Source organism: Bacillus rossius, chromosome 1 (assembly GCF_032445375.1).
Source record: "Bacillus rossius redtenbacheri isolate Brsri chromosome 1, Brsri_v3, whole genome shotgun sequence".
NCBI lineage: Eukaryota > Metazoa > Arthropoda > Insecta > Phasmatodea > Bacillidae > Bacillus > Bacillus rossius.
In genome coordinates this window covers 274,313,065-274,457,243 of record NC_086330.1, presented here as the reverse complement: position 1 = coordinate 274,457,243, position 144,179 = coordinate 274,313,065, and the positions used below count along the sequence as shown (strand labels likewise).

General features: G+C 37.8%; 1 protein-coding gene across 2 annotated transcripts; it reads right to left on the bottom strand.

Annotated features, from left to right (window-relative positions):
- Positions 1 to 54,971: 54,971 nt before the first annotated feature.
- Positions 54,972 to 129,161, bottom strand: LOC134527608 (uncharacterized). Of its 2 annotated transcripts, none has more exons than XM_063360447.1 (3): positions 128,872 to 129,161; positions 96,024 to 96,343; positions 54,972 to 55,531 (listed from the first exon to the last, which is right to left on the bottom strand). In XM_063360447.1, the coding sequence occupies exons 1-3, from the start codon at positions 129,020 to 129,022 to the stop codon at positions 55,403 to 55,405; spliced, it is 600 nt and encodes a 199-aa protein (XP_063216517.1). In that variant the 5' UTR covers positions 129,023 to 129,161; the 3' UTR covers positions 54,972 to 55,402. The 2 variants fall into 2 exon arrangements, with proteins under 2 accessions (XP_063216517.1, XP_063216518.1); XM_063360448.1 differs by having other exon boundaries at positions 55,416 to 55,531; positions 96,024 to 96,339.
- Positions 129,162 to 144,179: the final 15,018 nt, after the last annotated feature.

Below are 144,179 nucleotides of genomic sequence, written 5' to 3'. Positions count from 1 at the left end.
AACTGCAAATTCAGGCGCTCGCAAACAGTACGGTACAGTAGGTTCGGGACTTTCCAGGTGCGGGTGGTATCTCCCGCGATCGCTAAACGCTGAGTTGTATAGAAAATACGCCTGTGTGATAGTGCTTGGCAGCAAATGTTGTTTATCAGGAACATAAGGGTCCACATTTTAACACAAGCACAGACCAAAAACACTTGTTTACCATACTTTTTAAGGCACGTAAGTACACTTCCGAGCTATCCCGAACTGCGCTGAACCCTTCCGATCACCACTTATGTGCGTATGGGAGTATGTTTATTTTCCATGTAATTATTTTATATTTACTTTTAACGCGGTTAAACTTGTACATTTTTGAGTGGTCGAACGTAATAAGCATTATATATATGTGTGTGTATATATGTACACAAAGTTGCATTTTTAAGAGTTTTGTATATTATGGATAAGGAGAAACAAATGGGATAAATAACTGAAATTTTTTTGAATTTTAAAGACAATCATGGTGGTAACTGCGTGCTATGGTTTAAATTTCTTTCGGGAAAATTTGTTTAATTTCATTAACTTTTAAAAAAAAAATATCTGAGATTTTTAAAAGGCTAATTAGATATAATATTTTTTTTCTGAAATAAATTAAACATATCACATAGCAGCTAATAAAATTTACTTTGAAACTTAAAAGTACCCGTTTAATATTCTCTTTCATTCTTCTTATCCACACTGCACACAAACGTTAAAAATGCAACTTTGCCAGCTAGCTATGCAAAACTTATCCGATATATGTAATTTTTTTCATATTGTGGAAGTTCAGCCACTCAAAACATCGGCAAGTTTAGCAGTGTGGAACGCAAATACAAAGAACATCTCATCATCACATTCATTCATCAACGTCATCAACGACAGCAATGCTATGATTTATTTTTACAATTTATTGGTGCAATTATTCGGATATGCAGCATAGCTGGAACTGTTTCCGCAAACCCCCGAGCACTTGTCCCCACGAATCTCATTCGTCAATTTTTCTCCCCACGTTGTACTTTCACAAAGTGTCCGTACAGACAATTAATTCTTATTTAAATGTATTTACGTTATTATTGATATACTTTCCTATTGTTTTTATTAACCTCCTCTCGTGTCGATGTATTTTTACGAGCACGCTATTGTTGTATTACCTCAACTTGAAAAACACTATAGGTAACCGAAAACAAGAACTTATATTTTGAACCTTATTATTATGAACTTATTTTCCTATGTATTGTTGAAAGTCCTACTGATTTTTCATGTATGTTTCATCCTGTTCACATTTTTTATTTGAAATCTTATTGTTTTTCGAGCTATTACTTACCTGTGATTCAACACTATTGTTGTGACCGAAGGCCATGAGATGCTGCTCTGGATCTCCCAGACAGGGTCTTTACGGGATTCGGCAGCACCGGATCAGGAAGTAGATTAAAATATTAGAAGAGGACGTTTTTCTGGCGTTACCACGTTTAGGCTGAGGCCTAACGCCTTGGTGATTAAAATCTGTAAAATATGGTTTTCTTGTGTTGTTGCTTAGCCTATATGGTGTAGTGTATAATTGTGCATCTCGACCCAGACATCGACTGTGAGTAAAGTTGTTCTGGTACTAAGCAAATTATTTTAGGTGAAAATTGACTTGAGTTTCACTACTAAAGGTACGCCATAAGCAAATAGCGTCGCCATTGTACTAAGCAAGGGGCTTATAGTAAAAGTGATTTTACGCCCGCATTAATTGTTGAACTGTATAGCCACATAAACTTTGTAACTTCAAACATTATTTGTAATGAAAATAAAATATTTTTGGCTATTTTTAAAGAAAGAGAAGTACGTTTTCCGAACACTCAGTGGTCCTTCAGATCGATTTAAAATTGCTTCTACTGAGTAATGCCGTGTGCCTTAAGTAACTATTATTTTCTGTTTTCGTTAAAACTATCTCTTTGAAGTTAAACTGGATTAAAGTATCTACAGACATTTGTAATTTATCTGTGCCTCCGTATCTCCCAATGAGTTTAGCTACAATTAGACTCCAGAATAGATTGATCACACGTAAATTTTAAATATTAAAAATAACCATAATTTTTCTTTGTTCGGAAATAAAGCCTGTAAAATATGATAAATTTTCTACTAATCCTCAACTACGTGATACACCAACGAGAATTGTAAACTTATTGTAAGATTTTCATGTTTATTAATCTTAATCCTGTTTAAACAAGATTTTCAAGGTTTTCAGTAATCAGTGTTTGGTTTTATGTGTCAGTGTTTTGTCGTTAGTGAAAGTGTTTGCTGTGTTTTGCCTCCTGTTTATAGTCATTTTATATACCATTTCCACCTTCACAACTATATTTTCATTCAGACTGCTCTTAATTTTAAATAATAAATCTTCCACCATTAAATATTTTTGTTTCACTCATCATAATTCTATTTTTATTTCTTTTTCTAACTGCATTCCTACAAGTATACCATAGTCTAGGGTTCCATAGCATACTGACCACATACCCTACAGTTTATCTGCAGCAGGAGTTATTTGTTGTTGGCTCATTTATTTTAATGTATCTAGTGTTCAAGGGTTTTTGTATAAATTAGTTTTAAATTTGTCAACGAGTCATCAACACCACAGATTAAACATTTTCTTCACCCCTGCGGCATTACCAACCATACTTAAGTATTACGTCTGTAAGCTGAGTAAAGGTGAAGTGGAGTATAAGGTTAAGTTCCGAGCCCAGAAAAAAACTAAAAATATGTATAGGAGGGGGGACTGCCCAACGTGGTCGGCACATGGCGGATTCGAGCCCCAACCTCAACGCCAACTATGTATTAAAATCAGTTGACAGTAACAGTCATATAAAATTCGTCTACTTCTACAGCAATCAGGACATAACTTCTGTGTCTATCTGGCAGTCGTACCCATTAGGCCCGCAACTGACATGATGAAAGATAAGCATTCCCTGTCTACGGAGTTGTCTGAGTAAGCCGCACACTTTGTTCTAGATCCCAACATGATAGCTAGTTCCAAACATTACAATGAAAACAGCTTGAAAGCAACGAAAGCTCCGCTCTGAAACCGTTGGAGCCAGATGACGTAGAGGTATAACAATGGAATCTTATCGAATAGGACACGGGTTCTAAACCTGGTATGTCCATCTTTAGATTCCCGAAATAACTTCACATAGATGCTAACCATAAAATAATTCTGTTTAAATGTGTTGCTGCAAAAACTTGTTTGGCATATATATTTCAAGCAAAAACAACCTTGTATTGACATTAAATAGTGCTCAAAATTTCCTGGTGACAAAATAAAATGCTCTAGCTTTTCATTGAAATAATTAAGCTACAATTTTCCATTTTTTATATTTCTAATGTTTTTTTTTTTTTGTTTCGAACCAACATCCGAAGTTTGCTAATCGAATTCATATTCACTATGTATTAGAGACGCCTTCTTTTCTGAGTTACCATCGTTACTTGGAAACGCTCTTTGTCCTATGAAGACATATTGGACAACAATCTAAGTTGATAACGATTGCCTTTTCTTTAAGTTAATTTTTGATTATAATTCATCTTATCATTATAAAACTACTTGTTTTTAATGTGTTTCTATTTTAAAGTTCATTTATTTTAACCGTTTTTTAATTGTGGAATAGAATATTGATTTCAGAAACATAAATTTGGGATGGAACCACGATTGCTTCAAGCTTGAACAAAAAAAAAATGTAAATCAACAACAATGATTAGTTTATGTATTCTAAAAAGCCCAAAACATTCATTTAGCGTAAATCAAGGTGGTATATACGAGCTTACAAAAGAAAAAGCGTAGGAAAACAACTACAGTTGGTGAAATATTTAATGGCGGAAGAATACTGCATATAGACCGTGCCATAAAACTTGTGTTAAGTTCGACATTTCTAATAAGTTCTTAAAGTAAACCCCATTCTCTGTCACTTGCAATACGGGCACTAGCCTGCACAGCTAGTAGAAGTAGATGTCTTCGGCTGGATCACGAGCAACTGGGTGACCGAGGGGTCCCAGGGATGTGATAGGTGTGGGTTCGTGTCGGTACTGCCTGTAACCCCGGTGGGGGCTAGTACCGTCGGTGACCTGGTGTATACGGCGGCCTGGCGGCTTTTCAGTGGCGCCGAAGTTGAGATGGGTCTCCTCAACCTCTCGACGTAGCTGTGCAGTTGTCAGAACCATGGTGCGATTGAAAATTGCGTATCTATTTTCGGTTCTCGAAACCCATGCCCAATTTTTGGTTCTCCGAATTTTGACATGTAAAAGATACATCCTACCTCCAACTCGGGTATGACCAAACGGAATAAGATACCAAGGGAGTTAGATGGGCGCAGGCCTGTAGTCCTGCAGAATCCGTCACTTGCAGTCACGTTTGCATATAATCGCTGTTGACAGAAACTGTCATCTTGCAGGTAGTAGCTACGTAATGTGATTCGGTTTGATTTGATGCGGTTTGGAGTCGCTCAGTTACATACGCGCAGAGGCTAACTGCGATGGCGATGGGAGCCGGGGTTCATAAACGAAGTCACGCGGTGATTTGGATTTTGACCCCAATTACTGTACGGAAGGAGCCATTGGCTTTGATCCTGGGAAGGGGGCCCGCTTGAGCTTACAAAATCGCGATCGTGAAACGGGGCTGAAAAACGGAAACATCCAAACTTTTTTTTTTACTTTCTTTTAAGTTTACTGCATATTTACCACTCTTTTAATAGTTTCATTTGCAACTAATTATGTAATCAAATCTTGTTAGTTAATTTTAATGTACTTTTTTGTCGTATTGATTTAAAACTTTGCAAGTATACGTAATTCGAAAGACAATACAATAATTTCATGACAATAACCCAATCGATTCATTTTCGATTTCAAGTGTTTCCGAGCCATTAACCAAACTTCCTCCCTCCCTCAGGGGTATTTATTGAAAGTCAGGACATTAAAGTACGTTAATTTTGACGTGATTCCGGGGCCTTCGGACACCATCGGTCCTCCCTGGGGGGAGGGGGATCAATTTCCTCCCAAATTTTTGGGACTTTGAAAATCAAGGAGTTTATAAAAATTTATATCAGTATCAACTTAAAAGTTAAAACTTAATTTATATTTTAAAAAACTAAAAATATGTCTTCTAATGTTGTATGAACTAAAAAGTAAAAAAATAATAATATTTAAATTTATTTAATGTGTTCAACATCAAAAAATTAACTACAACTCTTAGTTACGAAACATTTACAAAGCTAAAAAAAAAAAAAAAAAAAAAAATCAAATAATAAACAAATCAATTAATTTTAATGAATTAAAGCGTGGTGTGCTCGATGTCAGTTATCTTCAGCGTTATATCGCTAATGTCTAATCGTTAGAACAGGGTTATTATTTCATTTATTAAAATTAATTGGTTTGTTTATTACTTCATTCTTATTTTTAACTTAAAGTTTTAAAAATGTTCGATATATAGAGTTGTAGTTAATTCAGTCGCTGTTGAACAATCTACTTAAATTTGAAGATTATTTTTTACTTTTTAGTTCATACAACAATTAAAGCACTTTTTTTTAATTTTTTAATAAATATTTTTTTTATACTAATAGGAAAAAAACATTTTCAGAATAAAACTCTAGCACCGTATCCAGAGATGACTTGTTTCGGTTAACCCCACATGCAAAATCCTTCCCCCCCCCCCCCCCCTTCCCAACAATCTCGAGAATCCTACATATTTGCGCCCTTGGGAGGGGCCTTTACACTATCACCTAATAACTAAGTCCCTAACCTTATATTATAATTTTTATAACTGGAACTTGACTTACGTTTTGGTTGATTTATAAAAATAAAATAATGTTTTTCATGGTAAACGGGTTGTATTAAACTTTTTTCTTAAGATTTTCCTTTTTGGATATTTTTTTGTTATTTATCTGTACTATGTGTATTTTTATTTTAATAACAATAAGGATTATTAAATAAAATAACCTTTAAAATGCTAATGAATGTCTATTATGAAAAAGTCTTCGGACTCCCCAGTTAGTCGGGAGGCATTCCATAAAACCCAAATTCACATATTCATCCCACCTTTTTTTATTATTATTTGTTGTTCATCAACGAAAAAATGTAGGAGGTGCTGGGGGAATGTCTCACAAGTTTCTTCTCCCCCCTCCCTCAACCGACCTTCTGAGCGAATGTGCGCAACGCTTTTTTTTTTTTTTTTTTTCGAATCTTCCGTTGCCAAGTTGAATCACCGCAACGCGGAGGTGATTATTGCCTCGTCACGTGATGTTTACCGATTGGGAAACATCTCCCTCGCCGCTACCAATGCTTCTCCCACCGATGAGATACGGACACGTCACGGCCGAATTGGTGGGAGGGGAAGTTGGTGAAAGAGGGGGGGGTTGGAAAGAAGGGGAGGAGGGGATCGAGCCTCATCTTTCCCTCCGCACAGGAGCTTCAAGGTGACCTTGACAGGCGCCCAGCTGTCTGCCGCGGCTCGCGTGGCTACAGTCTGTCCGGGATAGCCTTGCCAATACTCGTGTTGGACATTCCCGTGAGTCTTATCCAGTGCTCGTCGGTGCGCGCTCGCGCTCGTCGTAATATGCAAGTAGTACAGTCGCGCCATGAACATTACGTTTTCTACGTAACTGCTTTAAACTTCATCATTTATGGTCAAGAATATCTCGTCCAAGGACACTGCGAATAGTTTCCCGAGCATGCCATGCTTTGCGTTGTTGACATCCGATATATAGTTACGCTCATCACTGACTCACTGACTCTGTAACGCCAAAGAGATATGTATACCTTGGAGAAGCATAAATAATAGCCCACTCCATAGAGATGTGTATAAAATAGAAGATGGAAGAGTAACAATAGAGTAACATTTTAAATACATATACTTAAGAGTTATAGTTAGTTATTAAATTAAAGTGTTTGTTGTATTCATAATTCTAAATGGCCACCTTAAACGCCATACGAGTAACTATGCTTATAACTACTATAAAAGTTTATATTTTAGAATGTTTAGCTCTAAACGAGAAACGGTGAAATTTTTCCGATTTTTGGAAACCCAAGTTTGCCACACTGGGAATCTTTTGATTATATTTTGAATTTTTTACTTATACCCGTTCGAAAATTTTGTTTCTATTTGTTTTAAATAATCTTATATCTTTGAAGTTTATAATTTTATTAAAATACCTTTGGTGTTTTCGTCTTTTATGTATATAATATATGCTTGTATGCTTGAAATTTTGTTTGGCAAATTTGTTCTTATATAGTTACACCTTTTGAATTTTTATATTATGTTCTTCTGTGGTCACTTAATTACTTGCTGCTAAAATTATCTGTTAATAGAACAGATGCACTTAATATATGTATAAGAATAATTGTTCACTAGTTTTTATCATTTTATATACATATAAATTAAAAAGAAATTAAATTTTAAATACAAATTTTGTGTTTATTAAATTGAAGTGTTTGTTATATATTCATAAATTTTCAATTGGCGCCTTAGGGTCCTTACAACCTCTTACCACATACCAGCGTGTAAGAATTAGTACTTTTGGCACCATGTATACATACGGTATAAGTGGATCAATGTGTTGCTTATGCGGTAGCGAAGACGTTTTAAATGCATTTACAAGGAAACTATCAACGATCATGTGTTTTCTTTGAAAGAAGTCGAATGTTTTGTTGCGTGCATAAATGCTCCGCTTGTGCAGATCAATAACGTTTCTTTTTTTAACTTTTATCATAAAAATATGTTAAACTTCACTGTCTAACACTTTCTCAAAAGAAACGTTATTAATAATGGTACTTCCGATGACCTGAAGAGTCTCTGTTTATTTTTTTTTGAATAATAAATAAATTAAATAAAACTGATAAAATAAAATTTATTCTCAGATTTTTGCGACGTGATCATGGCATTGCTTCGGTTTGAAGCCTAGCGTGGTGTTTATTGCTCAGTTGTCACCCTGAAGTTGCTGACTGCAAGGTATAACGAATCGTCGGTAAACTTCAATATCATTGCACATATTTAACCCGTTAGCCGAAACATCTACAGTTTTTATTTGTTTAATTTGTAATTTGATATTCTTCAACCAAAATCTAATCACATATTTCGGATAGCTCTTCTTTACGTAAAAATTATTTCCCTGCATCGGCCGGGAATCGAACCCGGGCCGCCCGCGTGGCAGGCGAACATTCTACCACTTTTTTTTTTTTTTAGTTTATTGTGATATCATGTGCATGTACATAACATTACAGCTCACATCAGATTACAGTCAGCACAAATGGGTTACACGATACTGATACCTCGCCCCTGCGGATTAACGCAGTCCCACACCATCTGTACAAATTTCAAAACATGAAAAGGTAATGTCCAAACCTCCTTCTTAACGTATTGTTTTTTACCATAGACCATCTGTCACGTCGTAGCTGGGATATGAAGTCCCGCAAGAAATATGGCACTTGAGTTTTGAGCACAAAATCGATCAAATTCGCCATCAGCCACACAGCCGCCCGCCTCTTCACGGTAGGGAAGGCCGTGATGTCGAGGTAGCACATGCGGTCCGCGCACACGTCTCGTGGAGGTAGGCAGAGCAGTCTGGAAAGTTTGGTTTTACACCACTCCCACAAGGGGCGCGAAAAGGAGCAAGCACATATGCGATAGAGGGCGGTGTCATGGTAGCCACAGAGTTCGCAGTGGTCATCCTGGGATAACGCAATGCGTTTCTTGCGATAAAGGGTGGGTGTCAGGTCGTTGACAAATGTGAAAGCTTCGGCACGGAGATGAGTAGGTAATTCAGGATCAGAAACGTTTTTCCATATGTTCAGCCAACGCAAAGAAAGGATCTTATTCTGAATATGCGGCACAGAGGGTGTTGCTCGTCGCTGGAAACCATAAAGTTGTCTTGTGGAGACATGCGTACCTTCGGGAAGTTCGGAAATCGTCGTGCGAAGGTGATCGGCGGCGGACTTGTAGTGTCGGGGTAGGCGCTCCCTGGCGCCCCATGCGGCTGTGTACAGAGCCGAGGAGCGACCACCCTGTAAGACACGTTGTATGACGCATTTCTGGAACAAGGCTCGTGCTTTTTGCTCATGCTCAATGAGTCCGAGACCACCTTTACTGACAGGCATCGTCAGCTGATCGCGGCTGACCTTGAAGAGGAATCCTTTCCAGATAAACCATCCAATGTATTGCCTGATTTGAGCTGCAATCGCAGCTGGCATGGGGAACACCCGTGCCATGTACCAGAGTTGTGAAAGGGAGTACATGTTAACGATATATACACGTTGGATGATGTTGAGGTTTCTAAGGTGTGACTCAAGCAGGCTACCACGAACTTTCCGCACCACTCCATCCCAGTTCTCTTGAATGGTATGACCGATGTCACCCGTGAAAAGTATTCCAAGTGTCCTGATCGCATCCGTAGACACGAATGAATGCTGTGGCACAATCACACCTGGCGCTGCTTTCAGATTCAACACTTTGGTTTTCGCGAAGTTGCATTTTGCATGCGTTGCCGTGTGGAAGGCCTCAAGAATAGCATGAACGGCCGTGAGTTCATGGTCACTACGCACAATGACCGTAACATCATCTGCATACCCAATGCACGTTAAAGGATTCCCTTGAATACTCAGTCCTGAGAGAGTAGAGTTTAATTTCCTTATAAGGGGCTCAATATAAAGGACGAAAAGTACCATCGAGAGCGGGCACCCTTGTCGGACAGAGGAGCGAATCGGAAATTTGTCACCAAAACAACCATTGATGGACATCTTCGAGGTTAGGTTCTCACGGAACGTGCGTAGGACAGCTCGAACTGTGGGAGGGAAGCAAAGGTGCTCGAGCACCCTGTCGAGGAAGCTCCATTGCACCCGGTCAAAAGCCTTCTCAAGGTCAATGTTCAGGAGGGCGACAGCACCCGGCGTTGTGCGCGCCAGGAGCTGCACATCGCGGAGCGCAGAAGTGCCATGTTTGATGGACGTCCCCTGCACAATACAATGTTGGTCCGGCCCGATGACATCAGACAGCGCTGATTTAATGCGATTGGCATACACCCGTGCGATGATCTTGTAGTCAGCACACAGAAGCGTGATAGGCCTATAGTGGGCTACTTCACGTGGCTGTGGTACCTTGGGGATGAGCACAATCATTCCCTCTGTTTGCGTGCTGCACAGACGCCCTCGTCGAATGACCGTGCGCGCCATTTCGCAAAATTCCTCTCGAATCGTTGGCCAATAGTGCTTGTAGAATTCGTAGGGGATACCGTCCACACCAGGGGATTTGGTTTTTGGGGCCCTCCGAACAATGTGTGTGATCTCTTCGTCAGTTTGGTCGGCCTCCAGATGGTGCTGTTCTATGTCGTCAAGGCTGCTGTCATACACATCGAGGAATGACGTCCCTTCATCATAGTCAATGTCGTGGTCCGCATAGAGTTCCTTGTAACTACTTGTAAATGCTGCGAGGATGGTTGTGGAATCCCTTACGATCGTGCCATTCGCGTCCACAACCGAGCTGATGTGCCTTCGTGTACGCCTCTTCCGATCTCGCATGAGGGAGTGAATGCTAAGCCTTTCTTGCTGTAGCGCACTCTTGGTGTTGTTGAATACAATGCGACTTTCCATGTTCGCTCGGTGTATGGCGATGATCCGTTCCTTAAGGCGACGGGCTTGATCCCTCAGATTGGTAAATGCGGTTGGATGCGTACTTAATTCCCGCAGGGCCCTCTCATGCAAATAGAGAAGGGAGTCCTGCTCCCGTCTACAACGCCCGCCATGGTGCTTAAATAATTTTGCCAGACCTGGTTTGACGCAGCCATCCCACCAATCCGCTGTGTCCGCGTACATCTGTTTACATCGCAACCAATGAGACCAGCGCCGATGAAAATCATTGTCCACTTCAGTTTGACCCAACAAGCGTGTTTGCAGTCTCCAGTAGTTACGCCCAGGTGTGGGTGAAACCTCCGGAGCAGCCACAGTACAAACGACCATGTAATGATCTGTGACAGCCACTGGCACCACATCATATGATCGCGCGTTGTGTCGATGCGTGCGGGACATATAAAACCTGTCTAGGCGCGAACTAGATGAATAGGCATGAAAGGTGTAATGTGGTGTGGGTACTTGAAGAATGTCGACCATGTCTTCCACATCAATGGCAGTTACGAGCTCATGCAGTGCCGTGTTAATGGGGTAGTGTCCACCAACGTGATCACTGGGTTTAATTATACAATTGAAATCTCCACCTAGAATAAGACCCATGCCATCATTCCTTATAAATGGAAGGATTTCCTGGCGAAAAAATTCCTGGTGTTCTGTTCGACGCTGAGAGCCAGAGGGGGCATAGACATTCACACATTGTCCGATGATGCTCCTGCCAGTAGCGCTGGAGGGATTGAGCGCTATGAGTGTGCCAGAGATTATTCTCCCAGATGCGTGCGCTCTGATGTGCGTGAGTTCAAGATGGTTCTTTGTGACAACAATGGTTCCTCTCCCTTGAGGGCCGATGTTGGGGTACACATTATATTGGTCAAAATATGGTAGCCGCTCTAGCGCACACTCTTGTAAAAATAGTACGTCGATAGCGTGCGCACGTACAATGCTGTGTAAAGCATGAAATTTGAAAGGAGCTTCAATTGCACAAATGTTGACAGTGGCAATTGTTAAAACTCTAGTCATCCGCTACGTCTTTGCTACCAGCTACGTCATCCCCTCCCCCACTCTGTTCCGTTATGCTGATCGCACCCCCCTTGATTTGCTCGATCGCATGCTGGGCAATGCGGAGTGAGTATTCACGTTGTGAGCGCGGGCTGTCCGGTAGGGCGGTGTCGCGACTGGCTGGACTGCGACTCGCATGACGAGCCTTTTTGTCCCTGCGCCCGCTCGGGTGCCGTTCACGCACACCGGACTTTTTGCCTGAGCGGGGGTTGGTGGAGTGTGCCTCCTGTGAGCATTCGGACATTCCGTCATCCTCAATGTCCGTGGGCGTATCGAGTCGTAAATCCGGGGCGGGCATGTCCTGTTGAGTCCGAGCAAGAGGTGATGCGGTAATGGTGGACAGCAGAGTTTTGAGTGGGACCGCCTCATAAGGCCTCTCCTCCCTGTCTTCTGACGTCAGAGTTTGTGCCGGCGGATGTAAGCTCGCCCCAGAGGTGGTGGGCCGGTCCCGGTTCTCTCGAGCGACTGCTCTGCGCGCCACCCTGCAGTGTCTGCGCCCACGTGCGCGCGCGCCCGACCGCTCGCGCGGAAGAGTGGGGCAAGCCGCGCGGTGGTGGCCCGCCTGCGAGCAGTGACTGCAGGTCTGGAGTTGTCCGTCATACACTACGAACCCGTGATGCCCATCGACTACCAGCTGTGAGGAAATATGTTGATTGAGTTCCATTTTCACTATTCGTACCCCTGTCTTGGCTTTGAACTTGCGATACACCCCCCACATTTCGTCCACGCACGTGTGTATCTTTCCGTACGGAGTGAGCGAGTAAACAATCCGTTCATTTGGTACTTCCACGGGAATTTTCACGACCCTGACGGTTTTCAGGTTGTCTAGCGCCAGTTCTATGTCTACTTGTAGTGACTCACCACTCGCTGCGTGTATCTGAGACGTTCCGCCGGTCTCTCGGATGATCCTCTCGCAGTGTAGTAGTGATGTTAACTTCACAAAGACGCACCGTTGGCGTCCGTCGACCTGTACAGCAATCACTTCGTCATCCTGCAGCCCAAGGGTCTCGTCGAGCCATCGGAGTAAGTCCAACGCGAGCGGTTTGGTTTGACACTTCACGCGAAGGGTATTCACTCGTGGGGTCGGTTGGCAAGTCGCCATGATGGTCCTGCGAAAGTCAGTAAGAAGCCTTTAGAATACGTTACGTGTAAGCCGCACGACACTTAACTCGCTCTCGCACTAAACCAGGAGAGTAATAGCGCACGAGACACGTCGCGTCGCACACGTCCGCGCACCACGCGAGCACGGGGCGGACTGCCCACTGAACCACCGATGCTAACTATAATAATATTAAACTGAAATTATGAAAAATCTCTTTTATTCTAATTCTATTCTTCATATACCATAGACTGATTTTAATGGCAACTATTTTCCTAATGGCACAGTATAGCTTAAAACTATTTGTATTATTCTAACCAGGGGTGGCCAGATCGGCAATATCATATGGTAACTTGTTGAAGCCTGTTTTTCCCTTTCATCTAATTTTTGCACTGTAGTAGTTAGACGCCCAAAACATTGGCTAAAATATAGTGTATCAATTTTGGAAAACAGTTTTTGAATTACATTTATTTAAAGAGACTGTTTTTATCGACGGAGATTCTATTTCGTACTAATAATTATCTGATTTTATTTAGCACCATTTCCGCAATGTTTAGAGTATAATAATATGGCGATGGTGAAGTTAAATAGTAACTTCAATGGTGTCAAAGTATGCCGTCTCCTCACAATTACGATACTCTTTGTTCTAACTTTGTTCTCCGTAGGCCATTGCCTGTTTTTATTGGTAACTCTTTTCTTAACGACACAGCGTGGTGATTTATAAAATACCGTTAGTCATGTTAGTGCTGATTTTTTTCAATATGAGGACAAATTCCTAAAATGGGATTTTTAAGGTTATTTAAAACATCCTTGGCAGTTCTGTATATTGACTTGCGGTATTTCAAGTAGTTTTCTGGTAGTTTACCATTCGAACGGTTTGTTGGGTTAGGTTAGCTAAATTTAAAATACATCAAATGCTGTATTCTGTTGATTTTAGGTTAATGACGTTAAAAACACCAACGCATTATTGTGGGACAATCAAGGGACATAATTTTGAAAATAACGTCAAATATTCGTTTAAATAATATTCATAATAACAAAATATTATTAAATTTTTTCGACGTGATTATGATATCCTTTCGGTTAGAAGCCTTAGCATGACGTTTAGTGCTCAGTTGTCACCCTGATGATAGTGACTTAAATGTGTAACGAAACTTTTGTGAACTTATAGCTACATAATTGCGTGGATTTAACCCGAAAGCCAAAACATCTGCAGTGAAGACACATTTATAGCTTCTATTGTAGAACCATGAAATAAAACACTCAAACTTTTGCTTAAATCATCTTGGTCAGATAATGTTGGAGGTTTATGACAATACTAGACAGTAATTTTTGTTTGACATGAACTTTGATAAAATATGCTGAATGCATACAGGATTGGTTCTAAGATACGTTGCATGTTTGATGGAATCAGCCATTCAAAATAAATCCAACGAACATTGGAAAATCTTGCGTTTCAAACACAACGGGTCTTCATAATGGCGATAACCACATGGCAGATTTAAAACGGTTGAAAAGGTAAATAACTAAAATAATGTCGCATGAAGTGTAATGTCTCAGTAAAATCAAAGGAATGTTAACTTAATCTAAATTTACATTTATCTTGTTGTATGATAGGAAATGCGTACGTCATGTTTCATCCAGGACTATAACAAATCCATATAATTTTAAAACTATATTAAAATGGCAAAGTTTTTGTTATCTCGGTTCAACAAAAACTTTATAAGTGTGATAGCATATATAAAATGTTTGAGATGTATGTCCAACTTTTTTTAATGGTGAAACTGAATGCCATATTTGTTCAATCGTCGGATTGATTAGCAAATCTCGTAACTTCCTAAATACAAGTTTTACAGGAGAGAGAAATACAATTCAAAAAACTTAAAACTCCATCCTTACTACTAGTGTCATAAAAAACTATCCCTTAACGCTTTAGTTTTTCTTTTCACAAAGAATATTATCAATACTAGGAAAAGATAAAAATACTCTAATGACTGGTTACTGTAATATAATACTAACATCAGGCTTATACTTTTTTTTTTTACAGGTACGCTTAAATGAAAACAGTGTTTCATAGAATTATTTCTCGTTAGAACACTTAGAGTGGACACGTATAAAATGATCGCGAGGAACTTATTGGAATTAAAATGTAATAATTGACAATATTGCAGTTACGAGTTTTGTCAATGGAAATATTGGAGTTAGGAGGTGTGTTAATTATATCGAACAATAGCCTTCAGTAGTATACAAACAAGGAGTCTGTTACAGGGTATTAGGGAGAGGTACGAGGTGCATACCAATGATTAACCGCCATCTTGGATTGTGACATCACGGCCACCATATTGTAGGGCCGTGACCTAGAATTGTGACCTAATTATGACACCGAGTAGGTTTATCAACACCCCTACTATATTTTTTACCTATAAACACAAATATTTGATTTCAAAAAACTTAAATATTTATTTTCAAATTTAAAAAAAAATGTATTTTGTACGCTATGGACTTTGGAGATCTAGGTTCGATTCCACCAAGGAAAAATTAAAATACTTTTAAATAATGCCTTCATAGGGACTAGCAGCATGCATATCACCACCACTACTCTCAAGGCATATATTACTTACACATTATGACGTCATGACAGCCATATTGTATCCACCTTGTTTTCATCTGCTAGAGTTCTCTGCTGCTATATTGATTTAATTTTTAACCGCTAGAGCACACTAATGTTAGTCACAAGACAGTCGACTATTGTAGCGTCCGCCATCTTGTCGGTTATCTTGGCCTCCATATTGAAAATTTTTAACAATGAATAAATTCAAAAAATTATTAAAAATTTACCTGTTAATGAACTGATTGATTCGATATTTTTCCATACTTTGGTTGTATCCTTGGTCGATGCAATAAAATAAATTTTTTTCTCAAAAATAATAGTGAAAATTAATCAACCTCACTATTACCAAGGACCATATGCAAAACTACTGCCCCGGCTGAATAAATATGTTACTATACCTAAGCCTACCATAATGGTCGTATTCGGTGCACCTTACGACTACTACAGTGCCAACTACATGCATATAGGCCAAGCTTTTCCAAACCATAGTCCTTCTTTGTAGATACTTAACATGCCTTTCAAACAAGACATGACCAATGCCAGGCATGTAGACCAGACATCTACTAAAAATGAGACCTTCATACATGTCATACATCAAACAAGCCATGACCTATTTCAAGCAGAAAAACAAGAGTCTCCGAACCACCAGACCTAAGGTATGGATGTAACGTATTACATATAAGCATATTGAACAAATAACTAAGCATGTAGAATCAAGCATCGTGAAAATATGTTTTAAAATTACTAAAATACCAATAGTCTCTGACCTATTAAATCTTCAGTCCGGACTAAAGACTTGCCTACGCACAATTAACGGGAATAAAATGCACATTTGGACAGAAGTTCGATTTGGTAGGTTACAGTAGGATATAATCGGCAGGATATTATACTATCTGTAAGATATAGTGGAATACGATTGGTAGGATATGGTAGGATACGATCAAAAAAGATACAATTGGTAGGATACGACAGAATATAATATGACACAATTGGTTGTATTAGATTGGCCGGATACGATAGGATCCATATCAATTGAATATTAGAATCAAATTAAGCATATTCTTTCACCCGTGGGTTGCGTCACATTTTATTTTGAAACGTGCAAAATGCCACTTAAATATTTCCTTTAAATGTCGGTAGTAAACTTATACCCAATGACGTGATTTCTCTGCCATGAATATTTTTCTTAACAATAAGTGGCATTTGCGTAAAAAAGAATAATTAAAAATTCATTTAAATTTCTTTGGAAGTATGATTTATTTACTAGCTTCTGTAAACACGATAAAGTATTCTGTTTTTTTTTAATTTTTCTTGCAACAATTTTGAAAGAAAAGCGAGAATCCGTCATGTATCTAAGTAGGATGTAAGGAATTCCTGAAGCAACACGACAGTAAAATATCGAAGATAATCCACTTTGTCTTCCTTCCTTTAACACGAGTCTGCAGCTTTCCACAAATTCATCCGATTCGATGACAAGCCATTTTCCCCTGATTTCCTTATTCTTATTTGTTCCCATCTTCTCTGCCTTTCTCGGGCCATCGCCTGCAAATTGTTTTTCGCGTTGTCCCGTGCGAATCTGCGCAGAGCAGCGGATGAAAAGAAAGGGGATCGGTTTGGTTGCGGCGAGCTGAGAGAAATTGGATTCCTCTATTTTACTCCTACTCTTCGTCTTTATTCCATCCTCCCACCCTCCCAAGCCCTCTCACCTACCGTCACTTCCTCCATCACATTTCAGAAGCATCTCCAGTCTCCTCTTCCCCCGTTCCCCCTGTGTCGTCCTCATGTTTTGAAGAAACCTCTTACGCAGCAACGCTTGCGCTGCACGCAATTTAATCATGAACCTGTCGAATGTCCTTTTCCCTATCTTCTCCTTGAATATAAATCCGGATGCGTGAAGCAAAAAAAAATTGTGTGCGTGGAGTCTACACGTGACAGAAGTGAAACTTCTTGCTTATTAGGTATGGGAAACATAATTCTCTGTGGCTGATGTCGCAGATAAAAAGAAATATATGCAAATAGGCGAGCACAAAATAATGCTATTGCGCAAGCACGCAAGTGTGAAAGCATGTAAGTATGTGAGTGCAAGTGTAAAGTATGCATATGCACGGGTGCAAGTATGAAAGTGTTTAAGTATGCTAGCGTGTAAGCATACTTGTGTGCAAGTATGCAAATGTACAAGTATACTGCGTAATTTCTACCTCTCCCCTGCCGTCTCCTCAGCTGCCGGTTCCCTCACCACGTACCTAACTATTCCCCTCATGCGATCGTAATTTTCGTAACGCACGAAAATTGTATCCCCCTCAGCAAAAAATTTCAGTAAAAAAAACAGTGTTCTCAATTATTTTATAAAAAACATTGAAAATAAAATTCGTAAAATTATGTACTTAAATGCTTTGTTATTTTGCTTTTTCATTAAAAAAAATTTTAATGAATAATATACGAGTAAAAGGATGCCACACTTGGGTGGCAAGAAATATGTAAGTGAACATGCCTATTGGTTGTAAGCTAAGATAATTTTCATGAGAACGAATTACTGACTCTATTAGATACTAACGAGGCCTCAAAGTAGTTAATATTTATCACTAAAAGTCACTTTTAGTCACTAAATATTGATATGTCACTTTGTCACTTTTGTTAAAAAATAATACATGTACCACATTAACGTAAAATTAATTGTATTTTAATATTTTTTTTGGTTAATTATCTTCAATAAATCGTCCATTTGAAATTAAATGGCAAGCGAAGACCTTGACAACGTGTCTGTTATCCAAACAAATGACAACATTTTTTTATCCAACAGTTTTTTTTAATGGTTGTACTATCGTAGAAACATGAATTTATTCTCTCGTGTAGTTATCAACCCGAATTTACATTCAACGAACGTTTTATTATGTTTAATTTAACGAGACTCGTGTAGATACTTGACCCGCACTTGATTCGTTTTAATAATTGCTTAATTTTGTGATATGCAATGCACTTAGATGTTGCTAAAGTGAAAAATATTAGCATCCGAAGAAAAAAAGACCTTCTGGTTAAATAAAGAAGAGAAACTTGAAAAAAGAAAACATCAATTGAATCTGTTGAAAATAAACTTAAGTGTTCTTCTACTGCAGACAAATTTTTTGAAGAGACAAATGTAAGATTAAAAAAGGCTGCTGGTCAGAAGAACATGGAATAAATAGGAGTGTATTTTGATTTCACATTACATAGGGTTTAGCTTTGGCTACTTTTTGAAATCAAAACTTGTTTAAAATTGGTATGATTATCATGACAGCTATAGGTGACCACGTGAAATAATAAGTTATTTCCTCGTAGTGATAAAAGATAAAAGCCTCTTAGTAAATGTGTGGTTGCACAAGATACAGTAGATATGGGAGACATTATTTATGCCGTTTCATGCCAAAAATGGGGATAAATCATTCAAAATTAAAAAAAAAATATTGCAAAACTAAGGGGAAAAAATGGAATAACATTGAATAATGTCATAAACCCCCTTAAAATATTTAATGTCAGCAGTGCCACTTTGAGTTTTTTTATGGACAATGCTTGTAAATCCCAGCACAGGTACATGTATAAAGAATAATGTTGTGACCTTCCGGAACGTGAACTGACGTTCTGACGAGCTCGCGAAGGTTGTGACGAATGTCTTGACATGCGTGCCGAAGTAGTTCTAAGTATACTCTGTGCCACGTAGCTTGTATGAATTCATCATGTTCTCTAAAGCAGTATTAGTGGCCTCATTACCCAACAATCACTTCCAAGCACCATATCAGGTATGCTAAATAACACTGACAATAAATTGGATTTGTTTACAAACACTGTGGACGTATAAAAAGTGGTGGAAGGATAGATAGACAATTCTAACTATTTTTGAGAACAGTCTCAGCTGTGACATATCATGATACAGAACTATATTTAAGAGCATTGCATTTCGTTCCGAAAACTTAAAAAAAAATTATCTAAAGCAGAATCAGTTTGCAGTTAATCTGTTAACCAAAGAGTTTTTATTAACATTTGTGACTGTAGATATTTATTAGAGCAGAAAAATCATAAATAAGGATGATAATGTTAAAATGATTGGGATTTTGTGTAGTAAATGAACTTATTGTGTTGCCAATTAAAAGTATACCGGATAGTGAAATTAAAATTTTCGTAATTTTTCCTTGAAATAAAACCATTTTACACCACACGGAAGACTAGCGAAAATAAATAAGTTTTAAAACACCACAAAGTGCACTTCAGAAATTATAGTTTTTAATCTGGTGTCGCAAGCAACCAATCATTTATAATGAGAAAAATTGTGGTAAGTAATTTAAGACAGTTAAATATTTAATTTTAAGACAGATCCTCGCTTTTTAACACGAACTTCCGACAGGAATATGAATGTCTTTTATCTCGGGTTGGATGTGACTTCTAATGAGGATTTGACACAGTTTAAAACTATGAGTTGAATTAAACATATCTTAGTAGCACAGACTTTTCTCGTGGTCGTTACATATGACTCACCTGGTTAACATTTGCAGTGATGACGCAACGAGCGTTGGTGGGGAGCGTCGAATTGAAGACAGTGAGAGCTGTGACCCCGGAAGTAATTGTCCGATTTGCGTGAATATAACTTAAGTTGCTAGCGAGCATTGAGTGGTGCTAGTTGAGTGAAATAACTATAAAATTACCAACTTTTGTTTTGGAGCCATTAATCGCAAAATGCCTAAGTGAAAACGGGTTACATTGAAGAAAAGAATGAAAACTTGCGAAATCACCCGAGCAGCCAGTGGTTGTGAACGATGGACCGAGTTTGTTGCGGTTTGGTGTCGCAATTTTTTGTGTCGCATTTTTTTTCTGGTCTGGCGGCCAGATCGTCAAGTAAGACGTTCATCGAATTCACGTCAAAATATACAGCAACACCAGTTTTATTTATTTATTTATTTTATTTGTTTCATACACATGATTCCCTTTCAGCCCGATGGAAAAACATGAAACAAACCCCAAGTGGCTGTCAGCCTTACCAGAATTTTTCCAACCAAAACGAAAGTACGTATTTCGAATAGCTCTTCATTGTGTAAAAACATTTTCCCTGCATCGGCCGGGAATCGAACCCGGGCCGCCCGCGTGGCAGGCGAGCATTCTACCACTTTTTTTTTTTTTAGTTTATTAGTTTATTAGTTTATTGTGATATCATGTGCATGTACATAACATTACAGCTCACATCAGATTACAGTCAGCACAAATGGGTTACACGATACTGATACCTCGCCCCTGCGGATTAACACAGTCCCACACCATCTGTACAAATTTCAAAACATGAAAAGGTAATGTCCAAACCTCCTTCTTAACGTATTGTTTTTTACCATAGACCATCTGTCACGTCGTAGCTGGGATATGAAGTCCCGCAAGAAGTATGGCACTTGAGTTTTGAGCACAAAAGCTATCAAATTCGCCATCAGCCACACAGCCGCCCGCCTCTTCACGGTAGGGAAGGCCGTGATGTCGAGGTAGCACATGCGGTCCGCGCACACGTCCCGTGGAGGTAGGCAGAGCAGTCTGGAAAGTTTGGTTTTACACCACTCCCACAAGGGGCGCGAGAATGAGCAAGCACATATGCGATGGAGGGCGGTGTCACGGTAGCCACAGAGTTCGCAGTGGTCATCCTGGGATAACGCAATGCGTTTCTTGCGATAAAGGGTGGGTGTCAGGTCGTTGACAAATGTGAAAGCTTCGGCACGGAGATGAGTAGGTAATTCAGGATCAGAAACGTTTTTCCATATGTTCAGCCAACGCAAAGAAAGGATCTTATTCTGAATATTCGGCACAGAGGGTGTTGCTCGTCGCTGGAAACCATACAGTTGTCTTGTGGAGACATGCGTACCTTCGGGAAGTTCGGAAATCGTCGTGCGAAGGTGATCGGCGGCGGACTTGTAGTGTCGGGGTAGGCGCTCCCTGGCGCCCCATGCGGCTGTGTACAAAGCCGAGGAGCGACCACCCTGTAAGACACGTTGTATGACGCATTTCTGGAACAAGGCTCGTGCTTTTTGCTCATGCTCAATGAGTCCGAGACCACCTTTACTGACAGGCATCGTCAGCTGATCGCGGCTGACCTTGAAGAGGAATCCTTTCCAGATAAACCATCCAATGTATTGCCTGATTTGAGCTGCAATCGCAGCTGGCATGGGGAACACCTGTGCCATGTACCAGAGTTGTGAAAGGGAGTACATGTTAACGATATATACACGTTGGATGATGTTGAGGTTTCTAAGGTGTGACTCAAGCAGGCTACCACGAACATTCCGCACCACTCCGTCCCAGTTCTCTTGAATGGTATGACCGATGTCACCCGTAAAAAGTATTCCAAGTGTCCTGATCGCATCCGTAGACACGAATGAATGCTGTGGCACAATCACATCTGGCGCTGCTTTCAGATTCAACACTTTGGTTTTCGCGAAGTTGCATTTTGCATGCGTTGCCTTGTGGAAGGCCTCAAGAATAGCATGAGCGGCCGTGAGTTCATGGTCACTACGCACAATGACCGTAACATCATCTGCATACCCAATGCACGTTAAAGGATTCCCTTGAATACTCAGTCCTGAGAGAGTAGAGTTAAATTTCCTTATAAGGGGCTCAATATAAAGGACGAAAAGTACCATCGAGAGCGGGCACCCTTGTCGGACAGAGGAGCGAATCGGAAATTTGTCACCAAAACAACCATTGATGGACATCTTCGAGGTTAGGTTCTCACGGAACGTGCGTAGGACAGCTCGAACTGTCGGAGGGAAGCAAAGGTGCTCGAGCACCCTGTCGAGGAAGCTCCATTGCACCCGGTCAAAGGCCTTCTCAAGATCAATGTTCAGGAGGGCGACAGCGCCCGGCGTTGTGCGCGCCAGGAGCTGCACATCGCGGAGCGCAGAAGTGCCATGTGTGATGGACGTCCCCTGCACAATACAATGTTGGTCCGGCCCGATGACATCAGACAGCGCTGATTTAATACGATTGGCATACACCCGTGCGATGATTTTGTAGTCAGCACACAGAAGCGTGATAGGCCTATAGTGGGCTACTTCACGTGGCTGTGGTACCTTGGGTATGAGCACAATGATTCCCTCTGTTTGCGTGCTGCACAGACGCCCTCGTCGAATGACCGTGCGCGCCATTTCGCAAAATTCCTCTCGAATCGTTGGCCAATAGTGCTGGTAGAATTCGTAGGGGATACCGTCCACACCAGGGGATTTGGTTTTTGGGGCCCTCCGAACGATGTGTGTGATCTCTTCGTCAGTTGGGTCGGCCTCCAGATGGTGCTGTGCTATGTCGTCAAGGCTGCTGTCATACACATCGAGGAATGACGTCCCTTCATCATAGTCAATGTCGTGGTCCGCATAGAGTTCCTCGTAACTACTTGTAAATGCTGCGAGGATGGTTGTGGAATCCCTTACGACCGTGCCATTCGCGTCCACAACCGAGCTGATGTGCCTTCGTGTACGCCTTTTCCGATCTCGCATGAGGGAGTGAATGCTAAGCCTTTCTTGCTGTAGCGCACTCTTGGTGTTATTGAATACAATGCGACTTTCCATGTTCGCTCGGTGTATGGCGATGATCCGTTCCTTAAGGCGACGGGCTTGATCCCTCGGATTGGTAACTGCGGTTGGATGCGTACTTAATTCCCGCAGGGCCCTCTCGTGCAAATAGAGAAGGGAGTCCTGCTCCCGTCTACAACGCCCGCCATGGTGCTTAAATAATTTGGCCAGACCTGGTTTGACGCAGCCATCCCACCAATCCGCTGTGTCCGCGTACCTCTGTTTACATCGCAACCAATGAGACCAGCGCCGATGAAAATCATTGTCCACTTCAGTTTGACCCAACAAGCGTGTTTGTAGTCTCCAGTAGTTACGCCCAGGTGTGGGTGAAACCTCCGGAGCAGCCACAGTACAAACGACCATGTAATGATCTGTGACAGCCACTGGCACCACATCATATGATCGCGCGTTGTGTCGATGCGTGCGGGACATATAAAACCTGTCTAGGCGCGAACTAGATGAATAGGCATGAAAGGTGTAATGTGGTGTGGGTACTTGAAGAATGTCGACCATGTCCTCCACATCAATGGCAGTAACGAGCTCATGCAGTGCCGTGTTAATGGGGTAGTGTCCACCAACGTGATCACTGGGTGTAATTATACAATTGAAATCTCCACCTAGAATAAGACCCGTGCCATCATTCCTTATAAATGGAAGGATTTCCTGGCGAAAAAATTCCTGGCATTCTGTTCGACGCTAAGAGCCAGAGGGGGCATAGACATTCACACATTGTCCGATAATGCTCCTGCCAGTAGCGCTGGAGGGATTGAGCGCTATGAGTGTGCCAGAGATTATTCTCCCAGATGCGTGCGCTCTGATGTGCGTGAGTTCAAGATGGTTCTTTGTGACAACAATGGTTCCTCTCCCTTGAGGGCCGATGTTGGGGTACACATTATATTGGTCAAAATATGGTAGCCGCTCTAGCGCACACTCTTGTAAAAATAGTACGTCGATAGCGTGCGCACGTACAATGCTGTGTAAAGCATGAAATTTGAAAGGAGCTTCAATTGCACAAATGTTGACAGTGGCAATTGTTAAAACTCTAGTCATCCGCTACGTCTTTGCTACTAGCTACGTCATTCCCTCCCCCACTCTGTTCCGTTATGCTGATCGCGCCCCCCTTGATTTGCTCGATCGCATGCTGGGCAATGCGGAGTGAATATTTACGTTGTGAACGCGGGCTGTCCGGTAGGGCGGTGTCGCGACTTGGACTGCGACTCGCATGACGGGCCTTTTTGTCCTTGCGCCCGCTCGGGGGCCGTTCACGCCCACCGGACTTTTTGCCTGAGCGGGGGTTGGTGGAGTGCGCCTCCTGTGAGCATTCGGACATTCCGTCATCCTCCATGTCAATGGGCGTATCGAGTCGTATATCCGGGGCGGGCATGTCCTGTTGAGTCGGAGCAAGAGGTGATGCGGTAATGGTGGACAGCAGAGTTTTGAGTGGGACCGCCTCATAAGGCCTCTCCTCCCTGTCTTCTGACGTCAGAGTTTGTGCCGGCGGATGTAAGCTCGCCCCAGAGGTGGTGGGCCGGTCCCGCACTTCGTGCGGTTCTGTCGAGCGACTGCTCTGCGCGCCACTCTGCAGTGTCTGCGCCCACGTGCGCGGCGCGCCCGACCGCTCGCGCGGAAGAGTGGGGCAGGCCGCGCGGTGGTGTCCCGCCTGCGAGCAGTGACTGCAGGTCTGGAGTTGTCCGTCATACACTACGAACCCGTGATGCCCATCGACTACCAGCTGTGAGGGAATATTTTGATTGAGTTCCATTTTCACTATTCGTACCCCTGTCTTGGCTTTGAACTTGCGATACACCCCCCACATTTCGTCCACGCACGTGTGTATCTTTCCGTACGGAGTGAGCGAGTAAACAATCCGTTCATTTGGTACTTCCACGGGAATGTTTACGACCCTGACGGTTTTCAGGTTGTCTAGCGCCAGTTCTATGTCTACTTGTAGTGACTCACCGCTCGCTGAGTGTATCTGAGACGTTCCGCCGGTCTCTCGGATGATCCTCTCGCAGTGTAGTAGTGATGTCAACTTCACAAAGACGCACCGTTGGCGTCCGTCGACCTGTACAGCAATCACTTCGTCATCCTGCAGCCCAAGGGTCTCGTCGAGCCATCGGAGTAAGTCCAACGCGAGCGGTTTGGTTTGACACTTCACGCGAAGGGTATTCACTCGTGGGGTCGGTTGGCAAGTCGCCATGATGGTCCTGCGAAAGTCAGTAAGAAGCCTTTAGAATACGTTACGTGTAAGCCGCACGACACTTAACTCGCTCTCGCACTAAACCAGGAGAGTAACAGCGCACGAGACACGTCGCGTCGCACACGTCCGCTCACCACGCGAGCACGGGGCGGACTGTGACCACTGAACCACCGATGCTGATGATAAGCAGTATTTAAAATTATGAAAAATCTCTTTCATTATAATTCTATTCTTCATATGTCATCAACTGATTTTCATGGCTTCTATTTTCTTGGTGGCACAGCGCGGTGATTTATAAAATAGTGTTATTGTGTGTTAGTGAAGCCTTTTCGTAACAGCAGAAAATATTAAAAAAAAATGGACTTTTGATTTTAATTGTATAATCCTTGGCAGTTCTGTAAATTGGCTTTGCGGTATCTCAATTATTTATCTGGTACTTTACAGTTTGAACAGTTGGTTAGGTTAGGTTGGCTAAATTTAAAATAAATGTTGTAAGTGGCTGGTTTTATGTAAGTGACGTTAAAAGAACTAAACGCTGTTTTGTGGGACAGTCAATGTCAACAAAATTTTCAATATTCGTGGAAATGCCGCATGCCACCTAAAAACTTTTGTTCTTCTTTAGCCACCAATATGGAGGTTTTTTTTTTTTTTTTGCGAAGATATTGAACTGAATTTGTGTTTAAAATTAACATTTTGGGGAACACTCGTCTTCAAGTTTACTGTCAGATTATCGTGCACCCTTACAGTACATGGAAAATTTATTACAGGTGAAACCTAACAGCTTATTTCCATGTATTGCCACATAAGATTGGGAAAATGTGTGATTAATGTTATTTGTACTAGCTAATATCCCGCGACTTCGCTTGCACAATTTTTTTATATTGCTTAAATATACCATTAAAAAAGTTATGTGATTAATTCAAAAAAAACATTTCTGAATAAATAAAGGAAATGAATTGTCGGATACATAAAATATTTACTTAACTACCTAACTGTTTAAGAATTATATTTTAGAGTAGTTATGCGTAGGCCCTTTTTTAGTATAGATTAACTATCTGATTTCTAAACTTCTGTTTTAAAGTGTTTGAATGTATGTTTTACCTTGATCAAATCACATTTTCACAATTTTAAAAAATTCTTAAACTCGCTCCTAAATAATTTTAACAAAGTTTATGCCATAGTTTACATAAAAACTTAAATTTACTATGATTAGAGATATTCTTAGAATTATTAAATATTTTCACCTTATTTCAAATACCTACCTCCCATTATTTAAGGATATTTAATACAATCACATCTTTATTTGAAATATAAAATACATATAGGGCCTATCAATTTTATTTTACAACATATTAGTTGACTCATAGTTTAATTAGTATTTATTCAACAAAATCCCCAAATTTTTTACTCCTCACCTCTTTTCCCAATGAAAATATTAAGAACTTAGTAAATTGGCAATATATACTAAACAAATAAAATCCAAACTCAGCCCTTTTCTTTCTTTTAAAAGCAGATGTTAACTCTATTACCATTATAATAATTTCATATTTATATTGAGTTAAAATTATTTTTGACAATAATTTAAAAAAATAAATTCCTTAACTTTATTATTTTTCAAATAATATTAACCCTCGTTACAACTTAAGAGGTATTATTTCGGAAAATCTTGAATAAGAGAAAGTAGGTTAAGGTATGTTTATTTAAAATTTCCTATTCTTAAAATAAGTTTGATTTGATAAAATTTCAAAATGTCACACTTTAAAAAGTAGAACTTCAGCATTTTGTAAGAAAGAGTTGGTAGATGTTGCATGTCTGTAAATAATACCACATAAAATACAACCCACTTGATTAGATTCAGAGATATAACTCTTTTAATTAAAAAAATCAACTAACTTTTCACCATTTTATGTCGATTATAGAAAAATGGTAAAGTTTAAAACTAATATTAAATTATAATTGTTACCTTATTCTTGCTTAGTATTCTACCTGTAATATAATTTGCTTGGATATATGTTTTACTACTATAAAAAATAACGTGACCCCGTTTCAATGCCTTTAGGGTCGAACATCGAAAAATAGTGAAAGAACTTTACAAATTTATTTACGTTATTTATGCTAAGCTTTATTCGTTATCGAGCTACGAAATTTTTATGATAAAACATAACTTACTCCCTTATCCCACCCTTAAGAGACGAAATCCGGGAAAAAAGAAAAAAAATACAATTCGTAACTCTATGTGTTTGTTGTTCATTCTAAATTTATAACTCTTATATCTAGTTACTTAAAAAAATATTCAATATCTTTCTTTACTTCGAACCTTACCCCTTTACACCCCTATTTTCCCCTATTTTTCTGCATCAAGCATTTAAAGTTTTCGCTGATTTGTTTCTTAATTATTTAAATTAAAGATGCATTTCAACATTTTGTGTCACCAATGTTGCTAAAAGTGTGTATTGATACAGCAAGCATAAACCAATAAATTAATAAATTAAACTCCAGCAGTTACAATTCCAAAACTCCAAGCCAACATTGTTTACGTTAAACTTCCAGTTTTGACCATTTATATTATCAACACACTCAGCAACGTTAAAAGAAAATCGTTCTTGTTAAATTTCACTCTTTTTTATACCTATTATTGTTAAAGTACGTCGCTGATATTATTATTCGTTTCGTGGCACCCACTGATACAATCGGGGGACATAACGTAGCTTGGGTGCGAGGAATGTAATCCGAAAGGTTGCGGGATGTACCGTCACGACGACATCATTCGTGATCGCGCAGCTTCTCACCACAACCTCTGCTGCTCACCGTGTACAGTGTTCTCAGTCAGCCCGGCTGGACACGCGGTGGTTACGTCGCGTTGCGGCACAAGCAGCGGGCAGCCGCGGAGAAGCTAACGGGACTCGATGACGCTCCCTGGTTGCTGGTAGGTGTGTCACGGCCGGGCCAGTGCCCCAGTTGATGCAACCAGTCTGCGGGCGAGAAGACTTTCCACGCATCTCCCGCCTTTGCTCCACACACTCACTTTCATCACGCAGAGAACTCGCGTGTTTGCATTCTCGACACTCATTTCACTTGCACGCGACACTCAGTTCCTACACACACAACGCTCCATTCGCGCACTTCTGACACTCAATATACTCATATACTACATGCATAAAAATTAATTTTACTCTTTTACTACATACACTCATTAACTTACTAGCGACGCTCAATTTACTCATTTGCTACCTGCATAAAACTCAATTTTACTCATTTAATTTATGCATTAATCTCACCTCACACTTTAAACACTCAATTACTGATTTTGTTACACTCACGACTCTCAAATCACTTACTTCAAGAAACATGAATTTTACAATAATATAAATCTGCAATTGAATCAGTGAAATGTTAGTGACTATGAATTCTGCAGCTAATAAAAATATATCGGTGTTATTTATTTGGTCATTGGTTTAAATGCAACACGGATATGTACAAAGCATTTACACGGCTAGACCTCCAAGAATATTTGGACTTCAAAACACTTGAATTTAAGTTTTGCCCAGGGGTTGGAACCTTAGGCCTATACATGATTCAAACATAATAATAAATTCAAACACTGTGCCAACTGCACAGACAACTTATTCCCCAGCTTACTTAATTAAGTTCCCATTATTCCAAAACTCTTGAAAATTTTTATTTATTTTTATCTAACACGGGCTACACATGGCCAAACACCTATAAACGTTTCAACCAAAGCGCCTAAGTAAAATTGGTGTCATTTAATAACACCTTCTTAAAATCTAATTCTTTTTAACTTTAACTTTAAATTTAAACTTTATATTTACATAACCATAAATAATATGTATAGGCCTACTGTTTATAATTATGGTCAAATACTTGTACCACGTTTCCCTCTAAGTATATTTGTTTAATTATTTTTCCAGTGAACGGTTATCTTTGATCAGCTCAAAATGAGAATACTTCTATGTAATTAGAAATTAAATCACAACTACTGACTAATCGACATGAAAATATCCAGAAAATAGTATTTTTAATAGGAAACATTTCTGAATCATGACAGTCATTTTGACTATGCTATATTTTTTTCAAATTTTAAATTAAATTCTCTTTTTAATGGGTGTACTATAAATGAAGCAATATTTCTCATTTACATTTTTTAAAATTATATTTTGAATGCTCAGCTATAGTATCTGAGGTTGCCTTAAATATTCGATATTACAATCATTGAATATGTGACACTTTCAAAAATATAAGTCAACAGTATGCCAATTTGGAAAATAGATGTTTAAGACAAAATTCTTACTGTAATAGTCTATAAACTTTCACTGGAAAAATAATTAAACAAAATTATTTTTAAAACTATTAAAATGTTTGATTGAAAATTGAGTTGTATAATATAAATATATAATGGTTTCGAGAATATCAAAAGAAATGGAAAACGTGTTGTTACTATTTATTCACTTTGTAACTACATATGTGTATGTGTGTTATGTTTTTAAGTGTTTGGTCACAGTATGTATCTTTATATTGGTATGTTGTATAATTGGATGTGTCACATGAAATCATATATTTCATAAGTTTTACTTGTTTGTGTCATTCTTTGAATGACCCTCAGTTGTTCAATAGCACAAAAAACTATGATTAAATAAATAAATTCAAAACTTTAGAATAAATATCCAAATTTGAAGCGGTGAGCACTTAAATAAAACTGATTGAACAAATTTTAAAGTAAACAGAAAAGCACTAACTTACCATTGTGCTTGTTACAACGGTAATATGACACTCGTGTTACAGAGTACAGTGTGGTGCGTATAAACGTGCACTGAAAATTAAGGCTATATTTGCTCCAAAAATATATTAGCCTACTTTTGTAAACATAGACTTAAAATTTAATTGGTGTGATTAAATGTAGTGTTTTCATATATAACTTTATTTAAACTTTAATACGTCAATCATAAACTATATAATAACATAAGTTTGTTTTGCAGATGTTTTATTCAATGGTATTAATTGGCAGTAAGTAATACGTAGCCATTGACCCTCACGCCACACAATATATTTTTACCAGTTTTCTTTACTGTAAAACAGTGTGTATTTAGGAAAACAACTAATATTAAAATATATTTTTTTAAGAAAATATAAGCACAGTAAGATATTATATCACCTTTAAATTTACAGTCAATTGAACCAATTATTCTCAAGCAGGAATGATTTTTGATCCTACTAAATGCCAACTGAAATGAATAATTTTGCTAGGCGTACTAAATCAGTTTAATTACTTCAAAAAGGAAATTTTATTTTTGTAGAGTAAAATAAATTTGTATTAAAAAAGGGAATTTTTCTAGCATTTTAGGTAGATTTAAAAGAAATACTACCTATTGTAGTAGCTACCATGGTACGACCAACGGAAATTTTTTATATATTTTTGTTTCAAGGTTCATATACCCCAAAACCATCGTGTGTGTGTGTATATATATATATATATATATAAATTTTGTGGACACGATAATTGTCGCAATTTTTCTCAAATAACTTTCAAATTGATATATAAAATCTTGGTCGAGTTTATTAATGGGCAAAATCAAAGAAAAAAAGTAGAAATGGGAAAAGCTTTTTAAAAATCCGAGAAATCTTTCAAATCTTTCGAACTTCCATAATATGGAAAATATCACATCCGTTTGAAAGTTTTATAGTTTGTAAGAGTAATAGAAGTAGGAGTAATGTTTTGTGTGAATAAAATTATGATTCGACCAACCATAACTTCAAAGGATAAAAAAAACTAGGGTTAGAGAACAAAAAAAATCATAACTCCCTACATTGGCATAACATCGAATACGTGCAAATGTTGTATTAATCTTATAATTTTTAACTAAATCTTTTTCTGAAACAATTTTTGATTAGATGAACCATTGTTTCAAAAGTGTGGGGAGGGGGGATAAGAGGTAAAAATTAAAAAAAAAATTATAACTCACTTAGTATAATTTCTATCAAATCCGTTCAAATTATTTGTTAGTCTTAAAATATTATCTAAAAATGTTGTCTGAAACAAGATTTGATAACATAAACCATTATTGCAAGGAATTGAAAAATCCTGGGGTTGGAATGAGAAAATAAATAAAACTTCTCTACCATGTAGATTACCTAATCCATTCTTATTTTTGTTTAACTGTATAAATATTGACTAAACCTATTGTTAAAATTTTTTTTGATAACCTAACCATTACTGCTAGAGGTGGAAATAACAAAGTTTGAAAGTAAGAAAATAAAATAAAATGAAATTACAGATATACTATCATATCCGTTATAATTTATTGTATTAATCCTAAACTTCATCAGAAACTTAGGAAGAAACAATTTTTGATGAAAGTAATTTTTACCGTAAAAACATGGGTTGAAATTTAAAAAAAAAAATAAAAACTTTCTTAATGTAAAATTCGTTTGAAATTATTTTTAACAGTCTTAATATTATCTTGAACCTTGGAGCAAAGCAAATTTTTATACGACCACGCGATATATGCAAGGGATGAAAAATAGTGTTTCAAAGTCATAATAATTAAATAAATACCTTAATTGCCATAAAAAATTAAATTTGTTCTAAGCTGTTCAATACTTCTTTGTAAACTATTCAATGCTGGGTACATACATTTAAAAATATGTTTAATACATTCGTTGCATGGAAAATTAGCAATAACATTTTGTAATATTGGAGAACATAAATGTCGTATACATTAATTTCTTAAAATGATACAGATGTTTATAAAATATATCAATATATTTTCAGAATAAATAGGTAATTCTAAATCTACCTATGTCTGAAAGCTGTGCCGAAAGGGATTTTTTTATATCCTCCGCCATTATATTTAACATCGCAAAACCAATAATTTCTTTATTATTATTTTCTGCAATTTATCTCTAATAATAACAAACTTGACATTTATTTATGGAACATAGTTTCATTTAAGTATACCACTTACCTCCAATAACCTTAAAAGTGAATTTGGCAATCCAATTATCTTCTTACTTATATAAAATTTACTCTATTTTGGTTAAATAAATATTTTTTGTTATTTGTTTTTTTTATTTTATGGTGGAAGTATTCTATAAGTAATTAAAATTGTCTTGTAAGAAGTCTTTGAAAGTCGTTCGCTTAGTTATGTCATTTTAATTCTCAAGGAAAATCAAATCTAAGAAATTGTGAGGTATGCATTTTGTTAACGCCTGTAGCATGGAAGTTACAAGTTTTACATTTTTTGTCTCTCTTATAAAATTTTCTGTGGGGCTTTGAAAGTTTCATTAGATGTTTAAAGGGAATACTTTCTTGCAGATTTACTTAAACGTTTTGAAACCAATCCTTGAAAAATAAATCGCTTCCGTAAACTGGTAAGAAATAACGTGTTCATATCACCTAATTATGTTGGCAGCATAATATCAAGGAAATGTTTGTAATAATTCGTTGCTAACATTGATTTGTTTTCATTAATGTACACTATAATAATTATGAACTTGATCAGTTCTGTCTTTCATCCTCGTTCAGCGCATCTTTCAAGCCACTGGGCTAGTTTCCATGCTAACTAGGTTATCAGTTCTGGCTTTCATCCTAGCTCATTGCATCCTTTAAGCTACTGGGCTAGTGTCTTATGCTAACTAGGTTATCAGTTTTGGCTTTCATCCTCACTCAGCGCATCATTTGAGCCACTTGGCTAGTTTCAATGCTAACTAGGTTACCAGTGGAAGGATACTGAAGGTAAGACTCACAAGCTATGCTGTATATTTAATATAATTTTATTAATTTTAATTTTTTAAGGAATGTTCCTGTAAATTGATCACGATCGATATATTTTATTTTATTTTTTTTATTCCAAATTTTAAAACAGATATTTTCAAGTGTTACCTAATAATGTATTAAGATCGCGAAATTGTTTTCTAATAAAGTTTGGGTGACAAATTTTAAATGAAAAATTATATCGTGTTTAATTTACAGGTTGAAAAAATTTGTGAGAGATTAACAAATGCAAGGAAGGTATCGTATAAAAATTTCAATTTTAACTTTAAAATAATAGTATTAAAGAGGTAAATAAATAAAATTTATTTTCCTGTGTGAGGTCATCATAATACAGGTTTGTCTGAAGAGAAAATAACTGTGTGCGCGTCTACCGTTGAGGATAAACTTTGCGATGTTCGCCGAGTGACTCAGTGTTTACTTTTTTTCGCGGGTCGTGACTCAGTCGCGCGTGAATGCTATATCTCCCTCGTTCCTTCTCTTCGCAATGGTATCTGATAAATGCCTCTTAAGGAAGTTTCGTTGCTTCAACTGCTACCTGGTTTCATCTTATTTCAAGTAGGTACGTAGTTTATTTTATTTTACAATAATGCTCGACTTAAAGGAGGAAATACAGTAGCAGAGACACGCCATTTTGGTTTTAACCGTTTTTAGCCAAAAAATATTTTCAAAATTTTTCAGTGTGTAGAAACTAATAGCACTGTATTTATTATTTTTGGTGCTATTTAGTTTCCCGAAAAACTCAGGATTGTTTTGGTTTTGGGAAAACCTAGTTTTTATTCATTTAATGAATGATATATAAAAACTGAAGAGTCATATGACGATGGCTACATACGACCGGTTAATCCAAATCTGTATACTGTATGATTTAAAGTTTTCAATATATGCTATGACTGAAACAAATATATGCCTTTAAGTTAATAATAATCATTAAATAAAGACCTGTTTAGTTGACCCTCCCCTCTTTTATCCCCCATGGAGTTGTCTGATGACGACCTTACATAAACATTTAAATATGGTTATATTATAAATTAATTTAAAAAGGTGTGCAAAAACATGAACTAACCAAGCAAAATAATTTAAATTGCCACCCCTCTCAAAACTCGGCTTAACCCTCATGTGTTGGAAAATTACACTTTGAATTTAAATTTTTTTCGAGTAGCTTATAACTGATTTTTAACTTAAAAAACATAGCAGATTTTGATAAAAATTTGTTGCAAATTTGTCACCAAATATATTCTGCAATTTAACTGACATTTTAAAAATAAAAAATATATAGACCAAGTTTTATAATTTATTACCTCACTGCCACTCTATTGACAGTTCCCACGAATTGTTAATGTAGGTAGTTTTTCATATACATAGTTGTATATTTTAAATATATGTCTTTATAATAATCTTAAATTAGTACCTACATATGTATAAAAATTTAAAATGGTGAGTGAGTACATGTCTAGATTTAAGTATGCTGTTATAATAAAAAATTGAGTCAGAATGCAATATTATACAGAAGAAGTATTAAGCAGAAGTAAGCGAATTTTTTAGTAATAATAATCTAAACCTCATAATTTTCGATTTTTCTATTACTACATTATTTTATTTGGCAAACGGATTTTTGACAAACAATTGTCTTAAAAACCGTTAAAATAAAAACAATTTATTGGTAAATAATAATGATGATAATCTTGGTTTTAGAATATATTTGGCATTAAATCTGGCTTTTAACGTACCTTTCTTTCCAAATATTTTTGTGATGTTGTCACCGCTAATTACTATACATATAAAACTAATAAACATGTAATTGTTTTATTGCAAAGACAAGTGTTAGGGTGGTTGTAGAAATATTTTAGTTCAACGTTGTCCAGGCGCTTAAGGTTTCATCTTCAATACATTCTCTATTAATTTTCAAAGTAGTTTACCTCCAAATTTAAAGGGTTATGCCAGTATTGAAACCAAAGGTCGTAAATATCATTTGAGCTTTTGTTTTTGTCATGAACCTGTAGCTAAAGTTCTTCGGTCGACTTCTGACACATCTTGTATAAATTCACCATCTGCTACGATCAATAACTAATCGTAACGCATTTTGAAGTTTAACTTCGTTATGTACATTATGGAAAAATGATGAGAGTGAATATTTACAATGCGCGCGCATCATTGAAACAAAATTTTCACAAGAAAATGGCGGTCTCACGTGTATGAAAATAAATCCCTACATAGTCACTTGCATAAAAATTAGGGGACATATTATTAAAACGTTTTGGTGTGTCAGATGAAACTTTATTATTCTGAAACTACAATGGAATATATTTGGTAAACTAAAAAAGTCATACTAAAGAGTAATTTCCGAATTTTAAAAATCCTAAGGATACTGCTCATAATGCATAGGCTATTCCCCTTGTAATCGTCAGTTTGGCTTTGTAGTGCAGTGGTAGTCCACCCCAAGCTCGTGAAGTGAGCGAAAGTGTGCTACGCGACAGGTCTAGTGCGTTGTTGCTCGTACTGTCGTGCGGCCCTACACGTAGCGTACGCTTCAGAAACTTCACGGTTTTTCCAAAATCTAACCATGGAAACGTGCAAACAAACGCCGCTTATTAACACACTCCGAGTGAAGTGTCCAACCAAGCCTGTGGTTGTGGATCTGCTCTGCTGTCTGGACGATACACTCGGTCTTCAAGACGACGAGCTGATTGCTGTCCAGGTGGACGACCGTCAAAGATGCATTATTGTAAAGTTAACGTCAATGCTGCACTGTGAAAGAATCATCAGCTACCGGTGAGAATTCCCCAATCCACACAGATAACGGTGAGTCTATAAGCGTAGACATCTAACTAGCTCTGGACAACTTGTAAACTGTCCGTCTAATCAACATTCCGGTTGAAGTAGCTAATGAACAGATCGTATACTCCCTTACGCCACACGAGAAAATTCACATGGACGAATTGTGGGGTGTCTACAGACAGTTGTTCGGATTGTGAAAATTGAACTTGACAAACATGTCCCTTCTCAGCTGAAAATCGATGAGCACCAAGGCTTTGTGTTCTGCGACGGCCAGACAACTGCTCGCAGACGGACCACCGCCGCAGGCTGCGCCACTCTGGCTTGCACGTGGGCACATACACTGCAGGGCGGCAAAGAGCAGTCGCGCTGCAGAACCACGTCTGGGGTGTTACCGGTAAAAACACCCACTTCGGACGACAGGATGGAAAAGACACATGAAACGGTCACACTTAACTCCTTTTTTCAGCAAAAGCAACACCACCTCAGGGGCAAACACAACTGAACCCCAATATACCAACACACTGACTTAGAGGATGAAGAAATATCCGAATGCTCTCATGAGACATAAACAAACAAGCCTAACACACGAACAAAGACAGGTGGTAAAGACAGGCTCCAGAGCGAGCGCAAGGACGACAAGGTCCGTCATGCGAGTGCAGCCCAACAGGTCGTGAAAACATCACACTGAACAGCCTGCATTCACAACGTCAACAATCACTTCTAATCGCCAAACTAGTGTAGGGCAGTAAAAAGAAGCCGATAACAGCATAAGGGGCCAGTAAGGGATTAGAGAAATATCAGATAGTAGAAAGGCCATTCTAGATGACCAAAGTTCTAACAAATGCGACTGGTAACATCTGCGCAATTGAAGCTCCATATAAATTCAATGTACTATATGACATCGTACGTGCCAAGACTTAGATGTACTATTTCTACAAGAGTGGGCGATATCTCAATTACCATATTTTGAACAATAAAATGTTTACCCATACGTCGGCACCCATGGTAGATGAACTATAATTGTCACAAATAAAAATTGAGAGCTCACATACATCAGGAGAGAATAATCGCTGGTACGCTCATATCAGTAAACCCTTCAAGTGCGTCCTGTTGAAGAGTTATCTGGCCGTGCATTAATGTATATGCTCAGTCAGGTACCCAACACAGACCGAAGCGACAAGACAATTTAAAAAAAAATATTCAACCTTTTATACTAAATGGTGGCACGAGTATCATTCTGGGTGATGATTTAAATTGTGTGATTAAACCCATCAATAAGTTGGTGGCCACTATACTGTAAACACTGTAATGTAAGAGCTGGTTACAGCCATAAAGGTAGAAGACATGGTGGATATCCTTCATTTACCAACACGGTTTTACAAATTTCTTGCATACGAATCTAGCTCACGCTTGGACAGGATTTATTTGTCACGAACACAATGAAACAATCCAGGAACCTATGATGCGGTATAGGTGATTCTAACAGATCATGCTATGACAGTATGCACAGTGGCAGTCCCGGAAGTATGACCAAAACCAGGAAGGAATTATTGGAGACCTCAGAATTTCTGCGGCAAACAGAAGTGGCCGATGATTTTCGTAGGCACTGGCCACAATGGTTGAGACAACAGCAGGGGTTCATGGACGTGGCAGATTGGTGGTAAAATTGTGTCAAACCAGACATTGCCAAACTATTTAAATATCACAGCGCAAGATGTAGACGGGAACAGGACTACATTCTTTATTTGTACAAAAGGGCACTGCGAGAATTAAGTGCACAATCGGTGCTGTATACCAATGTGAGGGAGAAATCCCGTCGAATAAAATACAAAATAATGGCCATCCACCGAGCTAACATGGAAAGTCAATTCGGCTTCAATAACACAGAGAATGTGTCCAACAAGAACGGATTAGCATCCACTCCCTCATGCGGGAGCAGAAATTGAGAACCAAAAGGCACATAAGCTCGATAATGAATGAAAAAGGTACGAACAGTATTAACCGACTCAACAGCACTCCTAGAGGCATTATTTTATAAGAACATTTACGAAGCTTTATATGGAACATGAAATTCACTTTGATGCTGGAAAAACATTTCTCGACGGATACAACAGCAGCCTGCGTGACGAAGAACAGTACAGAATAGAGGTCAAACTAACAGAGGAAGGAATCGCGCACATCATACGATGGACTCCGAAAGCAAAATCTCCTGGTGTGGGTGGTATACCGTATGAATTTTACAGCATTGTTGCCCGATAATTCGTGGAGAATTCTGCCAAATGACTAGAACATTAATCCAACGCGCACATATGGGTCTCAGACAACTGGAGGGAATTATTGTTCTCCTTTCTAAGGTGAAAAAACCATGTGAGATAGCCAACTACAGGCCCGTCACACTTCTTTGTACTGACTACAAACTAATTGCGCGTGTGTATGTTAATTGTATTAAAAAAGGGCTCTCGGACGTCATCGCTCCTGATCAACACTGCACAGTGCATGTAACATCCATTACACATGGCACCACTACACTTGGGACATAGAAATAATTGCATAAAAAACGTAGAGTGCTGTAGCTCTTCTGAACATTGATGTGGAGAAAGCCTTCGGCAGCATTTATTGGGTGTTCTTGGAAAGTGTGTTAGAGCACCTAAGCTTCCCACAAACATTCCTGGCAATCTTACGTATGTTCCGTGGGAACCTATCTTAGAAATTGTCTATCAACGGCAGATTCGGTGACAAATTTCCGATCTTATCATCGGTCAGACAAGGAAGCCCACTCTCGATGGTGCTTTTTGTAATATACATTGAGCCTATTTGGAAAGGATTCCTCTTCAAAGTTGGCAGAGATCAACTAACGATACCTATTGTTAAAGGGGGTCTGGTGCTCATATAACACGAGCAGAAAGCAAGAAGTCTATCATACAGCGCGTCTCATAGGGTGGACGTTCATCAGCCTTCTACACCGAAGCATGGGAAGCAGGAAGCGCAATGGGGAGGCTCACTTGGCACTACAGAACAACCGCCGAACATCTGATGGTTGTCTTTTCAGAACACTCAGATAGAACTATTGTGTAAAATCGTCAACTCTATGATTTTCATCAAAGGACAACAAGCGCCGTACCGAAAATTTAGTTCAAGATCCTCTTACTGCGGTGGAAGCAAATATGGAAAAATATTTCCCATCCAGAAACACTCACTCATCTCCGTGCCACAGCTTTTTCTCTCGTAAACGACCAATGTGAACTCTGTGGCTACACCGACACGGTGACACATCGAGTGCATAACTGCTCCTCGCTACATTGACAATATAATGTTTCCTTCGGTAAAGGGGAGGGCGAAAGTGTGTCTGTTGACAAACTTGATTGATTTCGTGCTCACAACTCCCGAGTCATATTTACTGCGGGACTTCATCTCCCAGTTACGACATGGCAGGTCATGCACATGGTCAAAAACAATACATTAAAGATCAGATATGGACATTGACTTTTTCTGTTTTAAAATGTTGTCATGGTGGAACGTGATGTTGGGGTGACGGTGTGAGATCATGTACCAATTTGTAAATAATTATTCAATACCTTATTCTGTAAAGTGCATGTAGCCTACCACTAATAAGTCTCAAAAAAAAGTTGTTATAATGTAAAGCTAATAAGCTAATGGGCAGTGGTTAAAAATTCATTAGTGGGACTTTTTAAACATTTTTTAGATTACATACTACTGGATTATACAAATTGTACTTTAAGAATAAATAAATACATTTTGTGATTTTATCGTATGGCTATAACATTAAATACATTGGATTGCTTATTTCATACTAGGTAGCCCTATAAGCCTATCCTCTATTTTACTTAAAGTAGTATTAAATTAATTATGTACATTATGAAATGAATTTCCATAAATTTTAATAGGTAATACAAATAAAATTTTATTTTAGTACAACTATCCTTTGATATAATTATACTTATCTAATTTGTTGCAAAACTATAAAGTATTGACTTTTTTTATTGATTTTAACCAGGTGGTTAGTATTTTAATAAAATTCCTTGTTAGAAATCGGGTCCAAGTAAGGGTTTATTTTTTTTTTAATCTTTCGCTCTGCAATTCAAATGATTCGATAGTTGACGTAGCTGCTCCGGTAGTGAATTCTAGCCGCGTTTGTGGAACTATGTTTGGGTTGCGTTCACAAATTTAGTTTTTGATATTGAATACTGATCCGTATAATAAAAAAAACATTTTTTATTGTAAATATTAGGGGTATAAATTGTGTTAATTAATATTTTTAAGTGTATTTTCAAGTATATTTATATATATGAGGTTATGTTCCCATATTTTTTATTTATTTGCATCATAAATTATAAATTTTTACTTTATTATTTCATAATTAATTAAAAATAATCAATCAGAATAAACATTCAAAATATAATTTAAAATTATTTTCTATTGTTAAATTAAATTAAATATTTAATTTTAACACATGTTTATATTACTATTGAATACTGAGTATTTATTCAACTAATAGTTGTAATTTATTGTTCTCTAAAATAACAACAATAACAGTACAAAAATTTTTGTAGCAGCTAGTCTCAATTTACTTTAGGCAGTCAAGTCAATAAAGTTATTTACTTTGGCTTAACAAGCCAAAATACAATAGCAAATCGTTATGACAAACAACTGATGAAAAAGAGATAGTGTCTGTGGTTTCTGTAACTCTCACCTAACATTACTTTGTACACAAAACGATATTATGTAACTCTACAGAATATAGCTCATAAACCGCATTGGACCGGCACAGATGTATTGGCCCGTTAAGAGTCTTTTATAAAGTTCAAGGTCAATGTGGTTTAGCAAGAAAAATACAAAATAAGGTCTTAGCCTGCAGAGGCTCACGCATAAATTAAGTATCAACAGTATTCTAAAACCTGAAAAAAGTAATAATAAACTCATTGCGGGAACCAACACGTTTTTAACGTGGTTTTCTTTAAACAACAATGACCTAATCTGTTATAGTTTAATTTTAAAATATACTACATTCAATTAACTAAAAATCCATTCACAAATGTGGGTGTTTAAGCAATTTTTAATTAATAATATTTACTATCATTGTGATAAAACAATCCTTACGTAACGAATGGTTCAAAAATTAGTTATTTTCAATTTCTTGAAGAAAAAAAATTCGCTATCACATCTAAAATATTTTCCAATTTATTAGAAAAAGCCACAGTGTTAGTTAACGTAAGATGGGACTACAGAAAAACTCTCAAGTCACCTGAGTGATTTTATATTTTAATCTTTGGGTGGCCCGTGTTAGTAAAGATCGCATATTGTGTCAGTCTAAAATTCACACTTCCATGTAGAAGTCTACCCATATGTGCTTTTCTGTTGGCTGATTTATTACTGTGAAACCTCGCCTTCTTTTGACTGAGCCAACGTAATCCAATCACTATAGACTCAGAGCTGTAGCAAAAGGTTGGTTTGGCACACAGTTGTTGTAAACTGGAGCGTGTAAAAAATTGTGGGCTATAAAAAAACAGTACAGAAGAAGAAAATTTACAGCTTACCTTGCGATCAAAAAACATATTCCGCGCAATTTCCGGAAGTCTACGTGCACATTAGAAGTTACACGATTATTCCAGTGACTGATTGTGCAGCAGGGCAGCCTTGCAGCTGCTTCGCGTTGAGGATTGGACTGCAGCGCTCTTGACACGCCCTTGACGACCCTGAGAGTTATAAATTAGGAGAAGTAGTAGTAACCAGTCACGCAAATCCTGAAAAATATGTGATCTTGTAACCGCCCAATGAGTAGGAATCGGAAATATTTTCATTTTCAATTTCCTCAAGGATAAACTCCACAGTCCTCTATGCACTTGAGCAAAAATATCCCCTGCTCATTGGCTGCTGATTAGAGAGTTATCTAAACTGTGTTTCCTTTGGCTGAGGGTCTCCTATTCGCCCAGAGTCCTCCAGATAAACCGTAAGCCAATAGCGGAAGAATCGCGAAGGTATAATTGTTTTAATTTTAGCCAATCGGGAAATGAAATTATTCCGGTCTCTACCAATGAGCCTTCTAAAACAAGTCCTGACTTTTTATGTTAACAGTTTGGGTCCAACCAGGATTGAAAAGAACACGAAAACATATTGTCTCTACATATAAGTAGAAATTTCGCGATTTTATCTGACCACTCGATTCACATAAATAAGGATATTCTCGCGCAAAGTTTTTTTGACGTGATAACGTCTTATAAATCGATGAACCCCGGCTGCACGCACAAAAATTTGTCACGTTCCGCCTGAGCCGAGCATGCAAGAACCGGCCAACCACCGTGCGAGAAAATCTTCTATAATATCAAACAGATTAAGGTGGGTTTTTTTAAACTAATTTCTCGTGATTATATTTAAACAAATTATTTAAAATAAATTTGCAAAAACTGTAAATAATATTTGAAAATTAAAAGGTATGGAATTTTTTATCAATGTTTTCTTATGACGTTATTACGTAAAATTATCGTCCGTAAACCGACTTTACAGACAACCCCCTTTTTTCATAAAATTAAACTTTACCAAAATCCTTTTTTTAATAATTGGTGGTTGTCTACAAGAGAAGCCATTGCGTTAATTGGCCAGGTCATTCGTTCCGTGTTTGTTACCACTCAAAACTGCTGTGATTCATTTACTGTCAGAAACCTCAACCATCGACGAAAAACAGACGATGCTAGTGTTTTCACATATGTACAGGTTGTTTTGCAATATTTTTTTTTTTTTTTTTTTTTTGCAAAAAGAAAGCCTCGCTTATTATACAGATGTAGTTTTTCCCTCTGAGTTCAGTGAACACGTTTTTTCCGCGAGTTGTTAGTAGCGAGACATTATCTCCCACCCAGCATGCCTCGTGTTTATTGCATCGGGAATCCCCTCATAACATCTACTATCAGTCGGCTCCCTGACTACATTGTGTTACAGTCAATCTCTCAAAATGGGGATGAGTTTAAAATCGAATGGTCATTGAACCCAAGACAGACGCCAGAATTATGCACGTTCATACATCTTCAATTGTTTTTATATGTGTTACAACAATCACACTGTACCGTTTATCATAATTTTCGAGCACAAGTTTTGAATTTTAAGTTTATATTTTTCATTTTTAAAGAAGGAAACCCAAAAATAAAGTTGCCTTTTTAATTTCATATAATTTTGATTCCATTACTGTACTCTCCGACGTAATCTTGTGCAACCCAGTGCACCTGCGCTTGTTCGCAGGCCCAATTATATACTTTTGCTGACGATTTGTTATCGCAGCATCTCGGCCGCTGTTTGCATCACGTTTTCTCCCTGTAACATTGTGACTTTTCGTGCTAGCGAACGCTACCCCGAGCCCAGCGCTAGCATCTTTCATTTCTCGGAGGCAAGAATAGGTAAGCTGTTTGGCAGCACGTCGAGGAGCATATTTCAGTCCTCGGCGACGCCTCAGGACGGTCCACATGACGCTTTTCCCAGGCGACATAGCAAGTTTTTACCCCCCTTCCCTCATCAGCCCCCTGTGGCTTCTTGGGAACTTCAACCCGGAGCATCGACCTCCAGTGAACCCGCGCAGGGTACATGGTCTCTCCAAGGACTAAGCCCTTGTCCAACAGAGCCCTCAGCGAGCTCTAGCGGCGGCAAAAATCTCTAACCTAGCCCTGTCCGCTGGTTGCGAGTGCGCCCAGTGCACTCTAGCGGACGTTTCTGTGACCCTCCAGAGAGTTTCTCCTCTTGGCCGCCAGAGCGCACTACTCATCAGACAGCTTGTCATAATCGACTTTGGAAGCAGTCGCGGTGCGATTGCGAACTTAGTCCGCCCGCGACTCATGTGAGCGCGCGGCGAGCGTTTTTCCGTCTGCTTAAGCCTTCGGACATCTTCGGTTTTCTTCGGTACACACCCGCCCACCAAACTTTTGTTCCAGGGCTGAACCCTGTTTTTAATTAAGACTCATTCCGCGCGCACCGGCACTTCCGCGCGCGGGTCCTTTCTGGCTGGTCATACCGTAATCGTCGACTCTTGTCTCCGCCATGAAGAACGTAGTCACTTGTACCATGTTGTCAACAGACTACGAGGGATGAACTCCCTAATTTAGATATAATTGTTTAGCCAGCCAGTAGAGTTTCATAGTCGAAGTTTTAGAGTAATTTTCTTTTTCTGGTTTTATTTAAATTATATTATATGATGGAATTCTTGGTAAAATTGAGTCGCGGGTGTCGGGACTCCAATGCGCGACTCCACCCTGAGGGACTGCATCCTCCACCCTGCATTGGTGAGTGTTTATTTTCTCTTCGCTAGATTCCCCCACCCCCCACACCCTTTTCCGGCCTTTTGGGCCAATGTTTTTCGGGACTGTCTGCAAACAGATTTTATTCGCAAGAATGGATCTCTGTTGTAGGCAGGGTCCACGATTCCACGAATCCGAGAATCCAAGAGACATTCCAGCCCAAGATTCAAGGACAACCGCCCACGTAATAATTTCCAAGCAACAGCATACGAATAGCCGGGATCATGAGCCTATTCCCGTGGCAAGACCCCCTTCCCAAGCTTCTGAATCTACTGGGCTTTTAAAAGCATCGTGCATCGCGGACAGCATGGCAATTTCGGACACCAAATAAAATTATGTATTTCTTTTTGTTAATATAAAAGTGCATAAGACATCAAAAGTTTAAAACAAAACTAGTCTTGTTTGGTCAAATGTTTAATTTATAACGACATTTTTACTATTGTAATTTTGTATTATGCTTTGTCATAGTGATTTGCGGACCGGCCCTAGTTTACCCTAAAATACCCTAGTTTAACCTTAATTAATGTAATGGTTATCATATGTAACTGCGCTACTTAACCTATCTATATGATTTTTTTATTTCTCACCACGATGCTATGCATCTAGAGTAACGTCATAACTAAAGAAGTTTCCTTTTTTTTACAAACGAAGTTTGCCAATAGACATTTTTGCAGTATTTATTTAAAACAAATAACGATCCTCTCCCCCCCCCCCCCCAACTTGTTTTAGGGGAAAATCAAAATTAGTTTGTCTGACCTCTCGTTGCTCCCTCAGATGTTATTTTTGTTATTTACTTAGCTCTCCTTTTGCTCACACAATTCCGTTTCTTTTAGAGCCACTTGGGCATTTATTTTTTAAGTACCACGAGAGTCAGTTACAACACATAGGTATTGTTTGGTGTGAAAAAAATTGATCTCTACCCAAAAATTGTTTGGAGGGCGTGTAATTTTTTATACGTCTAAGTGATCGTAATTAAATTAAAGTTTGTTTACGTTGGGACATTTATAAACACAAGATAAATTTGCGGATGCTTTTCGCTATATGCTAAAAATTTAAATCATATATATTTAGCTACTTTTGCTATTGGCTCACTGTTCATATAGACGAATATGAGCCAATTATAAATACTCAATCAAAAAAAAATATTGAATCACCGGCAAACCAGTTAAGACGACTATGAAGTCAGCAACCAATGAACTGGCGTCATTTGCTTAAGTAAGCACTGGACTGTGGATTCCATCCTGAAGGTCATCGAAACAGTGAATTTTTCCAGTCTCTAGTCATGTACTAACATACATTTTACATATAATCGTTTTCTTCAGTTACTAAAACTTACACAAATTTTTTTTTCTTTCGGGAAAGGCATGTTTCTGCACGTTTAGGTGAGCTTAATTAAAATGAAAAGTTGGTTAACGGCGCAGTAAATTCCTCTCAGATCGTCTATTTAAAGCGCTTTGTTAGCTAGGCGAACCCTTTAAAGACATTCTCTGCAAGACAAACAAATTTTTTGCAACGAATACCAATTTAATAGAGTTATACAGTAATTTTTTTTTCATGAAAAAAAAACAGTAAATGTGTGCCTGTAGGGATTTGGGATTTATTTTATTTGTAAATTACAGTATAAACATTTTTAATTTAATTTTGCAACTGAAATGTCTCTTGCAGAAGAAATTAACTAATAACAAAGAACTTGTAGCGTTCCATACTTATGCCTTCTTCCGCTTAGCAGAGTATTTTTATGTCATTATATATTTCAGTAAGACAGCATATTAGCTGATTATATGTTCCAGCGTCATAGTGACCTAGTTTTGAAAATTGTATTTTATCATTCTTAATAGTATTGTAATTAATTTTGATACATTCAGAAAAGCTGCATTACTATGTTTTTTACTGGTTCTCATTTTGTTTGCTAGGTTATTATCAGTTTTTTTTATTAATTTCAAATAAGTTTTTATGTCGGTACGTTTATGGAACATTTTGTGTTTTTATGATATAAGGATGGACGAAAAACACATTCGCAACATGGCGGCGCCAATTTTTTTAAATATTTGTTGTGTGTGCCGGGGCTCTCTGGTTCGATACGGCACCACAGAAAATGAATTGGAGTTTACTTGACCTGACTTAAGTTCGGTAATAAATTCTATTTGCTTGTTCTCCATAGGCGCAGCGCCATTGTGACCAGACAGTTCTCGACAAGACTGGATGGAGCGGCAGGACTCGACAATAATGGAGAGGAGCGACAGGACTCGTAAGGAATGTATTGGAGTGACAGGTTTCGACACGAATGGAGTGGAGTGACAGGACTCGACACGAATGGAGTGGAGTGACAGGACTCTACACGAATGGAGTAGAGCGACAGGACTCGACAAGAATGGAGAGGAGTGACAGGACTCGTAAGGAATGTATTGGAGTGACAGGTTTCGATACGAATGTAGTGGAGTGATAGGACTCGACAAGAATGGATTGGAGTGACGACTTGACTCGAATGGAATGGAGTGACAGGACTCGACACAAATGGATTGGAGTGACAGTACTCGACACAAATGGAGTGGAGTGACAGGACTCGATACGAATGGAGTAGAGCGATATGACTCGACAAGAATGGAGAGGAGCGACAGGACTCAACACGAGAGTTCAGCGACATGACTCGATACGAATGGAGTGGAGTGACAGGACTCGACACGAATGGAGTGGAGTGACAGGACTCAGGTCGGCTCTGTTCTCGGGCGGACACGAACCAGACTCAGGTTGCCCTATACCATTCCCTTTTGTGCGTTTTCTAGTTATTGGACGGATACATGCGTGGCAAGATGGAAGGAACATAAGAAGAACTTCTGATTGAAGCTGGTGATGTTAATAAAGTACTTTATAAAACTGATGATAAACTTTTTTTGACATAATACTAATATTACAAATATGGACAAAAGAGCTGTAGTACGTAATAAAATGAGGTGGGAATTATTATTTTTATTAATACAGTGCAGTTATTCCGTTAGTGTAGATTTTCATTTTTGCTTCTTAATGATATTAATACATTTAGGCCTAAAATAATCGCAGATTTATTTGATATCGCGTTAGAAATTACTGCAAGAAACCTTTTTTTTTCTATGTTACTTTCACGATTGGATCGAAAATTATTTGTAATGCCCTGAATGACTGCGGGACAGTTATAAATAATTTTCAGAAGAGCGATAGAATAATGTGTAATCCTAGATTTCTCTTTACAATAAAATACATCCAATAAAAATTACGGGTGTCTTGAGTCTACAAACAACATCAATGTAAAGCCTGACTTTTAATGAATCTGAAAAATTTTCAGGGCTGTAATAATATATACATGTGTTATATAAGATGATATTATAAAGCTGAAGAGTTTGTTTGTTTGTTTGTTTTAACGCGCTAATCTCAGAAACCACTGGTCCGATTTGAAAAATTCTTTCACTTTTGGATAGTACCTACATTTATCGAAGAAGGCTATAGGCTATATTATGTTATCAATAACATTAGGGATCCTTACAAAAAGTCCAATTTAGAATTAAATGCGTTGGAGGGGGTTAGATACAACATGCAGTACACGTACGAAGTGTGTGTTGACAATGCCGCAGCCGCTAGAAGTTTATTTCCTATTGCCTATTAACATTGTTGCCACGCACTAGATGCCTTATCATTCTTAATTTTCCCATACAAGTAAAAAAAACACCCGTGTGATATTAACAACCGAGCAATCAGTACCCTCAAAAGAGTTCAATTAGTATTTAAATACTTTTTATCACTTTGAATCGCAAACCTAAACTATTGTTTTTTTCCTCTCCCTGTATTTAATTTGGTTTTTTATTGCCCTTTCTTTTCAAGTATATATATTTTACAGACTTGAAACTTCACAGTAATGTTCCTTATGTTACGCAGGATGACATTTTCCGAAAATTAGATCCCATGGGTGGTTAAAACCAGGCAACAGTGGGTACTTTGTCTGCATGAGAACAGGATTTTGCGTTGTTCATGCCTTCTGCGTCTCCATGGCAACGGGCATCGCGCGGCATTGGCGTACCCACAAGGAGGGGCATGTATAATGAGCTGCGCAAGAGTGATCTGCCTGTAGACTGCCGTAGCGAAGTACGGGTACATCAGTTGTACGTTGCGTGCACGAGTCGGGAAACCATCGGTGCTATTCATTTTCTCTCCGGTAGATTATACAGCATTGTAATAAATTTTCACTGAATTTTTTTTATTTACCATTACTGTAAATGGGAGATGTGGCTTAGTTTTTTGCCATTAGTATAGCCGAGCGAAGCCGGGTCGGGCAGCTAGTTTAAGGTGATATGGCCAAAAAAATATGGATGAAGTTACAGGATCCGAAGTAGTGTAAAGCGTTTGAAAGCTAATTTTAAAAGTGGTAACGAAACTGCTTCTTTCAAGCTGCGAAAATATTCACAACAAATAGCATATCTACAGACATAAATAAAATAAAGGGCCAAACACACAAACGATGATACATGCCGCCTCTTAGAGTGAGATAACACAGAAGACATTAAATGAAGTTGAAAACTGTATGTAGCCGTCTTCTGATTATGTCTAGTATGCCGAAGCTTCACAGAATGAGCAAAAAGTAAAAATAATAAAATAAAAAGCTTAGGTTTCTAAATCAGCCCTAGATTTTCTTCGAGAACAAGCAAGAATTAGAGGCAAGGGCTGAAGAAAGAGACACATAGCGACGTGAATAAATGCACTTCCTGATGGTCAAAATGTTTTTCTACTCTATGTATGTGGCAACAAGAACAAACACACCAAACCTTTCGAGGGTTTTTAACCGTAAGTTGTTTGCTTCTGTCTCCAAAGCTGAAGATCAGATGGAGGGCCTGTATTCGTCGACAGCACCACAAGATGTAGCATCCTTATGTACACGGAACTGTACAGAATTTGTAAAAACAACTCCTACCAGTGAAAGTATGAGTTCAATACCAACAAGTGATATTTTTAGAAGTTACATGGAAACTGTACTTAGTAATGTTTAGTTTGTATGTCTTCCCTATTTTAAATTATATTATATTCACTTATAATTAATTACTAAGGTTTTCATTGTTTTGTCATTTCAGTAGATACCTATTTCAATTATTTTTGCTGTTATTTTAATTTTTATTTTTACAGAGCCGTTTATTGTATTATATTTTGTTCTCTTAGTTTTTTTATAGTTTTCGTTCTTTCGTAACCAAATCCTTTTATTATTCCATAATAACACACAAGCTGCAAATTCTTCATTTCTGATTCGGATCCTGAACTCAAATCTAGAAGCACACGTCTGTCACACGTCGTCACAGTTCGCACCCCTATCTCATAGTTAAGTGCGATATCCTGTCTCCTATTCACATTACAAGTGTTATCGCTACCCAAACCTTTCCGCTCCCCGCGCAACGTCACGCCTCGGGCTGTTGTCACCTTTGGCCGCCTGAGAATTCCAGGCTAACAGAGACCGCCGCGAGGAATGGCGTGAATAAGCGTCGCTGTTCTGGGTGTTTCGGGTGTCGGGTCGGCCCGGAATGACGCGACACTTCACAGCCGCTCTCGTCCCTTCGAGAAGGATGCCAAGGGTATATAAGCGACGACGCCAGCCTCCGCTGGAGTTCCAAGAGTTCGGAGAGTTCCACGAGTGAAGGGAAGTGCGACATCGCCGAAGAGGGTGAAGAACCCCTCGAGAGAGCGACGAGGAGCGGCGGGACCGCGAGAGTGCGAATGAGTGGCACGAGGCTATGTGTGTGAGAATAGGTGCGGTGTAAGGGGTGAATCACTGTTGAGCCTAGCTCCAGTGTGGAGTGCGAACTGTGGAACTTGACAGACATTGAGTAACTTGCGAATACACATTTTTAAGTGCATGTGATTCATGATCAGTTTTTTTTAAGTACAATTATTTATTATTAATGTAAATAATTAATAAAACTGTAATAAAACTGAATTTGGTCATACCTTACGAACCCAGTTCCCCCACATTATACTCATAACAATAGATTACAGTACTATCTTTCTCACATTAGAGGTTAGTTTCATTTCTCCTAAAACGACCTATTGATATCCATACAAATATTTTTAACGTTGCACATTTTTTTACAATTATTTTCCAGAGTACTGATGGCATTAATGCGAATATTGCTATATTTGCCATTGTGTATGTTTCTGTACTAGGGAAAGGTTTGTTATTCTGTAACCAAATAAAATTCACTCAACACATATTTTTTACTTACTCTATTATATTTCTTTTGTTTACAGTACAAACAATTTGTTTCATATTATAAAAGTGTAAAACTGTACAAATTGAAAGACTGGCGGTAGCAATGAAGTGGATGCGATGAAGTGAACTTCATACAACTCCAACAAAAACATAAACTAAAACACAAAATAATATGTAAAAACTGGTTTATATTGCAGTGGGAGTAATTAATTATGTACAGACTTTACCACAAACCAGAAAACATGTTGTCAGCAGACTACTCTTAGGCAGAAGAAGATTGAATCCTTATGCAGCAGATTACAACAGTCAAAATTATATTAATCCAGGCGATATTTGAAGTAGTCATTTCAGTGGCACCTCATTTCCGCAAATATAGAATTTCAGAAAACTTAAAAAAAACTTCGCTATTAAATTATTGAAAATTGTATTTATACTTATTTTATTTATACATGAAAGATCTGAAATTTATGTAAGGAAATACATTATAATTTACGTAATTTGTAAAATTATTGTAGAAATGTTAGTAAAAGAAAACCATATTTGGTTTGAATAATATCTACATAATGTTTGTCTTTGAATGTTTTATTTCAATAATGTTTCTTTATAAATTTTTTTTTTTCATAATTGGACATTCATTCAAATTTTCCAATTAGAATAAATTAGGACACTTTTTTCTCTGTGTGATTAAAATGTTACTTTTATTCTTTCGGAAGAGAATTTTGTATTTTGAATTCAGTAAGCGCAATTTTAAAATTTGAGGTAAAATTCGAATCTGTGACAAAAATTTATTTTAATGGTACTTAAAAAGTGCAACTGTGTAGTAGAGGTGGACGACCGACTAACCATTTTTAGTATTCAAACGTTACTCCCTTCATCAAACTATTTTCTTGGAATTAAATCTTCATAGCTACAATTTATAGAAATTTCTTCTCAAAACATACTAACGATATTGTAATCACGGTAAATATTTTCACTAAAATATTTTCAATAATTATAATAAGATCAGACTTATAAAAAACTAGCTAGATAAACTGCAATAGAAAGTATAATAAAGCACTTGTTGTGTTGGCAAATTTCCAAGTTGTTTAAATTATGTAGTTTCAGTCAAAAAATTTTGTTCATTTCATTGAAATTGAAAAAAAATAGTAAGTTTATTGTTTTTTAAATGTTATGCGGTATTCCGAACACATTTCATAGATATAAAAAACATATACGAAAAAATACTCATACTTCAATTATTTAAAATATTGGTCACCACAAAAAAAAGATGAAATTTGTTACTTAAGGATGTAAACATTAAACAATTAAAGCATTTCTTTGTGGTAATCTGCTGCATTGTATGTATATTCATAACAAATATTTACTGTTCAACATTTCCGTAACAAAAAACTACAAAATCGGATTGAAATATTACATAACAACTATTTTACACAGTTCTGTAAAATAAAATGAAAATTAAATGCTTCTAAATGTTCGTTCAGTCAAAGAAAACTTGTTTTTATTTCTTCAAAAGTTTCAACATTTGAATAAAAAAAATATCACTTGATTTGGCCTTTTGTTTATCAACAAAATTGACACACAATATTTAAATAACACCAAAAAAGTAATATACTACATAACAAAATCTTAAATCTTTGGGAAAATGGGGCCAACAACATTTTGAAGCTCCACAGAAAATGTCACAGCTGAGGACATCCCAACAAAAGATTCATGTAAAATAAAGTCTACAGCAAAAAGAAATTACAAACTCTCAGTTTTACATTGACTAGCACGAATCAAAAGTAAAACTGTCAAAACAAACTTGTAAATGGAACATAGTAACAGTGACTCAAATCCGATCCAAGGATAAACACTACATGATCACAATTATGTTACTTTTTTATTATTTTGTTGCTCACATCTTTGAGTGAACCAGATCACAATTTTGCTTTGATGCGCGAAGATTTTCAAAACTGCCGACACCGATCTGAATTAGCAGGAACGCCTCAAGTGCCAACTTGCTGTGCGCCGGTGCCAGGCTAGCCCGGAAATCTTCATTTTCACACATAGATTACTTTTACAATTACAGATATATAATATGGTTTCTTAAAATATATATGATCTTAATATATACTCTCGTATGTACACAAATATAAAAGAAAGCTTATCATATATACATGTGCGCTTTCAGGATCCTTGAAATTTTTTTGTTTGCAAAGAAAAAAAACATTAATAATACTTTTATTACTTTTTTTATCTTCAAGCCTGAACACGTTATAAACAGCTTTAAGGCCTTTGCTTGGAATGAAGTGGTTTTAGTTAACTTGAATTGAGTAAATTACTGTTGCTAGCGACTGAGGTTTGACAAAACAAATTCCATTTCTAATAAGTATGACACATCTTCATTTTGAATGAGAAACACTGAGAAGTAAGAATAAGATATTAGGACACACGCCAGAAATATAGAAATTTTTTCCCTCAATTCACTAACAAAAATTTCATTGGACCACAGGTTATATCTTAAAGGAACAGATAAACATTTTTATTTTAGCAGAACTTCCGTAACCAGAACAGCAATTAAAAAAGGCAAAGTTATCACTAAATATTATTTTATGCTATGTATATTTCCGTTGTCACTATAATGTTCTAAAAAAAATATTTTACAACCGGATTTATTTTTCTATTTTCTGTTCTAAACGTCTCAGATAATAACTGGCCAATAATTTCTTGTGCGTGCCATGATACGGCAAATAAGTTTTTTTTATAAAACCACATGCAAAAAAAAATCCACTCCATGTATTTATAAATTCAAGGAAAAAAAGACAGCAAAGCAAAAAAAAATCAGAAAAGAAACAAAAATTACTCCAACCCATTCACAATGTCTTAGGTCAAATCAATGTAATCTAATCTACTTGTAGAGATCATCGGAAAACTTTTTCAAGGAATAGGCGAAATGCCAAACCTGTCGATAAATATACATGTATCCAACATTAAAGACTCTCACACAAAAAGAAATTCTTAGAAACTTCACGAAAATAACTGGATTGTTAGTTGCGTGAAATTTTGTTCTTTCCGTTGGGAATGCAATGCTGTAAATTGAAGGGGAAAATGCCGTTACTTTAGTATACTGTGAATCAAAAATTATGTGCTTTAAAATAAACAAAAAAAAAATATTTGCGCATTTCAGTCCCCTAATTTTGCGCAAAATTAGTACGCTAATTATGATCAAACAATTATTTTTTTAACTAACGTAATAATTTACAAATTTTTAAGTTCTTAAATTTGATTTAACGTGAAAACCTGATCAAAATTGTTTGTACTAGACACATAGTTAAGTTTTCAGCTAAAAGGTACAACATATGTATTAAAGTTTGATGTCACTTTATAATTGCACGATAAGAACATTGTTCTTTTTAAAGTAATTAAATGATATACTATGTATAATTGCTAGTTAAATTTTTACCATAATCTTTAAGAAGAAATCTTAAACATAATTTTTTTTCTATTTTAGACAAAAAAGTTTTATAAAATTACTTCTAGTAGTAATGATTAATGTGTTGTTTTATTTAATATTAAAAATAATAATTTTCTGAATAAATATGAGTATAAAACTAAAACAAAGCTAGGTACTTTATAAATAATTGTTGATTTATCAACTAAAGCAAATTAGCTTAGAACTAAAAAAATATGTACCTAAAATTATTTTCTTTCTATTTTGTATTTATCTTCAGAATATCAAACAATATATTTCTGAATTTTATTTGCCTGTACATCCCAACGGAAAAAATCAACAATACACTGTTTATATATTAGTAATAAAATAAAACTCTAATCACAACTAAGTCAAATCTGACGTCACAAAGTACAGTTTTCAAAGAAATCTCTAAAACTCAGAAATATCTAGCCCCTTGACAGGAAAACTACTATTTTTACAGGGCACCTATACTACCTCCTACAAGTTTCTACATCTATTCATAATAATGGAACTCATATAACAAAATACAATATTTATTTATCTTTTTCCACGCAAAAAAATACTTATCTATATCTATAACTATTTTGCAATGGAAAGTAATGAGATCAACTTGAAAAAAATTGGTTTATCTTCTTTGGGAACAAATGACAAAATGGAGAAAGTAACTCAAATGGCACTATTAACCATCAAAAAACCACAATTTAATTGTCAGTCAGAAGTGTTTTTACTTTGAAGCTCTTTTGCCGAATAACTTTCGTCATTTTTAAGTAATTTAGGCCCAAATGTTTAAAACAATATTTACACGAAGTGTTTTATTTTTCATTCAAAATCAAATTTAAATTCATGCAAACGACAAATGGGTCCAAATAAACAATTTACCCTTTACCACAACATATTGATATACATTAACCATACTTAAACTAACTCTTCAAATTGAAAAAAAAAATTAAACAATATATATTTTCTTTACATGACCAACACTAAAAAATTCCAACAACATATATTTCAAATTGAAAAAAAAAAATTAAACAAATTTAAATTTTCTATGTATAAAGCAAATAATATACAGAGCAAATTAATTTTTATTTTAATAAAGAACGCCTCACATGGCTTGTCAGACCACTTTATTTAAACACAAATTACCATCCGACGCCATTTTTGAAGGCAGCCTTGGTATACGCACAGATGTTCAAAAAAATTAAAAGATTAAATAGTCCATAGTACTTTCTCTCAAACGATCTTCCTCCCCTCCCCCCCCCCCCCCCCCAAATTCGCACAGGGTGTCTACAAATACCTGGAGAACCAATTTCAGGATATTTTTATAACCATTTAATAATATTTTCCTGGAACATTTTTGTATCACAGCGTTATTACAAGTAACAGGCAAAATAAGACATAATACAAAATAAATCTGCTATTCACAGGGCCGAGCCGAATTTCTAGTTGGAAAACTAAAAAAAATTTCAGAGTTAATTTCTAAGTTATTTTAGAAAACAGTCTCCCAACTATTTAAATGTTTGCAAAATACTGCTGGAAATGAAAGTTTGGTGACCTCCAGCACACAGGGAAGTAATTTTCAGTGAATTTCTAGTTGAGTCCTCCAGTTTCGTGAGTTGGTTCGTGACTCGAGTGAGCCGCGCGCGCCCTGACGAGGAGCACGGGCGAAGCGGCCGCAGCCCGGAGCGCGCTTCACCGCACCTTCCTCGCCAGCTTCCAGCCCGCCAGCAGGATCAGCGCCGCCCACACCGTCTTGGGGAACAGCAGCGCCAGCACGTTCGTGTCCTTTATGCGCGCGGGCGGGCGGCCGAGCAGGTCCTTCTGCGAACACAGGGCGCACTTTTACGGACGATTCCTTTGGAAACAAACAGTGGATATGTATGAAACGCGTCTCAGGGAGATTGGCGAATAATTTTGTATTTTTATTCATGTTTCATTCACGCATAATTTTATTTTATTTTAAATACTGGAAAAGATAATCGAATATTCAAAAAGTGGACTTTATTGAAGTGAAACTCCTGTGCTGATTAGACTACAATTTTAAAGCGTTACGAAAATTCCGATTGCATGAGAGGACTAGTTAGGTAAGTGGCGAATGAACCGGGAGAGGAGGGGTGGTAGGGGAGAGGTAGAAGTTACGTGGCATACTTGCACATTGGATTACTTGCACACTTGCAGACTTGTACACTTTCATACTTCTATTCTTGCACACTTGAATACTTACACATTTGCATACTGAGACTTGAATATTGGCACACATATATACTTGCACACATATATACTTGCACACTTGCATACTTAAACTCTTGCTTACTGATACTTGCATACTTGTACACTTGCATACTTGCACACTTTCATACTTCCTCAACAGCGTAATTAAGCGCTTGCATACTTTCATATATTCTTTTTTGATCTCCGGCTTTAACCAAAGAGAATTAGGAACGTTTTCCATAGTCTACCTAATAATGTAATAAGCAGGAAGTTTCTCTTCTGTTGCGCGTGGACTCCACGCACACTGTTTTCTTAATTGTTATATATGTGCGCAGTTAATACTTAAAAACTATTCAAAGAAGTATTTACAAACAACTTCAACTATTGGAGGTACTGGGACAACACGGCATTAATGGCCATGCAAGAACCCGAACCAAGTATTATTACGAAAACTATTTTGTAGTAATACAGATGTTTAACTGTAAATGTACAAATTTACAAATAGTACCTGTAAATTTACAAGAACCTATCTGTTCTAGTTACAAAAAAAAGTACAGTGCAGGGTCGCATTTGTGTAGGTGAGGCAGGATGATAAGCGTGGTATCTAGATAAAGGTGTAATGCAAGTCTCTTGAGTGCTTCTAAGAATTTGTACCGGACATTTTAACACGAAATAAGAAATCAGAACTACCCACTACTTTTTGTAAACAGGGCCTACTCGGATATTTTAAGTAATTTTCAAATCACGTATTTTATTTTTCTTGAAACTCTGCACACTGTAAAAGTTCTGGGGTTCTATTTTTTATTTAATGGTTTTGAGAAACTAAGAGAACAATTTATATTATAATGATTCATAAGCTATGAGCATGCAATTGAGTGATTGACCGTACGTATCTAACCATTGTTTTAAAAGTTTTTTTTTAATGATATGATTCACGAATAAATAAATTTTTTACTTTCCAAATTTTAGCAACATGAGTTTTCATTGGTTTTACTACAATATTACTTTTATTTGTCGTTAAAACAATGTAAAAAATAACGAATAAATGAAATAAAACCATGTAAAAACTTAATATTGCAGAAATCCTGCATCACACGCCAAATTATTTAATTTTGCTGACACAAACTTGATTTATGATTGTGTTGGGCTTGATTTAATGTTGCCACGACAAGTCAACACGGTTAGCCTCAGCAAGCTGATTATCAAGTTATATTGATAGTAGTATAGTTTGGGGGCGCCGAGATCTGGCTTCTGGCTGTGGATTGAAGATTGTCGGCGTCCGCCATCTTGGATTGTGACGTCACGGCGGCCATCTTGGATTGTGACGTCACGGCGGCCATCTTGGATAAGCGTAACGGGACACAGCGTAACGGGGCACATCGTAACGGGACATAACGTAACGGGACAAGTAAATCACGGTGGCCATTTTGGATCCGTCATCTTGAATCCGCCATTTTGTATGACGTCATTGTGTGTTCTCGAAAATTCCGGTGATGTGTTTTCCGCCATTTTGAATTATGACGTCACCGTTGCAATTTTCGTTACGGCCGCCATCTTTAACTTTTTTATTTATTATCCGATTTTAAAGATTTTTTTTAAATTTATAAAAAAATTCACTTAATATAAATTTAATAAATTATTTATAAAAAAATTACATAAACGACACGGAGTTCGGAGTCCTCGGTTCGAACCCGGTGAGGGCAAAAAAAATAAAAATGGCGACCGATCCAACCCTCACAGTGGACGCAGGCAGACTGACCCCCACCACTTATGTCAATGCACATATACCATCAGGTAGTATGACGTCATGTCCGCCATCTTGAAATTCGGACGCCATCTTGAAAATCTTTATTTCTTATCCGATTTTAATGAAAAAAATTCCAAAATTCATCAAAAAATTAACGTATTTGAATTCTGTTTGATTATATCGATGCACGTCCTTGGTTCTATTCCCGACGAGAGTAAACAGTCGATCCTTCCTCCATGAAAGCTACCTAGACTGATCTACCACCACCAATACCAAAGTATATACCGTCAACTGGTATGACATCATGTCCGCCATCTTGTCTTCATCTGCTGGAGACCGCCATCTTGTTTTCGTATGCTAGAGTGTGCCGATACCATGTAGTATAATTATCTGGTCACCACACCTTTGACCTTGACCTTGACCTTAAAATTTGACCTTGACCTTGAAATTTGACCTTGACCTTGAAATTTGACTTTGACCTTGACCTTGAAATTTGACCTTGACCTTGAAATTTGACCTTGAAATTTGACCTTGACCTTGAAATTTGACCTTGACCTTGAAATTTGACCTTGACCTTGAAATTTGACCTTCACCTTGAAATTTGACCTTGACCTTTAAATTTGACTTTAACCTTGAAATTTTACTTTGTCCTTGTCGACCATCATGGACCCGGCATTTAATGTTCAGTACATGCTACCAGGAGCGACCAACTGCTGGAGTACGTCATCTTGTGTGTGTACTCATATTATAGAGTACATTTACATCTGGTTAATTTTATTTTAACCTGCTACAGTGCAGTAATCATTTATTACCGAGGTGCCCACCGCCATCTTGAAATTCGGACGCCATCTTGAAATCATGTAATAATGTAGCTAGAAAAGCGGGAAAAAATCCAAAATTCATCAAAAAAATCACTCATTAACTTACAAATCGAATCGATTGATCCCTGTCCACGGTTCGATTCTTGACCAGAGACAGTTGTAACTAATTATTAAATATATGTTAGGTTCTGTTTTCCATTACCTTTCGCGGAGTTTATTAATCATTCACTCTACGAAAATCAACTCAAGTCAATATACCGGACCAACGAATTAAATCAGTGCCGATTAGCCTATTATGAAAGTCTAATTTTTCATTAATCTGAATAACATATAAGCCGTTCATGTACAAAGCCACACATATAGATCAATTGCCTTCAGTCCATGAGACCGAGTCATGTCATTATCAGACGTATAGGCTAGTCATTTCAGGACCACATGACCTTCGTAATCCATCGTGACATTTTTATACATTCTAAAGGACCAAGTAACCTTGTAAAATATTTTAGTAACACCAAGAGGTGATAAACTAGTAAATATTCAATCACTACATTTTGTACTACGCGCAATCAACAAAAAAAGGAAGCACCAACAACGAAAAGACAGCACCACCAACGAAAAGGCAACACATTTGGAAGCACCGACTACGAAAAGGCAGCACATTTGGAAGCACCGACAACGAAAAGGCAGCACATTTGGAAGCACCGACAACGAAAAGGCAGCACCGACAACGAAAAGGCAGCACCGACAACGAAAAGGCAGCACATTTGGAAGCACCGACAACGAAAAGGCAGCACCGACAACGAAAAGGCAGCACATTTGGAAGCACCGACAACGAAAAGGCAGCAGCGACAACGAAAAGGCAGCACATTTGGAAGCACCGACAACGAAAAGGCAGCACCGACAACGAAAAGGCAGCACATTTGGAAGCACCGACAACGAAAAGGCAGCACCGACAACGAAAAGGCAGCACATTTGGAAGCACCGACAAAGAAAAGGCAGCACCGTCAACGAAAAGGAAGCACATTTGGAAGCACCGACAAAGAAAAGGCAGCACCGCCAACGAAAAGGAAGCACATTTGGAAGCACCGACAACGAAAAGGCAGCACCGCCAAAGAAAAGACAGCACATTTGGAAGCACCGACAACGAAAAGGAAGCACCATCAACGAAAAGGCCGCACCGCCAACGAAAAGGAAGCACATTTGGAAGCACCGGCAAAGAAAAGGCAGCACCGCCCACGAAAAGGAAGCACATTTGGAAGCACCGATAAAGAAAAGGCAGCACCGCCAACGAAAAGGAAGCACATTTGGAAGCACCGACAACGAAAAGGCAGCACCATCGACGAAAAGGAAGCACATTAATTTGTCATTGACTGCAATATTCATTGGTTCCAATATTCATTGGCTCCAATATTCATTGGCTCCAATATTGTCACGCGGTAAAATTTTACGTGTAGAGTTTTTTTTTTAACTTGGCTTTGTGCTTGTAGTGCTTTGTGAGCCCGCGTGAGTTCCTGACACTTGTTTGCGACACTCAGGCTTTGATTTGTTTTCCTGGCGCGGTAGATTGCTAACGCTCTCTGTTTTTCTGGGGCGGTGACGTGATTCGCCGCCCGAGAGCCTGGCCAGCTGCGCGGGCGGTTGCGTCATCCTGTCCTGGAATCTCCGGGAGTGTTGGCCGCCCTGGTTGGTTACGCTGCGTTGTTGTTCGTGCGCGTGACGTGCTGGTGTTTGTGTCGCCACCAGGTGGCAGAAGTGCGAGTCTAGCATGACCGGTGGAGGGGGGGGATAGCGTCGGTTGGCGGAATGGCGTTGTGTTGTGGAATCGCGGCCGGGATTTTTGTTTTCGCGTGGATTGTTCTCGTCGTGATGACGTTGTGAAGTGGATTTAATAAAGGGGGCCACCCTGGGTGCGCGCGGTGTGGTTCTTCTCGGTGAGGTGCTGGAGGTCTGTCGGAGCCCCGGCCTGGCGGGTAGCTGCGTGCTGCCGTTCGACGGTGTTGTAAGTAATGGCGAACTCGTAATTTTCTTTCACCTCTTGTAACATCTGGGGGCGTATTTCAAACTTGGGTTAGGATGACTTAACGTTTTGATTATTTCCAGGAGTGCAGGCAGTGTGTGGTATCCAGTAATGTAAACTTTCTTTCGTTTATTTAGCTTAAGGATGGGTCGAGGTGTGCGTTAAGAATAATCATGTTATTTTAAAAGGAAGTAATACTCGTTCTAAGAAGAGGATAAATTATTGTGTATTTATTTATTTTTATTGTTTGTTACCAGAGATATTTTGACATGATTGACTTTATTTAATTATTTAATTAGTTATTTATTTACTTTTGTGTTGGTCACAGTTTACCATAAATAAAACCTGAAACGATGTGGGATAAATAATACTTTATTTTCTTTCAGTCAACACCCTACACCCCCTGTCCTAAGGAGGTTAGACCATCCCTGTACCAGCTCTACTGCTACCACCCCCCCCCCCCCTAATGTTTATTTTGAGTGACATTTGTGTTGATCTTGACGGAGACTGAGGGCGATTGCGACAAAATGGTGTGAGGCTAGGGTATGTCTAATTGTAGGGTGTGTGTTATTTTTTTTTAAATTTGTTTGGTGTAATGGTGATGTTTGGTTTTAACCATATATGTTTCAGGGGTCACGAGGTACAGCCAGGTTATTTATAAATGTTTTAAGCATGAGAAAGTATTATTAATATTTTTTTTTTAAATTTGGCCTATTCTGTAATGGTAATCATTTTCTTTTTTTTCAGCCAGTGTTTGAGATAAGTGTTTATGTTTATCAGCAAGGAACAACATATTCAGGTGTTTTAATTTGCATACCTTCCATTTTCAGGTTTTAATTAGGGGAGTGGAGACAGAAAGCCTACTTACATGTTCTCTGAATAAGTGTAGAAATGAAATTGTCTTGTTATAGAGTTAAGTATTTTAATTAAGTTAAGTAATTCTTTTTTACAAATTGCACTTTAGTATTTCATTTGATTTTTTTTTTTGGTATTGTGTGTGTGTAATTATAAGCAGTTGATTTAAGATTTTTTTTTAAGCCAGGTTAGGTAGGAGGCTGAATGTTTATCAGGAGCATGATTATTTTTTTTAGTTTAAGTATGTCCACACACTGAGTATACTGTTTATTTTTTTTATGTTTGGGCATGTCTTATCAATACACTCTTAGCCTATGAACATACGACAAGACAGGGATACCTGATATTTGTGGAAATAGTAGTTCAGATGAGGAGCCCCTGGTAAAGATACAAGAAAAATTGCATTTGTTAAACTCAGCACCTAGAGAAGACCACCACGACACAATGGAGGCAGGAAAATTTTTTGTGGAACCTAGCTGTTTTTGGGGGAGACAAATAGAAGATGTCGATGAGTTTATAAAACAGTTTAGGAGAGCAGCCAAGGTCAATGGCTGGAATGACCAAAAATGTATTGCGTATTTACCCACATTTCTCAGGGGACCAGCTAGCCGCTGGTATGACAGTTATGAGTCAACATTGGAAAATGTGAAAACGTTTGATGAATTAGCCACTGCTTTAAAGGCTGCTTTTGTTCGTGTAGGTCAGGTAGAAGACCTGGAAATAAGACTTCAATCAAGAGTACAGGGTGGGGAGGAACCATTTGAATCTTTTATTTACGACGTTCTTCACATTTGTAATCGGCTTGACCCCAAAATGCCAGAAGCCAATAAAGTGAGATATTTACTAAGAGGCTTACGACCGGATATTGTGGAGAAAGTTATGTTGTTTCCTAACAACACAGTAGACCAGTTGCTAGGAAATTTAAGAAAAATTGAGGCAGGCCTATACTATGCGAAGAGTCATGATAGATTAAAGGGAAGTGGGGCTGTAAAACCAGAACAAGTGCCTGTTCGAAATATCAGGGAGGCAGACACAATGGATTCAAAAATAGAAAATAGACTAATGGAGTTGGGGAAACAGTTAAAGCAACTGCGTGAAGAAATGGAAGTTTTAAGAGTTCAGCCCATACACTTACAAAATTTCAGACCTAGTGGAGAAAATAGAAATAATCTTAACAAACAGAAACACAACAGTACACCTAGAGACACAACCCAAGATCCCGGTTCTAGAATCTTTGCTAGACCCCAGAGGACCTTTGATGGGAGACCCATCTGTTTTAAATGCAACAAGCCTGGACACATTCAGTGGAACTGTCGCTCACAGCCAAATATGCAGAAAACAGGGAAACTAGGCAGGAAAAGTTATGCACAGACTAGGAATGCATTCTGTAAAAACACAATGTCCCTTTTTAAGTGCGATGGGGTGTTCAGTCTAAAAACTAAGATTTTTGGGACAGAGATCCCCGTTTTTATAGATAGCGGCGCTGCTGTATCTTTAGTGGATAGTAAGTTAATTCCTAAACGTTTTTGGAAACCAGCAGAACACAGAGTTGTAGCAGGGGTGTCTGCACAAACCCACCACTTGAATCACATGGTTATGCTGGTTTTTAAATTAGGCCAATTTTTTTATCATCACCCAGTGGGACTGGTAGAAACACCAATCCGTGGTCTTATTTTAGGATGTGATTTTCTTACTAAGTTTGAGGCAGTAATTTCATGTAAGGGAAACAGAAATACTTTATTTACAATAAACCATCCCACTGCAGGCATTCAGGTACAAGGAGCAGAGGTGAGGGAGGCTAAGGACAGACACATAAAACATGATAAAATTAACGTACCCCCTTGTGATAACCAAGTTCAGAAGTCAGGAACCCAAGATGATCCTCCTAAAGTAAACAAAATTGAATCAGAACCTACTTTGAGGTTAGGTTGTGTCAGGATAAAAGAGCATTCACACAACGAGGCTAGGATGCATCAACGAATTCCAGTGTGTTTTGCAGGTAATGATTTAGCAGAGGAAGTTAGTAGTAGAACCCTAAGGGGCAAAGAGAAAACATTAAAATTACCAGTTTTTGTTGTGAAAGATGCTGATTTGACTAAGAAGCAACAGTCTGACCCCAGGTTAATGCCTTCAGGACCTAAGACAAAATTACGTAGATGGACCAAAAATGTTTCTTTGCTTAATGATGTGTTTTGCTATAACAATCCCAAGCCAGAAAAAGTAGACAAACGTAGGTACGACAAACGAAGACGAGCGGTGAGTTATAAGGTGGGGCAGGAAGTGTTAGTGTTTACTCCGATCCGGAAAAAGGGGCTTTCGGAGAAGTTGTTGCATCGCTGGTTTGGTCCTTTTGTTGTTGAGAAAAAAATATCTGATAATCTGTATCGGTTAAAAAAGTGTCAACGTGGTAAAGTTAGCTATGAGGTAACTAATGTGGAAAGAATGAAACCATTCTTTGCTGCCTGAGTTTATTTATTTTTTTTTTTATAGTGATGTCAATTGTGAGCCCTGTTTGTATAGTGTCTAGATTCTTTGGAAGGCCATCAAGTATTTGTTTATTGGTGTTCGTTTGTTGTGTATTGTAACCTGTGATACATTTCATTTCGGTCCTGGGTAATTTTGTTTAATAGTGACTTGTCAATTTAAGATTTGTTTTTTTTAAGTCGCTCGTAAGAGTGTTTCAGGTACCCTCAAAGCCACTCGGGCCCTCATAATGAAGACAACTTGCTGGTGGCTACTGATGGGTATGCTGGTGCTGTCTCGAGGGGATGACGCGCCTCTTTCGCCGTTCCAACCTGAGACAGTGGGGGTCATTGCTGGTGCCCATTTCGAACCTCTACCAAAGGTGATGTTGTATACCTCATCGGTACCTTTAAATTTTAAGGTCCCCTGGCCATTACAATTATCAGAAATACAAGACGGTATAACACTTTTGAGTTCTTGCCCCTCTAATGCATCCTCTGACTGGTGTTCAGTTTTCCGGGAATTAAAACAGGTTATGTTTTATTCTGATATGCTGTTGAATAAACTAAATGATGCAGCTGGTGAGAATTTGGAGTATGACAGTGTGGTTAATAGAGAAAAGCGAGGCTTATCTTTTATTGGCGATTTTGTAAGATGGTGTTGTGATGTGGCGGTGACCAGTCAAGTAGATAGTTTATTTCTAAATCAGCAACAGATTGCTCTGCATATTGATCAGATGGAAGCACAAATCATAGATGACCATGTGGCGCTTGCCAATTTGAGTAATTCTATTAGTGTTGTTAATGAAGCCATGACGAGTGTTTTGAAAAGAGTTCAAACGAAATTCACTAACCTTACTGATTACCTGAGAACTTTTAGAGAAGCAATGACAGTTCGTTTTTCCGGGATGGTAAAAGAAATAGGTCACTCTTTTCAGTTACAATTATTATTAGCGGCTCAGTTAGCTAAGCAAGCTCACACTCTAACTCGTATTGAAGTTTTGGATCAATGCCGCTCACATAAGATTCCTTCTGTTTTGATTACGCCGGCACTTTTGCAGGAAAAATTGCAGGATTTGGAAACTATCCTTGATAAATATGGTTATAAATTAGCAATTAGTAGTACCCAAGTTCAGGCTTATTTCCATTTGCCTATTTGTAGATGTAATGCGTTTAAAGAAAGTCTGTATGTGTCAGTCAAAATCCCTATTGTACGCTATAGCTCTAATTGGAAGTTGTTTCAGTTTGTTGGTATACCTTTTCATTGGAAGAATAATACATGTCACCTAGAACATGAACCAAACTTTTTAGCGGTGGATGGTAACCACCTAGTGACGATCCAAGGACGTAACTTGTTGTTATCTTTAAAAGATTTGTGCAATGGGAGTGCATGACTTGATGTAAGTTTTTGGACATACGCCATTGCTAAGAACTTTTTCTGTTGAAGAAAAACTAATAAATAAAATAAATAAATAAAAATACTCAAAAAAAGACAAAAAACACACAAAACTAAGCAAACAATTGCTGTTGTCGACAAGGATATGAACACCACAAAATATTCCGAAACAGGAATATGGTCAGCAAACAAAGAAAAACAAAGAAAAATGTACTAAGAGAACGAAAAAATCCCCACAAATGATGACAACACAAAAATATTGAAACCCAAAATAATTCAGCACAACAGTTGAAGCGAGACAAAAAACATGACAAAACGAAAAGACAAACAAATACAATAGTTTTACCTAAACAGAAACAAGCGACGTTTCGGGAACTGCTATCTGCTCCCGTCCTCAGGCAGAGACGCACATGGTACGGAAACACAGGTGCACCTGTGTTTCCGTACCATGTGCGTCTCTGCCTGAGGACGGGAGCAGATAGCAGTTCCCGAAACGTCGCTTGTTTCTGTTTAGGTAAAACTATTGTATTTGTTTGTCTTTTCGTTTTGTCATGTTTTTTGTCTCGCTTCAACTGTTGTGCTGAATTATTTTGGGTTTCAATATTTTTGTGTTGTCATCATTTGTGGGGATTTTTTCGTTCTCTTAGTACATTTTTCTTTGTTTTTCTTTGTTTGCTGACCATATTCCTGTTTCGGAATATTTTGTGGTGTTCATATCCTTGTCGACAACAGCAATTGTTTGCTTAGTTTTGTGTGTTTTTTGTCTTTTTTTGAGTATTTTTATTTATTTATTTTATTTATTAGTTTTTCTTCAACAGAAAAAGTTCTTAGCAATGGCGTATGTCCAAAAACTTACATCAAGTCACGTAACTTGTTGGACTGCCGGCCTTTGGAGGAGAATTTGTGTTTTGTGCCTAGATTTTCAGGAGACACCATGGGAAGTGCATTGTGCCCCAAAGCTTTGTTTCAGGGGGTAACAATCGAAAGACTTGCAGAACTTTGTACTTTTCAATGCCGTTCCGGAACTCACCTCATGATCACGCAGGCTGGGCCGGAACGCTATTTTTTGACTCACCTTAGGGGCAAGGTGGAGTTACAGTGTGCCAAGAATCCTAACCAAACTTTGTTTATAGATGATGAAGAACGACCAGGTGCTGTGGACATATAAGTTCCATGTGACTGTCGATTGTATTTGAATAGTGAATTGAAAATTAATGAATTGTACCCTTGTGACTATAGAGCTAAGTCTAAGTTTCAACTACTTCATGTGATCCCAGCAGCCTGGACCAGGTTAAAGAAATTAAAGATTTTTCCACGGACTGCTTCCAGCCACACAGTTTTCCCCTCATTGGAGGATTGTTTAGATGAGGACTGGCCCTCTGCCATTCCTCATTTGAATTTCACGGTTTCTCGGTTCACTAGATTGGACCCCATTTCTTTGAATAAACCGGTTGAAGTATTGAGTTTCATGGTCAGACATGTTCAGAGTATTGCATTATTTGTGATAGGGGGTACCCTATTTTTGATTATTATTAGAAATCCATACCTTGTGGGTATTGGAACATTCCCACGTATAGCTGCACTGGATGAGACCGCTATGTTAAATGCTGAACTTACTGTTATGGTTTTTATATTGGGAATTATAATTGGTATGTTGGCTTTTCTTATCTGGAAGTGTATTCAACTTAAACAAAGTGCACAGAAAAATTTGAAGATATCGTCCCCAGTCACGCCTGTTGAGGACTCCACGAGTGGAGAGGCTATGGACTTACGAGAACGATTACGTAATGAAAATGTAATAAAGGCCAAATTGTCTAGTAACACTGGTGATGAATTTCTTGTAAACATCACACTTATCGAACCATGAGGTAAATTTTCTTTGATTGATGGACTCATCCTAATTGTTTACTGTTATCGCGGTTTGTAATTATTTCAAAATGGTATTTGTTGTTTAATGAAGAATTAGCTATGTTTTTTTAAAACAAAGTAAGTTACGACTAATTATTTGGGCACATTGGTGTATTGTTTATAAAGATTTAGATTTTGTTTGTTAACCAGAGATGACCCTAGGTGTCTGTTATTTTGATAGGTTATGCTGGATTGGGAGTTAAGCCGAGAAAGAGTTCCTTATCTCCTTTATCTCCCTTCCATACTCCTTCCAGTGTCATGTACTGTGCGTTTGAACCAGATTTCCATGGACTCGGAGAGCCAGGACCAACTTTAAACTCGACATGTGGTGCTAGTGTAGAAGATGAACTGTTATAGCATCAATCATCGTGTCCATCCTCATTACCGAGGATCTGGGACTATACAGCCTGTACCTGGTGGTGGGAAAAAGTAACTGTTATCCCATCCAGGAATTGTTGTGGGCTGTGTGTGACTCCTGTGGAAGTGCATTCGTCGGATGACCCCAGTTGATTGCGACATGTATGTGTGGACTCTCAGTTTCTAGAAGAGAAGAGACGAGACTGCTTGGTCGCAGTGGGGTTCGCCGCTATCATGGCATTGCTACGTTGAGAAGCCAGTGCTACATTTCTGTACTAATGATTTTAGTGAACGTTCTATCCCGCAGCTGGTTGCTGCCATTACGACTCTGTGAAGATTTTGGACTTCAACTAACTTTTGAAACTTTTGAACTACCTTCTGGTTCCTACCTAGCAGCGTATCCTCTTGTGCCCTCGGTCCTCTTAAAAGGGGAAGGATATTTTGTTACGAATTTCTTGTTTTGCTCGGGTTAACCTTTATTTGTAGGATGTAAGTTTTGTATCCTAATTATTGAATCTGCGGGGTAAACAGGCACCTGGGTTCATCAATGGTTAGGCGTTTTTAGATTCCCATATCTACCTTGTTTGAGATTTGCCTATGTTAGACACTGTTGTTAAATGACATTAATGAAAGGTTAAATTTATGAGTTTGTCATTTTCTATTGTTGAAGTATGTTGCTACCCCTATGTAAGTTTGTGTTTTTGAATCACCTAAGATTATTTTTTTTTGTTATTGTTTATTTTGTTGAGGAATCTGATGCTGGGTATGAAAGTTTCACAGTATTGACGGATGGCACTGCTGGCAACATACAGCAGAGATGGCTGGAGCTGAGGGGTGCTACTCCAAAAGGTGGAGCCCTGGACTTGGGGACGAGCTGCAGATCGTCCACCGGGATCATGGTTCCCGCCGCCCCTTCGAGCTGTTCTGTCACCTACTCCGCCTATCTCGGCTGTAGGCCAGTCAAGTTAGGCTTAAATGTGCTTGTACCTCAAGATTACTTTATTTAGCTCAATACAACTATGTACACTCATAATTGGAGATATGAAATTGTAATTTTATGATGTAAGCAACCGGATCAATTTTTGGATACCTCGAACCCGTCTTTAAGTTTAGCTCTGTTTGTTATGTTATTGATTCTCCTCTGGCCGGTCTTGCTATGACTTTTAGGAATTGGCTCGTGCCTATCAGGCTTCTTTTGTAATCTTAATAGTTAACATTGTGAAATTTTCTTTTAATCCTTTGTAAATTTAAAGTTGTGGTTCTTGGCTTGTGGGGCACAAGCCCTCGTCGTCCGGAGTGATGTCACGCGGTAAAATTTTACGTGTAGAGTTTTTTTTTTTAACTTGGCTTTGTGCTTGTAGTGCTTTGTGAGCCCGCGTGAGTTCCTGACACTTGTTTGCGACACTCGGGCTTTGATTTGTTTTCCTGGCGCGGTAGATTGCTAACGCTCTCTGTTTTTCTGGGGCGGTGACGTGATTCGCCGCCCGAGAGCCTGGCCAGCTGCGCGGGCGGTTGCGTCATCCTGTCCTGGAATCTCCGGGAGTGTTGGCCGCCCTGGTTGGTTACGCTGCGTTGTTGTTCGTGCGCGTGACGTGCTGGTGTTTGTGTCGCCACCAGGTGGCAGAAGTGCGAGTCTAGCATGACCGGTGGAGGGGGGGATAGCGTCGGTTGGCGGAATGGCGTTGTGTTGTGGAATCGCGGCCGGGATTTTTGTTTTCGCGTGGATTGTTCTCGTCGTGATGACGTTGTGAAGTGGATTTAATAAAGGGGGCCACCCTGGGTGCGCGCGGTGTGGTTCTTCTCGGTGAGGTGCTGGAGGTCTGTCGGAGCCCCGGCCTGGCGGGTAGCTGCGTGCTGCCGTTCGACGGTGTTGTAAGTAATGGCGAACTCGTAATTTTCTTTCACCTCTTGTAACATCTGGGGGCGTATTTCAAACTTGGGTTAGGATGACTTAACGTTTTGATTCTTTCCAGGAGTGCAGGCAGTGTGTGGTATCCAGTAATGTAAACTTTCTTTCGTTTATTTAGCTTAAGGATGGGTCGAGGTGTGCGTTAAGAATAATCATGTTATTTTAAAAGGAAGTAATACTCGTTCTAAGAAGAGGATAAATTATTGTGTATTTATTTATTTTTATTGTTTGTTACCAGAGATATTTTGACATGATTGACTTTATTTAATTATTTAATTAGTTATTTATTTACTTTTGTGTTGGTCACAGTTTACCATAAATAAAACCTGAAACGATGTGGGATAAATAATACTTTATTTTCTTTCAGTCAACACCCTACACCCCCTGTCCTAAGGAGGTTAGACCATCCCTGTACCAGCTCTACTGCTACCACCCCCCCCCCCCCCCTAATGTTTATTTTGAGTGACATTTGTGTTGATCTTGACGGAGACTGAGGGCGATTGCGACAATATTCAATGGCTCCAATATTCATTGACTCCAATATTCATTGGCTCCATCAGTCATTGACACCTACAGTCTTTTGGTTCCAAAAGTCTTTTGGCCCCAAATATATTAGGCTAGAATTCTTCGAGTCTAAGAGACTATGAGACCACATGGCTACGAGTCTAAAATGATCTAGCTGGTTACGAGTTATACATGGCTTGCGAGGCTACAGAGCTACGAAGTTTCTAGTACACAGGTTTACATGACTGCGAGGATACAGGACTACAAGTCTGCAAGAGTACTTGACTACGAAGGTACTCGTCTACATGACTCCAGTTACCGCATCTGTCTTCGACAGAATTTTCTCTTTTGCTCCAACTGCTCCATCAGCATTATGTTATAAGATTACAAGGCCTCTTGCTTACGTAGCTTCAAGTCTACGAGCCTCCAATGCATCATGACTACGAGACTACGAGCCATGAGGTTACGAGTCTATGCGATTGCGAGTCTTCTAGGTTACGTGATCGGGAGGCTATAGGACTACGAAGCTTCCAGAACGCATGGTTACGAGACTGCGAGGCTACAATTCTACGAGGTCCCAAGACATCCTGGCTACGCGACTACGAGCCATGAGGTTACGAGACTACGTGACTACGAATCTTCAAGTTTACGAGACTGCGAGGCTACAGAGCTACGAAGCCTCTAGTACACAGGTTTACGTGACTGTGAGGATACAGGACTACCTGTCTGCATGAGTACTTGACTACGAAGCTACTCGTCTACAAGGCTACAATTACAGCATCTGTTTTCGTCAGAATTTTCTCTTTTACTCCAACTGCACCACCAGCATTATGTTATAAGATTACAAGGCCGCTTGCTTATGTAGCTTCAAGTCTACGAGGATACTTGGATACGTAGCTTCAATTCTACGAGGTCCTAAGACTTCATGACTACGCGACTTCGAGCCATGAGGTTACGAGATTACGTGACTACGAATCTTCATGTTTACGAGACTGTGAGGCTACAGAGCTACGAAGCCTCTAGAAAACGAGTTTACGTGACTGCGTGGATACAGGAATACAAGTTTGCATGAGTTCTTGACTACGAAGCTACTCGTCTACAAGGCTCCAATTGACACATCTGTCTTCGATGGAATTTTCTCTTTTGCTACATCTACGCCATCAGCATTATGTTATAAGATTACAAAGCTACTTGCTTACGTAGCTTCAAGTCTACGAGGCTCCAATACATCATGACTAAGAGACTACGAGCCATGAGGTTACGAGACTATGCGATTGCAAGTCTTCAAGGTTACGTCATCGCGAGGCTATAGGACTACGAAGCTTCCAGAACGCATGGTTACGAGAATGCATGACTAATTGGCCGCATGGCTACGAAACTTTATGTCTCTAACTGACTACAATAGCACTATTCAGTGGTGAGAGTTAATTTATTTCATGCAAAGGTACTTGCTGCAAGCAGTTCCGCTTTTCAACATTAGATGGCGTCACGTTTTGCTTGCAGGTAAAATAATATTTATTTATTTTATGCGGGATGCGGGTTGTTCACTATCGATCGCATAAGAAGAATGGCATCGATAGTCTTCAAGGAGAAGGAAGTTCGTCCTTCCTGCTAGTGCTTCTCAGATTTCTCACGGTCCGCCATATTGGATTGCGACGTCACGGCTGCCATCTTGGATGGGTGTGACTTTGACCTTTGACCGAAACCGCAGGAATGATCGCAAGCACTCGGATTAATCATCAAAATATTGATAAGAATAATCAGGAGCACACGGAGAAAACCATCATAATATTGGCAAGAATAATCAGGAGCACACAGAGAAAAACGACACAGGATTTCTTTGATATCATAAAATTACAGAAAAAAAATATTTAAAAATAAAAATGAATTAATAAAAAATTTAAAATAAAAACAAAAAATACATAAACAGATTCTGCTAGCTTGTAAACTTATCATTGTTGAGCAAAGATAGAGTTCTAGTACAAGCCAGAATTTTATGTATTTTTTGTTTTTATTTTAAATTTTTTATTAATTTATTTTTATTTTTAAATATTTTTTTTCTGTAATTTTATGATATCAAAGAAATCGTGTGTCGTTTTTCTCTGTGTGCTCCTGATTATTCTTGCCAATATTATGATGGTTTTCTCCGTGTGCTCCTGATTATTCTTATCAATATTTTGATGATTAATCCGAGTGCTTGCGATCATTCCTGCGGTTTCGGTCAAAGGTCAAAGTCACACCCATCCAAGATGGCAGCCGTGACGTCGCAATCCAATATGGCGGACCGTGAGAAATCTGAGAAGCACTAGCAGGAAGGACGAACTTCCTTCTCCTTGAAGACTATCGATGCCATTCTTCTTATGCGATCGATAGTGAACAACCCGCATCCCGCATAAAATAAATAAATATTATTTTACCTGCAAGCAAAACGTGACGTCATCTAATGTTGAAAAGCGGAACTGCTTGCAGAAAGTACCTTTGCATGAAATAAATTAACTCTCACCACTGAATAGTGCTATTGTAGTCAGTTAGAGACATAAAGTTTCGTAGCCATGCGGCCAATTAGTCATGCATTCTCGTAACCATGCGTTCTGGAAGCTTCGTAGTCCTATAGCCTCGCGATGACGTAACCTTGAAGACTTGCAATCGCATAGTCTCGTAACCTCATGGCTCGTAGTCTCTTAGTCATGATGTATTGGAGCCTCGTAGACTTGAAGCTACGTAAGCAAGTAGCTTTGTAATCTTATAACATAATGCTGATGGCGTAGATGTAGCAAAAGAGAAAATTCCATCGAAGACAGATGTGTCAATTGGAGCCTTGTAGACGAGTAGCTTCGTAGTCAAGAACTCATGCAAACTTGTATTCCTGTATCCACGCAGTCACGTAAACTCGTTTTCTAGAGGCTTCGTAGCTCTGTAGCCTCACAGTCTCGTAAACATGAAGATTCGTAGTCACGTAATCTCGTAACCTCATGGCTCGAAGTCGCGTAGTCATGAAGTCTTAGGACCTCGTAGAATTGAAGCTACGTATCCAAGTATCCTCGTAGACTTGAAGCTACATAAGCAAGCGGCCTTGTAATCTTATAACATAATGCTGGTGGTGCAGTTGGAGTAAAAGAGAAAATTCTGACGAAAACAGATGCTGTAATTGTAGCCTTGTAGACGAGTAGTTTCGTAGTCAAGTACTCATGCAGACTGGTAGTCCTGTATCCTCACAGTCACGTAAACCTGTGTACTAGAGGCTACGTAGCTCTGTAGCCTCGCAGTCTCGTAAACTTGAAGATTCGTAGTCACGTAGTCTCGTAACCTCATGGCTCGTAGTCGCGTAGCCAGGATGTCTTGGGACCTCGTAGAATTGTAGCCTCGCAGTCTCGTAACCATGCGTTCTGGAAGCTTCGTAGTCCTATAGCCTCGCGATCACGTAACCTAGAAGACTCGCAATCGCATAGACTCGTAACCTCATGGCTCGTAGTCTCGTAGTCATGATGCATTGGAGGCTCGTAGACTTGAAGCTTCGTAAGCAAGAGGCCTTGTAATCTTATAACATAATGCTGATGGAGCAGTTGGAGCAAAAGAGAAAATTCTGTCGAAGACAGATGCGGTAACTGGAGTCATGTAGACGAGTACCTTCGTAGTCAAGTACTCTTGCAGACTTGTAGTCCTGTATCCTCGCAGTCATGTAAACCTGTGTACTAGAAACTTCGTAGCTCTGTAGCCTCGCAAGCCATGTAAAACTCGTAACCAGCTAGATCATTTTAGACTCGTAGCCATATGGTCTCATAGTCTCTTAGACTCGAAGAATTCTAGCCTAATATATTTGGGGCCAAAAGACTTTTGGAACCAAAAGACTGTAGGTGTCAATGACTGATGGAGCCAATGAATATTGGAGTCAATGAATATTGTAGCCATTGAATAATGGAGCCAATGAATATTGGAGCCAATGAATATTGGAACCAATGAATATTGCAGTCAATGACATATTAATGTGCTTCCTTTTCGTCGATGGTGCTGCCTTTTCGTTGTCGGTGCTTCCAAATGTGCTTCCTTTTCGTTGGCGGTGCTGCCTTTTCTTTATCGGTGCTTCCAAATGTGCTTCCTTTTCGTGGGCGGTGCTGCCTTTTCTTTGCCGGTGCTTCCAAATGTGCTTCCTTTTCGTTGGCGGTGCGGCCTTTTCGTTGATGGTGCTTCCTTTTCGTTGTCGGTGCTTCCAAATGTGCTGTCTTTTCTTTGGCGGTGCTGCCTTTTCGTTGTCGGTGCTTCCAAATGTGCTTCCTTTTCGTTGGCGGTGCTGCCTTTTCTTTGTCGGTGCTTCCAAATGTGCTTCCTTTTCGTTGACGGTGCTGCCTTTTCTTTGTCGGTGCTTCCAAATGTGCTGCCTTTTCGTTGTCGGTGCTGCCTTTTCGTTGTCGGTGCTTCCAAATGTGCTGCCTTTTCGTTGTCGGTGCTGCCTTTTCGTTGTCGGTGCTTCCAAATGTGCTGCCTTTTCGTTGTCGCTGCTGCCTTTTCGTTGTCGGTGCTTCCAAATGTGCTGCCTTTTCGTTGTCGGTGCTGCCTTTTCGTTGTCGGTGCTTCCAAATGTGCTGCCTTTTCGTTGTCGGTGCTGCCTTTTCGTTGTCGGTGCTGCCTTTTCGTTGTCGGTGCTTCCAAATGTGCTGCCTTTTCGTTGTCGGTGCTTCCAAATGTGCTGCCTTTTCGTAGTCGGTGCTTCCAAATGTGTTGCCTTTTCGTTGGTGGTGCTGTCTTTTCGTTGTTGGTGCTTCCTTTTTTGTTGATTGCGCGTAGTACAAAATGTAGTGATTGAATATTTACTAGTTTATCACCTCTTGGTGTTACTAAAATATTTTACAAGGTTACTTGGTCCTTTAGAATGTATAAAAATGTCACGATGGATTACGAAGGTCATGTTGTCCTGAAATGACTAGCCTATACGTCTGATAATGACATGACTCGGTCTCATGGACTGAAGGCAATTGATCTATATGTGTGGCTTTGTACATGAACGGCTTATATGTTATTCAGATTAATGAAAAATTAGACTTTCATAATAGGCTAATCGGCACTGATTTAATTCGTTGGTCCGGTATATTGACTTGAGTTGATTTTCGTAGAGTGAATGATTAATAAACTCCGCGAAAGGTAATGGAAAACAGAACCTAACATTTATTTAATAATTAGTTACAACTGTCTCTGGTCAAGAATCGAACCGTGGACAGGGATCAATCGATTCGATTTGTAAGTTAATGAGTGATTTTTTTGATGAATTTTGGATTTTTTCCCGCTTTTCTAGCTACATTATTACATGATTTCAAGATGGCGTCCGAATTTCAAGATGGCGGTGGGCACCTCGGTAATAAATGATTACTGCACTGTAGCAGGTTAAAATAAAATTAACCAGATGTAAATGTACTCTATAATATGAGTACACACACAAGATGACGTACTCCAGCAGTTGGTCGCTCCTGGTAGCATGTACTGAACATTAAATGCCGGGTCCATGATGGTCGACAAGGACAAAGTAAAATTTCAAGGTTAAAGTCAAATTTAAAGGTCAAGGTCAAATTTCAAGGTGAAGGTCAAATTTCAAGGTCAAGGTCAAATTTCAAGGTCAAGGTCAAATTTCAAGGTCAAATTTCAAGGTCAAGGTCAAATTTCAAGGTCAAGGTCAAATTTCAAGGTCAAGGTCAAATTTCAAGGTCAAGGTCAAATTTCAAGGTCAAGGTCAAATTTCAAGGTCAAGGTCAAATTTCAAGGTCAAGGTCAAATTTCAAGGTCAAGGTCAAGGTCAAAGGTGTGGTGACCAGATAATTATACTACATGGTATCGGCACACTCTAGCATACGAAAACAAGATGGCGGTCTCCAGCAGATGAAGACAAGATGGCGGACATGATGTCATACCAGTTGACGGTATATACTTTGGTATTGGTGGTGGTAGATCAGTCTAGGTAGCTTTCATGGAGGAAGGATCGACTGTTTACTCTCGTCGGGAATCGAACCAAGGACGTGCATCGATATAATCAAACAGAATTCAAATACGTTAATTTTTTGATGAATTTTGGAATTTTTTTCATTAAAATCGGATAATAAATAAAGATTTTCAAGATGGCGTCCGAATTTCAAGATGGCGGACATGACGTCATACTACCTGATGGTATATGTGCATTGACATAAGTGGTGGGGGTCAGTCTGCCTGCGTCCACTGTGAGGGTTGGATCGGTCGCCATTTTTATTTTTTTTTGCCCTCACCGGGTTCGAACCGAGGACTCCGAACTCCGTGTCGTTTATGTAATTTTTTTATAAATAATTTATTAAATTTATATTAAGTGAATTTTTTTATAAATTTAAAAAAAATCTTTAAAATCGGATAATAAATAAAAAAGTTAAAGATGGCGGCCGTAACGAAAATTGCAACGGTGACGTCATAATTCAAAATGGCGGAAAACACATCACCGGAATTTTCGAGAACACACAATGACGTCATACAAAATGGCGGATTCAAGATGACGGATCCAAAATGGCCGCCGTGATTTACTTGTCCCGTTACGTTATGTCCCGTTACGATGTGCCCCGTTACGCTGTGTCCCGTTACGCTTATCCAAGATGGCCGCCGTGACGTCACAATCCAAGATGGCCGCCGTGACGTCACAATACAAGATGGCGGACGCCGACAATCTTCAATCCACAGCCAGAAGCCAGATCTCGGCGCCCCCAAACTATACTACTATTGATTCAAGCATGCGTCAATTTTGATATGTAAAACCATGATTCTTTTGTGGATTCATTTTGCGCTCCAGGCTTTAGAGTGAACTTGAATTTTTTAAAAATCAAGCATTTTGAGAATGCTAATTGGTCTTATTCTAGGTTAATCTGGAGTCACATTGATACGACGGACACTACACGACAAATCCGATTAGGCGTCGTACATCGTTCCAGCACGACAGAGTTAATAGCGTAGGGTCACAATACCACGACAACATAACACGACGAACTCTAAAATGGCTGTCGGCAAATCTTCCCATTCCAATCTTCCCATCGTTAAAATGTAGTATAGTATGCACTTAAACAGTGCAGGCCCTACGCGAATGTTTGATTTCCTGTTGATAGCTGAAATGCATAACAATATAATATTTAGTCGCCTCTTGCACAAACTGAAATTAAATTTATTCTAGATACAAAGAAGCAACAATAGATATGTTGACAGAGACAAAAAAATCCTGCAATTAGCTTTGCTAAAATTTGAAAATAAACATAGTAAACAATTAAAGGCACACTACAAATGTGAACGTGTATCTAAACGTAAAACGAAATTAGTTTTTAAGTATAAAGATTTACCAAGTAGGTATAAATTTTTGAATATAAGTTTTGTTAGGTATCCGTTTTGCTTTCCGTCGTGCGGCACGACACGACGAAACTTGATATAGAATCTACTTCTTGCGGGCCGTCGGGGCACGCATTTCGTCGTGATGACGTCACGGCGACCTTGTATTTCATTGGCTGTTGTGCGTGTTGGGCCGGTCGTGGCGTTGTGACTCCAGCTTTACATATTTTGACAGGTTATACCTGATTGGGTAAACACTTCTTCTCCTTGTTTACAACTGGCTGAGGGTCATCAAGGACGTGTCAAAGAGCGCTGTAGTCCAGTCGCCAACGTAAAGCAGGTGTTAATGTGTTTCAAGTCTAATTTTCTACCAAAGGAATCCGAGAAATAATCGTGGATCTATTGACATTTTTATGTTAAGTGTAATGCAAGTCACGATGCAATGCTATGTGAGAGACACTGGGCGTTTCCCAAATTCGAAGGGCGTTACCATTTGAGATTTGTGCCTGCCATAACCACAGCCGGACGGACGATTTGCGAACTTCCAGACGGGAAACGAAAAAAAAAAAAAACTATCGAGTCGAGGCTTCTCTTTTATTCATCGCAGACATCCTTTCGCCCAACGACCATCAATAACATCGGGATGGTTCCTGTATGCGCCCATTGGCGTCACGCCACCCGACTATGGCCCTTACGTCACGGTGTCGCAAAGGCGTGGTTCCTGCTCCTCGGCGCGGGTCGTAACAGAGATTTGTAGGTTTGCCGCGACCACAGTTGACCATCACGATAACGATGTGATGCGCAAGAACAGCACATGGCTCTTTTTTTTATGTACTGGCTGCGACAGAATTCGACCCAGAAACTTTGGTTACAGTTTCAAAAAAAAATAATAAAATGAAAACATTCGATTTATTTGGTTGTCCAGAAGTTGTTTATGGAAAAATAAACTACAAAAAAATATTTAAGATAGAACACCAAATGAACAGAGTTTTACAAGCACCGAAAAATTTGTCGCTATCGTAAAATTAATTAATGAATTGCAATAAATTGGTGTAACAAGAACACGTGCATTTGCTAGTTACCAATGTAAGATTTTACACATCACTGCCGGTTAGTACTGAAAGATTCGCACACATTTTTTTTATTTCCTAAAACTTAAATTTTAACCTGTTTTCTTTTTTTTTTTGGGTAACACGGCAAAAGTGATAAAAACGTAAGCTTTCACGCCTTACTAAAGATTAATATTCAATATATCCCGGTCTGTGGCACCAGTCCAAGGTTGTTAACTCAACACGCACCCATAAAAATGTGTTACGCACCGTCGGGTCAAAAGTAATTGATTTGCGAACTGTATTTAAAGCTATGGAGTCTGTCACCCTCGTCATAAAGGTCTACGTCATTTCAGACGAGAATAGTTTTACTTCAGGGGGTGATTTGCTTAACTGTTATTCTTCTATAATTTTGTGTTTTATTCCCATGATTCGTATTGAAATTTAACACTACTACTACTACTGATAATTTATAAACGATTTTATTTAGCTAAGTATAGATAAATTTCAAGTTTTAAGATCTTTTTGGCCAATAGTATTTTAACCATATAAAGAACTAAAAGAAAAAGAAAAGTAATGTATTTAGTTCTGAATTAACCGTTTTAATGTAAAATTTACGTAACTCTGTTCAAATAATATTCATAGACATAGAATGATTTTTTTAATCTAAATTAGTGTAACAATTATTTTCAGGGATGAAAAAAATTTAATATAGAATGTTGTGATGAAATCCTAAGAGTAAAGAGTTTTAGGCCAAAAACTACATAAAAACTGTTAATTAATAAATTCATCACCTGGATTCATTCTAAAGTTTAAATACGGACTGGTATCAAAAGATTTTTTAAATCATTAAACAGACAACTTATTAAATTGATAAAACTGTTTTTAAGAAATTACCCTGTTTTATATTACGAAAAGGATATGAATGATTACAAAAAAAACTAATTTTGAAAGTAAAATAATTAAGGATAATACCCCCTTACGAGGAGAACGCTTGCTTTGCTATTAACGTAAGCACTCGGATTAACCACGTGGATTACATCCCGACCCCCTTGCCCCGTCAGCCAGCCGCTGTCGGCCGGGATCCTTGTTTGCTTTACGGCCACGATTAAGTTTTACGACCCAGATCTCCTTCTACTCTCTATCTTCCTCCCCCCTTCTCTCACCACACACGCAGTCCCTCTCCAACCACAGGCCGTGGCAGAAACCCCTTTTCTTTCGGTACTTTTACAAACGATTTCTTTGGACCAGTTGCAAGATATAATTCGTTATACAAGAAGAAAACTACTGGAAATTATTCCACGAATGAAATGAAATACTTAAAAAAAAAAAATAAAAAAAAATACTGAATACACATAATCTGGCTTACGAAAATTGTTAAATATCGACTGATGTTTAACACAATCATAATTTTTGAAACCACACAAAAGATAATCTAATATTCAACCGTTGTCCTATATTTTTATCATGCTTATTAACGTGCGCAGCAAATACTGGAAAAATATTCAGGAAACGGTTTACAAATAACTTTAACTAATTAAATAACTGAGGCAACACAAAGCATAATGCCCAAGAAATAATCCGAACCCAGTACAAATGCTAAAAACAGTTGTAGAGATACAATTGCTTTCCCTTAAATGTATGAATTTACAAATATCTATAATTTCACATGAAAATTTCAATTACATTTTTTAAATAATACTGTTTGATTGCAAGAGGTTTCACCATGTCCACAGACTTTATGTTTTAATCTATTCACAGGCTGATGGTTAATGATTTGCGTGATGAATTATCTCAAATTTTAACATTTCTCAAAATTATTACCAGCACGTAGTAACCACATAATCCATTTCTCAACTGCCACTTGCAACGCAACTATATAAAGTTATTTTGCAAACACTGTTGACAAAATAAAAATTTCAGAAGTTTCATTTTTACTAATTTGAGGACTGTCAAATTTTGGGTCAAATTTAATGAGACACACTCTGTTAATGGGCTACGTAAATTTTGTTGTGATTTTAACTTTTATCCCTTGGAAAGCTGGAAACAATTAAAAAATATAATGAAATTATTTAATTTTTTTCCTTACTGTAGAATAGAGCAGAACGCTGTTTTTATAACAGTTTTGCGAAATGTTTTGCTAGTAAATTAAACAAATTTTCCTTAGTGATAACCATTCATCTACATCTACTATTCGACTACTGAAAGTCATGTTATTAGTAAAATAGTTTCCTTGCCCTAACAACGTTAAGTTCATTAATATTTCCTAAAATACATCATTTGTTTTAAAGAGCATACCATTATATATTTAATCTTTGACTGTAAAATTACAAATAAATTCAAAAGAAATATGGGTATGTTTTCTATAAATTATCAGGGCCGCAAATCTGTAGGATTCGCATGTGTTTGTGGAAGGGGGGGGGGGGGGGGGTGGCCGAGAGTTGTGCTCGTTGGGTTAAAGACACAAGTCATCTCTGGATAGTATGCTTGTCTGTTGTATACTGCCCACATTTTTACCTTTATGCATGAAATAAACAGATAACCAGAAAACTTTTTTACATAAATTATTCCATAAAACATAGTTTTGATTTTTAAGTTTTAAAGCCCCGTTTCACAGTCACGTTTTTACACGCGCAAGTAAGGAGATGCATAATACGGGAGGAGGGTGTAATCCCATAACTCAACCCCCCCCCCCCTCCTTCCCGTGAACTAGCCTATTAATTGGACCATTATTGCAACGTTAGTAACTGTTATTACGAATAAAGAAGATATATGTTGATCTCTAGCGAGCCTTAGCGTTATCTTTTAAGTTTCGCGGCTGACATCAGTGGCATTTAACAAAATGAAAACCCTCAATAAGTGACGGAAGATTCAGGATTATAACGGACACAGAACCACTTGGACACCAACAAGATATTTAACACGGAAGCTTCTGGCGGAAATAATGAGTGCGTTTTGAAAGAAAGAAAAAAAAATTATGAACCTAAGCTGAGAACAATATAAAACGACGTCTAAAGCAGAGTACTACTTGGTGTCCTTTGTGCAGGTTGTCTGTTTACACGTCACATAACCCAGGCACGGTCCCAACATACCGTCGTGCTTTACTGTGAAGCACTGATAAAAAAAAAGAATGAAGGGACTATCTCGCTTTGTGCCCGGCACTCCATAACATCGAACGGCAGGGATGAGCATTACAATACCGAAATGGTGGAGGAGGAGGGGAGTTGAAACGGGGTGGAAAGGTACAAAGAACGAGGGTGGGAATGAACACGGGTCGAGGGGGTGTCGTTTTTATACGACTTTCGCCCGGGCAACCCTTGCAATCGAGGAGAGAGCCACGAGAAGTGGTTATGGCGGCCATGTTTTTCGGTAGGAAGCGGGAGGGGGAAGCAGAAAGAGTTATGCTCGGTATAAAGATGAACAGTAAGAGGGTCGTTGGGGTGCGAGCGACCTCCGACCGCCTTCAATTACGACACCGCGACCCACGGCGTGAAATACAGCGCGATGCCGAGATTAAAACGACCGCGAGAGGAGTTTACGGACACAAGGCGAGCGGCAGGAGGGGAGAAACGACTCTCGCGTCCTCCTGTGATTTGTGCGTCGCGACGCCTCGACAGCAGAGAACCTCCGATCCGGCGACTCGCGCTCGGTGAACGCACCTAATTTTCCCCCCACGCACCTCTGCGCGCAGTCGAACAAGTCTCCAGCAATTTAGCGAACTGGTTACTAATTACCAAGCGACCTTCAGAAATTTACTGGTTCAGAGTTCACCTACGGTATGTCTCACATAACTTGACTGAAATTTTACAATTATCAAGAGGACAGAGTAAAAAGAGTTTGTCAATGGTACAAAAAAAAAAATATTTTATAAAAATAGGCCTACAAATTTTTGTAAAAATACAAAATTATTTAAGTAAACCTGTTTCTTCTACAAAATTACAAGAAAAGTAACAGAAGTATGACAAAAATTAATTTTGTATTGATGCAGAACTTCTGTAAGCGTTCATAAAATCAAAAATTGAGTTGTAATGTGTTGTGCTTGTCGCCAGCCAAATCCAGCGATTAAGTATAACACATGTCAGAGAATGGAAGGTAATATAAATTACATCAATTGGGTTGCTCCCAGGTGGAAGGGTGCATCCTAGGAGCGTCCCTACTGTGACTCGCGCAATCACTAAACTAAGCCTGCAGAGCTTACAAACATGTTTCTCTGGCTCATTTCCTGAAACAATACGAACACCCTTGTATAAATAGTAAAACCTTTTCTTCGTATTTTCTCCAATAATATACTGTAGAATTCACAGCATTTTTAATTGTATTTTCACAAATATATATATATATATATCTTGGCAACTGGTTTCCAATTATTTTTAAAACGATACAAAATGGTTATTACTGCGTAGTTATTTGGTAAACTGTGGTTTTAAACGACTCGATAAAGTGTACATCGGATGCTTATTTGCTAGTGACATTAAAGAAACGAGAACAAATGGTACTGATATTGAGAACTTAAAATTTTAAGACAAGTTACGTGACACAGAATTTGATTTGAAAATGAACTGAAAACATTCATTTTAGAGAACTAACATAAACTCTAAAAATGTTCACGCCCACAGATCACTCTGCTTTTCCTCCAACGTGCTTGCTTACAACAAAACAAAGGACTCGGAGGTCGGAGATCCAGATAAGTAACTGCAAAGTTTCAGTTATCTAGATCTACGAAGAATCCGCCGTAAATTTTAAATGTCTTAGTATAAAATTTATTAATTTGAAAAAAAAATATTCCAACCTTTTTGTGGAATATTCAATGAATTGCATTTTGATTTTCTTTCTTGCTATAGTCTAAAATTCTGCTATCAGCCTACTTTTTACGTTGAAGACCTTTGAGTCAATGAGAGTATTGAGTCAAGTATCGAATGAAGGGTAAACAAGTCGAAATAGTTTCTCAATTGAGCAGCCAGTGACCAGGAGAGCCACACCTGAGTTATTATCCTGGAGGTCATTCATCCATTGAGCATACAATTTGTTTTCCAGTTTCTCTGAAGTAAAAGGTCTTCTCTTAAAGACAATCAGCCAAATAAACTTTTTTAATGTTTGAGAAAACCCAGTGCAATACAGGTTAGCCTGCTGTTCATTGAACTTGCGCAAATTCCGCGTCTGTTTTAACAGATATAGGGACCGCAAATTTTTACGTGTTTGGTTAACTTTTCGTTAGACTCTCCACGTCTAAGCAGGCTCAAGACATTATTGTTTGATAACTGGCTTACCATGTTGGAACAGATGTTGAAATTGCTGCACGTGATTTGGCATTTGTTTTGTAGCCGGTCTGTCACTGGCCCAAAGCCCATAGAGGCCAGTGAGACAACCAATGGTCCAATTGTGGACTCATTATAGACTAACAGGCGTGTTTGACCAGCTTTAACTGTTCCAGGTCAATTCGAGAAATTTTCCTGTCCCTAATAGTAGCGCAGCTAAAATCTGTACCATGTAACTTGTCTCAAAATTTACAGTTTTCAGCAGTGCGATCAGTGATACTTGATTGCAAACTGTTATTTTCAAATCATCTCATTATGTTTGTAAATAAACACTGGCAACCACGTGAAAGTGTTTACAACACTGTTGGCAGAAGAACAGTGGCATTAGCACGACTTTTAAAAAACTAAAATCTTAGACAAGTTAAATTACTTACGCTATACGGATTGGCATACAAGCATATCGATTTCATCAACTTGCCTGGATAAGATCCGTCAACCCTTTAAGAGAAAGACGTTCAGTCGCCTCCAAAGTCCTTTCACCAACTTTGCTTCGTGTTAGAATAATCGCTACAAATCAATAATTGTACGTCAAAACTGTCAATAACGAAAGATCTTAAATATCTTTGCAAGGTTTTTGTGAATTAAACATGCTGCACTTTCAAAAATTTATATCGTATTGCAGGATATTTTATAATCACACCCTATCTATTTCTTGGTTATTGTTTGTTGGTTCACATCACAAAACACTTGTTACTACTTGCCACAAATAAACACATGAAAAATAATTATTTCCAATACTAGATAAACTTAGGTAAATTAATTTCAAAACATTTTCCATGGATTATTTTATTCGTATTTAATGTGCTTTTTTTTCATTTGAAAAGATTTTTTAGTAAAATTAGTTTAATCTTCGTGATCAAACAAGATGCTGAAAGAAATAAGTCAAAAATTGTTAAAATAATGTTTATTTATAAAACCATAAATCCAAACATTTGCAGTTATCTCACATTTTAAAGACTTTCATGTGTGTTGTCTGTTCCTGGTTGTTTGTGCAACATTGTTTAACTTCATGATAAAGAGGCAAGAGGTATGACTGTCTCCGAATGCGAAAGAAACATTTTCAGATTCGTTCGGCGTAAGACTACTTTTGGTGCCTTCTGCCAGGTCAGTTCTCGCATCAGTTCCATCAACTGACATGACAGAAAAGGTTTCCGTGATTTTACAATACATCTCCCGTAAAATTATCTGTAATTTTTTTGACAGTGTAGACGAATCGCCGCATACCATCATGAATCGGGGCAACTTTTAGAGTTTTCCATGAATTTCTGTATTTTATTAATTTTTAACAAAACATTTGGACCTGTAACGACAAGGATTTTCACATGTCGCAGCGCGATTCTCGATTCGCCACATTTCCGCGCGAAAGATTACAGCAGCTCAACCACGATATTATAAAAAAAAAGACACACAGAAAATTCTTTAAAAAAAAAAAAACGCAAGAGAATCGGAGATAGAGACCTTCGAAGAGACATCAAAGCTTCTACAGAATACAAGAACAAAGTAGAGGATAAGAAAAAATTGTAGACACTAGCGTGCGAGACTAGGATGGAAGCAAATCTTTAGACTATTTTAAAATATCCCATTTCGCGATATTTGCGCACGGGGAAGAAATCCTATTAGGAGACACAGAGACACAGAGGAAGGGAGGCAAAGCTGCGGGAAGAAAAGGCGAAACAGGGGGAAATGTAAGAACCGAGGCCCGGAGAAAATAACAAGTTCCTGATGGGAGTGGGGAGATGAGAAAGTTACGCGAGAGATGAAGTACGAGGTGTATTTATATAAATGCTAAGGGACGAGGCAGTTCTTAAAAAAAAAAAAAAAAGAAGTAAGGGAAATCCCGGTACTTGGCGCCAAGGCAGGGACAACGAAAGGAGATCACTCCACGAGATAAGAAAGACGCGAGAGAACAAAAGACACGTAAGATGATGGGGAGAGATGAAAAGGGGACGAAGAAAGCTTGCTATGGGCGTAAGGAAGCGTCGAGACGGAGATGTGGGTTGCAGAAAGGGTATTTGAGGATGAACAGGGGGTGAAAGAGGGGTTGGAAACGCGAAACAAATAAAAGCACGTCATCATCCGGGTGATTGGTGGCGACACGGGCGTCCCGTGGGAAAGCGAGGCAAGGCGAAAAAAAGAAAGAGGGAGAGAGAAGGACTTATCTCCGGGAAAGTGAGAAATGCCAGAGCGACTTATCTGAAATTAAGAATTTGACTAATGCTGGGGATGAAACGTAGATAGAACCACTAGGGGATCTGAGGGGGAGAGCAAAAACCGCAGATGAGAAAAAACGAGTAATATCACGATCCTGAACGGAAGTGAGTTAATGCTGAGAGTATGTATAGAGCACGTGTCATTTAACTATTCTCAAAATGTACAGTTATGTAATAGTACCAGTGGTGCCCATTCCCCAAATTTCACTTGCAAAGCTTAAGGAACATTGTTCGCGAACATTGACAGAAATATATACCTTTTTTTCCTTCAAACACTGTTTCATTCAAAAATTGTTGCTAATTTTGAATACTGTGAAATTTGAGATAAATAACATGAGGCAGACTTTAATATTAATAAAGGTAATTCTTTGGTCTGTCAATAACTCTTACGGTCCTCCTATCGGGCACATATTCAGACTAGTCTATGTTTACGAAAATTATTTAAGAATACGCTAATGTTTGAACTGTACTTTTAGAAGAGTAAAAATGGGTAAAGCTTGTTTTCAGAATAATCTTGAGGCATTAAGAAGCATCCGGTACAGATTCTTGAGAGCACTCAAGGAACTTGCATTACACGTTTATCTTCATTCTCCGTCATGTAGTGATTGTATTACCACTCAAATATCATAGAATCCCTATGCACGTCTAAAAAACTTGCGTCCAGTACACGGTCTTGCTCTTAGAGGCGATACCGCGCTAGAAGCACCAGTGGCCTCGCACTTATCATCCCACCTCACTAACACAAATGCACCCCTGACCAGGCGGGCCCCTTAAACATAACGTTTAGATTTTCAAACAATTGTTTTTCATTATTCAAGATATCCATTAACAAATATTTCTAAAATGATATTATATAAGCAACTCTGTATGTTACACAGCTGTAGAAACTAAGAAAGTTAACTTATAATAAGTGACACCATGTTACTAGACAGGCAAAAATGTTAATCATAAATGTTTGCTTGACTCTTAATAATTAGAAGACAACCATATTATCATATACCTGGAGACAATATTTGCTACAGAACACAAACTGCATTGCTTACATAGTGAAAGTGTATTGCCCCAGAACACGCAACTACACAGTAATGGTGTCACATCCGAAGAAATTGCCCTGGATAAAAGGTTTTACCATTAAAATACAATACCCGAACATGGTGGGTGAAATCCTACTTGCAAAATCAAAAATCTGTTTAAAAGTTTAGGTTGGTTTCAAAACATATCGCAGATATTTATACTAAATTTTAATATATTTTGTTTCTGACATGAAAAATTTGTAATACACATAAATTATTTTTGACCCAATAAAATAGTAACGGGCAGATTATTAATCAAACTACAATTTCAATAACATTTGTAAATTGGAGGTCGAAGACAACTTTGACATGAAAACTACTTGAGAAACTACCAGAAACGCCTGTGGTAAAGGCAACAAATAAAACACTTACGTACTGCTGTGCAGTGTGTTTTTAAGGCTTAAAGCTTTTCGCATTAGTACCGCTAAACAGACATGAATTTAATTATAAAAAACTATAGGATTCGCAATTTGTATACTTATTTGGTAATAAAATTGTAATAATAATTGATTCATCACTATTTGTTAGCAAATTTAATGAATAGAAAAGAATGTTTCACTTTTAACTGCGGGAACCTTTAGACCGGGTTAATAAACTACACAAGAAACGCAAGACTCAAAATGTTCAATAACGACTTTTTCAAATACTCGTTTATGAAGTATTCAAAACGTTAAAACGCAACACAAGCATCGGCCAGATTTCAACTTCTTGAGTTTCAGCATGTTTTTTCGCCTTTTATATTTGAAGTAAAGTGTTCCGGAAAAGTTTAAAGACGTAAAAGTTATTTGCAAACAAGGCCACGAACTCGTTTTTATTAAATACGGTACGTTCTGACTTGTTAACATATCGCATATTAAGAAGAAATTAACACTTACCCGTGATTTATTAAATCAACCCTTAGGAGAAAACTTATTTTCTACCGTTCTATAATTACATTTTGTACGGTTGGTAACGTCTTACGACCTCCCTGTTTTACTGACGGCCAAGATTTGATTGTATTGGTTGTGTGTTGAGTATAATATAAACCTGGACTTAGTATCGATTTGAATATTAAACCTATGTGAGAACGTGAAATATATAATAAGACTTTTAAATATGGAGGCGAAAAAATAAATGAAAACTAATTTACACAATATTTACAGTAAAGAACAAGAATGTATGAACTTTTAAAAATATTTTAATGATAAAACATCCTTCATGTTATGATTTCAAAGAATGGTAAGTTATCGAGCAATGATTATTTTTATATTTTAAAAAATTTGATATAAACTTGAATAATTATTCAATTATAATTACAAATAATACTTATATTTTATTACTTTCAAACTTTATAGTGCCCGAATCAAACTATTCGCCAAAACCTAAGGAAAAATAAAAATTAATAATTTCCTATTTTATGCAATCTAAATATATGTTTTGTTATTATTTTGGCAGTACTAAACGTTTATTTGAAAAAATTCACCACAATATTTTTAATAATAAAAGTTCACTCATATTCTTCTTTAAGAATTCAGAGAAATACAAACAAAACGATAATCAGAAATAATTGTGAATTCATAGCGTAAGTATTTAACTTTTTTTTCTCTTTTACGACAGTGAAAGTTTTGGAATGGTACAGACATTTTTGCATTAAAAATTATTCATAGTCATAGTGTTTCATACTAAATAGTTTATAAATTGAAATCATCCAGTTGTTTAATTCCAACTTAAAAATAGTATACCAGCCTCTAGAAGCCCCTTAGTCCATTAATAGTAGTACAAGTTTTCAAAAAACTTTCTCGTCATTAACCTACATCCAACGTTGTCGGTCTAATTCTGACGTACTCGGTATAGTGAGACACACAAAGGAACTGCTATGAGACTGAACTAATAAAATGAATATGTTATTACCCAACATTGCGAATAATACCTAGCTTTAATACGAAATTGATATATTCTTCTCTTGAAGTTGTCCAAGTTCCCGCATAGCGCATAAAAGAAGAGTATCCCTGAGGAAAGGGCTGCCAACCATCAACTTAATTAATTCACCCCCCCCCCCCCCTCATTTCCCCTTCGTCGCAAGCGTCCCACCAAGGGGAAAGTAATAATTTGGCCTGCCGCCCGTGCAGCGGTGGTCAGAATCAGAAAGGAGCCTGGGGGGAGGAGGAGGAGGGGGTTAAGAGGCAATTAGTGGCAGAATGGTGGAGGAGGGGTGAGGGCTGAAGCCCTGGACCGTCCCGAGTTGTCACGTGATCACCGGACCTTGGAAGAACCCCCGGCGACAGACGGAGAGCGAGGCGAGTCACGACATGGCCAGGGGGTGGACACTAAAGGATGGGGTATGCCTGTCCTTCCAGTAGCTGTGCGGTAGATATAAACTCCTAAAATAAATACAACACATCTATAATTCAAACACTTATAACCTAATTTACATGGTTTTAGGTTTTTTGAAAAAAATTACGCTGTTACTAGGCCTACTTATAAATAAACTATATATAATTTTTTGATGTGTAACATTTTAGCTCTCGGTATTTGAAATTTGGTAGGAGTAATTTCGTGACACGAAAAATAAGACGCATGGAACGGAAATTTCTAACCACGGTGCTGCCATCTGTGGTGGATGGCGCAGAACGAAGTTCACAAAGCTAAGGGGAAACTTTTTATTATCAACTGTTTGATAGTTTTTAACAAGATGGGCAGTATTTTAATAAAATTCCTTGTCCTAAATCAGGTACAATGTTAGGGATTAGTATCTTTTCAAGTCTTTTTCGCTTTTATCGGAACCGTTGCATTATACAGTTTAAAATTTCTGTCTACTAATCAAATGATTAAATAGTCGACGTAGTAGGTGTGATTTGCGTCTATAAATGTAGTTTAAAACCTTATTTACGTATATTTATCACGCTCAGCATTATTTTAAAGAATTCTGCATTAGATTATGTGTCCGAGTTTCGTATTATACAGGTATTTGCCACATAACACATGAATTGGCTCGTTACCGAGGTTAGTCAATACACAACACTGACGAGTGCTGAAAGGATGGCTCACACACATTTTTTTTTTCACTTGTTGCACATGCTATCAAGGCAAAAAGAAGAAAACATAGTTCATGATGGTGACTGGTATGCTACCTGCAAGAGATCTCATTCACAGGTCCGAAGGTTTGTGAAATACGCCTGAATTTAAAATGTGCTGTTTGATGTGCCACCAGGACAGAAGATAAAACAACATTGATGTGCTTTCTTGTGATCTCTTAATGTGAGATATTACCTTAATAAAAGGTTATGAAGCTCCTTAAAAAGTGTATATGGCTGCTTTACTACTTGATATAAAATATCTCATTTTTACATACAGGTTTAACACTTATATTTACTATTTAAAATATTCAAGGCTTGAATTCAGTTATTTACTTACTAAATACATTAGCCTACTGGTTTTTGTCGTATTTAAAATTAAAAAAACAGTACTGGTGTATGTTTGTATTGTTTGGCATATTTGTGGCAACTAGGATTTTAAATATGCGTAGTAGCCATTACGTTGGCGTCTGTTTTAAATTTGAAGTTACCCTGGATATAAATAAGTAAGCCAAACCAACCGTAGATTGTTTCGATAACGTCCAAGGAACTCGTTAGGACGAATCTTAAAAATGCGATCATGATGTGAGTATTGTTGAACAAAGATGTCAAAAACACGTCGGCAATAAATAAGCGTTGAATTTCATTAAACAAATATTGTTTGGCTGTCTAGTTCGTAAAGAGGGTTGGGGATCGTTCTCACTTTGATTTCAATATTTAACATAGCAAAGATTGTACACACGAACTCCCTAACTTCTAACCTCCTTGGAAGATGCATTGAATGTCCCCTCTGTAACCTGCAGAAATTTTTAAATTTATACCACAAACGAGATAACTTAATCAAATGTATTTATTTCTGTGGAAATACCAAGTTATAGAAGGTCAATTTTATTGAAATTTCTAAAGCAGTTCACTGGTGTTCTTCTATTAAATATTGTTACAAGCGCAAGCAGGGCCGAGACGCGCGCCGGGTTCGGTGCTGGCTGGCGGCTCCGTATGGTCACTGACCTCATGTGCCGTCCATTGACGTAAGACATGCCAAGCGTGCCGGCCCGGATTACAAGGGTCGTCGCTAACTCCCCCCTCCCCCTCCAACATCCTGGCGCGGCCCCCTGCTCCGGCGCCGGACAGCCTGTGGGAATTCCGCGGGCCATCGCCGGAGCTGCCGATGCCCTTCTCGACGCTTCGGGTGTCGGGTCGGCACAGGATGACCCGACTGGCCCCAGCCGCGCTCGTTCCTTCTAGAAGGGCGCCAGGGTCTATATAAGCCTGGACGCCGGCCTCCGTGACAGGGGCTCGGCGAAGGGAAGTGCGACGGCGGCGACGAAGTTCGGCGACGGAGGTCCACGAGGAGCGCTGTGGCGAGAGTTGCGCGAGGGGTGCGGCCCAGCGAGGTGTGTGGTGTGTAAGGATACTGAAGTGCGAGTAATTATTAGTAGGTATTTTAAGTAAGATTATGTATTAGTGTTGTAAATATTATCAGTTAATAAAACTGTGCAAAAATTATAATAATAATAATAATAATAATAATAATATTAATAGGGCTATCCCTATATGAACCCAGTTCTTCCCACTCAACGATTATTAAAATCGTAAGAATATTTTAGAGACCCGTGGGTATAAATTTTGGTTCATACACAGTAATTTCCTTGCGAGTTAAGTTGAAAATAACATACAGTTTTTCATGAGGATCTTTACTAGGGACGGGTTGGTTGTATCCTCGAATCCTTGAATACCTTATAATCACTGGTATTTGAAATACATCTATATCGGAGAAAATAAAGTAAATTAAACACTGACAAATCTGAAGTTTATTAGCCTATTTGCGTTTCTTTTCGTTCCTTAATTATTAACGTTCCAACGATAATGTAACTTTTAATAAGAAATTACGTAAATAAAATCACGATAATTACTGATTTTATAAATGTAGTTTATGAAACCAACAGTAGTTACATGATTTACTACTTCAAAACTAATGTAAAAGTTTTTTCAGTAATTCTTGTACATTATTTTATTTTAATTTCATGACGTTGATTTAGATTGGAAGGGTAGTTTGTGATACGAACTCAAGATTTGTATTTCAAGAAAATATGATTTGACCGAAAACTAATTTTTACTGTAAACTCCTTTTTTTATTTACAGTGTTTAAGATAACGGGGCATGCAATTAAGGGTCGAAAGGTTTTTCAGGGTAGAATTAAAGCGATGGTAGTTACAGTTAAAAGGACAATTTGCTTACAGGTCTCCCTTCCCTCTGGGACACGCAAAGTGTGAGGAAAACAGTATTATCACCCCCTCCTTTTCCTTTCCCAATTCATCCATCAACAATAAAGGGAGCATTCTCGCTCCAAGTAGGGAGGCCAACCCCCTTCCCTCGCAAATGTCCCCAGAAAAACCGCTTGTCACTGTGTGGTCCTTGGGGCGCCGGTCGCAAATGTGATTACCAAAAACCGAGTGAGGGGGGAGGTGTGCCTTGGGAGGGATGTATTAATTTGCAGCAGACGCTCCCTGGTGAGTATCAGGGTATACTTACCCTCTTTCCTCCCTCTTACATCACTCCCCCCACTACCACCTACAAATTCAAACGGATCTGCACGCAACAGAACGAGTCGCATATACAGAGCTGAACTGTTCCCAAATATACAGGACGTACTACAGGCACTCATTCCGTTCAGTTTTAAATTGTGCACATACGACATAGGGTATTTACTCGGCGTGATCAATAATTTAAAGCTCACTAGCTTCTGCTGTTCATGTCGAACACTTCCATAATTTGTGTTGCTTATATCTGGTAATTACCAAGAGAATTAATATTTTTATTAATAATGTACGCTATACTGTAGAATAAAAATGTGCTTGTTATTGCACAACATTAAACAAACTATTACAATATGTTACAAATAATATCACTTTTGTTTAGTATTAAAAATAGTAAATAAAATTCATACTGAAAAAAAAACCCACAAACTCATACTTTCATTGTGTAACACAAATTTAAAATTTTTAAATATTTTCAAACCAGAATCCCATTAAATTTTTAATTAATTTATAAAATAAATTGAAAAAAAACACTATATCAGTTTCCTGAATTGTTTACGAAAAAAAATATTTCCAGCTATATTTTAAAAAATATTTTCAACCAAGGCAAATAATTTTGAAAGATAACAATATCAAATGTGATACACATAAAAACTACAATTTTTAGTTCCATTATATTACCTTATCCTTTTTTATCCTGCAGGACAATAACAATGTGCATGGTATCAAGGCAACACGCACATCAGTACAGAATGTTCGGTTGCCTACTTGCAGGAAAAACAAAAAAACGTCACACTTGAACACGTGAACTTTACAAATGGACTGGAAAAAAGGAATGTTAACAAGCAAAAATTAAAAAGAAAATCCTACATTACAGCAAAGTCATCCTAACTTATTCACTGTTAAAAATTTTCAAATTTTATTTACGGGGAACTAATCCAGAGATCTCCGTAAATTAACTAATATCCTTGTAAAATTAGCGGGATTTAGTTAATTTTCAACGATAACACAAAATAATCTTTTGGAGTGTAATCAAACCCTCAATAAATGACATAATATGAAGAAAAAAATCCGCAAGTAATGTAAAATACAGCCACCAGGTGTATTAATTGTATGAAATAAATAAAACAATTTAACAAAATTTATGTTACATTATTTTTGACATGAATTGGATGAACATCTTACTTGACGGTTGGGCGGCCACACAAGAAAAAAGGTGACACAAAACCGGGACAAACTTGGTCCTTCGTTCTCAACTACTGGCTCAACTGATACCATAACAACATCAGAATAACCAGAGAGCATATACACGTCCATTACCAAACAATTTTCTTCATTCCCCGTCGCTTCTTGTGAGTTAGACGGCTGAGGATCGCTCGAGTGCAAATTTCGTGCCCCTTTCGGGGGGTCGATTTGCCCCAATCGCTCATTTCTCTTGGCTACGTTTTGCCTTATTCGGTACCTACGACACTTCTCTGCATTTTTAATTGCATCTACTCGGGTGATTTCGCTTACGTTTTTTTTTTTTTCTCCAACACAACATAACTTTTTTTTGTTTAGGCATTATGCGAATAATGGCTCCAAAACCAAAGTTAGTAACTTTATATTTATTCCACTCAACTAGCACCACTCGGCGCTCACTCACGAGCAACTTCAAGTGTAAATCATGCAAATCAGTCTATTACTTCCGGGGTCACAGCTCTCACTGTCTTCCATTCGACGCTCCCCATCAACGCTCATTACGTCATCACTTCAAATGTTAACCGGGTAAGTCATAAGTAACGACCGCAAGCAAAGTCTGCTCTACTAAAATACATTTACTTAAACTCTGTAGCTTTTACAGTTTAGGAGTTTTAACAGTTGTCAAATCCTCAGTCGAAGATTTTAAAGACGTTCATATTTCTGTCGGAAATCCGTGTCAAAACACAATTTTCTTATTTCCACGTGCATGTAATCCGGTTTTCAACGGACCACAGAACTCATAAGTCGAAATACAGCATGCCAAGATCAAGTTATTTGAAACTGCAAAGAACCCTTTTATTATTTTTTTAGTTTATCTTCAATGACAATTTCGTAAATTTACTGTGATTTACTACAGCGCATATAATAATTGTGTCTCAACATTTCTGGGTGGTTGGCCATGAGTTCGATCTTAGGAAATTGCAGCACAAATACAATAATTCCTCGATATGTTTATAAGAACACTATATTAATATATTTTTAATGCTCTACAGAATACAGAAATTCAATAAATATGTGTAACAAAATATTCAAACCGGTTAATGATTTAAAACATAATAAATAAGATAACTCTATTGAAGTTATAGCCACTGAAATCTGCGTTTGTAAATATACACTGGATTTCTTGTAAATGTCTGATGAAACTAACAAAATTACAAATGAAAATATCCGAGTCAAAAATAATTTCAAATCACCTCTTCACGCATGGCTTCAGGTAGAGGTAATATATTCAGGTTTTATGTAATATTTTGTACTTAAAAATTACTAAAGTTTATTTTACTTTAGTGACGTCTTCGCGAAAGTATTTTTTTTTTAAATCGATACTGATATTCAGTGGCAATGCTTTCACTTTCTGTCTGTAATTTTGTCTACGTAGAGATATCATTTTCACTGTCGCTTTAAAGTTTCAATTTCTCCGTACAATATCTTGAAAGCAACACGTAGACAAACCTTATTTTATTTTTATTTACGCTATGAGATAGTAGAGTTTATGGGTCAACCTATTTGTAGTTATTATTTTCATCAATATACAGAAACCACAAGTACTAAGGGCGACACCAATACGGTATTCAAGCACTCAGTGACATCTAAGTGCAAGACAGAGAGCGGGCGTTATGCCTGCAACTGTTGAGATTTTAAGCGGTGATCGTATAACATTATTTATTTGAGAACGCAACAGAGTTACATACATACACACACCTCAAATTCTAAGTCTATAAAATACAGAAGTATTTAATATACAGCTTTTAGCGAAGTTAAAGGGCTGTTTAACTTTTTTTTAAAAACACATGGATTACATCTTTCTTTTTATCTTTCCAACAAAGTATGTTCCTCTCACCGACTATTCGGTGTATTTAAGTGTTTCTTGTGTTTCTGTTGTCTCACAAGCACAAAAAAACAAGGTATTTTGTTTAGCAACCCTGTAAATCTGTAAGCATTGCGACGAATTTTTAAGACACAATATCTTCCACGGATGATGTTATTTGTATTTAATTTCTTCAATATGGAAAATCATGCTTTCGATAGTTTCGCACGTGACCACAGCGCAAGCTTAACGTAATGCTTAAGGTCTAAGTCAAGTAATTTGTCTCAAGTAATTTTGTTCGTTCGCAACAGTAGTACCAGTGGAACGCAAATCCCAACTGTCACTTGCAATGCTGTTTGTTTAGGAACACTGACAACCACAGTTAGGTAACAGACCAACAGTGGCAGAAGGATACGAAGTATGCTGGCTTACTTTTGACAAGTACCGTCATACACGACTCAGACTATAGAAGCGATGAGCCCGTGATACGCCCACCCACAGTCGGCCTTAGCGGCGGAGCACTCACCGGCGCCGTGGGGCGGAACTCGTCTGCGATGCGGCGCAGGTCCTCGCCGACCGCCTCCCAGTACTTGCTGCGGAGCGGCGGCGGCGCCGGGGGCGGCGGGCGGCGGCGCCGGGCTCGCCGGGGGCGGCGGGGCGGCGGCGGCGGCACCACGTCGGGCAGGCGGCGGGCGTCGCTGGAGGGGTCCCCGTCGTCCTCGCCCCCGGCGGGGGCGGCTGGGGCCCCGCCGCCCCCGGGGACGGCGCCCGGGGGGCTGCCGCGGTCGTCGTCGTCTCCGCCTCCGCCGCAACCGCAGTGGGGGCAGCCGCCCCTCCCGAGCCTAGCTGCAACAAGAGGGTTAACGCCCACTCACTCACACGGATGGATTCAGCGCAGCGAGCTTAACGCCTCGCCGACATCTGGGTCTCTAGAGACGGTGAAAGGTGATGACATGTAGATAAAGCATGATGGAACGAATGGGCTGGAAAGGCAAACAGGAGTACCACAAATATACCCACGGCAAAGTCTCACTCCCTTATCGTTTCTCACTTGCAAAAAATCCAGGTTCAACCCAGCTGGGTACCGAACAAGAACCGTTGCTGTGGGAGGCAAGCAATCTGACCACTTAGGCCTGGCCAATGTGGCCGCCCACACGTGCACACACACGTTTACTAAGCTAGCGTATGTCTTAAAGGAGTGTTCCAAAGTCCTGCCTACATAATTGCAATCGTTAGCACTGTCTTTTTTATGGACTCTAGACCATTAAACCATTGTCAAAACAAATACTAAATACATAAACGTTTCTATATCACTTTTTGTTGATATTATATATGTGCCCGAATTTTCCATAAGTTACTTAGGGACTGGAATATAAAGTATAACGACAGATATTTTTTTAAAAGTTCTTTAGTGAGAAAACTCAGGCCAAATGGAACTATAAACTGAAATTTTTAATTTTTAAAAAATAAAAATCAATATAACTCCCTTTCTTATGAACAATTTGGCGTTCGTTTTAAGTTATTATACCTTCCAAGTGTTTTCATTACACTAAACAATATTTGCCAGAGTAAAAAAAAAGGCTTGAAGAAAAAAAAAAGTTACAGAAAACCTTCATAATACTATCTAAAACAATGTTTACTTGAAAACATTTTATACATATATATTGGTGTAAAACTATTTTGAACAAAAATTTGCTAGGATTTCTAAACTTTTGCTTAGCGGCGTAAAGAAAGTGCTCGAAACCGCACTGGCACAGTTCCGTTTCACGAGCAAAGCGCCGGCCGGGCGCAGACGCCCTGGTGACCTTGAAGTGGAGCCTCCGCGGGCGCGAGGTGTCGCCGCGCTCACCTGTCCACGTGCGGCGCACACGTGGACGCCACCAACGCTCAAACACACTCCTTGTGCTGCGAGGCTCCCCTTTCTTAAACATTGTTAACAGCCTCGGTTAGATGCCCCCTGTCAGGGGGTAGAAAGAGGAGCGAAGGACGTGTCGTCAGACAATGTACAAAGCCGGGGCTTTGTCCTGATTCTCTCTCACCCTCGCCCTTTTTATCGACAGCTACTTTCTTAACGTCCTCCTAACTGCCCCCCTCCACGCAATACGACGAGCACAGAGGGTCAACCCCCTGAGAGGAGCAGTGTCTTGTCTCCCAGTCGTGAGGGACATCCCCCTTCACCCCCCTCGCACTGGTTGTTCTGCCACAAGTACAAGGTGACACAGAGAAACGACAACCTTTGGCAAACAAATAAAAACAGAATACATGCAACAACACTAAACGTTACTGACAGTAATTTAACCACTACAATTTGCCTTTTAAGGAAAAAAGAAACAATCTACATCATCAATTTAATTTATCAGTTAGTGAGTTTTTTTTTTGTGGGGCTATCTCAAGAGCCTGGTCTACACGACGCGGCCAAGGGCACCGGATGAACTGAAACAAAAACTTGAAGACGAAATTCGTGGCGTCCCAGCTGAGATGTTGCAACCATCAATGGCGAACCTGAACAACAGATTAGAAGAATGTATACGTAGACAAGGACGCCATCTGCATGACGTAATTTTCATTGTTATAATTTATTGTAAATACGCAATGGCGTATGTCCAAAAAAACTGCGTTAAATCCAAATTCCCCATTGCAAGAATCATGTTAAGAACGCCAAAAATGTATTAAGTGGCGCAAACGATGATAATTAATTAGTATTACGCACCGTTTTACTCCAGTTATATCACACTGAGTAAATAACTTTTGAAAACATTTGTGGCAGAACAGCAAAAGCAAGGGAGGAATAAGTTAAAATAAAATAAAAAGTATTTTAATAGAATTAATGTCCAAGAAACAAAAAAAAATCAACATGGAATGTGAAATCAATCCCCTAATATTTAAGGGTAATCATTAACATTGTGTGAGATAAGTCAAAAACATTTTTTTTTATTATGTGTTTGACAGTTTTCTAAGCAGATTTAGGAGAGATTGTTTGCAGTTGTAAAAATATATTTCCCCCGATGTATATGTTATTAACTTCCACTTCATATTTAGGAACAGCAGTAAAAAAATTAAAATGCAGTCCTAAAACGAGAAACGAAAATTTCCGTTAGTTTAAAATTTCAACCCAGCAGATTAATCGAACACGAGACATTATGCTCAACAAGACACCCAAAACAATTTAGTTTTATAATTTTTTTTATGTTTGACAAGTTGGTAGTTTTCATCACTATTACAAACGAGCCAAATATGCTATTTTTATTGAATTGTTATTCACTTTCCCTTCTTTTATTTCAGTTTCTATTACTCTGACATGTTTGTGTGTCCAAATTCAGACGATAGATACTTATCTACACCCATGCCTTCCACAGGACTCAAACCCAGTAGAGTTCCCTTCACTTCATTAGCCGTCGTGCACCCAGCTGTACTTCGAAGTTCGGCCAACTTAGCAAAAAATCTTCATTGTGCAGTCTGTGTTCTGTTACTTGTCTAAAATACATTTTTTCCTTCAGCACCGTTCTGTCAAAAATGTTTATTATCATATAGGTATATGCGGATGTCCGTGTTCATAAACACACACACTTGGAAATGGCTAACACTGTTATTTCTCTTAGAAACGGTCAATTTTATTAATTTTATTTATATGACATTTTTACATACAAACGTAAACATACGCCACCGATGGTTTACTCTGATTGTGACGGAAAAAAAATTCGGGGCTCGTGATTCGTCGTGACCTTCGTGACCAGGCCTTCAGTTTCGTTACTTTCCCGTGACATCGTTGTGACTTTCGTGACATTGCAGACACGAAAGAAAAAAAAACGTAGATAAACACTTTTCAGTAGCGAGAGTGCTGAGGAAGGTGCTGACTGTTAGGAAACGCAACACGCTGCTTACTTGCAAGAACTGCAAAAAGCCCACCGTTGAGTCATGCTGGCTTTTTTTTTTTTTTTTCGCGAAGCTAGCAGCTGGGCTGTCGTGTGCCTGCTGCGTGCGTGGCTTTCCGTGTCAAGAGCGCGCATGCACGAGAATACGCCGCACCGACGGCTTGTCAAGACTTGTCGCTCTCGTACATCGTGAAGCCTAAGATTCACTGAAATGGAGTCAGGCGCCCGTTCAGTTCCGAACATAGAATTTCATCGCTTGCTGCTACAAATTATCTCAACACCGTGAAAAAAAAAATGTGCAACAGAAGTTATACTTCTTTTATATTTCACACTTTAAGTTATTTTAAAATTAATAGTTACAAAAATTACCAAAATTTGTTAGCAGAACTTTTGAAACTGAAAAAAATTGTTTTACATTACAATGGATATAGTTATTGCAAGTAGGTTTAGACATACGGATAAGCTGAAGTACTTGATACTGCTTGGGCTTAAAGTAGTGTGAATATTTTTTTTTAGAAAGAGTAATTCAAATATAAATATACGGTTTACTTCAGAAATTCAACCACTGATGAGTTGGAGATGGAAGAGCGTTTTAATTTCTTAATCCAATAAATTTTAAAAATCTTATCAAGAAGTACCAAGGGGTGGGAATGTAGGATTTTGTGGTATCTTAAAATCTCATGTATACGGTTATCTCCATTACTCAATTTTTATCTAAATTCGATGTAGACAATAATTTTTGTCAAGTTTGCAAAATCTTTATCAAAAATACCCAAATGTAGCAATTAAGTGTTGGAAATTTCATATGGACTGTGATTTTCCACATTTTTTCCCCCAAACAGATGTAGATATTAATTTTCATTTTACTTCATTCGACAATTAGGCAAAATTTCATCCAGAAGTACCAAAATTTGGTTTTGCTTTGCTTCTATTTTTCAAAATTTTATGTAGACAGTAACATTCCCTCCTATCTTATATATAAAAATGAATGTTTGTGTGTTCGTCTTATATACGCTAAAGCATCATTCATACGATTAAGATGAAACTTTGCAAACTTGACCTTCGAAACAAGGGGAAGGTCACTGTCTAGGTGAGATTTTGATTCCACCAAACCTTAAAGCATGATTTAATTATTCTTGGTGAAATATTGTTATTCCATCGTCATAGTACAGGCTAAACACGAAAGAATGCGGGCTATTAAATGTAGTTCACTCGGCACGAGACAGAGCGTGCGCGTTGCTTGCAATCGGCGAGCTATCGATATAAATATTGGACTATGCGAGCGCACTCTATACAGTTATCAACATAATCAAATATTAATGAGCTGCAGATAGAGAAAAATTATTTAAAAGAAATATTACGCATCAACAACTTCGTATTTCTGTAAATTAAATAAATAACCGGTAATATCCTAACATAATGGTTTTCAACTTTAAAATACATCGTTTAATACGGGAAAAGAAGTTGATGGGTAACATCTTAAAATGAAAAAAAAAATCCATAAAAATAAAAATAACGTATATCTTATTATTGGTGGGACCGAAGCATTTGACCGTATTGGACGAGAAATAGTTGTAATGGTAATTACCATGCTGCCTAGGTGAGATTTTTATAGAACCAATCTTTAAAGCAGAATTTATTTATTCTTTATAAAATTTCATCATTGTATTGATAACTCATTTCCATCCGATCTCTATGAAATTGTACACGCTTGACCTTTAAAACCATGGAGGTATTAGTCTATGGAATGGTTTTCTGTTCTGAAGTACCTGATATAATAGCTGTATAAAGGCTAATATGCTATAAACTTGTTTAATAGCTTGAAAAGAACTTTATAGGAAGAATCGTAAATATGCAATCATGTAGTGAATATTGCTAAAGAAACATAATACCATCATATCTGCAAGAAATTAGGGTTTACCTTCATTATAACCAAAAAATTGTTTGACTATGCAGAAGAAACAAAATGGGTATGGGTGTCATTACACGATCCCATGCGGCTTCCTTTACAACACAAGAATTTTACAATTCTGACAAAAAAAATCCTAAACTAATGATGGCGTCGTGGGCATAAGACAAGAATCAGTCTACATCAAGCTTAATCGATATTTCACTGGCACGTGTTTGTGGGCATGGAAGACATTGTTCATGCTATTTTGCTACTCCCACGCGCTCTACCTCTACAGAATAATAAAAAAACAAGTAGCAAATCTTTTAGTTCTCACCAGAGATAAGACACATCTAGCCTCGGTTAAGAGCAAATTCATGTGCTCTCATGTTGCAAATACACATACAATACGAAGCACAGACACCGAATTTAACATAAAATCTTTTAAAATAAAGTCTAGCGTGATAAAATATACGCAAATTGTTTTTTTTTTCAACAGCGTTTCTTGAAGCGAACCATACTTAATTCGCTGCCGGAGCAGCTACTTTGTTTATTGAATCATTTGATTAGCATCCACCACAGCTGGCAGCACCAGCATACACATTTCTGTTCCATGCGATTTCCATTCCATTCACGAAATATCTCCTACTAAATGCCGTATACCATGACCTAAGATGTTACTTATAAAAAATTCAATTGTAAATTCGAAAAAATATTTTTTTTAAGTTAGTGAAACCTTTTTTAACCTGTGGTTAAATATCATTGGTGAAGCGCGAGATAATTTACTGCATTGCATTCAAGCTATTTTACACTCCACGCAACTACATACCACTGCCGTAAACCAATTTTTACGCAATTAAAACGTAAGTACACTCCATACTGCCAGGTTTGCTGGCATCACATGTCTCGCATATTTCTAACCAGTTTCCCATATTGTTCCTATTACAATTTTTGAGCAAACCTCTTTTGACGTGACAAGGACTTTTTTGCGACGTTATAATACATTTCCAACAGAGCTTACAACACCTCTGTAGAAATGCAGCATATTCTCTGCATTCTCCCCATTAATATGCTGAAGAAATAACAGTATTTTGCTTGTACGTTAAAAAAAAACCAATACTTTGCAACTGGTTTCCAAAAAGAAACTGTAACGTTACAATATTTTTACTGTGTACATTAACTCTACGACAGAGAAAAAAAAGACCTTGTACGCCCTCTCTTGTGTCCGAACGGTAAACGCTACAGCTCTCTGGTTTCAACCCGTTCACCGGAGACAGCTGCGAGTCTGTTCTCCCGAGATGCGGTCATCTTCGTCTTGTCCTGTTTCTTTCCTCCTCTACAGGGTGCTCCTGCCCGGGCAACATTACGAACAAACTCGTCAGTCCTCTTCCATCCCCCCCCCCCCCCCCCTCAACCAGAACCCAAAACTTCATTGCCTGCCCCCTAGCTTTTTTCTTCTTTTGTGCGCCACGGGCACATCTATTTTGGTCCAGCCGGTTCTAAGAGTTATAAATTATAAACCTACCTCCCTCCCCCTCCCCTTATTCACCTCCCAAAGCTATCAACTGCAACCAGCAAGGAACAGGTTTTGGAAGCCTCTTTTATCCGCCCATACCCCCTCCCTTCACCGTCTTAACCCTGCCTTCTTTTCCCCCTTTTTTATGCCTCGTCTTCCAGAGTTTTCTGACTCACCTGTTCCAATACGGCCATCCAGGTTCATCAGGTAAAAAGTGGAACAAAAAAAAAGAAACAATCACGGAAGGTAACTACAAAGAAAAAAAAAAACTAGTCGAGAAGAGAAGCCAACTCGGTTCTCCTCGTCCCCACGAAACTTCCACTTGTTCCTTTTTATTCTTTTGATCTTTTTTGCACTTGTAGGTACTTGTTTTTGAAAATCGTATTTTTTTGTCTCGCTCTTCCGCGCGAGACTGGCCGAGTGCTTCTCACTCGAGTTCTTCTTTTATCTTACGTCAAACGAGAGAGGGGAAAGGTATGACGTAGTCCAGTAGTACCTGTGACGTTTCATGTGAGTTCCCAACGTTGATTGCGGACGAACCCCACGGAATACTTCCCGTTGGAAGCATTCTGGAGAGCTAGATTTTAAACTGGATTTCACCGTTCAAGCAGAATTGGCGAGACAATTTTGTTTTTAAAGCCCCCTGTCACACTGGAAAACTTTGGCTTCCAACACCTTGCAGTAGAATTTATCATATAAAGTTGGAGTGTTATGAAAACATCACTAGTGCATCCATGTTTGTTTGATGAGTAGGATTACTTAGGTTTGCATAAAATACGTAGACTGGTTCTAAGGTACCTATGTTGTATGCTTGATGGAATCTGCCAATTACAATCCTGCCCAGAGAAAATTGTAAATGGCAAACATTTCTGTTCCATGAAAAATTAACTTGGTAAAGAACACATGATAAACTAAAAAAACTTCGTTTCAAAAGTATTTATGCGCTAGTTTTAATGTCATATAAATGTAAAGATAATATTCTTTTAGAAATCCACAAAAGTTATTATTGTTTTTGCAATATCTTCAAACGCTGAGACCAGAAAGAATGTTTATATAAGAATAAATTGAAACGTTAAAGCAAGCCCAAAATAAAAAATAAACTTTAAAAGTGTGACAGGATTGAAAACTTATTTCATGAAGAAATTGAAAGTGTTGTATGGTCCAAATTATTACCCCTTAACATTTGGTATCAAATATAGCTAGAGTCAAAAATTTAAATGGTCTTAATTACTAGCTGAACTTATCTGTGAATGATAGTAATGATAATGGTGATGATAATGATTATGATAATGATGAAACTGATTATAATGAGTATGATGATAATTATATTGATAATTTTGATAATTAAATGATGTTGATACTGTACTGATGATAATGATGAGTTTATCTCTCGGAGACTGCTTTGACTTCCTATCCCCAACCACTGCCACTGGGTGATGACCATGCCGTGAGACAGGCGTATACTAGACTAGTTAATTCTGAAGTGGTACAACATTGCCTTCTGCAGTAAAAAGATGAAAAGACACACAACACCCGGCCCTAAACTCAGAAGGGAAATTCTCCACGAGTGTAAAATCCCTGATCATAATTAAAATTCTAGTCTTTTTCAACTAACGCAATCTTTAACTCGCCATTTGCGAATGAAATTGTGAAAATTAACTGCTGTCAACGACAAGAGTGCTTATTTACGAAGTTCACTACAAAAGGCACGGTGCTTTCGGTAGAACTCATTAAATGTAGAGTTGTACCTATATTCACGAAAAAATTGACTTTATGCACCACTCAAGAAGTAGCAAGCAATCTTAGGAGCCATTCGCCTCCCTCCAAGACGATGCGGGTTATAACACGGATTTTTCGTAAGTGAAAACGTAACGGACGTTGCCATTGGTCTGTGGGTATTCTCGAGGTGCTCACGTTTTCTGTAACCATTCAATCCGCCCCTCGTAATTATAATTACCTCGATGAATGTAGTGAACCATTCTAAATAATCCGATATTTTACTACCATCAGACTAGGCATCATTTTTAACAGTTGTATTAATATTATGGAAAGGGTGGCCACAAATATTTTTCTTTCACTGTTCATATTGTGAGCGTGGTTTATGTATGGTTTATTCTTATTATCTTTGAAAGATTTGTGCAATGGGAGTGAATGACTTGATGTAGGCTTTTGGACATACGCTAAGCAATGGCGTATGTCCAAAAGCCTACATCAAGTCATGGTTTATTCTATCTTAACATTTTAAAATACTTGCTAAGAGATTTATTTGGGTCGATAATTTGTCTAACCTTTACACTGCTAGTAGTTGTGTGTTGTTATTTGGTATGTGTGCATGATAGGCTAAACAAACCCAAGCTTTTTTTTCTCAGGGGTGATAGCCACGTTGTTGATTCCAATAAATAAAATGATTAAAAAAACTACACCGCCACTCACAGGCCTTGTTATTTACATTAATTTGGAGCCAAATATTTCATATAAGTATTCATAATATAATAAAACTGTATAACCATCGTGTTTGTGCACTGAAAATATTTGGCTAAAACTGATTACGGGTGATGTAAGTGTAACAGAATACAATAAAACTATATTTTAAAAACTTTGTCTGTACGTTTGAACTCGTTATTCTCCAAAAGTACAAGGGTTTTCACAGGTAACGTGAGCGCATTTTAGGGCAACATGTTGGCTTATTTCATAAAAATCGCGCACGGATAAAATATATCCTTATTTGAAGTTTTAGATTCTTCTCAGATTTGTACAGTTCGTAGAAAATTCAAAAGACTGAGCTTCATTAGTTGATTTTCAAAAGGCGCTCAGAGAACTTTTCGGATGTCTACCTTAGTGACACGATCATCATGGCGCAGAATACCAAAGAACCAATAGATAGCGCAGTTTTTTTTTTTACCTCACTGACGGAAGTATTTTCGTAAGTTTACATTAGTGACAGAATTAAACGATTTTACGAATACAAACTAACATTGAATTTATTTGCCTAGGATTTACGGATTTACGGATTTACAGATTTTGCGTTGTAATTTTGATTTTAAAAACTTCACGCAATATTTATATTTGACTTCTTGGCTTGTGATTTGTGTGCCTACTTATTACATTTTGATTTTAAAAAACTTGTGATTTTTGAAGTTAGAAATATGAAAATTATATCCTTATTACTAAAAAAAGTATCCAATTTAGGTCTCTACAAGTAAAACGTAGAATGGTTCTTTAAAATATCTTGCAAACAGATGCTTTTCAGTTAAATTTGCAAATGCACTATAATCAAAGTATTAATACATCATTTTCGTCGCAAAGTGGTAATTTTTCTCCAATACGATTTAATATGTTTATGAAATATATTACGAATGTAAAAAACAATCTAAAATATTATTCTATTGACATAATATTGTATAAAATCATAGCTAGAAAATATAATTGTGAAGCTCTTTAAAGTTATATTCAGGTGTTTAGACTTGCTGCACTAATAATCAAACGTTTCTCAATTATGATAAAATAATTTTGTTTAACCTTTTGTAGAAAAACTCACTTACCTAAACAAAATTATTAGATAGTAAGTAATAACATTAAACTTGTTGACTACATTTAAAAACTGAGAGTCATTTTGGATACCAAGCTTTATTTTTACCAACATGTATCAGCAGCACATTAATAAATTTAGGTCTTATAAAATTTATAACGTTCTCTGCATCAACACCTGATTACACACGTTGCTTATTCTTCACCTCCATTAGATCCTAATTAGAATATTGTTCTGTAATTTGTAATTCGATAACTAGCTATTTTTCAAATAGAATGTATAATATCCAGAAAAAGTTCATAAATTCTGATTTGAACATTTTCAGGCTTTTGACAGTCCTTTTAGTACGCTACTTACGTATCTAAATTCAATATGCATTTTCTATTCATTACACGTTCAAACAAACATGTACTATTTTTATAAACTTTTTTTATCATAGTTTGATTGTTCGGACATAATATTTCAGATTTGTTTAAGAAATTCCCACTTTCAATCATAGAATACGTGACACTTTTAAAACCATTTGTAAACATAACAACTTGTTGAATATATGTGTAAAATATTATAACTCCTTTTGTAATAATCTAGAACTATCCATTGGTAAAAATCTTGAGCATTAAAATATTTTAAAACTTTTATAATATACATATTTATTTTAGATACACCATTTAACTTTATGTTCAAGAGTTTTATGAAAACAAAGAGTAACAAAACAGTTCATATTAACTTTGTAAATCTATATCTATGTGTGTGTTGTTTCGTGTTTTGTCGTAATTTATGTATTCATATGTATCATGTATGTCTCGTGTTAATGTGTTTTTTCTGTTTTTATGTACTTATATGTTACCTGTTGTTTTATGTATAATGTGTCGTCCTATAATTTCCTTAGACACTTTGTATGGCACAAAAAATCACAGCGAAATAAATAAATTACATTCGTAAATTTTCTAATGTTTCGACTTACTCCGTCAATATTGAAGATAGGACCCAAGTTTATTTAACTTTTTTTTTGCTCCAAATGATGTAAATAATTATCTTCTCTGAATTGCATTAAATTATCGCGTAAATCATCCCCTACTAGTTATTTAAGCAAAACAATTTTAGTTAAAATGAGCAATTTTATTTTATACTATATTGATTTTATATTAATTCATAAATTTAAGAGTAATCTGTGTCAAATATTGCAAATGTTTTTTTTTTTAATTACACCGAACAAAAATTATAGAAAACATATTACAATATAATGTAAAAATCAAAAAAAAATACCTCCTGAAAAAAAATACATTTTTTTTTTTAACTTGTAAATACTCTTTTGCCAGTCCAGCTATAATCGTTAGTTGTGCGGGAACCGGCCACGCGGTGCTCCACTAGCACGCGTCACGGACGTTACCGCAAATGAAGCTGGTCACGATCACGGAGTGGTTGAAGAGTGTGGGGCGGGGAAGGAGGTGGGGGGAAAAGTCGGGCGAGAGTAGGAAAGAGAAGGAGAAGGAGGAGGGGAGGTGGGGGAAGAAGCAGGCGAGGAGTGCGCGTGTCGGAGTTGACCCTGACCGTAAATGCACGCGCCGCTCGCATCAGAGAGGGAGAGAGAGAGAGAAGTATACCTCACCCCTTCCCCGCCGCTGTCAAGCCATCAAGGCCCCCCCCCCCCCCCCCGGCCGAACAAGCAAGCAACCCGGAAATGCATCGCGCGGCAGGCACAGCTGCTGCTCGCGCGGCCACGTAGATGTCAGTCGTGGAAGAGAGGGAGAGTCGAAGACAGCGGCCAGGCCTGGAGCGAATGACGAGGGGCGAGGGAGGTAGCCGCTGCACTCGCGCGGCCTTGGAACAGCGCGCATGCGGAACAAAGGGCCCTCGGCCAAGCCGGCCCGAGCGATGTTACCGCCGAGTGAACACAGCGGGTACAGTCCGTGTCTGGGCGACCTGCCCGCGTGTCCTCCCGCACGGCGCTCGCGAACAACTGCACGCGTCACACTTGCTTGGCGGCAGCTGGGGAGACTGGGAACCCAGCGGTGTACAAGTGCTCGCGTGACACTTCGTGGCTAAGATCTGCTGATCCTTCAAACACGCGACACGTTCGCTCGGCCAATCAGCATTAGGGGCTATCTGGGTGTGAGGAGTACCTTAATTTTTTCATTCTTCGCCTTAAGGTTCGACCTCATTCGCCATGTTAAGATATTGTATTTTCGTACCCCTTTTTTTCTTTTAATTTCCTTTGTTTTATCACTTAATGGACATCGCACATCGTGTTGCGATTTTTCCTCATAATCTAATTTATTAAAAAAAAAAATTCTTGTATTCATTAAAAAATGACTTTTAACTGGAAAATGCATAGTTGCCTAGCATTTTTCTCTTAGTTGACAGACATAATATGATTTATTCAATAAGAAAATTTATTTATTTAAATTTTTTTGTACTGATAAAGCTAACATCTAAAAATAAAATCAAAGTACGTTTTACGAAGGTATGCTTCATTTTCTATTGTAAGATAAGAGTGAAGTTAATTTAAATTATTTAAAATAATCTATTTTTTTTTTTACTTTAAGTAGATTGTATTCTACAATAACTATTTACTAATTGTCACAAAATTAAAATCAATTAATTTTTAGAGTTAAATCTTATTCTACAATTTAAGTTAATTTTACAATCCTATGGGTCACCAAATTTGAGCTAGGAGACAGATTATAAAATGAAATTTACAAAAATATATACTGATACTACTGATGGTTATTTAACTATTTTTAAAATTAAAAGATAAATTTTATTTTTGTAATATTGACTTTTAGGATGTATTACAAATTCACTTAAATAAGTGACTTGCAAATGCGATTGCACTGAACGTATTTTAATCTAGGCACAAATAACTCTTGGCTCGATATTCTCACATATTTCCTGTAATGCTACGGAATGGTAGTTTCGCGTCTCTGAGTTCGCCTGAAAATCTGACGGTATGCAACAAGCTCTACGGCCCGGTATACACGGGTTGCCTGAGCATGCCCCTTCTTCACGCGTCATACGTCAGCGAGCAAACACAGCCATTACACGCGAGAGAGACACGGTAATTAAAACATTTCTTTTTACAAGACGCGCGTTAAACGCGAATTCGGCCCCGTCGTTTAACCACACGCGAATTCACCCGAACAACCACGAAGCAAAACGCACAAGCAAATTTAGAATTATAGCTGTTTCCAGATACATTGTAAGAAATTACAGTACATTTACGGGTTTTTTAACATAGAATTGCGAAGTGTTCTTTTGTTCTTTGTAATTTAAAATAACTTAATCTTCGTATAAAAAAAACTGTATTTTGACTTCCCGAGTTGTATTATTTGTTCTAAACAAAAGGTGAACACACACGTGGACAAAATAAGAGTTTTTTTTTTGTAGACTTACCTAGTTTTTGAATGTTTTCATAGTATACAGAATTTTTTTAAAATTCATGTTCAAAGTAAGTGAACTGGTTAATCGCAAATTTGCGAAGATATCCGTAAATTTACGAAGATCCCTGGATAATTGATAACCAACATTCTTTGCAGATTGAAGATGAAAATTTTTAACAGTGAACAATTGAGGAAACGTCTGACGTTTTGGGACTACAGAAGTAGAATTTTACGCATTATTCAAAAGTGAAAATTTAAATATCAACTTAAAAGTGAATGGTGTCGACGCTTATAATCTGGCAAATGTTTCAGTTATGCCATTTAATTTATTGATAATTGGAGCAATGTTTTTTTTTTGTTATGAAATTTAACCCTTGTCCTTGCTTTGTGTTGTTAAATTATGTTAACTTTATATTCACTTGTTTTTGCAGCAATATTTACTTCAATATATCATTTTTACGATTCTTCCTAGCAGGTTCATTTCAAGATATTTAACTAACTAATAGAATTGGCGTTTAAAGAGCACAAGTTTGTTTATTTTGAGTAAATTTATAAATAAAGAGACTTCAAATTTATAATAATGGAGGTAAATTATAAAAAATATGTAGTGGGTGTCTTTTCTGAAGTTAAAGTAACAAAAATGATAATATATATGCCAGGAATTGGCGTTAAACTTAATTATAACTAAAAATTACTTTAAGTAATAACAAGACAAAGATTGCACACATTAACTCCCATAATACCTACCTCCAAGTTTGGAACGGACACCTAAATATAGATTAATACCTCTATCCTATAATGGAAGGAATTTTTCATAATTGCCTTTAGCCCGAAAAATAAACTCAGGTTAATGTTATTTACTTGCACCCCGCACGCATTACTAGTCCCTGTGGTGTACTAGAGCATTTCAGATGTGTACAATTATTGGTCTTCCAAACTGTTTTAGCCAGTTGAAGTGGTCTTTGGATTTTATTCCCCAGTCAATATTATGCTGAAAATAGAAATTGGTTTCTATTTTGGTTATTTACTGTCAAGCGAATTTATGGCCTCCTACTTTAACATTCTACCTTGGTTTCGTAATTTACGGTAGCTATATAGCCTATGTAAAAGTATATGTTGAATTATCTTTCTTAACATGTCTTAGCATTTTTTCATTTGATTAGTTAGTACCAGTATCAAATTAAGAGTAAATAATTCACGAATCTCATATTACCTGATATTTTATACAATGTAACCTATAAAATGGTTTTTGAAATGGCGATGTTTCTTTACCTGAAGTACGTAAGAAGTACACAGATTCGTTTACTACATACCTTCAGACTTCACTTCCAGTTCGGTCAGCCCTCGTGATGCCTCTCGCAGAGGGAAGTACGCACGAGTGTATACTTCAGAGGAGTTCAGACGCGAAAGCCCGTCGCCTTCGTCCGTCCGTCCGGCATCCGTCCGTCAGTCACACGACCTGCTGCCAATCGGATGGCGCGAAAAATTCTATCTGGCAAGCTCGTAACTTTTGACGGACGGAAGGTTTACAGTGCTAGTTTTGACAGCGGAGGTCTATAGTTACCGCAGAACACAGGCCTGTGGTAATTTGTGTAGGTCGTTCAGATGTTTTGTTTAACGACATTACGGTTCTTAAAACTCGCGTCCTAACAATTTAATCACGACTCCGAACGTTTCCGAAGAAATGCTGATAAGTACAAAAACACGACATAAACAGCAAACAACATCTGTACAAATAACCGAAAGAAAAAAATGGACTGTTGGCAGCACTTATTTGGAAAAATATTCTTGACGGACGGATGAAGTCAATTGTAAATCGCTTGGCTAGATTATTAGCGGATCCAGAGGATGGTCCATAGTAAACATTTTTTTTTGTAATCTCCCCTAATTCCTAATCATAGTTTTCCAAACTTACCAAAGTATTTTAATGCAGTGCTATAGATAACAGGACGTTTCTGAACCACAAATAGCATGTACTGAATATTTCAATTCTAATTGTGCTACAATTGTATTATAAATTTTAATTTGGCCTGACCATCAATCTGGATCCACCCCTGGGCTAGACGCGTGTCGTCGATCGACGAAAGAGACACGGGGTTTTTGAGAGCACGCCTTCGTGTGGAAACCCTAGCACCTCCTCGGCTACCGGACGCGTGGAAACTGCAGCTGCGAGATCTCGCGTGCGTGCGAACCCCGCTCCCTTGGCGCGCACCGCGATTGGACGGAGGATGAAGCGAAGCACCAATCACACGAAGCGAGCTCGCGGGCCGCGCGAGGCATACTGGTCGCGGTGACGTCGTGGGTTGTCGGCGCTTCGTTGCGGTACGGGACCCACCGAGATAAGTGGTACATCGGGGATAGCTACGGTACGTTTCTGACAACAGCTCGTGAAGTAGTGATATATAATATTGTTTTTTTTTAAATATTGTTTTAAAACGTATTTAAACTGCAAATTATTATTATAGAGTAAATAAATTACACAAACACTCCTTATCCAATGTTATGCAATTTTTATGTAACAAAAAAAACTTGTAATAAATAATAATTTGTGAGGTGTTCCTTACTGTTAGTATTCATTCAAAACCCATTTATGCAAAATAAATATCATGTACCTATTATTTCGGTTTTGAAACATTTAATAGTTTTTATTCATAACCATGGATAAAAAAGATTTCGGAAGAATTTTTTTTTTGTCAAAATGAACATAGTGTATACTTTCATTAAAAACTACTGTGAGAAAACGCATTTATTGGGTATGGATAGATCTGAAAACACATTTTCTAGTTTATATATGTACAGATACGCCGAAAAGTAAAGTTTTGAAAACTATATTAAATTTGTGAAAATTGTGAATTTTGTTGTAACCGTGTGTTAGTATAACGAAAGTTCTGAAAAACAAAACCTAATATTTTGATGCTTACATAGAAAAGAGAAAAGAGAAGTTTTAACCAATATCATGAAGAGTAGTAGATGAAGGAATGCCCACTGAATCTTAATCCACAGCAAACTCTATTTTTTTTTTTTGTGTAAGGACAGTTTTGAAATCCACCTACGCACACACACTTAATATAGTTCACTAGAAGTGGTAGAAGTAGATGTTCCAAAATTGTTGCAAATGAATAGATAGCGTGTTTTTCTGATATATTAGACAAAATAAAATATGCAATGCAGATTCATGTTTTAATATCTTAGATGTTTTTAAAATATTATTTTTGTAATGTTTTTTATAGATAAAAACATATATATATATGGCCTGGTTTGGGCTTATGGAAATATGTTTAAACAATTTTACATGTAAACAGGCTAAAAAAACTTAAAAATACTGACAACATTAATTAAAGTCTTAAACACTATTTCTAGCAAAATTAATACAATATCTGAAGCTTAAATTATTTTAGTGGCAGTCAAATAACGATACTCTAGCCTACCACGATCATAGACCTAATAAAGGATGAGTAGTTGTAATTCTAAACTTTTCTTCTGTGCACGAGACCATTATTGGATGATATTTGTTAACAGAATTGTCAAATTCAGCTGGCGTTAACAAATTCATATGGACCTGTTTGATTAACGGTTGCATCAAAAGACTTTATTTTCTTTTTCTTGTATAAATGTTAAATTAACGTCCTAATTTGACAAAGAACATTTTTAAATGCACTAGTAATGAGGAAGCAAAACGTGACTACTTAAACTTGGAATATATGGATTTACAAGAGATTTTATAAATTCTAAGACGCTCCAACTTCCGTCTGACATGACAATACTATTGGTAAATAAGTCTTTAGAAGACAGGTTTTAAAAATGTCTACTGCGCACGATGACCATGAGTACTTCATTACGTTATATGTAGCACACGAGACTCGATAATGGTACGTACACCAATGTAACGGTACAAACAACAATATTGGGGTACGTGGGCCGTGGTTATGGTACGCCGAGCGGTGGGAGTGTTCGTTTTTTTTTTCTTTCCTCGGGCGGCCCCGCAAGAAGCGTGGCACAGGTCCGGGCGGGTTCGGACAGGCCCCGGCTACGTCGAAGGCAATGACCGCTCCGCCTCCCACTGACACACAACTACAAGATCTCCTCTCCCCTCGAACCCCCACCACCAATCCTACCACATTGCCTTAGCTCGTGTAATATTTTCCAGTTTAAAAAAAAAAATCTGATGTAATTTCGATACACTCGTACATTCGTGGTACGGCTGGAATCACAATTTAAAAAAAAAAGCGATTGCACAGCAGGCCATGCACATAACTACGCACACAACTTCTGCGAAGTCAGTTTCCAAATGAAATCTTACTGTTTGATTTCAGCCAATGAAATTTCGCGGTGTATTCGACATCTGCTGGCAGTGTTAGTAAGTACTTATATTAACTACCATATGATTATCCTGTGACATGTGACCAGCAATTTGTGAGCACAGTTTTTCAACATATAAATAACTTAAATAGTATATAAAATTATTTGTTAACCATTCTGACCATGAGACTTTTTTATTCACAATTTTTGTTAGTGACATAAGTAAAAGCATTAATTAATTTTTAAAGCAGAAATTGCATTGTAATATCTTGACAATTTCCTTGCCACAATATGATTGATAAATATAAAAAGTTCTCTAGTCCCGCCAAAATTGATTCCTACTCTATTCTTATCGGTTTTTGCGTCATGCGTCCGTAACAGAAATAAAATATATTAATTTATCTTCCATAAGCACGAGCTGTCTCCAGTGCATACGACCGTCCTATGCGCGATTGTGAACCAGTTCGTTCGAAAACATGATAATAAATCTTGTGCGAATGACGTACTGTTACAGTTATTTTCTTCCATTGTGCACTCATATTGGGGCTAGGTTTGCAAAAGACGTGCAAAACACAACGACGCAACAGCGCAAAAGGAAACAGAAGCAAGAAAATTCACATTGGCTGTATCCGAATACTGGCCTAATGGATCCCTTAGCTAAGGGATCCACTAAAAGTGCATCGTAGTGGACGCGGCCATCTTTGTGTTGAATCCGAATTCTCACAAGGGATGCCGATGCATCCCTTCACGCATCCACTAATTCGAGATTTCTAGGGATGCGACACTCGCATCCACTAACGCGTCCCTACATCCATTAGCTTCGGAATCGGGTTTTATTTTGTTTGTGTATAATATTACCTACTTCAGATTTTCAGCATAATATTTGTTTAAAACATTATAAGCGAAAGTGATAACTTAAACAGAGACAAATGAAGACGTTAATAAATATAATAAAAATACGAATTTAAACTTAAAGGATAATTCAAAACTCATAAGTATTTTTAAAGTTTACAATTTATAAAATGTATTTTATTTGGATCGCTAACATCTATAACATACACGTTACATTATTTTTTAATTGGTAGGTATTTATTATTTACGTTTTGCTGAATATTCGTAGATATTCCTACACAAAATGGCTGCGTGAACATTAGTACGACTGACAGTCAACAGGTGGTGCTAGTAGTAAAAGTATTCGGATACTATCCATCCATTAGAAATGCGTCCTCTACATTGTGGCTGCATTTGCTAAGGGATGTAGGGATGTGTGTGCTAAGGACGCATCCCTATGTATTCGGATACAGCCATTGTGTTATAAAGCACGATGTCGCAACACGTCACCAACCCTTTTACTTAATAATGTAAAATATAAAAAAACTAATTTTTATTCCGAGCCTCTTTTGACATATTTATCACGAAACAAGATAAACTGTCAACAATTTGATTTTAAAAGTTATTTTTATCACTGTGAGAAAGTTTAACAAGTGTTAACATTATGTATATATCCTCTATGCACATAATGCCTGAGTCTTTAAAAGTTTTCGGAACACTTCTCTTCAATCATTGGGAAGCTAAAACTCAAGAAAGTTGGAAGTTGAACAAGACTTGCGTTGCGCTATGGCGCCTTGCGTAGTTTATAAATCGGTACTCTAAAATGTTATTTCCTTATATTTTGCAACTTGTGTTTCTTGTGTAGTTTTGAAGCCTAAAATGCACAAATCCTTTCGTACAAGTCCGAATACTTGTATACGGGTAACTTCGGGATTTGTTTCTTAAGTTGGAAAAACGCGACATAAAAGTGTCATGTGACGTAACAAGGATACTTAAGCCATTAAAAAAGGGAAAAATAATGATTTCAAAATTGCAGCAAGTATCTTGGTTGCGTCACTTGATACCTGTTGCTTCGTGACAGGTTCTGATTTCAAGGTCCCTGTCATTATTGAGGCAAGTAGTTTGCAAGCACAGAAGGGACTCGCGCAGGCAAACGTTGAAACGGTTAGTTACCTACATGTGAAGCTCAAAACATCCCGAAGATCTCCGAAGGCAAGTATTCGGGCGTGCATGAAAGGATTTGTGAGTCATATGATTCCCGTTGTTGGTCAGGAGAAGCTGACCTCCGAACAAACCCGAAGTTCGTCTCTCGCTCGTGCAAATTCGTGGTCAGAATATAAAAAAAAAATCTTTTTTTATGAAAAATTATATATTTGCATTATTAAGGAGTAGCTATTTTAATTACACTTTCCTCGCTCAACCCACGATTCATTTTGATAACAGTCACACAGGCGTGCGAATAATAACCATTCTAGAAAACGAAATGAGGAACTATTCTTTGCGATGCTTTCAATTTGATAACGGATAATAAATTACTATTACTTTTGTAACAGAAAAAATAAAGTCGAAGATGGGGGAAAACGAGTTATTCGGGTGTCTGACTCAGAGTCAATGAATCTTAGGTTTCTCGTTGGCCTACGCCTCCGACTCTTAATCATGGAGTCATTGAATCAATTATCCTCTCGGGCATAGCTGTACGTAATAAGCATGAGCTTGCCTGAAAGTTGTTTCCCAAAAAGCCCTCTGATATAAAGAAATTTCCTCTAAAAAAATAATTTATAAATTTAATGTGACATAAATTACAAAAAAAAAATGTCACTTAAAAAAGAACGTATCAACATTATATCAATAGTTCCAAAGAATTTGTCAAATGCAATAAAAACGTTTGCGATCGCAAGCCAAGCAGTTTCGTTGTTGCAAGCAGTCGTAATTTTTTCAACACTTAACTCTAGAACGTTGCACTTAAATTAATGTTTTAATAGAAACTACTCAAATTGCAAAAAGGCTGATTTTCAAAATTGTTACAAATTTAAAAAAAAAAGCTTGTTAGGCTGAAATAGTAGAAAAAACAACATTTGTACCAATAATACAAACGTAACATGGGGCTGGGTGGTGATGTGCTTCGTAGAAATGACATTGAACACAGGACAGGAAGCCGCCGGAATGAAATGGCCGGTTCCAGTGGCTTCGGTGTCTGGGAAAACTACCGCTTGCCAGGAAGCAAAACCCAATCCAACCGCAATGACTCAGCGTACATCGTGTTCCAGCTAACCTGCACACTTTGAAGTTCTTGCCAGGCCTCTTTCTATCTGCCAGTAACCAGTAGAATACACCGTTCAAATATATGTAGCTGAACAATCAATTTCTTTTTAAACTAGTAGCCAAGATTAACTACGAATAAACAGAGTCGTAAGGGGAAAAGTATCCAAAAAAAATTTGCTTCGATAAAAAGTATTTTTACTTATTTTTTTTAATGAAATTGTAATACAGCAATACTGTTTAAAAATGTCTTAACAATTTAATAACGGTTTATTTACATGTTTTGGGAACTTAAATAGGTAATGTACAATTTCATGAATTAAAAAACCTTCCATCTTTATGCATGTCCATTGTCGTAAAACTCTTAATGTTCAGAACCGGATTCTTAAATCAATTAAAATGGTTTTTCCACAAATTCTACAAAATTGAGCTTTCTAGGGTTTCGTGAAGACCAATTTTTTTATGATTAAGTAACTTAGTTCTAAAAAATGGTTAAATGGCAAATGATACATAACAAACAGAAGAATAACTACAAACTGTATAATAAAAGTTTTCAAAATCACAATTCATGCTAGGCTGGAAATATGAATAGGCTAAACTTTTATAAACTACTAGCTGCAGTACAGAAATTTATATATTGTCCGCAAGTTAAAGCAAAATGGGTAGGGCAAAAACAATTACTATTATTTAATTACCTAATGATTATATTTTTGATTATCTGGATTGGTAAACAACCAAATTATTTTAATCCAAAACAAATGCAAAGTCAATTGTTGGAGAAAGAGATAACAAAAATCTATCCGAAAACAAAATATCGAGATCCTAGTAAAGCTCCAGGCAAGACGTGACGGATGCACCAAACGAAATAGCATTTAAAATTCAAGGCAACGCCATCTATTGATGAAGTTCATAACTAAACTATTATTAGCGCCGCTATAGTTCGCTAGCCACCGCGAGCTCCACTAAGCGGACGGGGCTCACCAAGGAGGATAGGAAGTTGCCAGGCCTTACTATGTGTATGACCGTGTGACGGACATAGAGAAATGACACCACTGTTTGTATGTCTAAGACTAGGGGCAGGTATTTTTCGTGAAAAGATTTGAACGCCTAATGGACTGCAACAAGGTATACTCGCACCTATGGTTTCTTCCTTGTGATTGGCGTCCGTCTGCGAGAGAAGTCGTTGCCTTATTTTACCGAGCCATTCAGGACGTGTTTGCTTCTACACTGAATTATTGCGATTGGTGTTGTAACAATCGACATGTACCTCAAAGGAAATTACCCAGTAAATGAAGACAGACGATGCTACAGCGTTTTAACTTTCAGCTAGTCTCGAAATCTTTTCGCAAAATCTGCTTGGCCCTATCTATGACTTATGATTTTCTGTTATAAAAATAAATTTATCCATGACAATTGGTTGAACGGTATAGAATTTATGTGCTGCATCGATCCAAAATTACAAAAAAAAATGGATAGCATAAAAATCTGTTCCATGTGCCAACTTTCATGATGATCGGTCATACGGTGTCGGCGTTTATCAATCTCTCTCACACACACACACACACATATATACATCTATTTTTATGTATATATACATATTTACTGCGGTTTTAGTATGGGTTTCATTGGTAACACCGGCTGAAATACCGGGCATTTTGAGCGAAACTGTTCCGGGAGTCACTTCCTCAAGTGCGAGACAACGCGCGAACTTTCCATTTCGGCCGGACTGCCGGCTGTCCTCTGACGGCACCGGAGGATGACTTGCGGAAGAGTTTTTGGCCCCGGCCCGTCGAAGCGTGGGTTTGGTTTAGCTTGTGAAGGGGCAGGAGGGGGGACGATGACGTGGCGGCCGCTCCTATTGGCCGGGGACGGAGGCGGGGACTGCCAATGACCCAGTTCAAGGTGCTAAGGGTTTAACGGCCCCGCCGATTGGGTCGGAGCGGGGGACGAGAGTAAAGGAAGGAGGGAGAGAGGAGAGAGTGAGAAAGTCTGAGGGGGGGGATCGGTTGCCAGTCAGTGGCGAAATAAGACGTTCCCCCGAGTGGGCCACGTCACGTAAACATCCGCACCGACTTAACGAAAAACGAGGACGAATCTACATCCTTACATCGGACTGTAATTCGCTTAGCTATCAAATACCACCAAATATACCTACGTTTTTTTAATAACTTTACGGAAGTGTCACAAAACTGCTTGTTTTCGAGTACCTACGTATACTGTATATTTAAAACAACATTTTGAATGATTTTTTTTACTAGATACGAGTATATATCAAGGGTAACCAACACTTTGTGTATTCAGGCGGTTTCATTTCTGTGCTGCTATCTCAAATATTTTTGCCGTAAATATTGTATTGGTGTGCGAGACGTCCGCTAGAATGCGTTGTCACATAAAATAAATTTCGTTTAAAATGTCAGGTGGTTTTGTTTGCTAAGCGACGATATTTAGCTTCTCTACCTATTGGTTGAGAGCAGGGGGTGGTCACATCTGCATGATTACATGGTAAATGTGTGAAGCAGTTTTTTTTTCCGGCTACTTTTTGCACCATGTTGGCTAAGCAATTTTAAAATACTTTTTTGTTTTTAACGTCGGAGATTCTAATTCATTCTCACTAACCATCATGAGACGTTATGAAACACCGTTTCCGCAATGATTTGCGTGGAACAGTATGGCAATGGTAAGGTTAAAAGGTGACTTCAACGTCGTCAAAGCATGCCTGACAATTCCTAACTCCTTGTTTGAAATTCTGGACCCCTAGGTTATAGTTATAGCGTGTTTCATTCTGAGTTTGCAGGGTGTATTTAAATGGGCATTTACTCTCTCTTTCTAATGAACGATATCTGCCATTAGCGCTGTTCTTGTTTCAGTGTACTCTGTTGCCAGATTTACTCCACAGAGCGCAAAAGTTTTAAATATAACTTTATAATGTATTGAGTGAAATTTTTTTTATTGTATCTGAAACAATTATTAACATTTTCTTGTATTTCATTAAGAACATGTTATCATAATATTAAATTTTACTTACAAGGAGAAATAACTAAGAGATTACATCGTGGTTTCAACCGTTTTTGTCAACAAACTATTTATATCTTTTAATACTAAAAATCTTGGCTCTGCCTGAGCATAGCATAATTTTATGAGCAGCAAATCGGTGCAATCATGTTTTGGAATCTTCTGTAAAAGTCACTTAAGACTCGGTGCAAGACCGTGAGACGTAAGACACTACTAAAAAATTATCTATTCGCATCACTGCTGCGTGCAATAATACAGTAAGAACACGTCTACACACCGCACTGCCAACGGGCGAACAAAGTAGTTGGCCAACACTGGCGAACAGGCATCGCAGACAAGTAGCACATATGAGATTGCTTTTACAGGGATTCAAACCAACACTCACGAATCTCATTCTGAAGCTCTGCACAATGCTAGAAATTACAGTAAATTGACGTTATTTTTAAAGCAAATAAACGAATTTCAAATAACGGAATCTTCGTAGAAACCACGCCGTATTTCGATTTCCGAGTTGTGCGTTTCGTTCTCAACAAAGGTGATCAATTACGTGGATAAAATAAGAGCGTTCTTTCTGTAATACATAATCAGTTTTTGAATGTTCCCTTAATACGCCAAGAACATTCATTTTGTTTCACGTTCAAAGTAAGCTAACTCAGTGTCCGTGAATTTTCGAAGATAACCGTAGATTTACGAAGATCCCTGGATAATTTGTAACCAGCGTTCTCCGTAAACTGAAGGTGAACATTTTTAACAGTGCGCATCGTGTGATTGGCCGAGTGCGGAGTCCGAACTGTCGTGTGAGGGAACAGCGTCTCGCCAGTCCCAACAATCAGTCCATCAGTTGAGTGTCGTGGCAGACATCTCTGTGTATACTGTTTGGTAGTTTTGCGACTTTCTTTTCCTTTTCCCAAACCAAAGGAGCGAATGCAACTGCAACATCCGAAGTCTCTGCCACGTTCTACGATGAAACGGTACGTCCGACAGCAACAGCAAGCACAAGACTGATCGTGTGTCCAGACCGAGCAGTCGGGACCGGGCGCCGGGCCGGTGGTACCACAGGAGTCCTCGAGGTGGGTGCCTCGCCGTGTTTGCTCTTCTCCTCTGGCGCGCGGCTAACCGGGGGCGCAAACAGCAGTCCCTCCTCCTCCGCGTGGCGGCGGCGACGCTAAGTGGCGGCTGTTTGGTCGCTGACCCCGCCCAGCACGGCGGCGAGTGCCCGAGCCGGGCTTCCCGTGACCAGCCTGCCCTGCCCCGCCCCTGTCGGGCACGGCAACGTCCGCCACGCTTTCCTCCCGCTGAATCCAACCACTCAGCAACCGCGCCTCTTCTTTCGGTCTCAAATACTGAACTTTTAAAAGATTCATACAATTTCTGACGAAAGAAAAGTTTTAACACTTGAATTAAATTATTTAGGCAAACAAATATATATACCGTCCAAAAAGAAATTCTATAACTAGGTGCTATCTATCTCCCTTCCCCCACACCCCATGTTTTTTGTTCATCTGGAACTGCTTTTGGTGTGTGTGTGTGTGTGTGTTTGTTTAACGTATAATTGTAGCATCATCTGTGTTGCGTGACTTGTCGAAGTTACGCTCACGTCCACGTCCGCTGTCAGCGCAAGATCTGAACAATTTTACGCCGAAGCAACGCCTTCTCTTGCAGACGGCTGCCAGTTGCGAGGACCAAGCCGCTGGCTCGAGCACAACCTTGTTGCAGACTAGTAAACTTTCAGATTTTTTTCGCGAAAATTACCTACATGTGGAAAAAAAACTTATATAGGCTATATATATATATATATATACACAAACTTCACAACTAATTGCAAATAATCTGCATTTTCAACTTGCATAAAGAGCGCCGAGCATCGGAAAGTTAACTACAGCTATATCCCATGTTCCCGGACTTCATTCACTAATATTTATTCCCCGACGTTTTTTTTTTATTTAATTGCAAGCAGCTTAGCGTGAGATCGAGGAATCTTTTGTAAACGTACTTTTTTTTTCTGTGTGGTGTTCAAACCACTTGCAGCGGGCCGCAGGGCCATTTAAGGACACAGGGTCCTAATTTCGTCGGGCCCCCTACCTATTACTGTTATACCTCTTCAAACCCCTTACTATTTAAAAAAATTCAAAATTCTGCAAATATGTAACATATGATGTTTAATTAGGACAACAGAAAGTTATTTTCAACAGCATTTTAAGAAAAGTTTTAAAATGTGCCCCCCCAATAAAACACGATTTTCAACCCTTTATACCTTTTAAAAAAAATACAAAACTTTTCTTGTTGAAAATTAACAATTTACGTAATACTGAACAACTTAAAATATAACCTATTTGATACAGAATATATTAAAAATCAATCATTTCAAATTAGTTTTTTCGCGCTTTCACTTCAGCGAACGTTTCAATAATAGAAATATAATTAAATGGCCTCGGAAGTCTTATTTTAATGCATCATTTACACAGATCAGTAAGTCTTCGTTTATCTATTGTTTATCTAAGCAATTCTTCATTCTGCTGAACACACTGAAAGATCTTTCTGCTTGAGAAAAAGTGAAGTACGCAGAATATGCGCAGTGCAAGACACACACATTTGGAAATAAAGGAGCACTATTGCACTGTGAATACCTTTTTTACTTTTTACAAGGAAAATTCTTGAAAACTCAGCTGCAAATGATATCACTTGAAAATTGCAACGCAGTGCTTCGTAAAATTGCAAATAGCAAAAAGCTCTGCCTTGCAATTTTACAAGTGATTATCGTTGACAACAGAGTTTCCAAGGTCTATCCTTGTTAAAGAAAAAAAAAATTAGGTATATAGTTTTTACAGTGATGAGTTCTGTTAATTTTTTGAGCAATTTTAAAGGCTGGATACAGAATAGATTTACAAATGTTGGTCTTGTGAATCATGAGAACAATGAGAAATTTTTAAAAAATTATAATTGGAAATAATTATTTGCCAAATTACTTTGTTTTTCACATGCGATAGATGTCACAAACCGTATATTAAATATAAATTTGTCTAACCTTTGTTAGCCTGTCCACTTTTTGATACTATTCTTTCCACTTTTGGGCATATTAATGTCGTTCTATAATTTCCTGTACAAATTTAGCACATTCCTTTTACGTAAATTGAATTTTTAAATAAATAGATGAAATAAAAAAGTGGCAAGTATCGATGAGCTTAACAAATATTTTCTTATATTTCTAACTCCAAACTAAATTTAACTCGGCGTATATTTAATACGTCGCCTAGCAAATAATTTTTAAGCTCCCCATTTATTATGTGCATGTTCAGCGATAAACACCCCTATTTCTTACGCAAGATTTCGTATCGTTGTACTTACAGGTCATTTAATTAATATTGCAAGCAAACTGAAGACAACCCGATCGAAAATAATTTTACACTTCGCCAACTGTATGTGTGCGTTGTGCCCACTGTACCGCGGCAAAACAGAATGAACACGGTAGACAAATCAAGGAGCGTAAATAAATCTTGTGTTACTGGCTGCAACAGAAGCTGACCCGCTCACTATCTTGAAATAACATCTTCCTCACTCAGCATACACACTATCCAGAGATTATTTGTGTCGGTCAACCTCCCACGCGTAAAGCCCTTTGGCCACATATCCGCGGATTGAGAATCCTACACATATGCGCCCCTGAGTTAGGCCCATGTTTACTTTTCATTTCAGTGGCCTACACTGAATTTTTTTTAATTGGCTTAATGTACTTCAACATTTAGTAAATACGAGCAAAAAAATATTAATAATAAATTTTACATAACTAGCACTCAAGTACCTATACAACCGACTATATCTTACAATATAACGATAGTTTGGTTGTACATAATATTTTTAATTGGAAAAAAATTTAAACATGTACCTAATGGAAATAATTAACATACACACTTGTAAGAGAAACTTACCATACAAATATGACACATCTCTTAAGCATGATAAAAAGTACCACGAATTCACTGAAAATTCACTACACTTTTCTACAGACAGGGTCATACCATTAATTAGCTACTACTTCTACAATTATTTGGCAACAAAGTGTTTCAGATTTTGATACCAAATATTTCAACTGCACAGCTTGCACGCACAGTATATACATATCTTAGTATTTTGCTAAGAAACAGTAAAATTTCAATAGCCAAATACATCACACAAGGCAGTTTTACTAGATTAAAATTGCCAGTTAGCCAGTTCTAACTTCTTAAAAATATTATTTGTTGGTTTTATTATGTATGGGTTCCGATAGCGATTTTTCTTTTTAAGATTAATCTCTCTTTTTTTGTTAACACAGTGGAGTCTTGATAATCCGATTTGTTTATGGCCAGACCCTTTTAGGATTAACGAATTTTTCAGAGTAAGTAAAAGCATTCTTAAAATAAACTTAAATTACATAATTGTGCGTGATATTACGTAACTATTTAATAAGTGTGATTACACAACTTATTTTATTAGGTCCATTTTTCTGAGGTGCTGGCGTGACTTGTCTTTAAGATAGAGATTAGCAATAAATTTAAATTTTTATAACCAATTGACTTGTAGTTTAGTAATAATTAATTAAGTACATTGTCAAACATTCAATTCTTGTAATTTTTAGAAATATTTTTATAAGTGTTAATTAGTATCACTGCAGTTTTATTGGAACCTTAGTTCTTTTTGACTTTCAGTTACAGACTAAGCAGTTTTTCAGATTACCGAAGTTCGGCTATTTCTATTAATATGCATTATATTTACATTACATAAACTGATTTCTGCAAAAATGTTCGTGACTTTTTATAGATCGAAAATAACGTTTAGTAAATGTTTGGTGAAAACATTTGTGACCTAACAACAAATTCCGGGAATAAATCCACAGGAAAATCTCCTAACTCTAATGTCAAGAAAATAAAATAATCAATTCGACTCGTGAGTCCCGAGTCTTAAAGGTTGTCAGCATATTTGTTGACCTTCCGAATGCAGTTAACACAATTATTAACAGAATCCCCGATGCAGCCTTTCGTGAATGTAAGAGTCGCTCGCGTCCTTACATGCATCGTTGTGGCTTTTGATTGGCTTGTGGCGCTATGTTTTAGTATATATATTTGTCGTTTAGCATTCAACCTGTTTTATACACCCATTTCTGATTATCTTTTACTGTCTCTTGCCGTGTGAAAATTGAAGATGTGCTGAAAAAAGAAAGCGTAATGTTTGTAAACGAAAGCAATTTACCTTTCAAAAACACGTTTTTTGTTAACACCCTAGTTGTGTTAAGAGTCGAAACGATTCTGATATTACTTCACGGCTACTTTCTCACTTAATGCAACATCGGAACAAAATAATCCTTCGGTAAAGGGCCCGCCTTATTAATCAGTGGTGAACTTGTGTTAGTGAGACGGTGCTTCTAGCGCGGTTATCGACTCTAAGTACAAGACTCCAAAACGGCGCGCGGTTTTCTCGTCGTGCGTTAACTATGGGATCTGAGCGGTAAACACAACTATATATGGTAAAGAAATTCAGACAAACGTATAACGCAAGTCCCTTGAGTGCTTTCGAGAATCTGTACCGGATGTTTCATGTCTAGACATTTCTCTAAAAACTCTCGTTTTATCCATTTACAGTCTTCTAAAAATACCGTTTGAAAACGAAATGCCGAAACAGAACTACGCACCCGTCCTCGACGTATTCTTAAACGGTTTTCGCAAACAGAGCGCACTCGAATTATTTGAGCAGTTTTCAAATCGCGTTGTTTCCCCTGAAAATCACCACACCGCATGTGTGTCCGGGTAGGCGGGGTCCTTAATGCTGCATCGGTAAAGGACACGTGTCACTGCAGGGGACCAGTCGGACAAGACAGCGAGAGTTGTCGAGGCTGCGACGAGACAGCTGTCCTCGCGCATCAACAAACGAAGAACGGGGAACGACGGGACAGCGCGCGTTATCTCTCCGTCTAGCCGCGTCGCGCGTCTGTCCGCGATAACAGCGCGTCGCCCCTACTGCCACAGCTGTGGTGTCACAAGTGTGGAAGGCATTATTCTCTTAGGTATAGACTTTTTTATTATTTTAATTATTACTAGCATTTACAATGTTACTATAGTTTTTAAATACTACTATAGATTATAGTACGTACCTATTAGATATATTACATACGATTTTTTCCTAAATAAACTGGTTCCGAATAATCAATATTGTTTATAGTTAAGTTTTATTTTAAAATAAGATAATATTATGTTCAGTATCTTTATCTATGCAATTTTTTTTACTATACATTATTTTGTGTTTTTAGTTCGTAATGTTGTTAAATCCTTGAAAGTTGTTTCCACATTCTTGTTAATTGAATTATTTACGTATCCTAGTTATATAAATCTTGTTTTATTACATAGAATCTATGCTTCGCTTGTTGCTCACTATGCACATAAAATAAGCCGATAAAAATTAACGAAAATTATATTATTTGGGGACAGCATTTTCAAAATCAGCTGATGTAAACTTGGTCACATTCAGTTTTTTACTAGTGGTACTCTATATAACACGCACTTTCGTAAACAAAACCTCTAGACGCGCGCTTGTACTGCGAGCGCCTAGCTGGACCGCCAAACGGCGTACAGAACTCCACGTGATTACAAACAAACCGTTCAAGAATTCAGACAGGTTTTCTCATTACGACAGTTATTCAAGAGACACCAAGCCAATTTATACAGGTTTCGTTTTATTGTACTGTTTTTTATATATTTTTTTGAACAGCTAATACAAAATGAAACATGTGCTTTCAAAAACGTTTGGCGCACAGTATTTATTGTTAGTAGTATAAGGACCTTACAGCAAGCCTGTATTTTCATTATTTCACCGTAAAATGATAGTATTTGTCGCTTGAAGTCCTTTAGAGGCGAAAAGGCGCCAGTCAGTGTCGCCCTTAGCGCCCAGCAGGGTGAACTCAAACATCAAACAAACACCGTATTGATAATCTGACGTGATACATTTCTACTGAATATCAACACCTCAACAATGCACTAGATGTGTCCTCAATGTCACAAGTGTTAGACAATTATATTGGAAAATAAGACGTTTAGACTAATGTTATGAGTTCAATTTATTCCACTTGTAGCCGCTTTTTTTTTTTTGCGCGTCAAGTAAAAAAAATATAATTCGTTATTTTTTTTTTTTAAGTTTGATTAGTAAAATCCTGTCGAAACATATCGCTGAAATATTTTTTTTCTCCAACACTTGAAGTAGACTAGTGTTCATTTACTTACACACTGGCGTAGAACCAACCAAAAAGTACGCATTATTTTATTATATTCAACAGCAAAGCATTACCAAATGTTTTCTCAACGCCTAATCTGTCGTACAAAAATTATTTACTGTATAGTCGCGGGGAGAGGATTCATAATTATTGGCCGGATTGCATAAAAATTACTGTTAAAGAACTATATCTTTATCTAACAAAGTCAGCTTAAGTAGAATGTGTACAGACCGTATGAAATAAATTATAAATTGTGAAACCCCTAAAGACATAGTTGCTGTAATCTCTACGAGGTTTAGTGTATGTCTCTTGTAACTTGTCTCAAATTTTACGCTTGTCAAAAGGATTACCAATAATAAGAGCCATTACCAAACTGTCACTTGCAACGAAACGCATGATGATTGTTTACGATCTCTGAGAACTACATGAAGTTGTTTACAATCACGGTTGACAGGAAAAAAGTGGCAGAAGGATCCGTAGACCATTGGTACAACTTTCGAAAACTTTCGAATTTGAGACTAGTTACATCGTGGCAAAGTCTATATTTCTGTCTTAGAACAGACAACTCCTAATTTTTCAATCTTCTAGTTTTATTGTACACATTATTTAGCAAATTTTAACCGCACGTGTCATTCGCGAGTCGAAAGAAAATGAAAACCCAACCTATTAACAGCAAGCAGACAGCGTGACTTCCTGACGGTTGTTTACAAACAGCCAGATGCTACCAACACTACAACGGGAATCAGTGAAACTTGGGAAGCGAAAGGAAAATAATTATCCTGCCTAGAGGCTTATTTCCGATGTATCTTGCTTGTCATTGTTACACGTGAAAATTTTAAAACATCTGGTTTAAGGCTCGGTGTCAAACGCTGGGTAGGTTACTCGTTTTTTAGGTCCATTCTCTGATTTGTGGAATTTTCCTGTCAACTTTAACTGATGTAGCCACATTTAGTATGTTGTCGGGTAACATTCCTTCAATCAGATACGTTCGGGCTGTGAAATGTCACGTAAAACATTTGCGCAAATTCTGCCGCTATGTATTAGATGTCTGTTGACAAAATTTGAGACAAAACATAAAATTCAAGAGAGCTAACGGGAACAATCCACCGGAAATTCCCTCGAATAAAAGTAATGACAAGAAATTAAAATAACAAACATGGGCTGAGACCGAGCTACCATCCACCTACACCATACGAAAAAAAAACACACAAGTAGTAACATGTTTTCCGATCGCTTCACTTCCAAGTTAAAATTGCTGTAACGCCAAGCCGATAACGCGATAAGATGAAAAGAAAATATAATAATGGCCAGTTCCCGTTTGTTGTGTTTTCTTGCGTGGATTAAGGATGGAAACGTAAGTATATATTCTAACGAGTGTCTCTTTCGTGTGGTTTGAGTCCGCGGTCGCCTGCAGCAAACGTCACTTTTTTTTCCCCGGTCACCGAACACGTGTTGCGACTTGCATCGGTTGACGGAACTCGTCCAATGGGGGCCAACTCTTGGGGGGGGGGGGGGGGGGGGTAATAGTTTAAAAAAAAACTAGAAAGTACTTACGTTGTGGGTTCGGAGGTGGCGGCTGATGCTGAGGGGCGCTCCTCCTGCGGAAGATTATCTGGTAGACGGCGCGCTGCACCGTCATGAGCAGCTCATGTATGAGCTGATAGTCGTCCTCGTCGGCGCGCGGCAGGTTGAACGGCACCGCCATGGTGTCTCGAATGTGTGTCTCTCTCTCCGGGGCTCCTATCTGCGACGAGGGATCCCGCTGGTCTCCGCGGGAGTGCGTGTGCGCCTCTCCCCTTCTTCACACGTCGCGTGCTGTCCTTCTGGCCTGACCGCCTTCCTTGCGGTCCGCGCGTGTACTAAACACGACGGCGTCTAGTCGGGAGCTGTCAGGCGGGCTTCCCCTTCCCCTGCTCCTCTTCCACCCCTACCCACCCCTACTTCCCCTCTTCCCCCTCGCGCCACGGGGCCAATGAGTGCGCCGGCGCGACCGCTAATCGCGCGGGACCGGCTTTGCTCGTGTAGGAGGTGTGGCCCGGTGAGGGGGGAAGAGTAGACTAGGAACATTTAGGTGAGGGGGGTGGGGATGTACAGATGATGTATCTAAACAAAGTACGCGCGCCCTTCGTGCGTGTAAAAAAAAAAGGCCTGCGAGTATATGTCACGTTGGGGATAATTGTCAGGTGGCGTCAACTCCTCGTCCTCTCCCGGAATTCACGGCGCCTTTTTTTATATTACCCGACATTGCGTCAGCTTCTCGCTCCAGAATAAAACACTACCTACACGTCGAAGACGAATGTCAAGTTTAAATCTCTAACTCAAAATTTGGCAGTAATTAGCAGAGCTGTCGAGAGAAACATATTTCTTGGGGGCAAATCATTTACTGTAAAAATTTGCAACACCTAAAATTAAAAAAAAGTATATGTATCCAAACACTGTCAATAATCGTAAACCTGATACAACGCGTATCACATTACTGGTATGTTAAACTCAAGTACCGGTATTAAAAAATATCTTAAAACTTGACAGGTCTGGCAATTAGTGCTCAGCTAGGCCGCAAGGGCTGAAATTAAGTTGCATCAAAAAATAGTTTTAAGCAGATAACCTGACGTCGATATGCCAGCACTCAAGGAAGATATTGAGGTTTCTGGTAATCATTTCTGGGTCAAGAATTAGTGCTTGATTTGTACCACTCCAGGGTCAAATAAAAAATGTTTAATACTTAAATAAATAGGTTAAAAAGGTGGTTTCCTTGACATCAAACGACGCCGCGTACGTACTCATGAAAAATAACAAAATTAATTAAAACAATTTTTTTAATTATTCATTTTTTTGTAATGGACCAAAATTTTTATAGAAAAATATTATTGCAATGTATTTTGATTTCAAGCTGCCAATTCATTTATTTAATTTAAATAACGCTTTGGCCAATTTTGTAATTACAAAGGTAACGTTGGTACTTGCTATCATATAACTGTTTATATATATATTTTTTTAATAAGTGCCTGCCAAACAGTTTTTTTTACAGACCTTACCAGACGGGCACTAACAAGAGGACGGCACTATACAAGAGGCCGGCACAATACAAGAGACCTGCACTTAAAAACACCGGCGCTACACAAGAGGCCTGCACTAACCAAGAGGCCTCCACTACACAAGAGCCTGCACTACACTAGAGGCAGGCACTGCACAATAGGCCTGCACATCACAATATGCCAGCGTTACACAAGAGTCCGGCACTACACAAGACTCATACACTACACAAGACGCAGGCGCTACACAAAATGCAGGCACTACACATGAGGCCGGTTTTACAACAGAGGCCGCCACAAATCAAGAGGCCAGCACTTCACAAGAGGCAGACACTTCACAAGAGACCTTTACTACACAAGATGTCTTCACTACAGCACTTCACAAGAGGAAGGCGCTGCACAAGAGGTCTTCACTACACAAGACCTACTGAATTATACTAAGCAAGCACTACAACACAAATTCCCAACTAAAATAAATAAAAAAATTACACATAGGTAAAACGATATTAAATATTATTTTCAAACATTTGGTTTAATAATAACCCCAAAACAAATGTAAATAAATTATATATCCGGTAAAGCGAATTTGAATGGTTTACAGAAAGTATCGAATTCTGCATATCAACTGTTTGTTATATCTATACAACAATGTAACAGAGGACATTAACGGATTCTTACATAGGAAATCTCCTTAAATGTGTGGTTGTGCAATTGAATCGCGTTGGATGTGTGATATAAAATGACTTTGCAGTCGAAAATCTAAATGAAACTTTTAAGAAATCTTACAAATAAAGCTCATTTATTTTCTAAGAATGTGTTTTAAAAAGATATAATAATGTAATGTTATGTAGGTATAGTTTATCTGCATAATTTATTTCCACCACCATTTTGACTTTTTTTTATTGTATCTTTTCAATCCATTTTGATTCAAATTTGGTGATGGAATTTCATATTATATATCCACACATATTCTATTTTTGATAAACATAACCGAGAATCACAATTGGTTGTAAACTTGTTACATATGCTATCATACATAAGAAACGAGATACTCTATTTATCTATAAGTCAATACGTATGGTAACGAAACTATAATTTAGCCCCCAAAATCACATCCATGACTTTTAAATAGGTAACTCTCGTGACAGTCTGATTATTAATTATATTCGTGGACACATATGAGCTGGTTTTTTTTTTGTAAATGTTATACACAAATTTTTTTTTTCGTTATTTAGTCACATCAAGTTAGTAAATACCGTTGCTGACAAAACCAATATCTTGTAGCAGCTAAATACAGTCTTTCATATTCCATATTTTTCTTTACAATTCCAAGAGTCATCAAACAGCAATACGTTAAGTTAATGAATTAATTTATTGTATTATTATCAAAGACATTAAATAATAATGGGGATGACTTAACTCTTTGCGATACGTCAGATGAGAAAGGATATAATTTAGTTAAGGTATTCATTATTCTGACATTAAAGAATCTCGTATGCAAATTATTGGCTAACCAATTTACATAATTATTATTTAGACCGAAGCTAAAAAGTTATTTTTAAGCTATAAGCGAGTGATAAAATGTGTCCAAAACTTTATCAGGATAAAAATATATTACATCACTTTTATGCTTTTCTGTTATATTAACAAACATCTTGTTAATACAATTAAAGATATTTGTTGTATGGTTGGTCACTCATTAACAAAGTTACGTTGAGATTTATAAAATATATTTTTCAAATATAATGTTAAATATATATATGAATTATGGTATAGTTTCAATCATTAGAAATTATTTGTTCGTCGCCCCTTTTTGTGGATTGGAATTACAGTAGCTAAATTTAGTTATTTGTTTATTTACTACCGTCTTTATTGGTAGTGAAGTTAAAATGATAAGTATTTTCAAAATCTTAACTACATTTTTACATCATTATTAAAATTACACAATTAAATAAAATGTTTAACACAAACATAATAGTTGATTACATTGGTAATACAATTGAAAGCAGATTAAAGGTTTAACTAAATGTTTAAAGATAAGAGTTGGCGAATCCAAAAACTTAACAAAAAAAAAAGCAATTTTCAGGCAACTAAAAATTAAGTATAGGCAAATACATGCTTTAAATTAATTAACACTTAAAAATTCCGCGTTGCCAGAACAAGAGGCATGTAGTAGGTATTACATTACACCCAGTCACTCATACATTCACACAGGTAAGCCGCGAAGTAATCATGGTAAGTGGGAGTTACAAAGATGTTTTTTTTTTCAGCCTGTGTTCAAAATTAGCTAGGTTATTGGACTGCCTTGTCGTCTTGTCTAGTTCTTTCCAGAGACTGCTGCAAAACATCCTGACATACATTCAGATGAATGTACGGGAAATGCCAGCTTATAGTTGCGGGTGGAGCTTGTGTCAAGGCTATGGCAACTATGTACGTAATTAATATTGGCTGACAGATAATGAGGTGATCTAATCTGCAGTTCTTTGTAAGCAAGGATAAATGTGTGCACTTGCGTAGTACGTCTATGAGTGTGTTGAACTATTTTAGCTACGGGTAGTTATTGGATTAGATGATGTCGTAATTTAAGGTTAAAAATAAATCTTATACAACAGTTTTGGGACTTCTGAAGTCTCTTTGCTAGTTTATCTGTCAGTTAAAGGAACATGACATCGTAATAACATGTGAGGCATAATTAATGCCTGAAAAAATTTTTATACTCGTAAGAAATGAAGGGATAAATGTATTTTCTTTCTAATTTGCTTTATCTGCTCAATAAAGCTCCCATATTTCTCACAATGTTAAAGAACTGAATATTATCTGTTCAGTTTATTTATTTTGCCTGGGATTTATTTACATTAAACATAAATTTATTTACTTTTGTTCATTTAGAAATGGAAGTGAGATCATAAATTTCATAACTGACTGATTACTATCATTTGTTCTTGTATGAAGTTATTTTTGTACATCATCAGCCAACATGAGGTTTTGGCAATTATTTTGGCATTTTGGTAAATCATTAATGAATATAGAAAATAAAAGGGGCCCAAGAATAGAACCCTAAGGATCACTCGCTATTGTTGGTAACCACCTGGATACTGCGGTATCGTGAACGACATGTTGGTAACGACAGCTTGGATATAATTATAACAAATTCAAACACTAAGATGAGAATAACTGTAGAGAATAAATCTTTTTTTCTTAATTTAAGGGTTTGGTCTACCGGATCAAATACTTTACCAAAAAAAAACATTCTTTGGTCAAGTTTAGTCTGTCTGATATTTGTTGGTTACAATTACCTAGATAAATGAAAAGTTACTCTCACGGTAAAAAAAAAAATTAATAATGAAAGAATTTTCCTGAGGATAAAATTTATGTAACACGCCTAACCTAACTTGCCTTAGACGTTAACAAACTCCAACCGCAAAAGAAATACGAAGATGCACGAACACACGGGGTCAGTTAATCTTAGGTTTCTCTCTAAAACACAGGACCCGCAGAATCAAACCGAGTGAAAAGAATAGCTAACTAAAATGAAGTTAGCTCGCCGGAAGAATGAAGAGGTCTTCCCGTGGCAAGTCTGAACAGGCGCGCAGCACTGCGCGGCGCGGTCGCCCCTGATTGGCTGGCGCGCCGTGGCGTGATCAGTCCGTGATGCGATAGAGTCCGCGTTCCGTTCACACATCCGCTTACACTGTGCGCAGCAGTATCAGTTCCGTAACTCCATAGAGTAAGTAAAGGGAGAGGCGCCACTCCCATAGTAATGATCGTTTGCTTAAATTTGTAAACAAAACCCTTGCGATCATACCATTTCTTTGCAACTTGACAACGAAAAAATGCCAGATACAACCTGAGAAAGGTTTAGCGCGTGATAGTTGGCACCTTTGTAGTCACCATAATATTTTATATTTTTTCGATAGAGGATGCAGATATTGTGAAATTGCTTTATGTTAGTCCTTATAATGGGACGTTAAACTATTTCCACAAAAGAAAAAAAATTCCGCAATAGAAAAAAACTCCTTGGTTCAAGGTGGATTTGAACCCGCGAACACCAGTCCAGAGATTACTCGATTCCTTATGCCTTTAACCGCACGACCACCATTTCATTATAGAATTTTGATTATAAGTGTGTTTACTTAAATAATATTTTTCTGCACTAGTAAAGTCCAAATTATATAGCCAGATTGAAACTGATGATCGTTTAGTAATGAATTTAAATTCTGTTTATTATATTTATTTTCCACTATTATATATATTTTTTTTAATTTTCAACTTCAAAAACTACAGAAGTAGCTAGCAGGTAAAATGGAGAACGACAGGCCAACGTCCTATAATTTTCGTTTTCGGCATTATGCCACGCAGCATCTAGTTTTAAGTGACATTTTAAAAATATAATCTTTCACTTTCAAATCCCATTATTACCACGAGACAATACAAAGATGGCCGTATGTAATTATAACAACTGGATATGTAATAAACTAAAGAGATCAAAATTTGTAATATTTTTTTTTCCGATGTTGGTGAAACATGGTATATGATCCAATTTTTAAGGATTCAGTTTGTCCTATCTACTGTCAAGCCGACCTCCGTAGCGTAGTCGGATGCACACCGGCTTACGGTGCGAGGGGTCCTGGGTTCGAGTCCCGGGTAAGGCATGGGTGTACTAACATATTCTGATATTTGATAATGACTCGAAATTGAGATTCACGCTGAATATGATGACCCTTTGGTTGTTGGCGAAAAGCTGTAGGCCACATAACAAATAAAAAAAAAACTATCTACTGTCACCCCCCTGCGTAACTCAAGCAACGCGATTTGGGTTAGGTCTGACATACCATGATTATTGTTTCATGTTATTTTTTATTTGCAGTTATTTAAGTAATTTACTGTACATTTAGTAATTTACTGTACATTTAACACGACGTTTATTTTGCATTTATAGTGCGTCTTAAATTTTGGCAACAGATACGAACTAATTCTTGCATAATAGCTCCATTAATACGTGTGTAAAATTTGAAATTTTAAAGCGATTGTTTAAGTTTGATGAGTAAATTTATGACCAAACACAGATTTCAAAACAACTTTCATGAAAAAGTTACAGAAAAAACCCATAATTAATAATAATGGCAAGGTAATGGAATAACGAACAATGTGCGTAAGAACGATATTTAAGAAAGTAGTATACGAAATTATTTTGCTTCACTAATTTTGTATCTATAAGTAGCAGACGATTTTTTTTTTCGAATATACTCATATTATAACTAGGATTAATTAACTGTTTTAGAAATGTTTCGTAATTTTAAATAGTTTTATTTAATGGTTTTAAGCCCAATGTTTATTATAATTCTAGCATCAAACAATATGTGAACGTATTTTATTCAATTTTGAATTAAACTTTTGTACTTATGTAGACTTTGTCACTAAGCTAACTATATTTAGTATACCAACAATAAATCATGCGAATTTATTTAAAGTTACAGAAACCTGAGATTTTCTTTAGGGTTTTAGGTTGACCAAATCTTTATTGATTTATGAATGATACATTTAAAGGAAATAGATCACGGACATAATAAAAGCCACACTATGACATGCTTTGTGTTCCATGCTAGGATGTAATATTAATTGATTCTTAAAGGTTTCTAACACTTGTTTTTAAACATTTAACTGCTGTTTAATTGGTTTTACAGCATGCCACTCACTTAAATTTGGACCTTTTTCTTTGTTGTTTGAATGTTTATTTTGAATAGCTAAATCAAATGTAGTTAATTTAGTCTAGAAAAAAATGGTCAAGTGTTAGAGAAGACATAAAACCTCACTCGCCTTTAACGATTTTCCCAACATTTAAACAATATCCAAGAGAAAGATCGCATTATGAAAGTCTTTTTTATATACCTAACTTGTCAAAAGTTAGACAGTTCTCAAAAGTAGTACCAATGGTACCAACTTCCTCATATTTGACTTGCAAAGTTAACACATGATGCTTGGTTATGAAAACTGACAATTACATGCAATTGTTTACAAAATATGATGACAGAACAATAGTGGCAGAAGGATCGTACATAGTCCATTGATACCACTTTTAAGAACTGTCAAATTTGAGACATGCTACATAACACTGGCGGGTGGTACGACCTACATTATTATCGTTTCTAAAATCGTGTCGACTTCTTCTGTAGAGAGCGCCTAGCCCCTCGCTCTGCATTATTTGGGTTGCTGTATGTATTAACTTAAAAGCACACAAGATAAAGTTTTCTAAAAAAAATCAAAGCGCTTTTTAAGTTGCGTGTTTGAAAGCTATTAAGTTTGAAGAGTTTTTGATATGTAACACCTTAGCTCTCGGTATATGGAATTTGGCATGAGTAATGTCTTGAATGGAACGCAAGTCAATTGGAACGAACATATGTAACCACGGTGCTGACATGTGTGGCGGATGGCGCCAACCAAAGTTCACAAAGTCAAAGCGAAACTTAAACTGTTTAGTGAATTTCAACAAGATGGCCAGTATTTTAATATAATTCTATGTTGAAGATAGTGTTAAAATCTGGGGCTTAATATTTTTTCAAGTCTTTTCACTTTTCTGGGAGCCGTTTCATTAAATAGTTTAACCTTACGCTCTAAAAATCAAATGATTTAATAGTCGACGTAGATGCTCTGGCAGCGAATTCTAGCGGCTTGTGAACTTCTCCTTTGTTCGGGAAGGAGAGTTATATCCAAGACAAGCCGGAAAATATTTCTCGTTTTTTTTTGTTTTTGTTTTTTTAACATAATTTTAGTTTTTTTTTTCTTATTCACTGATCTTGCATTAGGAAAATGTGCGTTAGTTTTATCCGTGTGCTCCTGATTATTTCTGTCAATATTTTGTTGGTTTCCCCGTGTACTTCTGATTATTCATGTCATTATTTTGTTGGTTTTATCCATGTGCTTTTTACTATACATGTAAATATTTGATGGTTTTCTCCGTGTCCTTCTGATTATTCCCGTCAATATGTTGTTGGTTTCTCCCGGTGCTTCTGGTTATTCCTGACGACACTTCTGTTGTTTTTCTCCATGTGCTCTTGAATACGCGTGTCAATATTTTTTTGGATTTCTCTGTGTGTTCCTGGTTATTTCTGGCAAAACTTCTGTTAATATTCTTCGTGTGTTTCTTGTTATTCCTGAGAAAAATATCCCTGCATTTATTTTTATTCGTAATTCGGCAAGAAAAAAATCTGAATTTTGTTAAATTAGTGAATTTATGCTACAAAATTATCAATAACAATAAGTATATTTTATTAGTTGGAATTTAGACAACACATATTTATTACTCAGTATATTACTATGACTTAAGACAGCTGAGAAACAATTATATGATGTCTAGCGAAGCCCTCCTCTTGCGATCATGAATGAGCATTGCATCCCACATAAAAAATAAATAATACTTACCTCAACACAACACGTGATGAAATATGTTGGCAAGAATCAGGACTACTTGCAACAAGTTTTTATGCATGAGTTAAATTAACTCTCGCAGCTGAATTGAGTCAAAGACAGTTAGAGCCTTAGTCTTGTAGCCTCGTAGAATTGTAGCTTCGTTGCCAAGTAGCCTTTGTTGCCGTGTAGTATTGTAGTAGTCTTGTAGCTTCATAGCCAAGTCGCCTTGTAGCCAAATGTCGCTGGAGTAGTTAAGCCTAAGACAGCTGGAGCGAAAGATAGTTGGAAGCATTTTAGCCTACCGTAAATTGGCGATCGCAACATACTAAGTTGAATGTTTGTGAAATGAACATATTTTTCGTAAAATGTACATAGTCAAGCTGTATTATCGTATCCAACTCATGAGATCGTATCCCTGGTGCGAGATCGTATCGCTGTGACGAGATCGTATTCCTGTGACGAGATTTTTTTACTGAGTTCAATTTTCATCCAAAACTGCGTCTTTTTTGTTAAATGTGCATCCTTTCTTTCGACTGTGCTTCTAAATGAGTTTCCTTTTTGACGAATGTGCTCTCTTTTTTGAATGTGCTTTCTTTTTTTTTTGAATGTACATCAATAAATCTTTACTCAGGATATGGCTGACCTCGTGGTTCCGATACGACTGGTCTTTACGCCTGACATTGAACATGACCTGATTAAAATATTGGTCGCGTATCGACGAATAATACCTCTTGGTTCGTAGACACTTGGCCTACACACCTAACAATGTACATGACCTGGCCTCGTAGTTCGTAGACGCTTGGCCTGTGTGTATGATTTTGTACACGAACTGTTTAAAAAAAGGTTCGCCGAGTATCGACGGAAAATATCTCATGGCTACTGACTTGATGTGTTTGACCACCTACCTGAAGCGTCTGGCTACCTACTGGATATGCGTTCCGGGCTACTGCATAGACGTGTCTGGCTATCGACTTGACGTTTTAGCCTGACCAACCGACTTTAAATACATGCCTGGCCAACCGTCTGGCATGCATAGCTAACATCAAGACGTGGCTGGTCACAGGTGCCTAGCCACGGAATAGATGTGACTGATCACCGGTTGGACGTACCTACCAACCAACCTGTTGTGTCTAGCCAACACCTGCTCGTGCCTGGTCGCTAACTGAACATGCCTAGCTAATAACAGAACATTTCTGTCAAAATCTTAATGTACATGGCCACCGATTACGTGCCTGGCTACTGAATAGACATGCCTAGCAACCAACTGGATGCGTCTTGCCACCTAATGGACGTACATTCCTGGCCACCGACTGGACTCGCCTTGCCATCTACTGAATGTACCTGATTATCGAATACGTGCCTGGCCTCAGACTGAATATGCCTAACCGCCCACTGGATGTACCTGGACGCCGATTACGTGCCAGGCTACTGAAAATACATGCCTGGTTAATCGACTGTTATGTAAAACTGGCCCGATAACACATGTCAAAGAATGCAAAGAACTCACTTCGCCTTTTAAGAAGACCGTAGAAATCGAGAACCGCTAGTAATTTCATAGTTTGTACTTGTAGAATTTATGTAATAAAAATTTAATTTCAATTTGTTTTCCTTTATATCTCTAACCTGTCATTTTTATGTTAACATTTATTAAATTAGTAATTTTTTAATGATTTGTTATCAAGCAAGAATGAACTAAGGACGAGATTCAATCGAATCAATCATTATTTTAATAAATGACTTTTTTCTGTTGGAAATTTTCCCGAGTTTCTATGTAAATAATTATATAATTACAAGATGGTGGCCAAGACGGTCAACAAAATGGTGGATGACACGACGGTCTGGTGATTGGCACTTTGGCAGGAAAAATTTAAACTAATATGACTGCAGCACAATCCATAAAATGGTCTATGTAGGTACTACGTGATACTATTGCTCAGGTATCGATTACTGAAAATAAGATGGCGGTAGCACTCTCTAGAAGGTAATGTGTGTCAACAAGCGCTCCTGGTAGCCAGTATTGAAAATAAATATGAGACCACGCCCTCTAACAGGTGATGATATTATTCCTTCAAATTAAAAAAATATATATAAGTCAGAATATGTGTGTTATATTTTATATAACTTATTTAATCCTCGGTCTGGTAAATAACTCGATGGCCGTGTGGTCAAAGACGAATGTTTTTTCAATCCAGATGCCTGTATTATCAAAGTTCAAATTTACTTCTAGTATACACTTATAATCTACTTTTATATACGATCCAACCAGTAGCCGAGTCATTTACGCTGCGAGGGGCTCTGGGTTGTAACATATATATATACTGATATTTTATTACGATTTAATAACGATGGTTTAACCCTTCGAATGTTGGCGACAAGCTGTAGGCCATTTAGAACAAAAAGTGGTCAAAGCACTAAGTCGGAAATCTGAAGGTAGTGAGTTCGATTCCGCCCACCTACGAAGTATTTTTATTTTCTTTAAATATTTTAAGGAACCACGATAAGAACTAACATAAAACGATTTTTACAGTAGAATAAGCCAATACTAAAAAAAAAAATATGACTATACTTACATACTGTAGTGTGCCTAGCAGGCGACAAGAGCACAACTGCGAACCACTTTGCAGGATTGCGGATGAAAAAAAAAAAAACGAAAGTGTCCGAAGATTATCGATGAGGTCCCAATCTTATGCATCAAGCGTCGGACACGCCCGAACATTGCCGAATCCGGACGATTTGCAAGCCACCACCAAAATTGTAGTCCCATAAGAATAACATTGTGCCCGAAGAAACCAAATCATACTAGTATCGACAACACAACGGCAGCACCAACGAACACATTAGTTTTCCTATGACTAATACTCATTTAATGACACATAAAAGATTGTAATAAATGTAAAGGTACTTTTTTAATATGTCTGTTAGAATATCATGGCTTTCGAACAGTGTTTTATTCTACAAATAAGCAAAGCACTATAATTGAAAATAATTTTTTTTTTTTTGCAGATTCTCTAAGCGGGCTAAGTGAAAACGATTATATGTATCCTAGTTAAAATTAATTCTGCGGCCTTCTTTGAATATAACGTTCGCGTTTTTAAACGTTTTCGGAACAGTTCCCTACAAATATGGAAGCCGGAAACGCAAGAAGTTGAAGTTAGACGATGCTGCCAATTTCACCAGGGCCGGTGCAAGGTAAATTGGCGCCCTAGGCGAAAAACTTTAATTTCCCTCCCCCCCCCCCCCCCCCCCCACGGGGACCGGACACCACAAAAAAAATTTCTTTGCCTCAAAATACATCACGTAAGCCTAAGATTTTGTCAACAATCAAATGTAAGCAGGCTTGTTTTTTTTTTTTTAACTTTTTTACTTATTACAAATCATAAACAGGTCACCGTGGACTTTAAATAATTACTTATGTCAATATAAACATTCCAAACTGTTACAAAAATCAATTTTCATCTAGTTTCAATAATCGTTAAACATGTTATATCAGCTGTTATGTGTCGTGCTGCGCCGCCCCCAGCTACTTGGCGCCCTAGGCGGTTGCCTAGTTTGCCTATATGGACGCGCCGGCCCTGAATTTGACTACCACTGACGTAGATAATTTTTAATATTTTTTTATTTATTTTATTTATTGGACTTTTGTTTGGCGCAGCTAAGGCATGTGCGCCTTCACTTACACTGGCTGAATTATGAGGCATAAACAACGTATAATAATTTATATCCAGGAATCAAACGTGAAATTAAGATTACTGAAATTACTGATGAATCACATACAAATTTGACACCCATTTTTAGTATTTACATAAACCATAAATATAAAAAATACTAAGATATAATAAAATACTCACCAGAAACATACTAAATATTGTTTCAAATAAAACATATCAAAATATATTTAAAACTCTTACCATGATACTGTCATTCTCTCACACACATTTATTCAGTATTTCCTTGTTTAAGTGTCCATGAATTTAGACAGAGACATAATTTTGAAGTGAAACTACTTTGGGTGCGATGAGAGTAAAATTTCAAGGCCGAATTTTAATGCAACGTTTTCGTGAAATGTTGTTATGAAGCGTTTCTGACGCTAAAAGGACAATGATATATAAAGAGAGCACTATGCTAGATACGTTGCTGTGCTCGTTTTCGTTCTCCTATTTGTGCGCTGATTCAACTCCCGGCTTTAAAAATAAACTGAGAGAGATAGATGAACGAAAGAATAAGACAGAGATCGTGCGCATGCGCTTGTTTCAGGAAATAGATATATGTATCCTAACAGACAGCGGTGAATCAATTTGCATGCATTGTGAATGCATTAAATTGTATAGGTTCTTGCTACTAGCACGCTCGCATTCCTCCTTGTTCAACCAGCAGCGTAGAGATCGCTTTTGAGACAGTCACTGCATTTCCAGCATAGATAGCTCTATCTGTCATGAATTTAATATTTCTTTAAGATATTTGGCATCTTCAAAGTGGAAGAAATGTTTGAAGAAGCAGTAACACGCACAATTTTTCTTTATGGTGTGAGTATTTCAACAGTGAATAATATTTATTGTTTATTAATAATTATTGATTGATCAATAATTATTGATATCCTGAGAAGTTAATTTGAAGTGATTAATTATTTTGCATTAATTGCCACGATTTTATAGGCACAGGATATTTTTCAGCTTTTGCTAGTTCATATATAGTAATTTATTTCTTATTATTATCAAATTTCTAATCAGTACAAAAAATGATTCTTAATTACCTACTTGAGAAATAAATGAAAGCCAAAAATCCCTGCGCTAAGTTATTTTTAGAAAATTGTCTTCGCTCTCTCTTTCTTGGCCGTTTTTACCACTTACGATATACTGATATACTTGAGAGTCAAGGTTTGAATTTCGAAATAAGTTTCACATCTGTCTCGTAGGAGCGTGGCCCGGGCTGTGTGCGGAGACGCTCGCCGACAGAGCCGGGGGGGGGGGGGGGGTAAGGGATCGCTGTGGAGCGAAGGCAGGTACCCAGGGGCCCGGTGAGTCACAGGCAGTGCCCTCGGCGGCGCAGACCGGCCCACAGGTGCATGCTGGGAGGATGACGCACGTATCGGCCTCCCCCTTGAGGGGTGTGGTGGGGGTGGATGAGTCCACCAAGTGGCCGCGACGCCACCAGCCGAACGAAACCGTAAACAATCTGACCCTCGCAGGCTTAGGCTGGGTTCATGGCAGGCCGAGCGCACGACTTGTGCGAAATCGGTTCAAAATAGAAATAGTACTGTTGATTTCAGCCAATGAAGATTCGCGATATATCCGACATCTGTTCGCAATGTTAGTAAGGAACTATATTACCTACTAAATGATTAAACCGTGACGTCTAACCAGCAATTTGTGAACACAGTTTTTCAACATAAAAATAAATAAAATTTTAAAGCAGGAATTACAATTAAGCATTGTAATTAATGTATCGACAATTTATTGCCAAACCATGTTTGATAAATTCAAACAGTTCTCTAGTCCCGCCAAAACCGCTTCCTACTATTATACTCTCATTGGTTGTTGCGTCAATGCGTCCTTAACACGACCTCTCTCCTATCCACACGACCACCCTGTTGTGAATCAGTAGGTTCGAAACCATTTGCGCACGAACTACTGTGACTGTTACTGTTAATTTTTTCAGCTGTGCACCCAGCTTAAGGCCCGCTCTACAATGGCACGGAACACTGAGACGGATCTCCCGGAACACTCCACTGTCGCGTCTGCTGCATCCACAGTGCACGGAAACGTAACAAATGACAACCAATCAGATTGCATTTCAAGTTTATAAAATATTACTTTAACTAAAAATATATATTCTGTATATATATATATATATATATATATATATATATATATATATAATACTTTGAGGTCATAGCACCGGTAGAATTTACCTACATAAAAAACACAAACCTTTAAAAGAGCAATAAATATTCTTGTACTTTAAATAATTTTTTAACGAATTTAGAACTTAAAAATTATGGCTACCGCTCAAGCCAAATACTCAGCTTCAATTGGTCGCACGGAGAAACGTAGATGGATAAGCTCAACATTACAAGCTAATCGTACGGGTCCGTGTCCGTCTGCTTGTCATTGTAGAAACTCTGCTCCGTGAGATCCATCTCCGTTTCCGTGTCGTTGTAGAACGGGCCTTAGGGCAGTTTTATGAAAAACTCAAGATAGGTACAGCGCAAAATGATAAAAAATAATCCACATAATTAAACACCCCTCTTTAAATTTACGAAATATGACTAAACGCAACGCAAGCATCGGCCAACTTTCAACTTCTGTCATTTCGGCTTGCGTTTCCGTCTTTTTTTGTTGAAGTAATGTGTTTGAAAACTTTTTTAAGATGGAGTTTTTAAGAAAAAATCAAACTTGTTATTCTCATCACTCGTTTTTTTTTTAA

Bases quoted from the DNA above. Each gene is read 5' to 3' on its own strand.
- LOC134527608 (XM_063360447.1), bottom strand. From the start codon at position 129,022: ATGGCGGTGCCGTTCAACCTGCCGCGCGCCGACGAGGACGACTATCAG. The intron at 96,344-128,871 runs GTAAGTACTTTC...CTCTTGTTGCAG, and splicing joins GCCACCTCCGAACCCACAAC to CTAGGCTCGGGAGGGGCGGC. The intron at 55,532-96,023 runs GTGAGTGCTCCG...CTGTGTTCGCAG, and splicing joins AGTTCCGCCCCACGGCGCCG to AAGGACCTGCTCGGCCGCCC.